The sequence below is a fragment of the Quercus lobata genome, chromosome 8 (genome assembly GCF_001633185.2).
Source record: "Quercus lobata isolate SW786 chromosome 8, ValleyOak3.0 Primary Assembly, whole genome shotgun sequence".
NCBI classification, from domain to species: Eukaryota; Viridiplantae; Streptophyta; class Magnoliopsida; order Fagales; family Fagaceae; genus Quercus; species Quercus lobata.
In genome coordinates, this window is record NC_044911.1 from 55569000 (window position 1) to 55711975 (window position 142976).

The 142976-nt window shown below is 34.8% G+C and overlaps 8 protein-coding genes across 11 annotated transcripts; 4 read left to right on the forward strand and 4 right to left on the reverse strand.

Annotated features, from left to right (window-relative positions):
* Positions 1-1561: 1561 nt before the first annotated feature.
* On the reverse strand, positions 1562-1933 carry LOC115957099. Its single transcript, XM_031075330.1, has one exon. It carries the CDS (start codon positions 1931-1933, stop codon positions 1562-1564), a length of 372 nt encoding a protein of 123 aa, XP_030931190.1.
* Positions 1934-11492: 9559 nt separating this feature from the next.
* Positions 11493-12540, reverse strand: LOC115958157 (dehydration-responsive element-binding protein 1A-like). Its single transcript, XM_031076546.1, has one exon. It carries the CDS (start codon positions 12430-12432, stop codon positions 11707-11709), a length of 726 nt encoding a protein of 241 aa, XP_030932406.1. The 5' UTR covers positions 12433-12540; the 3' UTR covers positions 11493-11706.
* Positions 12541-19856: 7316 nt separating this feature from the next.
* LOC115954572 (BTB/POZ domain-containing protein At5g03250-like) lies at positions 19857-25092 on the reverse strand. Its single transcript, XM_031072462.1, has 4 exons — positions 24959-25092; positions 23113-23182; positions 21099-22316; positions 19857-20450 (listed from the first exon to the last, which is right to left on the reverse strand). The coding sequence occupies exons 1-4, from the start codon at positions 25015-25017 to the stop codon at positions 19920-19922; spliced, it is 1878 nt and encodes a 625-aa protein (XP_030928322.1). The 5' UTR covers positions 25018-25092; the 3' UTR covers positions 19857-19919.
* A 2392-nt stretch (positions 25093-27484) lies between these two features.
* Positions 27485-34004, forward strand: LOC115957314 (dolichyl-diphosphooligosaccharide--protein glycosyltransferase subunit 1B). The gene is made up of 9 exons (XM_031075536.1): positions 27485-27674; positions 28585-28629; positions 29452-30083; positions 30556-30703; positions 31420-31599; positions 31701-31769; positions 32145-32234; positions 33403-33543; positions 33619-34004. Exons 1-8 carry the CDS (start codon positions 27555-27557, stop codon positions 33523-33525), a joined length of 1407 nt encoding a protein of 468 aa, XP_030931396.1. The 5' UTR covers positions 27485-27554; the 3' UTR covers positions 33526-33543; positions 33619-34004.
* A 5893-nt stretch (positions 34005-39897) lies between these two features.
* On the forward strand, positions 39898-48816 carry LOC115958468 (protein ENHANCED DISEASE RESISTANCE 2-like). Of its 2 annotated transcripts, XM_031076878.1 has the most exons (21): positions 39901-40371; positions 41227-41301; positions 41415-41468; positions 41550-41615; positions 41696-41757; positions 42039-42166; positions 42240-42286; positions 42362-42462; positions 43106-43201; positions 43273-43337; positions 43435-43506; positions 44059-44211; positions 44319-44584; positions 45772-45835; positions 45955-46130; positions 47122-47223; positions 47423-47473; positions 47542-47685; positions 47783-47878; positions 48053-48154; positions 48502-48816. In XM_031076878.1, the coding sequence occupies exons 1-21, from the start codon at positions 40219-40221 to the stop codon at positions 48592-48594; spliced, it is 2166 nt and encodes a 721-aa protein (XP_030932738.1). In that variant the 5' UTR covers positions 39901-40218; the 3' UTR covers positions 48595-48816. The 2 variants fall into 2 exon arrangements, with proteins under 2 accessions (XP_030932739.1, XP_030932738.1); XM_031076879.1 differs by lacking the exons at positions 47423-47473; positions 47783-47878; positions 48053-48154; positions 48502-48816 and having other exon boundaries at positions 39898-40371; positions 47474-47679.
* Positions 48817-71618: 22802 nt separating this feature from the next.
* On the forward strand, positions 71619-75589 carry LOC115955947 (GATA transcription factor 8-like). 2 transcript variants are annotated; one of them, XM_031074369.1, is made up of 4 exons: positions 71619-71745; positions 72422-72518; positions 73032-73293; positions 74392-75589. In XM_031074369.1, exons 3-4 carry the CDS (start codon positions 73063-73065, stop codon positions 75181-75183), a joined length of 1023 nt encoding a protein of 340 aa, XP_030930229.1. In that variant the 5' UTR covers positions 71619-71745; positions 72422-72518; positions 73032-73062; the 3' UTR covers positions 75184-75589. The 2 variants fall into 2 exon arrangements, with proteins under 2 accessions (XP_030930229.1, XP_030930230.1); XM_031074370.1 differs by lacking the exon at positions 71619-71745 and adding an exon at positions 71778-72031.
* Positions 75590-96101: 20512 nt separating this feature from the next.
* On the forward strand, positions 96102-99926 carry LOC115956110 (auxin response factor 18-like). 2 transcript variants are annotated; one of them, XM_031074585.1, is made up of 4 exons: positions 96102-96472; positions 96810-97962; positions 98666-99552; positions 99659-99926. In XM_031074585.1, the coding sequence occupies exons 2-4, from the start codon at positions 96871-96873 to the stop codon at positions 99726-99728; spliced, it is 2049 nt and encodes a 682-aa protein (XP_030930445.1). In that variant the 5' UTR covers positions 96102-96472; positions 96810-96870; the 3' UTR covers positions 99729-99926. The 2 variants fall into 2 exon arrangements, with proteins under 2 accessions (XP_030930445.1, XP_030930446.1); XM_031074586.1 differs by lacking the exon at positions 96102-96472 and adding an exon at positions 96548-96600.
* A 25048-nt stretch (positions 99927-124974) lies between these two features.
* On the reverse strand, positions 124975-130574 carry LOC115955716 (glycine--tRNA ligase, mitochondrial 1-like). Its single transcript, XM_031073986.1, has 9 exons — positions 129993-130574; positions 128485-128867; positions 128133-128250; positions 127662-127856; positions 127314-127538; positions 126910-126969; positions 126684-126764; positions 126175-126580; positions 124975-125529 (listed from the first exon to the last, which is right to left on the reverse strand). Exons 1-9 carry the CDS (start codon positions 130494-130496, stop codon positions 125294-125296), a joined length of 2208 nt encoding a protein of 735 aa, XP_030929846.1. The 5' UTR covers positions 130497-130574; the 3' UTR covers positions 124975-125293.
* Positions 130575-142976: the final 12402 nt, after the last annotated feature.

Below are 142976 nucleotides of genomic sequence, written 5' to 3' on the forward strand. Positions count from 1 at the left end.
TGTTGAATTGCATGTTCTTTATGTTTTTAAAATACATGTCAAATTTCATGCCAGTCAGATCTTATTTACTATTCGATCCATAGCTTATTTTTTATGTATAATTTTAGACTACAAAAACTCGAAATTGAAACATTTGATTGATAATGTTGTTTAATTTTATTGAAAGTTTGCAAGTATGTAGGATATAATAAGAAAATGTAATCCAATAATGGATTTGTCAAAATTCACATCTAATAAAAATATATTAAGTAGAGTTGTAACCTTAGTCTACAACCAAGTTTGTTGCCAAACTTTGTTCTATCGCTTTTATCATATAGTGTGCTTTGTTCTCAATTTTCTAGGGATTGTCACAAACTTGAGTGATGCACAAGAAACTTTGTATAATAATATAATACATCATCACACACATAAAAATGATCACCACTCAAAAAAAATTTAAACCTTGAAAACTCACTCAACCACTAAGTTCCCATAGAATATAAGAGCATTCCCATCAAGGATTCTAAAAATTTTAATATTTAAAACATTTCAAAAACCTACTTTATCTATTATACCACCCCACTTTAAGATACATCAAACATCAAACATCAAAACTTCTATATTTTTTACCATTTCATTTAAATAATATAAATTACGCATTAAAATAATAATAAAACAACTACATAAAAAACTATAGCAACCACCTCCTCCACCACCCCTACCACCACTCCACTTGCCATAACCACCATTGTAGCAACCACAACCCACCACAGCCGCCACCACCACAAGTCACAGCACCACCGTGGCAACCACAACCCCCCGCAGGAAGAAAAGAACCAGCCACTACATAAACACCCAACCACCACAAAAACAAAATCTCAGCCAAGCACTCACCGGTGGTCGATCTAACCCATTGCAAGAAGAAGAAAAAAAAAAACAAAACAAAACCACAACCATCTAGCAAAAACAACCAGCCATCAAAACAAAAATATTACCCAAAGATCCAACCCACGCAATCACTGATCTCACCACCGTGCCTCCAAATCAAACCCACAAATCATTGCCACCGTGACCCACCATCAAAACCCATTGAAAAATATTGGAAGCCACAGAGAGATCGATTTCAAAGCGCGAGAGAAAAAAATATATGTTTTTTAAAGAGAAGAAGAGAGAGAAAGCTTTAAAATAATATATTTTTTAATAAGATATAGCTACAGTAAGTTGTTATCAGCTTACTGTAGCTAAGGTGTTATTTCATTTAGCTATAGCACCTTAATAATATATAGCTACAATAAGATATAGGCCTTAGAGAATTCTTAGCAAAGATGTCAAATGCTAAAATGTTATAATTTATACTATATTTTAGTGTTTTAGCATTTAAATTATAACATTTTAGCATTTGACATCTTTGCTAAGAATGCTCTAAGGCCTATATCCTAAAAATGAAAAGGCTTAATGTTGACTTTGAGACTGTTTTATTGCCAGGCACAACAAGATCATATCAGTTTCAATTGTTCTTATTCAATTCTCAAATATTATTTCAATATTTTTTTTTTTGGTAGAAAGGGAAATATATTAAACACTAAACAGCAAATAAAGGTTCAGGACAGAGCCTATTAACATACAAACCATTGGCATCAGCCTCCAATATACTAGATAAGTCCATAGGTGGACTGGACAAAACAATAAAATCACTCTCAATCAAAGTGCCTAGTTTAGCCAAGAAGTCTGCGCACTTGTTCGCCTCCTTGTAAATATGTCTAAAACTCGTCTGGGGAATCCGGGTAGCCATGTGCCTGCAATCATCCATAATAGAAGATACAATAGTATTAGAGTAAGTTTGTGAGTTAAAGGCATCCACAATAGCTTTAGCATCCAATTCAATAATAACAGATTGAGTATGAATTTGTAAGCACAGTTGCAGTCCATCTTGGAGAGCCCATATTTCTGCCATGAAACTAGTCGTATTCCCAATCTTCCTTACAAAACCTGTCACCCAATCACCCTTTTCATCTCTGATTAGTTCACCTCCACCCGCTGATCCGGAGTTGCTTGTTGCCGAGCCATCAGTATTCAACGTAAGCTAGCCAATCCTTAGTTTCTCCCATCTAATGCTCTTTAAAATCATCCTTTTGGTGGCTAGAGAGTTGCTCACACAGAAAAAATACTCTGAGGCACGTTCAACAATTTCTTTGGCCAAGTTGGGATTTGGATTTTTATTTTTGAAAATGCAGAAGTTCCTATCTTTCCAAAGCAACCAAATACCAACTAGAAAAACATGATTCCAAGGCAAAGGACCTGATCTATGGTGGATATTAGATGTGGCATTGGTATTTAACCATTCCTGAAGACTCAAGGTGAAAAAATTAGAGTTGTCTGCCCGCCTTCCTAGTTGGTGCCACACAGCTTTACTCAAGGGACAATCACGTAGCATGCGCAGGATGGATTCTACTTCACGATGGCATCGGGGGTAGCAGACCTTAACTTGCAGCCCTCTAGCTAATAAGCACTGGTTGAGGTCTGCATTCCTTGAATTTAGCCTCTGAGGGTTACAATACTTCATTCTAAGAACCTTAGCCCATGGGGCCTTATCCTTAGTATGGAATCTCCAATTCAGCTTTGCTAGAAGTGCTGTATTTCTTCCTTTTGCTGTTTGGAAGCCATAATCCCCCTTCATCTTTAGGTCTTGTTACCTTCTTCCAACCCACCCAATGCATTTTCTCCTTATTTTCAGTTGATCCCCACAAGAAATTCTTGTTGACCCTATCAATCCCTTCTAACAACTTACCAAGTAGCAAGTTGCTTTGCATAATATACGCTGGTATTGCTGAAGATGAAGCTTGAATCAATACTACTCTCCCGAGCATGGATAGAAGGTTGGCCTTCCAACCCACAAGCTTACTCTTCACTCTATCCAACACAAATCTGAAGTCCTGATTATTGTTTCCTTGATGCTTAATAGGAAAGCCAAAGTATTTCCCCAAACACTTCGTCTGATGGAAGCCGAGGATGTCACTAAAAGCCTCCCTATCATCTTGATCAATATTCAGTGAGAAATATACCCTGGACTTAGTGTCACTCAGTGTTTGCCCGAAGCACCTATAGAATGTGTCGAGGACCTCCCTGATGGCAATACAATTTTCTACATTGGCCTTAGCAAAGAGCACAAGGTCATCAACAAAAAAGAGATGGGAGAAGGAAGGGTAGCCTTGACCGGACACCACACTTTAGCCTTACACTTTTCTTAAATGAGCTAACCTAGGAATTCCATACAGAGGATGAATTTGTATGGGGACAGTGGATCTCCCTACCTTATACCTCTAGAAGGCCTGAAAGGTTCAAGACTCCCTCCATTAAATAGAAGTGAGGTCGAAACAAATGATATACAACTCATCATGATCTCAATGATGTCGAGAAAATTGTATCTAATCAACATACCCCTTATAAAGCTCCATTTAAGTTTATCGTATGCCTTCTCTAAGTCAATTTTAAGAGCCATATAGCCACCATTTCCCTTAGCTGTCCCCATAGTGTGGATTATCTCTTGCACGACAATCGCTTTATCAACTCTTTTCCAACCTGGTACAAAAGCTGCTTAGCATGGGGAGATGAGCTGATCTAATAAGGGTCTAATTCTTCCAACCAAAATCTTGGATACTATCTTATACACTAAATTGCACAAACTTATGGGGCGGTAACTACCAATGGATTCAAGCCCTTAGGTCTTCGGAATGAGCACAATGCTGGTTCTATTCAGATACTCCAAAAAATTTTTCTCCCTAAAGATAGACTACACCTCCTCACTGATCGACCTTCCCACAACAAGCCAAAATCTTTGGAAGAATCCGACGTGTAGCCCATCAGGACCGGGAGCTTTAAAGGCTTTTAAAGACCAGAGAGTAGCTCTAATTTCCTCATCCACCACCATGTGGCTAATACTATTCTTCTTTTCATCTGAAAGCTTGGGTCTCCAATGCAGATTATAATTGATGTCTCGGGTTACTGCCTCCTGAAATGTAGTATAAATTTTAATAAATCCTTCTCTAATGTGATTTGCAACTGAGAATCAACTGTTTAAGGAGCTGGATGTTGTGTTAGAGCAAGAAAAAGATCTTTGGGCCCTTAAATCCAGAATTAATTGGATGATTTTGGGGGATAGGAATGCTTCCTTTTATCATGTTTCAGCACTTGCTCGAAAGAAACGAAATCTTATTACTGCAATTAAGAATGATGCGGGAGAATGATTGACTGAGGGGCTCATTGAAGTCATTTGCAATTATCCAAGGCTTATTACGTAGGTCAACAACTTTAGAAAGATTTTCCCACAACACTTGCCTCTTAACAAATCTAGAACTAGCATACATAGCAATAAAAATCCAAGATAGGTTAGATGGTAATACCTTGACTTCGACATGTATTTCTTGCTCCGTGCTTGTGAGCTGCACAACCTCCACCCTATCTGAATTCCACAATAGCCAAATGCCACCCGCATTGCCAATCGTATCTGTATGAATAACACCATTAAATGGGAGATGGTCAATAATCTCCTTTGCTTTGTCTGCCCCAATCCATGTTTCCATGACTACCAAAACAACAGGATTATGATTCCTAGCCAGCTCCCTAACATGACTCTAAAAGTTGGGCTTCCAAGTGCCCCTACAATTCCACACTATAATGTTCATAGTTAACTAGTGAAAAGGAGTAGGACATTCATTCGAAGGAGGCAAAATCTCCGCTTCCCTCCTCAAATTACATCCCATCAATGTCATCATCTCCTTTGTCTTTCCCTTCCCTTGGCATAGAGTCAACAGATGCTCCAACACTCCCAAATTCATCTCCCTTGCCATGGCATGGATGCTGAATTCGAGAGTTGGTTTGACCACTTGGATAATCTTCGTGTAGTGCCGATTCCCCATTATGGAGGTGGATATGGGTTGGGCTTCTAACATCCTTCGCTTCGAGAGTGTATCCGCCGGGTTTTCTTCGCACAACACTAGAACTTGCAACACTTGGGGAAGCACCCTTCATACATTCCTTTGTTCCTCCTTTAGAGACAAGTCGTCGGCCAGGAATTGCCACCACGGATTAGGCATCTTTCCCCATGTTGGATCCATGAGTGGCAGAAAGCCCAACCTTGCACTGTCTGCCGTCAATGGAAAAATGTTTCTCCACGCTATTGCCAGCTTCCTGTCAAACCATCCCATCACGTGAGTTGGCTTCACTCTGATCTCTGCTATGACCACCTTCGGGATCTCCACGACCCTGCCATTGAAATTAATGGCCCATCTCAGTTCGACCATTAGCTGTGAACTGGAAGAGTTCATTAGAGAGCTCACCATCGCCATTGTTACCCTGAGAAGTCCAAATATGAGTAGTGTCTAGAAAGTGCTTTCCCATTCCCCCTATATCTGACTCAGACATCCAGTTAGTTGCCCTATTTCTCGCAATGTCTTTTTTGTCCATGACTGAAGGGCTGGTTCGGTTACTCAGATGCTTATCCACCTTTTTCACAACAAGGTTTGACTCCAGGCCCACACTTCATGGCCCAATGGCCTCAGGACTCCTTTTAGTCTCGATCTAACCCTTTATTTCACCATTAAACTCTTGCCTGGGTCCATGTGAAGTTTGGCCCAAACCGTGGCTTGAATGGTCCCCAGAGGTAACAGAATTATTTTCTTCTTCTTTTGGCTAGATTTTCTACGTGTCACTAACATCCAAGGTCCGTACCTGTCATCCTCTGTACCTGCACCTCTGTCCTCCATCGTGCCACTACCTGGTTAAGTACAGGACAAGTCATGCACTCCACACAGGTTAGCTCCTTGGTATGTAACATTATCCGCTCCATTTTTCACCGGAATTCCCTCCACCGACGTCTCTGGTCTTTTCCTTCCACAGGAGAAACAGAGCTTATGGAGACCTTCGTAAACCATAGGTTGTTCAAACCTTCCTATTAGAATAGTGTTGATTAGCAGCTTATTAATATCTAATTTTATGCAAGGCCTAGCATACCTCCCTCTGGCTTCTATGGAAGTGTGGGTGTCAATCCGAAGCACTCTCCCTATGGATTCACCTATTTGTTTAAGCACTTCAGTCTCATACAACTCCATAGGCAGCTCATGCAATCTAACCCAAACAACTATAGACGAGACACTAGCACAAGTCGGCTTGAAGAATGGCTCCCATGGCCTAATGGATAAAAAGTGACCCTTGATGAACCACGGCCCATTCTTAAGAATTGCATCCATGTCTTCTGTTAGGACATATGTGATTTAATGTTAGGAACATATCTCAAATTAGAATTGGCTAATCTTTTGACAAAACGCACTTTTTTTTTTTTTTTTGATCAAAAGGAAACTTTCATAAAACCAGCAAAACTAAGGGGGAAAAGGGGGAACAAGGACCAATCTGTTACAACACAAACCAGCCAAGTCTGAGCTTAACAAATCTAAAAGATCCACAGGTGGATCATTATACAAAATGAAATCACTATTCTGACAGGAACCTATCCTAGCAAGGAAGTCTCCACAAGAATTGGCCTCACGGTAGCAATGCCCAATCCGGACATGGGGAATCTAGGAAAACAAAAGCCTACAATCATCAACAATAGGCATGACAAAGATGTTAGAGTAAGAAGAGTTAGAGAAAAGCACGACAATTGCTTTAGCATCAATTTGAATGTCAACAGCATTTAAATTAAGATTTTTGCAGAGGGTAAGCCCATCTTTAAAGGCCCAAAGTTCAGCAATGAAGCTAGTGGAGAAACCAATATTCTTGGAGAACCCCGCAACCCAATTCCCTTGGTCATCTCTGATTATACCGCCCCCTCCAGCTCAGCCTGGATTTCCAAGAGCTGAACCATTTGTGTTGAGACGGGTCCAACCTGATTGGGGTTTGTCCCATCTGATTTGCACCATGGTTTTGTTGCCCATGCGTAACGAATCAAAAGCACAATACTGAAATTCTGAAGCTCTAAACATAATATCTCGGTGAAAGCAATGCAAGGAACAAGGTTTACTTGCTTGCAATTGAGTAACAAGTGTTAAAGCCATGCAAATCTGTCCAAGAAACAAGGTTTGAAGTGCTGGATTTTAAAACTCGACAGCTAGTGTCTATTGAGGTTTAAAAAGCTATTCTAGCCCGATGCTCGACAGCTTCTCGATAGATAAGCTATCTATCGAGGTTTATGAAAAACAGATTCTTAGCTCTGATTTTCATCAAATCCGTGTGTATATGTTTGGGCTTTCTTTCCTCACAACCCTAAACATGTATAAAGATTATTTTAAGGGCCGTTAAAGGTTGCGCGAGTGTGAAGCAAAGTTGTGTTCATGCAAATTGTGACCAAAGACAGAATTTGCCTCAGTTTATCTTTCTCTTGAAGAAGCTGCTGTGTTTGTACACCCTAGGGTTTTGTAACCAAGGAACTTCGTGATTTTCATCGTGTGATGAATTGAAGAACTTTACAGCTAACATCTTTCTCAAGTTGGTGAGTAAGCCGCATACTGGGATCCGCATATCGAATTGGTTAGTCACATATTGGATGCCGTGCATTGAAAATGAGAGATTGTCACTATAGAACGAGTCCAATTAGGTATTGGGATAAGGGTTCAACTGTAGGTTGGTATAAGATACTGAGATTCCTTTACTCGTAACCGCTTATTGTGATAATAGTGAATTCTCGGGAGTGGTGACTTTAAAATCACTCGATGGGGTTTTTACTGTGTAGGTTTTCTCCATTCGTAAACAAATCACCGTGTCAATTTGTTTTTTGCTGCATTTAGTTAATTGGTGATTTGTTTGTGCTACCACGCGTATTGCATGCTAATTGAATTAATTAATTAACTTGGCTAATTAATTTGTTAATTCATCACAAGGGGTCAATACATTCTTGGCCTATCATCTTCTTTCAAAGAGAATCTGACTGAGTAGAAATCTTTACCAAGAGAAAAATAGTCCATTGTCCCAGACGGTTTCCAAAGTAGGTTGAGTTTACTCTGGAGAAAGTTGAATCCAACCGCTCTACCATATAACTTAATAATCAACGCATTAGACCACAGTCTTCTGATATGAAGTTTGGTTTCCCTCATGAGCTTCATCGCCGCTAGCCCCTCACAGAGCTCCTCCACCTCCTCATCTGAATCCGCCTCCATATCCATGAGGTCTGAGAAGTCAAATGCCTTGGCATAGGCTCCTGGAATCTCCCCCACCAATTATCTTTGAAGGTTTTCTTAGATGCCCCCCAAGAGTTCTGGCCTCCCTGAGAATGTCCACTCTCGCTTAAGCCATCATTAAACTCAGTGTGATGTCCTTCCTTAACCTTCTTCTTACTCCTGGAGAGTTCAGCTTCCTCCTCTCTTGTTAGCTCTCGGTTCTTGGTCATGGCTCTTAACAACACCGAGTTTTACATATGCCTTTCGTTTCCTTCAAATTGTGGAGTGTTACAATATGGTCTATCTCTCATCACTATTTCAATATTTTTATTTTTTCTTATTCGATATATTCTCAAATATTATTTCAATATTTTTATTCTTATACATAGCATTGTATGTTGCAGCCTGTTGATGGTTATTTATTTTATTTTTTTCTAGGTAACATGATACTTGATAGGTTCCTGAACACATCTAGCAGGAGAATATTGCGAAGCTAGCTAGCCTCCCTCATGCTGGAGATTCTCTTAAAGAACCTAGCTAGCCAGCATATTGAAGCTCAAGCCAACAAACACAATTAACTGGTATCATTTTTTTGGTATTCTTGAATTTTTCATACTAGCCTTGTTACCATATTAAATGTGTAATTATTTTTAATGTTTTGTTTATAAAATCTTTATTAGTCAGGAAGAATGATGTTGAATGAAACAACAGTACAAACTCCATGCTTCGACTTTTCTTTTGCCAAATTTCTGACTATTGATACACCTCTTCTCTCTCTATTTATTACAACAAGAATCTATAATTTTTCTCCCTCTCTCTCTATGAATTGGGAGCTTTGTGGCCTAATTTTGTTTGATGACTCTTCCCTTTTCAACTGAACTAGTATGCAAGACAAAAATGTATGGTTTTTTTTTTTTTTTTTTTCCTTAGAAATTTGAAAGAAAGAATAAAAAAATTGAAAATAAAACATTTGAGTAACTTTCTTTCTTAGATTTATGTAAATGCCCCAAAAGGGTAGACTAAATATTAAAGTACAAACTTATTTTGCAAATATATCCAAAATTTGGACAATATGGAAAACAGAATATAATTCTTTTGTACAATATGGCTTTTGCCATATCCAAACACTAAAACTGCAGCATTTTTCTTGGGCTCCTTCAATTCAACACTACTCATACTTGCTCATGCCTTCATGGCATTAGCTCCAAAATATGATTTTCCCTAGCAGTACCCCCCCCCCCCCTCTTTAAACATTTTCCCTATAACACCACACTTAATCAAAAACAATAAGCATGGAAAATAAAAACTAGTTTCCTAATAAGCAACTATTCTATATGCTAAATTAAGCTGCTTTTTTTTGGGGGGGGGGGGGGAGAAGTTGCTAGATTAAAATCAATACTTCTAAGCTTGTTTTTACTCTAAAGATTCTTTAGAATTTATTATTAGTTAGAAAGGATGATGTTGAATCAAACAGCTGGTTATGATTGTTTAATGGAATTAATATTAATGAAATTAAAAGTTTGAGATGAAGGTGACTAATAATGGCATTCTGTGGTTATGCCCTCCTCACTTAATAAAGATATCCGTGTATGTTTAGTTGATGTTATGAACACTGGTTTGGTGTTTGTTTCAGTTATTCTATTAAAATAAAATATTTTGGTACTAGCTTATTTTGTTATATAGTTTTGTGATTTACCTTTTATATATATATATATATGTATATGAGATTAAGTTCTATAAGGATGTAGTGTAAAACTCATATTTTACCCCTCAAATCCCAACATGCCACATCATCTTATCACATATTTAAGAATAAGCAAAATCACACCCAACCAATTCTAATATCCATATATAAGTCCAACCAAATTGGGAGTTTATTGAGATGTTATTAGGTGTGGTAGGATGTATTGAATTTTAAGTAAAATGTTGATGTGGCAATCACTTATTGGATGTTGTACAATATAGGTTTTACACCCAATCCTTACCAAATTTTGACTCTCTCTCTCTCTCTCTCTCTCTCTCTCTCTCTCTCTCTCTCTCTCTCTCTCTCTCTCTCTCTCTCATATATATATATATATATATATATAATAAGGGATATTTTGACCATAGAAATTTTTTTAACTCTTTTAACCGTCAGGCCCAATAAGATCCATTGGACTTGAGCCCTCCATCGATGTAGAGATGTCTATCGGGCCTGAAGCCCATTTTGACCTAAGGACCACAAGGACACCTTCCATACCATCACTCCTATAGCTTGTCAGGCCTAAAAATAAATTGGAAAGATGATGAACATACTGACAGATTGGCAAGGACACCGACAGGGTGACAAACATATCGATGGGTAAGAATACTTGCCCCCCACGCTATTAAAATGTTCCCCACTCATGCATCCCTATATAAAAAGAACTTGCACATCACGTCCAAAGATCCTACTAAACATTCATATCTTCCCAGTATGGGAAGTAAAAAACCCTAAGATTTTGGGGCCTTAACTCCATATCTTCTCTACAAGGAAAGAGCTTGCATTCAAGGGATTTTGGTTAGCTCTACACCACTATTTAATCACCAAGTATCCATCTCTTCAAGGTACGTGAAATTTCTTAACTTTCACACTTTTAAATTTTTAGAGATTCTTCTATTACTAACTTAACCTTTACAGGGTTTTTGGCCGGCACCCCGCAGGTGCTATTTGTAGGTTCTTTGTTCTATTTTTCTTCAGGTACCCTAATTGGTGCACGTGTGGACAATCAATTCACTGAAGATTTTGTGCATTATCCAAATATATATATATATATATATATATATATATAGATTACATGTGTGATTCTCAAAAAAAAAAAAAAAAAAACATATGGCTATATATTAAGCCAAATGATATAAATTGTTGATTATTTTAGATACTATAAATTGTTGGATTTAATAGTGTTTTACATAATAAAATCATAATAAAGTGATTATATCAGTTACTTAGGAAAAGAAAAAATTCCAATTTGAGGATTTTATTATAAATTAGGAAATATGTTGGCTCTTTATAAGGAAGCCTCCAAGAAGCTCCATTCCCAAGTCCCACCACTTATCCACATGCTGACATTGCTTTTTCTACTATCACATTCTAATCCAATGCTTTTTTATTTCCAGAGCACTCCAGTCATCAAACTTTAGCTGTTTGAAAGTTCCAGAGCAGAGACGCTTGATTTGAAGAACCAAGATGAGAGTTTCAGATGGCAGCACTTGAGCTTCGTCCACTACCTCTCCACTTCTTCTTCTTCAGAACATTTTAATTTATGGTAATGTGTTCACACTTTATCTCAAACAGGAGTTGTCCTTTAATATTATTTTATAATCACCTCCTTATTTTCACTCATCAAACACAAAATCCAATTACTTTATTAGAGTATTAGCAATGGACTAGTCACCCAGTTCAACTAAAGTTTGATATAGCTAAAACCCAAAACGGATTATTATTTCTGTTAGTGTAAACAAATGCTACAAAAAATTCTTTTGTACAGTATGACATCGCCATCTCCAACTTTCCCCCACATCACACTGCAGCACTAAGCTATAATATTACTAATAACAATCAAATTGAATAACTCCACAATGAAACCTCACTGTCAGTTTCCATGTTATCTCCACCGTACCAATGAGGTGGTGGAGGCAACAACATCCCCACTGCCATATTTCTCAACAACCCGGGCATGTCGAAAACCGCCTCCTCATCCATAAAAAACACACTTTCCGGCTCTATCTCTGCCTCTGCCTCCGCAGCCACTGTCACTGCTGTTTCCGCCACTGTCACTGCTGCAGCTGCATTTTCTAACCTCTGCGTCAAGTCATCCCCAGAAACATCGTCCAACTCTGCTGGCCGAAATGCCTCAGCCGCCTCCAATGCTGCACGCTGAATGTCCTTTGCTGCTGCCGACGCCGGAACCGGAAGCTTCCATACCGAGTCGGCAAAATTGAGACACGCGTTACGGCCGCGGAGCGCAATTGCCGCCACATCCTGTGCACGCGCCGCCATTTCTGCGGTGGGAAAAGTCCCAAGCCAAATCCTCGACTTCTTATTTGGCTCGCGCACTTCACACACCCATTTTCTTGAGTTCTTCCTCCTCACTCCACGGTACACCGGGTGTCTTGTTTCTTTGAACTTCTTTCTCCCATCTCGTTTCTTAGGATTCTTCGAAGCTAGCTTGACCTCCCCGTATGACAAGTTCACCATCTGAGCATTGTCACTCTCTGACCCTGAGGACGAAATATCAGACCCCGTTAGGTACTGTGGGTCTGAGAAATGTCTCAAAGCATCCATGTATGTCTTAAAACTTTTTGTTTCTCAGTACTTAGAATTTAGTTAACTTGTATTGAAGTAGTAGCAGTAGATATATGTAGGCAAACGGTGGTGTTTGTGTTTGTGTTTGTTGAAGGCGTAAGAACTACGAAGAGTGAGAGTTGGACATATATATATACGTTAGCTAGGACTTATCCAAAGCGCTAAGGAAAGAACTAGGAGTGTGATAAGTAGACACGTAAGTGTGATACGTAGACACGCTCAGTGAGATAAGTAGACACGCTCAGTGACGTGATGTTCTCCACTGTTTCAAGAATTTGAAATGGAAGATATTTGTAAAGCAATGCTGGCTGGAATACAAAATTTTAGTAGCTTTTGTGGTATTGTATGGTGACACGTGGAAAATTTGTCCTGTTCAGGATTTTGAGTTAAAGTGATTGGGCATAGTTTTGCCGTCGCAAAAACGTAGTAAGTGTGGTGTGTGTGAAAGTGTGTTTCTTTTTTTCTTTTTTGAGGGAAAGTGTGTTTCTTTTTCAACATAACATATTTGTCAAGACATTATCAATTTTTTGTCAACACTTGCCTGTTTTACTTTATTTTGCAACCTAGTATTATTTAATTTATTTTTAATGTCTAATTTGCAGCTTTATTCGATTTTATATTTCTTGTCCCTTCTTTCTCTCAATTATGCTGTGACTCGTGTTTACGTGCAGAAACATTTAATAATAGTAATTGTGAATTGTCATCTCTTGCTGAGTATTATAAATGGGTTATATAACATTAAAATTAAGAAAATTAAAATAGACTCTTTGAGCAAATAAGATTACTGTAGGAGCCCCTTTTATAACAACTCCAAGATAAAATTGGACTCGTAATTTAAGAAGGTCTCCCACAACATCATTTGTAGAGAGTGGGCTGAAAAAGGTATGGCCTGGGCATGAGTGAGTGGTTCTAGTCGTGGTTCCTACAAGGAACACCACATGGGCGGGCTTGGTCTTCCTAGCCCCTACTCCCCGGTGGCCAGCCCCCCCCCCCCCATTTTTTATCTTTGTGGGTTTCGCCTTTTATACTAGTGTCTCATTCCCCTTTTTGTGTCCACGTGTCAATTTCTGCTTCTGGGATGCAGGCCTGTCCAGTCGACCCATACCTGGAGTGGTTGGGAGTTGCTGGAAAGGCTTATGGGCATGGGTTTGTCAGACGCTCCATTCCGTATTGCCGTGTTGGCTGCTCTTTTTCTGGCCCTGCCCGCTACATTCGGCTTGTTCCCTTTTTTTGGGGCGTTTAATAAAGTGTCGAGGAGGAGGTCGTCCTCGGCAATGGCCCTCCTCGGCTTGGGCTGTGGTCCTTAGAATAAACTGGGCTTGGGCCGGGGCTACACTTTCTTCGGCCCCACAATAGCCCCTCAAAAGCCTGCTGCCCGACTTTTAGTTGGGGAAGGAGGGTTTTGATAATGTTGGGCCTATGTCATAGCCCGTTCTGATCCTGTACTACATAAATATTTGTATTTTTCCGTTACTCGAGAGTCGCGTCAAAGCAAGGGACGCGCCTTTATTTTTCATTCGTGCGGAGTCCTTTGATATTTCGGTATTCGAAGTGCGCCTTCACGAGGATCTTTAGATCCTGCGGCTGAGGATGAGGTTGGAACTTGAGCCCAGTCTGCTTTGTCTGTGGCATTCCTTGGAAATCTACACAAGTTAAATGCCACCGGTCTGCTCTGTGTATAAATAGGATAGGGGGTCACTCTTCTTGTGTACAAACCCTTCTGCTTCTCTCAGAAACATAATCCATCCACCATACTCAGTCTCCATTTCGGTGTCATTTAGCCTCAGGCTAATATGCTTGAGGTAAGGGTGGGGATGAAGAATCTTTACCCGCTTCAGAGGTACCGAGTCCTCAAGATGATGCGGTACGGACAAGGAGGGCACAGATTCAAGCCAGCCCTCCGCTCTAACAGGGGGAAGATGGTCTTCCTCTTTCTTTTAGTCAAAATCCGAAGCAGGTTCTGGTCATGCCAGATTTTTGGCATGTCAGAAGAAGGAATTTCCTCCATCAGCGCCGTCTGCCTTGTCGCAGGCAAGTTTTCGCGGGGGCTCCCCAACTTCTGGCTCCCTACACCTTTTCTTCAACGGTGCAGGCCCCAAGCCAGGTGCTCTCTACACCTTTTCTTCGAAGGTGCAGGTCCCTCGTTGGGTTCTTTTGCTGCCTGAGTTATGGGCATGTAAAAGTACTGAGGAGTGGTTCCCTTACTCGACATCTCGGCGCAGCAGCCAACCTCTCCTCTGTGTTACCTCCTCGGCTTTATCTTATTCTCTTGTATCTTTCCTTTTGATTATGTGGTTAGCTTTAGAAGCCAACCTCTCATCTGTACCGCCTCCTCGGTTTTGTCTTATTCTCTTGTACCTTCCTTTTCAATTATGTAGTGAGCTTTGACGTAAGCTGATTCCAGCTTTTCATTGTACGCTGTATTGTTTCTTTGTTTTAGTAAAAAGGGAAATTTATTTACTTATTTTGAATACTATTCTTTTTGCAACACTACTTTGTGAAAGGGTGTACTCCATGTGTGTGTTTCTTCAATGATACTTAGAGCGAGAAACCTTGAAACATAATCCAACTAATTCTAATTTACTAACACTACCAGGCATTACGCCGATAATTCATAGTAAGTTAAACTTAGGAAACTAACCGAGGTAACAATTGAATATTCTGTGATAAGTGCGAGAATACCGTCCGAGAATGATAACCTCTAAATAATCCATCCGAGGAGTTGACTGAGCAGTAGAGAACTCAGATCGTTTTTTAGGCGACATATTGCTCTATATTGCATCGATCCCTTTGGTGCTGCAGATCCGAAAGCAGACTTGAGAATCCTCGCAATTTAGGAACTAACCCAGTTGTTAGTGGAGAGTTTTCCTCGGATAAATCCTAAAGTCCATGTAATGTAGTTTTTCCTTACAAGTAGTTGGTTTCCCCAAAGCTTGAGTCCGAGGACCATAGAAGGCCTTGGTTCTGTCCAAAACTTGTACTTCTTCTTTTAAGTAGTTGGTTTCCCCAGAGGCTTGAGTCCGAGGATCATACAAGGCCTTGGTTCTGTCCAAAACTTGTACTTCTTCTTTTAAGTAGTTGGTTTCCCCAGAGGCTTGAGTCCGAGGACCATACAAGGCCTTGATTCTGTCCAAAACTTGTACTTCTTCTTTTAAGTAGTTGGTTTCCCCAGAGGCTTGAGTCCGAGGACCATACAAGGCCTTGGTTCCGTCCAAAACTTGTACTTCTTCTTTTAAGTAGTTGGTTTCCCCAGAGACTTGAGTCCGAGGACCATACAAGGCCTTGGTTCCGTCCAAAACTTGTACTTCTTCTTTTAAGTAGTTGGTTTCCCTAGAGGCTTGAGTCCGAGGACCATACAAAGCCTTGGTTCCGTCCAAAACTTGTACTTCTTCTTTTAAGTAGTTGGTTTCCCTAGAGGCTTGAGTTCGAGGACCATACAAGGCCTTGGTTCTGTCTAAAACTTGTACTTCTTCTTTTAAGTAGTTGGTTTCCCTAGAGGCTTGAGTCCGAGGACCATACAAGGCCTTGGTTCCGTCCAAAACTTGTACTTCTTCTTTTAAGTAGTTGGTTTCCCCAGAGGCTTGAGTCCGAGGACCATACAAGGCCTTGGTTCTGTCCAAAACTTGTACTTCTTCTTTTAAGTAGTTGGTTTCCCGGGGCTTTGGCTTTAGGGGAATTAAATCCTCGGCCGAGCCCCTTGGCCCATCTGCGTGGCTGACACTTTAAAGTGTAGCCAGGAATCATAGCTCCCAACGAAGCTCTACGCTAGCACGCTGTAACTGGCTGGTAGAAAATGACAAGGGTACCGTCCCACACCATCACTTATGCCAGGACACAAACCTTTCCCACAGACGGCGCCAATTGTAGGAGCCCCTTTTATAACAACTCCAAGATAAAATTGGACTCGTAATTTAAGAAGGCCTCCCACAACATCATTTGTAGAGAGTGGGCTGAAAAAGGTATGGCCTGGGCATGAGTGAGTGGTTCTAGTCGTGGTTCCTACAAGGAACACCACATGGGCGGGCTTGGTCTTCCTAGCCCTTACTCCCCGGTGGCCAGCCCCCCCCCCCCCATTTTTTATCTTTGTGGGTTTCGCCTTTTATACTAGTGTCCCATTCCCCTTTTTGTGTCCACGTGTCAATTTCTGCTTCTGGGATGCAGGCCTGTCCAGTCGACCCATACCTGGAGTGGTTGGGAGTTGCTGGAAAGGCTTATGGGCATGGGTTTGTCAAACGCTCCATTCCGTATTGCCGTGTTGGCTGCTCTTTTTCTGGCCCTGCCCGCTACACTCGGCTTGTTCCCTTTTTTTGGGGCGTTTAATAAAGTGCCGAGGAAGAGGTCGTCCTCGGCAATGGCCCTCCTCGGCTTGGGCTGTGGTCCTTAGAATAAACTGGGCCTGGGCCGGGGCTACACTTTCTTCGGCCCCACAACTACAATTAAAAGTTAATTTGAATTTTGATTGTGTTTTGACTTTAATATATTATTGATTTGGACAAAGTTTAGTTACAAATTTAGTTGTAACTTAAGGTTCTCTCATTAAACAAATTAACATGACTACATATTTTGGCATTTTAATCGTTAAATTGCATGTTCTTTATATTTTTAAAACACGTGTCAAAATTCATGCCAATCAGATATTATTTATTATTCGATCCATAAACTTATTTTTTATGTATAACTCTAGACTACAAAACTCAAAATTGAAACATTTGATTGATGGTGTAGCTATTAATATCTTGGATTTTATTGAAATTTTATAAGTATGAAGAATATAATAAGAAAATGTAATTTAATGATGAATTAGTCAAAATTCAAATATAATAAAATAAATATTAAGTAGAGTTGTAACCTTAGTTTAAAAAAAATTTGTCACTTTGTTGTCAAACTTTGATCTATTGATTTTATTATATAGTGTGCTTTGTTTTCTATTTTCTAGGGATTGTTGCAAACTTGAGTGATGCACATGAAATTTTGTATAGTGGTATAATACATCATCAAACACATAAAAATGATCACCACTCAAAAATATTTAAACCTTGAAAACTCAATCAACCACTAAGTTCCCGTAGAAATTTTGGGGGTCATAATAAGAATCAGAAAAAACTTACCCCATTTCATGCTGTATGGTAGTCAACCGCACTACCATTACAATAAGTTCTATTAATGTTTGGCACTCTTTTTGTTTTGTTGAGAATGAATTACCTTACAGAATCAGCTTATTGTGACATTATATGTTACAAGACTCAGCTTTGTGCATTGAAAGACAATGGTACAGTTGAAGTATGGGACTTTGACTTACCTACTCTTTTTCCCACAAAGATCATGAGCTTTAGACCAGTTATTATAGATTTAGATGGCAAAGAATTCCCAAGAGACAAATTTTCAACTCAATGTTACTTGGTGGAATCAATGGGAGATCTTTTGCTTGTCAATCGGTTTATTGGGAACTTTGTTAATTCAGAGGGGTAGCAGTTGATGAGAGTGACCTTGGTACGTACCGAGGATACACAACCTTTGATTTGTCCTCTCAGAACAAAGGGATTTCATGTTTATAAGCTAGGTTCTTCGGAACACATGGGAGAAGGTGGAAAGTTTAGGTGATAGGTTCATATTTTTGGGTGGAAATCACTCTGTCATTGTCCATTAAGGATCTTCAAGGGTGTGAATCCAATAGTGTTTACTACACTGATGATAATTGGGACCAGATGAATGAAGATCACTTGTATGGCGATCATGATTGCGGCATGTTCAACTTGACAGATGGAAGTTCGAAGACATAATATCAATGTGTTTTTGGGAGGATAGATCCACACCCTTTTGGTTAATTGCTACTAGGTGCTGAGATGTGATTCATATGAAATCTTTGGTGCATGCTTAGTATAGTTTTTTCCTACTATGTTCTAGAGTTAGAAAACTTATTTTTATTTTCTATGATTACTTGTCTATTTGATTGAATTTTGTGGTTTATGAATTTTTTTGTTGTTGATAATTGTGGTTTATGAAAAGCTATATTCACGTGGTTTACTACATTTGATTCTGTTTTTTTTCTAAAATAAGGAAAATCCATGATGAATGAAGAAAGTATAAAGAAAGGGAAAATGTTAAGACCGCATAAAATTCCACAATTTTTGCCACAACTCGCCACTTAGTGAGTTGTCAGTAATAGAGGTGTAGTGGTGGCAACTCGTCATATGGCGAATTGTGACAAAAGTTGTGAAATTTTATGTGGTCCTAACATTACTCATAAAGAAGGTCTTTTCTGCATTGAATTTTATTTTTTTATTTAATAATTGGGATAGGAGACTGGTGGGATTTGTATCCCATTGTCCAAGCACTAGGTATCTCTCAAACCTCAATAGAAATCCAAGAATCTAGAGAATGGGGGAGCCATATTAGTCTCCCTATTTATGTGAGAAACATTCCAAAAGGACAAAGCAAACTCCCATTGTTTTGACCCCTGACCCAATTTGGAACATTGAAATTGGCCATAGAAAATTTATCCATCCTATTTCTGAAAAAAGACATAAGAAATACTCCATGTTTGAAGAATTACAGAAAGGGAAGGTTACATTTTTAAGATAAAATCAAGTGTCAAGTATCATTTTCAAGAAGCTAACCTCTACAGGAACTTTTTTTTTAAACCTCTCACATATTGTTGCCTTCAAAGGATTTCCTACTCCGCACTAGACAAAGCACCATTCCCCTGCCTACAATATCAATATGTACATATAAGAGGCACATTCTCAAGTTTGGTTTGACAATGAGAAATTAAAACCTGAGCACAGAATTTTGGGCTATTCTTTGTAGATTCAATCAACAATTTTATGAGTCTTTTGTTCATACTGCCAATCATATCGTAAGAGCTACAATTGTCTGCAACTTGCTAAAATATAATGCAATGCACTGAAGTTAAATCTTAACAACTGTACTTTTATCCTGAATTCTTGCTCCTAAGTCCTAAAATAGGAGATGTATAAAACTAAAAATAAATAACTAAAAACCCTACTAGAAATGAAGAAAAGATTGTAGAATAATCCTTGTTACTTGAAAGGAGAAGTGGTATAATTATAAAAGTTAATGAATCAAACTTGGGCTTCATTTACATTACCATACTACAAGAAGACTGGCAGACCATGCAAAAATTTATTTTGACCTGCATAAATTAACATGGATTCCACAGAAAAATATAGAGTGATCAAGACCAAGGGAAAAGAAGCCAGTACGAGAAAACAGACATTGAAAGATGAAAACTAAAAAATCAAATATAACTAAGGAAGACAATGAGGATCAAAAGTTCAATGATCTAATGTCTAAATATAATTACAAGATTAACTAAACCAGAAACAAACAAATTGACTAGCTAGTTTTCAGAAGGGGGTCAAAAATAGATGAAACAAAAGCTTTTTTTTTCTTTTTTTTCTTTATTTTTACATTTATTTCATTTTAGAGAATGAAATTCAATCTCCCTATCCACCATTTTCATGGTTTTCTCCTCCATTCACAACTGGTTCTGTTGATGGTGGTGGTGCTTTGGAATTATTGTGGGGTTCTGATGCATTAGTATTGCAGGGCTTTGACTTTAGTTTGCCAGCAAACCTTTTTAAGACTGTGTTCCAACTCCCCTTTGTATTCGCCAGCCTGTCGATCTCCTGTTTCATGCTAAAGCATTCTTTCTCAAGCTCGGACACCCGGTCCCTCATGTCATCAACTGTCACAAGGTGGTTCAATGAGTTGCCTGCTTGTATAGGGGCATCACTTCTAGCCAGAGCAAGATTCCCACTGTGATTTTGTGAGTTCTCAAGGTTGTCAGAGACAAAGAACCAACCAGCAACAGAGGTGCGGAGCCGAAGTTGTTCAAAAAATAAAACTTGGACAATGACACGAAGAGGCAACCTCTCGTTCTGGGCTGCATGGGTGCTGGCTTCCAAGGAGAGCTTCTGGCAGTTCATGAGCCTACAGATTTGTTCCTTTTCAGAGTCTGTTAGCCAGGGATGAGCCTGAAGTTGAGATACACATCAGTTTTCTTAGGCAAAGCAGGAAGAAATCTAGTGTGCATTGGGAAGTAACTTCGAAGAAAAAGAAACTAGCTCTTCTAGTATATTATAATGTAACTGACTCCAATGAACTTGACAATGAAATGAGTTCTCAACACAATTCATAGTGATATTGTAATTCCACCATGAAAGCATCATGTCCACTGTAAATAAATAAAATTTCTTGCTAAAGAAAGAACAATATGCCCAAGCACCATATCTGCAGTGCTACTTATCCAAAACATGAACTAAATAATATATAGACATGGTAAGACTAAAGCAGCCATTTTTATGGCGATTAAAAAGTTGGTTCTCCTTTTGAACTATTTCCAAAAATATACCAAAATTGAGTATAGTGGTGTGAGTGAATGTGAAGACAAGCACTCCAAAATGAGTAATTTTCAAACTTGCAAGCATATCTAAGGAGAGATAAGTGACAGTAAAATCATTCCAACACAAGAAAGGCATAGATGCTCCATTATAAACTAAGTTATCAGAAAACGATGAAACTATTTCGGAAACTTCTAGCCTTTAACCAAGATGACCAGAACCAAAAAAGTTTTTGCAAGGAAAATCATCAATGAGATGAAGCGAATGTGAACATTCATTTACCTTGAGGAATATATCAATTGCACGGTAGATTCCATCATCTATAGGCCTGGCATAATCAGGGATAGTAGCAGCAAGTGACTGAAATTTCAGTACCTTCAAGTTAACATCTGGTGCCACCTCAGCTAGATAACCATCCACCAGATTAGCCACCATTGTCATTGGGGTCAGTGAATGGGAACCTCCCATTAACTGCCCCTCATCTACAATAGAATTAGAATTAGGATCAACAGGCTCATGATCGGCCAGCATGAAGTGATCAAGAATTCGCTGAACACAGTCAATATCATAAAGGGTCTCCACTGAGTACCCCATATTTGGTATAAGAAGATCTTCAAGAGCTGCTTGATCCAACTGAGCACCAACCCTTTTCTCTAAATTCTCACGACATGATGGGCTAGCATGTAATATCATTGATGTTCGCAAAAGCCTAAGGAGGAAGTTAGTTGGTATGATACCTTTTTCATTAGGTAGTATCTCCACAATATCTTCAAAGATTTTTCTTTGATTTACATCATATGGGGCAGATATGGTTGATCCTGCACGGTTCCCATTTTGGAAGCTTGATTGTCTACCCAACAAGGGAAGATGCCTCTTTGCATAGTAGACAAGGGACCCAGAAATTCTCTCCGGCTTCATGCCTCTCGATCCAACAGCAAGAATCAATCTTTTATAAAGAGGTAGTCTAAGAAAGGACACATCCTCATACCACCAATCTTCACTCACAGGATGAGGCTTAGTTGCTGTGCGTATTCCATTCCAAAATACAGTCTCATCTGGGCTTTGCACAGCACTCCGTCCTGACATTGGCCAACTAAACAAACTTGGATCTGCACAAGCTTTTATCGCCAAGGAATTAATGCATCTTGTAACAATATGAAGCTCTTCTGCAAGTGGTAGAACCTCTTCACAAGTTTCAAGAGCTTTAATTGAGTCTGTCCAGTAACCAAAAATCTCATTAAAAAAATTTTCAGTTTGCAAGATGAGATTTCCCTCTCCATATTCTTCAGTCATCCGAAAATACTCGGCTGCACACCTGAGACTGACTACATTTAATGCAGTGAGCTCTATTTTTACACCATAACAGAACTTGGCTACAAGCAGAAAGGTTTTGGCTCCTCCAGGTATGTCATGGAGCTGCAAAGTACACTTCTTCTCGTCCTCTCCAGAAAGCTCCCCGATAAGGTTTTCTAGAACTCCGCTTCTGGACAGCAAGGGAAACTGCCATGTATTCCAAGAAAGGGAGGAAATGTTGTTTGATGAGTAAATAAGAAATAAAAACTATTGTGTAGAAATGTCCCAGAATACACTTATCAAAAAAAAAAAGTCCCAGAATACATAAGATATGCACACTGTCTATGTCTTCTACAAGATTTAGGAAGCAAGGTTACTTTTCACTTCCCGAAAGGCAAGACTGAATTAAAAGGCAATAGTATCACAATTGAAAAAAATTATAAACATAATAGGAAAATAACATGATAGAGAGCTCCATGTTCATATTTTTCATACATCCCAAATTACAAGAAGTCCAATATTAAGCTTCTATTTGGTGGGCATGACTTTAATAAATTCATCTAAATAAATCTAATGGATAAATCAATTTTTTGTGATCATTTTCAAATTTCAGTTTTATCATCAATTTTTTTACAAATAAAGACTCCCAAACAGTTGCAAATAGTAGATCTACAAAAATTCCCTCTTTATATCCATCAAAGAAATTCATGAATTAGATATGAGCTAAGAGCTCTCTCTCTCTCTCTCTCTCTCTCTCAACGAATTTTGAATCACAAAATAAAACAATTAAATGCAGACAAGATAAAATCTCAGTAATGAGAACCAGCTGCTTTTGATTGTTTCCAGTTGAACCTTACACTTGAGGGAATTTCAAGGCACAAAACAAGCAGCCAAAAGGAACAGAGACTTAAGGTTCTATAAACCATGGTGTCTGGACATGTAGATGGCATAAATAATGACAAATTAAGTCATGGGGCAGAAGGCTTGGCCAAGTAAAATACACCTTATGGAGATGGAAGGTTGTCTCTCCAACTTCAATGATGATATCACTAGGAAGCCCAGTCGAGCAAAGCCTGCAAAAGAGAATTTGGATTAAAAGAAATCTGAAACAGAACTAAACAAATATTACTCAGAGGTGACATCAACACAAAAATGATTAGAAAATCAGCATGCTGTAACAATTCAGAGGTAGGAACCACACTTGTAACATAGCAGCAAGGTAACTATAGATCATATGTCATAATGATACAACCAACAATCAATTGGTAAAATATTATTTAATCTTTTTTCATTCTTGTAATAGCAGGAACCATTGTAATCACACATATCTTGTTACTATTTATTAATCAGGAATGAAAAGTTTTCTGTTAATCTTCTATGAAGAATTAAAGATACTATTATCCAGTTCGGTTAGTTATGATTGTAGGGACCATTTCAAGCAAGTGTAGATTCAGTTGACAAACATAAATGAACATATTCCTTTATCAACTCTCATTCTAGTTATCAAAGAATGACTATCAAATAATCACTTAGAATTAATCTTGTATGAAGAGCAGGTGCATAACTGGATGCAAATAGCTTTACAATTTTAACCATCAAATACCAATATGTGTTTCCAAAAACCTTAAAAGTTCAAGCCAACAATGAACAATCAAAGACTTCTTAAACTATAGCAGAATTAATTGCATACTCAAGTAGGTTACAAGACAATTCAGGATACATAGTACCCTTTTGGCATTACTGTAGGAAGTAGAGCTTTAACAGTATAGCTTTTGCAATATAGAGTTTTGAAAAGCTTTTTACCATTTTTGAGTTTTTGACAAAGAGTAGTGTTTATTACACACTGCTTGTTGCACACACTAAATTCACGTTTTCAGTGCAATTTTTGCATGTGTAACAAGTATTAGTGCTTTAAAGTTTTGAATATATAAAGCATGAAGAATTGTAAAAAAAATTTCCTAAAAGCTCTAAATTTCAGCTTTAGTCTTAAAGTTGTTTCCAGCTTAAGGTTCTTAAAGCACGTTTTTGGTAGTGGGTTACTACCAGACACACCCATAATTTAGATCTGTTGCCAAATTTTCCTAGTCTGACTACACAAAATTAAAACCCCATTAGAGGGGCAGTGCCACATTCCAATTATTAGAGGTCAAAAAGTGCCATTATATAGTTTCAAAACCCACTCATACTTTTACCGTTGTCCATTAGAAGCAAAGAAATATAAATCTCTCCCCATGAGCCCAAGGTCCGTCCTTTACAGCCTCACTCATCCTTTGAAACCCTTAGACTAATAGAAACACACCTCTTCTCACCCACTCCATTCATCACTAGTGCTATTCTAAATGTCTAAAGACTCTAAACCAACTTGATTTGCATATTTTATCACCTACTGGGTTATTATTAGAACAACAGATAAGGCTTCCTAATTAATCTTACCAAATGTGTCTATAAAAAGACAAAATCCAGTCCTAAAAGTGCAGTTTACACGCAATGTACATTACTGACAATTCAATGAGTTCACACAGAGTTAACAATGGTGGTGACAAAACTGAGAGACTACAATCACTGAACTTAAATTACAGGTAAAATCAAAATTACCAACCATTCTATCCTCAATATTAGTAATGTAATTTATTGATTAATACATAGAACCTTTAAAGGGTTTCCAAGAATGAAACCCAATTGGGTACATAAGCTATTAAGTTCATAAAGTTAAAGCATTCACAGTAACCATTCCCAGAAGTTTTGGATTTCATAATGCCAAACAAAACAAACCCATCACGTAATATCAAGTATTATCACAGAAACACAATTTTGAATTACAATTATAACATAAAACATAAATGACTGACCAGGCTTGGCCTTCAAGGTGAAAGACTTCGGTTTTGGATCCCAGTCTAATGCACGCCATGTTATATTACTCAACTACAGTTTAGTTACCATGGAAAAGAGCGAGCTTGCTGCAGTGAATAAGAGAACAATGACACACACCACTGAGGATATTGATGAAATGGGCACAATGGCTTTTGTGTTTTGTTTTTTTCGTTTTTTGTTCTCTCCTCTCTCTCTCTCTCTTTCTCTCTTTGGAGAACTAAGATGGTCCCGAGTCTAAAGGCAAATCTAGGAGAAAAATCAGTTGCTGCTGTTACATGAAAAAGGCAGTGTTTGGGGGGTTTTGAGTTTTTAGCAATTAATATTTATCTTACGTTGGAAGTGTAACACAACTGTATCTGTGTGTATTTAATAATTGTATCCTAGGAAATTTAGATTTTAGTCCAAGCCAATTTGTATATATTACAGTTATAACTAAGGTTATCCATTTAAAGCATTTTGACCTGGTGAATGTGCTCGTGATAATAGGAACGGTCCAAGCTCACCTGATTTTTTTTTCTCACAAATTGTTGGTTAAGAAAACATTGTAGTCCACAGACTTAGAAAATTTTGCTTCTCGAAACAAAAAATAAAAAATTCTTCAACCAAAAGTATTCACAAGGTTTCCAAGAAATACAAGTACAAAAATGGCACAAAGTCAAATAAAGTTTATGTTGTCAGAAGACCATTATAGACCTCCACGTTCGAAGGTTACCATTTCTTTAAATCACTCATTAATACTGTAACTTCTATTCTTGTTCATCAAAAAAAACTTCTATTCTTGGGTAATAAAAGATGATAATTTTTTTTAATACAAGATAAAAATTTTATTCTAATTTTATCTATATATATATATATATGTGTGAAACTCTCTCTTAAAAAACTTAAATCCAAATCTTATCTCCATATTCTACAACTACTTATACTTGTGAAGTGATCACTACAATAAAAATGATGACCACTGAAAGCTTAGGTGAGAATAGACACCAATATCTCCAGCACGCATGCAAAATAACAAAAGCTTTTTAGATTGGGAGCCACTGACTCTTGTCAGCATGCCCACAGATTTGTTAGTTTCTTAGTACGAGTGACAAAAAAAAAAAAAAAAATGCTCATGGCAATGAGAGCCTGCAGTCATTTATAACTGGATGCAGAGCCTTTAGCATTAGGGCCACTACTTCCGTATCCAATTTAATCTCCAGCAACTCTGCACCCATGTTAGAAGACCATGTTAATATTGTAATTTTCTTTTCCTTTTTCAATGTGAAGTTGTTATTATAGTTGAGGATGGGAGAGATCTAGTAGTAATTCAATTGGCTGAGTAACCAATACAGATGACAAAAATGTCTTGTCATATCCCATTTTGTTTTGTGTGAATTTTCCCCCTCTCAAATAGGTGACTGACGGGCGATGGGTTTTATACTTTTACTCACTCTAGTGTAGGCCTTAAGTCCCTGCTTGTCCCAAATTCCTAAAATTGTAGTATGATATATATATATATATATATATATATATATTAAAAAAAAAAAAGGTTTTACATTCTTTCTCCATTTCAGAAAAGCCTCGAAAATACTGAGCTAATAGAAATCCAACACAATTAAAACCTTAAATTGTTTATTAAAAAAAAAAAATTATGACTCTGCTATAAATGTACCGAATAATTATTAACAATCAATTTTTCTAACAACTTGTAAAAGATATATTAAAAAAAAAAAAAAATCTAAACACAAAAACTATGATAGCAATTTTGCATATCAAAAAGTAAGAACAATTTTGAAATAAAAAAACATAAAAAGTTAGATAATTAATATTTAAATATTTAAAAAATCACTAAAAATTTATCGCCTTAGACCCTAAGTGTATTGAGTCAACTTTGCTTTCCTTGTCTTGCGTCACCTTTACTAGCCCTGTCCCATATCCTCACCTTGAATGCGTGTGTGTATATAATTTATAGGTAAACAGTGGGGGTTTGAATTACAAATATCAAATACCAAAGCAAAGTGACAATACCACCCGTAAGATATCACTTAAACCCCACATTTAATTATTTAATATACAAATTCAATTATTTATACATATTTTATTATCCCTTAAAAGCACTTATTTTTTTCTCTCTCTCTTAGCGCTCTCACATTTTTATCTCTCTCTCTCTTAGCGCTCTCACATTTTTATCTCTCTCTCTCTTAGCGCTCTCACATTTTTATCTCTCTCTCTCTTAGGCCATGTGACAAGGTGAAAGAACACCGGGCTAACACTAGGCTTTATTTAAAGGGGACAAGATACATTTGTTCTGACCCTGTCTCACCTCGTTGCCATCCCTTCTTTAGAGACAGAGACAGGAGCTCTCTTGAATTCCTAAAGCTAGTAATTGAAGTTGCCCACCCAATTGGCTAGTTGGGCCTATAGGCAAGGTGTAAATGGGCTGGTTGGGCCATCATGGCCTCTTCTTTTTAATTGGTCAATTCTGAGCCCAGCCCAAAAGAGGCATATAGGTCCGCATCCACGGTCTCCTCATAGAGAGTCATCAGTCTTCACAGCTCGTCAACTGTGTCTGTGAAGGAGAAGAATAGGCAAGCCATGGAAGCTCAGCTCAGTGTCCGAGCGATCCTTCTTCTCTCTCTCTTATCGCTTCTCTCACTTCTCGCCAGATCCTCCTCCGTCTCTCATGACATTCAGATCGTCAACGCCGAGCGCAGAGTATGCTTCCAATTTCTCCCTAAACTTTATCATTCCAAATTTCAAAATTTTCTTCGTTTTTTGAATTATTAGGGTTTCGAATTTCGACTCATTTCATTCAATTCCGAATTTATTCTTGTTAGCCATTTCGATAATTTTATGAGATCTTGATTTTCTAATATAGGTTCGCCTTCATTGTTTGTCTGGTTAAAAACATTTCACAATCAGAATTTGAATTACAGATTTTAAGTGAATTCAAGCTCTGTTTGGTTTCCAAGAAAATTAGGACAGAAAAATAGAAAGGAAATAATTATGGTGACGATACTTTATTAGGCATTATTCAAAACATGATAATTCAAATTATGAGAATGCAAAAAACTCCTCTCAGCTAAGCCTAATTCAAATTATTTGGCTCATTTGAGCTTAAATTTAATACCTTTGAGATATTGATTACTTCCTAGGATATTCTTGATATTTAGAAAGAAATATCTTTGTTCATCACATCTGTATTCATAGTATTGTTCTTATTTCTCAATTTGCATTGTATTTCTGGGATATTTACCTAGGATGCATGGACACTTCATTTAGGTGCTGTACCTGTGTCATATATATGTGTTGTACCTGTGTTGTGTAATGGCGTCCTATTTGCCATATCAGGTTATAATTATCACTCATGTCGCCATATTGTACCCATACTGTGTGCATCCTAGATATTTACTCATAACCCACTGGGTGCGTTTATAACTTATCAATCAAAACCAAATGAGCAGTTTTCTTTCTTATGTTGATAATGACGAGATATGGATACATGGGCGTGATTTTCTGATTGATTTGTACTAGAATTTCCTTCTTTTTCTTCACTTTTTGCTATGAATCGCAATGCTCCTTTTTATATTACTGTCACCACTAATTTTTCTGGTCATGCTTGCAGATTGACTTGACTTCTCACATTGTTAAGGTTTTCCTAACCTTGAAGGTATTTCTTTCTAATGCTTATTAATACATGACTACTTTTAATTTGAAATACCAAGGTGCCAGGACGGTGTTTGTTGAATTGTTGAAATTGTACTCAATGGGTGGAGAAGTTTAAAGCTTTGGTTTTGTGTGTGTCTTTTTCATGATCTGAAAGAATGTATATTTTAGATTTACATTTTATGCCCATATAAAACTTTCTCCTGATAGCTAGAATTAAAATTAAGTTTTGATGTCACAAAAACTTTTAAATTGTAAAGCTAAAATTGACAAAATGTCAATCAAATTTTTATAATTATTCATTTGAATTTCTGCGTTTTCTGTTTGGTTTCTTAAATTCTACACTTCATCCCCATAGACTTGTACTTTAAAGGTGGGGAGAGGTTAAGGCTCTAACCAGAATCAAATTATAGTTCCCAATCCAATTTATGTAGGTTAAGGGTTATGTAATTACCTTTTTATATTTCTGAATTCATTTAAAAGGTCTGTTTTCTCTCTGTATTGAGAGAGAGAGACAGAGAGACAGAGACAGAGATTTCTGCTGTAATCTTCTACTATCTTGAATTTCTCTGTCAGCCAACCTCAAATGAATAAAAATTATAAAATAATATCGCCAAGTTTATGGCTAGATGTTGGCCCAATTTGATTCAGGGGACCTGTTTAAACCAGAATCTTGTAAATTGGTCTGAACTTTGAAGTCATAGTCTTAGTAAGCATTTGTTAAGTTATTGAAAATATTTATGTATTTCTACCTTTTGTGCTAGAAATTGCAAATGTGTTTGGTGCATCTATTTGACTGATGGATTTTTATTTTTACTTTTTTCAGGTTGAAAACATTGGGTCATCTCCTGTTTCAGATATATATCTTGCATTTCCTCCAACGCAAGTTGATCATCTAGCGCTTGTCAAAGCTGCTGCAACTGTTGGAAAACGGAAGAAGAAAAGTTATTTGCCCCTTGAGGTAAACCCAACTGAGCTACCTGATGCACCAAATGGAACCAAGTATTTCTCTATATCTTTGGTCAATCCATTAAGTGCGGGTGAAACTTTAACAATAGAAGTGCTTTACATATTGACACATTCTCTAGAACCATTTCCAGTTGAAATAAGTCAGTCAGAATCTCAGCTGGTCTATTATCATGATAGTGCAATAATTTTATCACCATATGATATTAAGAAACAGACTACATTTTTGAAGACTCCAAGTACTAAACTAGAATCATTCACAAAAGTGGAACCGACAAACCGTGCTGGTACAGAGTTAAAGTATGGGCCTTATGAAAATCAATCTCCACATTCATTTTCACCCATAATTGTTCATTTTGAGAATAACAATCCATTTGCCGTTGTTGAGGAGCTTGTCCGTGAAGTGGAGATATCTCACTGGGGAAATCTTCAGATCACTGAGCATTACAAGTTGATGCATGCCGGTGCCCGACACAAAGGGGTGTTTTCGAGGTAGGGTTTATTGCTGTGTCATATGTCATAGCTTTGTCACAATGCTTTTGAATGAAATTGTTGTCTCCTTTATCATTTGCTTTAACTTTGATGTCTTTGTAACTTATGTTTTGAACTTTGGTTTAGAATATTTTATTATCTGAGAGAGTTTTTTTAGTAATATTATATATCACATTAGCTTAAGTTTTTCTAGAATTTTTTCCCTTGGGATTCAATTGATAGCCCAACAGTAACGACATTCTTTGTGATGCCCATGTTTGTGGTTTGAACCTCACCTTCCCCCTCCCCCACTATCTACCTATCAAAAAAAGATGAATAAGAATATTTTCCCTTTCTCTTTGATTTATTGTTTGATAGCAACAAATAAATGTAAAACACAGAAATTTCAATCCCTTTTTTAAAAATATTATTTTCCTTCTCTTGATCTTTACTTCACTTGAATGTCCATATTTCTGAAGTTCCCTTTTGGCAGGGTTGAATATCAATCTAAGCCATCTTTTAGTGGGGTGTCTTCATTCAAAAATCTTCTAGCAAGACTACCACCTGGGGTTCACTCTGCCTACTACCGAGATGAAATAGGGAATATTTCATCATCACATTTGCGTACGGATCCCTGGAAGGTAACATGTGGCCTTTAATTTTACAGTCCTATTGTAGAAGATTCTTATAAATATTTGTCTACAGAATATCTGTTTTCCTTGTATGAGTAAATTCAATATAAATGCAACCAGTATGCTCAATTGGTCAAATCATATTATGAAGTTGGTAGCCTTATGCCAAGCGCTCTGTAGCTCAATTGGCACCTCGTGGTGTTTCCAATGAGACATTCATGGTTCAATCCCCCCTCCCATTGTAACTATCAAATTATCAAAAAGTTGGAAGCCTTATGATTTAATTCCTAATTTAAATTAAAGGTTTTGTATTTTTGTAATCAAAAGCCGTATCTCATGAATTTTACTCATATTATCTCAAATTCAAAACTAGCTCCTTCAAGATGTATAATTTGACGAACCTGTATTTGTCTAACTTTACTAGGGAAAGTTCGACATGAAAAGATTTGCAACTTAAGGCTTGCCAGAGTTTTCTGATTGTGTATTTCCATCTTAATAGAATGGTGGTCATATTTGAGCTGGAAAAGTGATATTATGGTAATTGAAAACTAAAGATCACTTTAGGATAGTGGTGAACCCAAGAAAGTGAAAAGAAGATGAAATAATAACAAAGTTAAATGTGTTTTCACAAATTGTAAGGGGGTGTTGTTGGGGGGGGTGGGAGAAGAAGAGGTTAAATGTTTTTTCACAGGTTGTGACTTGTGACTAATACTTGTTCTTTACAGTCAGAACTTGAAATTGAACCACGTTATCCTTTATTTGGAGGATGGAAATCTACATTTATCATTGGATATGGACTTCCATTGCAAGACTTCCTCTTCGAGTCACCTGATGGTAGACGATACCTCAACTTCAGTTTTGGATGTCCTCTTGTGGAGACAGTGGCAGACAAGTTGACCATCAAAGTGGGTTCTGTAACATAAGTTTGTGTTTCTATTGTTGTTCTATTTTTTTGCACATATCGTATAAAATCCAGATTATACATGTACTAAGTGTTATATTTCAGGTAGTGTTGCCAGAGGGATCAAAAGACCCTTCTGCTGTGGTTCCTTTCCCAGTGGAGCAGCATCTGGAGGTAACTTAACTTGTCAATTCACACACACACACACACACACGCTGTGGTTACTAAGTGTTATATTTCAACTCTTGTTTATTACATTGTCCATGTTGTAATATGAGCAATGACAAGAATTGTAGTTTTCAAAGTCTTTTTTTACAAGTATTTTCAAAGTACCCCAGAGCTAGGCTTCGTTATAAGCTATTCTTAATGTCGCTCAGGCTCCCCTCAATCCGGTGATAGAGGGGGGTCCCATCTTTTTAAATGAACTTTTCGCAGTGTGCTATTGCAAACATGTGCCGTTGCTCTATGAGCATTAACTAGCCAAATTTACAGCATCATTAATTTCTGGACCACATCAACTAAGATGTATTTACATTTGGATCTCTGCAGACCAAATATTCGTACCTTGACATTGTTGGGAGGACTGTGGTGGTTCTGGAAAAGAGAAATGTAGTTCCTGAGCACAACTCTCCTTTCCAGGTAATTTTTTTAAACAAATTATACAGTTTCTACTGGCTTGAAAAATGTTCTATCAGGACATGAGAGGTTTTTTTTTTTTTTTTTTTTGATAAGTCAAGGGCATGAGAGTCAATTGGATGAAGCATTATTAAAATTGATAACACAGGCATTTCATGAATAGCAGAGTTGTGTCAAGATCCATAATAAACTAATTGCATAAATGACCTAAAAGAAAATATTCCATGAGATTTCAGCTGATAATATGCCAGTATGTATGTATATATAGATATAGCAAGTTACACCTAGTGCAATTTTAAACAATGTTAGACTAGCCAATATTTTTTAATTGGATGTGAATTTTGACAAAGCCACCATTGGATTGCATTCTTCGTATATTCCCAATGTTTACAAAATTTCAAAATGATCAAAAATCAATAGCTATCAAAAATCAATAGCTATGTCATCAATCAATTGTTTAAATTCAAGTTTTGTAGTTTAAAATATTGCATAAAAGATGAGTTTATAGATCAAATGGTAAATAACATTCGATTGACATGCATATTAAGAATATATAGAACATTCTAACAATTAGATTTTTAAAATATGAATTCAATAACACATTATTGGGTGGTGTAACTTTAAGCAATGTTACACTATCCAATAACTTGTTATGGAATTCATATTTTGAAAATTCCACAATTGAATTACATGTTCTATATGTTCTTAATAATCATGCCACTTTTCATGTCAATTGGATGTTATTTATCATTTGATCCATAAACTCATCTTTTATGCATTATTTTAAACTACAAAAACTTGAATTTAAAAAATTGATTGATGACATGACTATTAATTTTTTATTACCTTGAAATTTTGCAAGCATGGAGAATATATAAAGATAATGTAATCTAATAGTAGATTTATTAAAATTTGTATCCAATTAAAAAATATTGAGTAGTGTAACATTACTGAGAGTTACACCAGGTGTAACTTGAACCCAATCCATATATATATATATATATATATCAGTTACTTATGTCTGCAAGGATAGTTCACTGTTCCCTTTTATGTTTCGCTTTCAGGAGATATCCTTTTTGTATCCTCTTGATATTAGTATGTCTTGTAGTATATAGTATTTATTAGAAAACAAAATTTGTTTATGTGGATATTAACCATTCTTCTTTTGAAGGTTTACTACACCTTCAACCAAGTTTTCATGCTTGCAGAGCCATTGATGTTGGCATCAGTGTTTTTCTTCTTATTCGTCACCTATGTAGCTTACCTACACATTGATCTTTCTATTCGCAAGTGATTAATGGAGTTGCCAGAGGTAATCTTATGCAACTTAGTAGTGTTATATATACATACAATATCTATTATTGAAACTGTTTTCTTTGCTCTGTAGGTGAGTCACTTCAACTTGGTTAACACACAATAACTGAGCCAAATCAGAAGATGCTAGGAGTGTTGTAAGTGAATGTTGGAGAGCATAGCATTTAGAAAATTTTGTTGGTTGTCTTCTTTTGGTGACTATAGGTTGCATTTAGAAATTTTGTTATTTGTGTATTGTTGTAACAAGTTGAACTTAGGCCCCATCTCCACTAGGGGAGTGTTGGATTGTCTTAATTTAAGAAATACAAGGATTCAAAAATGCTTGAAGAGAGAACGTGTTCTCAGTTTATGTGTATCTTTCTCAAAATCTGGAATGGCTGGACTTGTTTCCCCTGGTGGGCAAGAAGATGAAAATAAGAAAAGAGAAATCGGCAACCCACATGGCTTTTTTGGTGATTATTTTCTGAGTGTACCCTTTTATCCCTCCAACTTCTTGACCAGATAGATTACTGTGCACCATTATTTAAAGAACAGATCAAACCATTATCAGAAATACTGTGTGCATGATATATATCATAAAAATTCAATCAGGGTTTGAGAAAGTGACGGGATTAGTTCTGTAGTTCTCTGAAAGAAGAATAAGATTAGAGAGGAACTAATCCAGGGCTTTTGATGGGGGTGTAGATGACAAATTTGCTGGGTTGTGTGCGCCATGAGGTTGAAATGTTTAAATTGAAATATATAGTGCTTTCTGAATCTGCCTGCAGTCATATAAAAGCTAAGAGATTAAAAACCCACAGTAAATAAAATAGAAAGATTGCTGAGAGCCCAAAAGTAGAAAGAACTATAAAGGATCTCAATCTACAAATGACAAACCTCAGTCACCTCAACAATTTTGCAATTTTGTGTTTAATTTCTCTCGAGTCTCGAAATATGTGATTAACTTTCCACAATGTTCTGATCCTGCCCTCCATCAAAATGAGCATGGAAATTTTTAATTACGTAACTACCGACAAAAAAAAAAAGAAAAAAGGATGAGGACCGTGTTACCAAAGTTCGAACCCAAGTTATCTTTCAGCTGAAAACCAGATAATACTTTTGAGATACAAGAGTCTTGATAGCTTTATTTTCCTATGTTTAGCTCTGGGTTGTTGAGTGCCAAGTTGCGGCCATAGAAATATTTTATTTGGATTATATCTCTCTTAGATTATGCGGTCTGAGCCCTAACAAGCACAAGAAGAAGGGTATCCTACAAGTATACCTATCAAAAAACCAAAAGCTAGCTCCCCAAATGCATTGTATTTGGTTTCATCTTCTAAACAGAAAAAGGTAAAGGTGCTCACTTCACAGTCACAAGTCGCAACTAAATTTGACTTACTTGTAGACCAATGATATGAGTAGGTCTCGCAAGACTTGGGTTTAAAGAAATCTTGAGTGCAGACAAAGTCCACAGAGAGCTCTTATGTTAAAAATCACTCCTGTTTCAAGATATCATTTGGCCAACACTTGTAATTTGGAGTTCTTTCATCATTTGGTGTGACTAAAAAAAAAAATACAAATACAAAACTTCAAGCGCAAAGCTGGCAAAATGAATTTGGGACTCTTTCATCATTTGAGTTAAGAAAAGAAAGGTTTCAGGTGAAATTGTTAAAAGACATTAAAATAAAGCCTACAGTTCACATAGCTATAGGCAATCTTAAGATTGGCTCATGCGAGAGACAATTAGGCAATTAGCTCCATGCCTAAAGTAAATTTGCAAGTTTGACTGCCATCGACAACATTATTCCTGGAAACGTCAATTGGATTAGTTAGCTTTTGTTATAATTTATGATCAAGTAGAATAGGCCGACCTAAAACAAGTATAAAATGCTAAAGGTACTATAAGTTTTACAATATAAAGCTTACAAACTGATATGACAATAAATGTGATTTGTGGGTTTCAATCACCTCATAATTGAATTTTAATTTATCTCTATTTAATTGGTGATACATCAGTTTGTAAGACTAATTTAGTAAAACTTTTAGTACCTCTAACACCACTTAAAAGTTAAAACAAATTAATCTTCCTTATTCCTTAATTCTGCCTTTCTAGACTAATTTCTTGACCCATTACGTGTGCACCACGGTGTCTTGACTCTTTTGTCAATTGAAGAGTGAAGTAGATGAGTATAGAGTTTTGCACTTTGACCTCTCATCTTTGCCAATTGGCTTCAAACAAATCTTACATTCACAAACACCACATCATAGCTTCAGTCTCTTCTCATTATGCTAATTTCTTTTTCTTGATAGTCACTAGTATGTTTGGACCATGTCTGTGTGTGTGAAGACAGAGAGTTTATGCAATGTATGGATAAGAATATTACAAGTTATTTTATAAATTTTAAATGGATTTCAATCTGGGTTCAATCTTCTCAAACGATCATTTGGCGGCAGCTACGAAGATTACAAAATTTATATCATAGAGCTTCACATGGGTTGCTAACCTAAAGCTTATCAACAAACTTATTGGATTTGGATTTGACAATCATAGAAGTAGATACTTTATACATCTTATCAATATAATGCCCCTACATATTCCTCATTTTCTTATTTCTTGGTACATCTTTCAAACTTCCTTTGACTCATATGAATTTCCATTTTAATTTTAGTCTCACTGATCATGTGCAATCATGAGAAGAATGGGTTTACAGCTACCAAAATTTCTCTCTTTTATTAGGTAAGTAATAAGGAATGGAATTACAGCTACCAATACAGTAGTAAGCAACAAATAATTGCAAATTGTGGAAGTATAGGAACCAATTAATTGTTGGGATATGCCACTTTCTAACTCTTTGACGAAGCTATTCACCTTCTCATGCCACTTATTACCTTTACTTCAAAGTGATAATGGCACAGAAATAACCCAAAAAATCTAAGAGTTTTTAAATAATGAACTGATGGTGTAGTCTGCGCACAACATATAGTAGGTATAGGGTTCAACTTTAATACGAACATTCATTTCTTAAGCATATTCATTTTAAAGGTGATAATAGACAAACTTCAATGGTTACAATGGCTATTTGTTGCCTTAATTTTTGGAAAAGTGGGAACTTATTTGGTTCAATATTTGTCTTGGGGGCACAAAAAGAATGAGAGGCTAATCAAAGTATGCTACTGCAAATAAAAATTGTCCGGTGGCATACTTTTTATTCAATGTCTCTTAACTTTTTTAGCCTAACCCTCTACCAATCAAAGACCCCAAGCCCCTAACCAAGCTATGATTGAACTCCTCCAACTATTATCAATCTAAACTTATCACGATCAATAAGTTTAAATGTACAAAATTTTCTCAATTTTTTACACAATAGTAAGATAATAGTTTATTATGATTGATGCTTATAAAAGTTGAATTAATAACAAGTTCATATAAAAGTGATATTATTTCAACCACAACTTATTACGTCAACAATTATAATTTTTTTTATTAAAATAAATTCAAGCATTACTCTACCTGAATATAGATATTTAAAAGAAAAAGAATTCCCTCCCAATTCATTCAAGTATTAGGAAATTAATTATCACACGCATTGATGCAGCCAAGGATAAAGTTGAACTTTGATTTGATTTGATTTTTTTAATTTTTTAAAAAGCTCGAAAATAGTAAAAAGAAACAAATTCAACCCATGACAGCCCTCGTAATGCTAACCATGTGGAAAAGAGAGAGTAAATTAGGGTTGTCACTTGTCACTTTGGTTTGACCAAGTAAAAGATTTGGACGATTCATGGAATTTGGCAAAAAATTTAGAAGGACGAATGAATCAAATAGATAGGGCACCATACACTTAGACACCTTTGTAGCTCAATATCTTATTTTAAGAAAATAAGACAGCATTTCATTTCTACTGGGCCCTAAGGCAGTTATGTTTCTTTCCTAACCAATTACTAAAATTGTGTTCCAAAAGTTCTAAAAAACAACAAAAAAAAAATTTAGACACAGAATTTTTAATGATTAATCATTACTACAAACAAAGATGATGACTCTACTAGACTACTAGTCATCTTTCTTCATATTAATCATTATAAGCTACTCTATGGTGTTTTTAATTAGGTGTCATACTTATATGATCATTTGATGAATAAGGACTATGTTGCTTTCATTTTCAAAACATAGAGAAAGTTAATAAATATCCTAAGGTATTAGTTTAAAAACTATTTTTAGAAACATTTTATAAAAAAATGAAGAAGTAATTAATTTTTTTAATGCATTTTTATATTTTCTATAAAAATTGTGTCTTTTAAAATGATTTATTAACAATTACCCTAAGGGCACTTGTTAACATGACTATATATCTTCCACCTCACAATGTGCAAAAACTATTCCATTTACAAATATATGCATGCTAAGATCTTTATATCATTGATACTTACTTTTCTCTTTTCTTAAATCATTGATTTCCACATTGTTATGCGCATGAGTTAATAGGGTTTGATTGAATTTCTTTATAATTTGGAGAAAAATAACAAATAAATATATATTTTTTTCATTGCTCTTGTGAGAGAAATTGATCAAGAACATAAAATAATTATGATATTAACAATTATGATTATCACTGCCAATTGCATTCCATAATGACAGTCAGCTAATAAAGACATTATAACTTTCTTTTTTTAAATATTATATCTTGAATGCAGCTATTCTTAACTAACATGATACAATCATAATCAATTGCAAAACAGGTAAAAATCATAATATGCTAACACAGTTTAGTTAATAAAACGAATATAACTTTTATAAAAATAAAAATATAACAAAATCTCACATTAATAATTTCACATTAGTAATAATTTTTATAGTAAAGTTTCAAATGGAATAAAATTAATAATCTGGTTTTGGAGTCTCAAATTGAGCATGTTGTTCTTTCAACTTGAAATTGTTAGAACTCAGAACAATTAATATATATATATATATATATAATGAATTATGTGGTAAAGGGTGATGTGTGATATGTGCTAACATAAGCAAACATGTAAAACCTAACTTTTATTATATTACATATTATATGAGATGATATTACATACTATAAGACTTCCATCTTATTCCTCAATGAACATAACACAAACACATCAGTTCATGTGTCTACAACATCCTATTATTTGATATCTAACTTGATCTACTTATATCGTGTTTGCAAGGAAAGAAAACACAAAGCAATCCCATTACATACAATATTTTTTCCCCAAAATACTACATAAATATTATGCACTTTACCCATTTGACTAAACAAAGATATAATGATGATGATGATATCTTTGATTTTCAATAAAAGTTCTAAAAGTATGAAAGTCCTTGTTCACTTTTGACTTTAAAATCATACTTTCACATTTTGTCTTGAAAAATGGTGTTTTATCATTTATGTCAAATTGTAAAACTTACTCTATTATTAAATTTTCAAACATAAACAAAATTCACCCACCCTCTATATTACATGCAGAGCTGAATTGTTTTGCCTATCAAAATGAAAAACCTCAAATATTGCCACATTGCTTGAGAAAATTAAAATTAAAAAAAAAAAAAGAAACTAAACTAAATTATAAATTACAATTTTTAACTTTAATATGTTTTCAACTCCTTTAATTTACTTTTTTTTTTTTTTTTTTTTCATTTTGGTTGTTTTACTTTTAATTCTTTTCAATAGTCTTTCCATATAATTTTGTCCAATCTCACCGTTAATTTACGTATTTTTCACTTTTCAAAGCAATGTCATTTTAGTAAACTTAACGGCATGATATGGATTGAAGGTAAATAAGAGGATTACATCGGAAATGAATGGAAATTAAAAAACTGAAATGGAAAGAAAAAAAAAACAATTAAAAGGTCTCAAAGCTCTCAAATTTGCAATGAAGCTCGGCCACAACTCTATCATCCTTGAGGGAGATTCCAAAATTGCAATTGAGGCAATGCAGAGTGGATTCCCTACCTTGGCTGACTATGGACATCTGATTGAGGAGGTCAAGATATTGGCAGAAAGTTTTGCAGCAATTGAGTTCAGTTTTGTTCCAAGACAGTGTAATATTTTAGCCCATTAAATTACTAAACATTCAAGACATGTCAGTAAGTATATGGTATGGATGGACATATTCCTCCACACTTGTCCACTGTAATTTTTGCCACGTTAGCTTTATAAATAAAATCACAATGTTGTTTCTCAAAAAAATAAATAAATAAATAAAAGGTACTATTAATTAAGGTTAAAAGGGTGTAATTTTTAATTAAGCCAAAAAAAAATAGTAGCTATAGCCTATAGTAAATAAACAAAGGAGAACATTGTACTTTCAGTTATCCAATGTCTCTTTTACACGCCAAAATCAGTTATATTTCAAACGGGAAGAGAAAGCCTGAGAAATAGAAAAGAGAAAACGAGGCAAAGGCATTTTCAGTGCCTGCACTGGAATTCCCCACCATTGTTTCTCTGATTCCCTTAACTGGAATCAGAGAAACATTCTTCTTAATTTCCCATTCATATTTCTATATAATATTTTCTTAATATATATATTATGAACATACATATATACAATATATAGCCACCTTGGCTTCTGGTTCTTCTGGTACCATAACTTGCAAAAAAACTCAAAACACTGTAATGGGTTCACGGTTTTAAACCATAAAAAACTTGACTTTTGCGAGATCTCTCAAATGGGTATGTTGCAAAATGATGGTATAACGGAAGGTTGGCTGTATCTCATTCGGTCCAACCGGATTGGGATAAAATACGCACGCAGAAGGTACTTTGTTTTCAAAGACAATTGCCTCAGGTGCTACAAAGGGATACCCATTTCTGAGAGACAGGTATTCCTTTTTTTTGTTTTTGCTATTTGTGTGTTTTCTTTTGTTTTCTTTTTTTAAATGATGTTAGTGGAATTCCAACCCTATTTTCTCAGAGAGTTTGAACCCATGTTTTAGAATTAGATATACATTGTGATTTTGTTGTTGTTATTGTTGTTTTGGTTTATGTCTTTTTCTCCTTTTCTTTTTCTGTCTTTCCAGAATATATGAATAGGGTTATCAATTTATCATATTATTCATGTATGAGCATTGTTAAGCAAAGACAAGTAGGTGGTTTTGTTTGAGTTTTGGTTAATCCTTAATTATTGGTGCTTCAGCTTCTTCTCTTTATTGAAATTGCTTTGTGGATCTTTTGCATGATTGGTTGATTCATAATATTAATAACTTGTATTGCATTTACAAGGTGTTGCCTTTGTTTAATTTTAAGTCCATGTAGGTGAATTATATTGACTACTGGATGTTTTACATTATTTAATGTTTTTATTTTCCCAAGCCTTCTTCTGTTTTATTTCAAGGTGACATTTTTACCTCATATAAAACTGTAAGAGGTGGAAGTAATCAAATTTGAAACAAATGAAGTTCCTATGGGGATTTCCCTTGGTCTTGTTCCATTCTGCCTGATTGGTACTAATCTCTCTTTAAAAGGTGTTCACATGTTCAGAAAGCTATGATCAAACAGCTATCAAATGTTGAAGCTGATATTCTCTAATACTTTATCGAATAACAATAGCTATGTAAATGAAATGCAATAAAAATTGACTAATTATCCAGTTATTTTACTTTCATGAACAGCATATTGAAGGGTGTCATTTGTTAATTTACAGCTTCTAACTATAGCTGTTCTTTTTCTTTTTTCAGGAGCCAGTTAGAAGTGCAATAATTGACTCCTGCATTCGGGTTACAGACAATGGAAGAGAGAGCATTCATTCAAAAGTATGAACTTTAGCTTCTCTATCTTTTTCAGAAAATATGGATTGTATTTATGGCCCCACAAAAGATATATTTTTTCCTATCATATTTGTTTTAAAATTTACTTGCAACTGCAGGTAATCTTCATTTTCACACTTTATAATACTTCCAATCAAAGTGATCGGTTAAAGGTGTGGTAAATCCCAATGCAAATATATTTATCTTTATTTTACAATATATGATGCATAATCTTTACAATTTCAACACTATAGTTGGGAGCAAGTAGTCCAGAAGAAGCAGCAAGATGGATACGTTCGTTGCAAGATTCTGCTTTAAAGGTTACAATCTTTTAAGTTGTAACCTATGAGTCTACTGGTTTTTCTGTGATGAAAACCTTCTGTTTTACTGCGTTTTTCAGGAGTGGCCAAATCAAACAAAGAATTGTGCGGATTGTTCCAAGAGGAAGGGCTCATCTTTAAGGTATATTGATCTTCAGCATATAACTTAACGGATATGAACTGCTTATTTAATAAAACATTTACATCAGAAGAAGAAAATATATCATAAATAAGAACACTTTCAGGAATTTCAGGTTTGTGATATTGTTTGGGTAAAAGTATGTTGATATCATCATGTCATAATGATTTGGAATGGAGATCCCCATATATTGGCACAAATAAACACACACACACACACACACACATATTCTCTAAAGTTATATTATTTGTGCCCCTTCTATCAGTTAATTTCTCTTTCAACAGATTGGATGGTTCAAAGAGAGAACATGAAAGGCCAATAGATTGGACTATTTGGTCATCCATGCTGTTGGAGGCAATGGCATCTGATGTTATTGCATCCTCACCATGGAAAATTTTTGGTTTTCAGAATGGTAAGACTTCTTTTCATATCTGCTCTTTCAAGGCTTACATGTGTATGTTCTGAATTTTCATTACTTATTGCAGGAATACGGCTTTTCAAAGAAGCAAAAGATTGGGATTCCTATGGGAGGGTGAGTTGCTCTTTTGATTCACTAGTTCATGATTATTTTAATTGATTATTTGGCTGAAAATGTTGCTCTTCTCAGTATTGGGATGATCATCCGGCAATAATGGCAGTTAGTGTGATTGATGGAACTTCAGAGGCTATTTTTCGAACGCTTATGTCTCTTGGTCACTCAAGATCAGAGTACGACTGCTGAAATGTTATCTCCACTTCCTACATTTAAGTTCTAGTGTCATGAAAAGCTTCGCAATAGTCAATTCTCATTATTTGATGCTAATACTGAAAATAATTATGTAATAAGAATATTCCTTCTTTTTAAATCATATATATGTTGCCAATGCTCACCAAAATTTGAAACCCAATTAGGTAGACTCATTAAATTACCAATTCTCCCAAAAGTTTAAGCTTTAGGAAATGGTGAATTTAATCACTTAAACATAATTCTAACACTCCCCCTCATGTGTAGGCCTAAACTTCCCCTTAATAAGTGGGAGCCCAATATGTGGGATTTTTAACATTTTAAATGAGAGATAGAGTAAAGACAGAGATTGAACTCAAGATTTCCTACTCTAATATCATGTTAAATTACCAATTTTCCCAAAATCTTAAGTTTTAGGAAATGGTGGACTTAATTACTTAAACAAAATTCTAACAAGACTCCCATTGGCTTCTCATTTTCATTTCTATTCCTTTCCAGCATGATCACCATGGCAGTTGTGACTTGCAGACACTAATCCCCTACTGCCATTTGTTTAGTAGAGACTTTTTTTCCCCCTGATAATGGACTGTTTTCATTCCAGAGGTTGAATTACCGAGTGTCTTGCAGATGGGACTTTAGTTTTTATCGGGGCAGCGTGATTGAGCACATTGATGGACACACAGATATTATTCACAAATTGCTATACAGCAATTGGCTACCTCGGTCAGATTCGGAACCTCTTTAAAGAGTATTCACTTTAATATTTGATGTTGTTAACATAGCATTGTTTGCAGGAGGATGAGAAGAAGAGATTTACTATTGCGGCGCTATTGGAGAAGGGAGGATGATGGCACATATGGTAGTAACTTTCTGAATGATTTGAATATATCAGAGAGTTTTGGAGCCATTACTAAATTTTCCAAAGCACTAACCTTGTTTATCCAATTCTGTCACAGTAATCCTTTATCATTCCGTGTCTCACAAGAAGTGTCGTCCAAAGAAAGGCTATGTTCGTGCTTGTCTTAAAAGTAATGTGTGCTTTGAATTTCAAATTTAAATTGTTCTTATACCTGGTGACACTGCCCGTTTATATGCCAAACACATGAAAGTTATCTCTTTTAACTTCTTTCAAAAAGATTGCAAATGCACCTAATATGCTCCCAAATGGAGATCTTTAGTTGTCTTCTCATCTTCCCTCCTGGACATCTCTTGTAAATTGAATGTGAAACCAAAGCATGTCCTTTTTCCTTTTATTAATGTTTATTAAATGATTTATGATAGGCTATTTTCTTGTCTGAGTCACATTATTACATTTTATTATAAGCAATGCTTAATTTAGAACGCATGAGAGGAAATTGGAGGAATAATCCTTTTTTTTCCTCTGTAAAACATATATTTTACGTGCATGGCTCTAGGATTCAACATATGTCCAAGAACATTTTTAGTTTAACGCTAAACTGGTGGATAAACTAAAGAGTTAATTTTGCAAAGCTTCCCATACTTCTTTTCTGTGTTTTAATCAAATTTTATTTTGTGTCAAACATGTATATAACATTACTAAAGAATGAGACTATTTTCAGGTGGAGGATTTGTAATAACTCCTGTCAACCAGGGGAAACATTCACTAGTAAAACACATGCTTGCTATTGATTGGAAGCTCTGGAAAATGTCTCTGCGTCCATCATCTGCAATTTCAAGATCCATAACAATCAGAATGCTTGAGAGAGTTGCTGGTACTCTTTTTAGTACTTGATAAGAGTTTCCCTTTTCTTCCTTGTAACTTTTCCATATTTAAGTTGTTGTAAATAGGTCTGGCCATTTCTGTTTGTGCATTTTACAGCATTAGGGGAGATGTTTAAAGCCAAAGCAGGAAATCATTCCTCTGAATTCTCATCTGGAGATTCAACAAGAGATATTGGGTTTCCCCAAAGTGAGAAGGAGGACAAACACACAATAGGGGATGAGTTTGAAAAACCACCTTCTAGCCATGCAAGTTTAATGGGACGGAATGATGCTTCTGATGAGTTCTTTGATGTTCCTGAACCAGACTGTGCCCATATTGAAACTGAGTGGCCTTCTGGCCTGAGCGTAGAAGTGCACTCTCCGGTACTTAATAGTCACTATAACTAGATTTTACTTTCCTATACTACTTTAAATAAGCTTCACAAACTTGAGCTTTGCTTTTATTAGTCTCCTTATCCCAAGTTTTGTCTTCTGTTCATGTGCATTATTTGCTGCTAACAGAGGAATAATATATGTCTTCTGTTCATTTGCATACTTGAGGTGAATATATGTCTTTTGTTATGTAATGCTAGAATTATTGTAACATGTCCTTCATAATATGGACTTTTGTTTTGAGAACATTAACTTAGGTCTCTGGTTTGGGCCTCTTACATGAATGCATATAGTGTTTTTTATTTTTTTATTTATTCAATTGGTACAACGAGTGAAGGAATGGGGATTTGAACCTTAGTTCTCCTCATAAAAGAGGCCAAGCAATGTCATTGAGCTACAAGGCTCTTGGCTTTTTTTTTGGGGGGGGGGGGGGGGGATAGATATGATAGGATTTGAAATCTATGGCATTCGTTCTATGATTGTTGCTCTCTACCATTTTGCCAAGACACCAATGGATTTTTTTTTTGGTAGTAATGCCCATAGTGTTTTAGAATAATATATGTTTGTCAATATGTATTATGTAGGGGAAAATTAGTATGATACATTTAAATGGTGGTATTATTCCTCAATAAACTTAGGAGTACTTCAAAATGCAAGGATGGGAAGATGTTCTCCCTTTTTTATTCACAATTGTTATGACTAACATAGATGGATGATTATAAAATATCTGGTTGTCATGTCCCTTTAGATTTAAAGTATGGTGAATATTCTAGAGAAGAGATTTTAGAAAGCTGTATTTATCTTTGTGGTCATCTTTATGTTCGCTTCCAGTGAGACTTTTGGTTCACTTTATGTTATCAATTGGTCTTGGGATAAGCTTTCTCGTTAAGATCTTCTTGCCTTATAAATTTTCGCTACTGGACATGAGTTACTTCAAAGTTTCTATATGTTGTTAGGAAGTATATCGATTTTCATGAAACTTCAGGCAGTCCAATTCATTACCCTAGAGCATTTGGGACCAACTTGTGCAATCAAATGCTATTCAAGAGTTACAGCAAGATTGAATCACTTAATTTCCCTGGGACTTTCTAACCTTTCCCTTAATGATCAATTATATATCATTCTGTCTATTAGTGTAAATTATTGTTTAATGACAATGTTCTTGAAAACATGTGCAGAATAGATACCAGCCTAGACTATCATCAGCTGCTAGTTTTGTGAAAAGATTGCATGAAATTGCAGGTAAGTCTTGTTATGGTAGCCAGAGCTCTTAACATGATAAAGGGATAGCATATGTGTAAATTGTACGTTTAGACTTTAGATTATTTTCTGACTGTGAATGGGATCGAAACTTGGTGCAGTTCAGAAGAAGGGTTATGTGGGGTTACCTGACTTGGGCAGGGAAGCCAGTATAACATGCTCCTATGGAACCACTCTTCACAGAGACCCAAGTTGTATTACTCCTTGCAGTTGGGCAGCAGCTGATCCTTCTTCATTTTTAATACGTGGAGAAAATTATTTACATGACCATCAAAAGGTATTCTTTCAGTTCTAGCTATTGTTTGAGAAGAAACTGAGAATGTGACACACATTAGATTATTTGAAAAGCTTATAACATAAATTAATATTGACCTGCACTGAAGTCTTTGTTACTCAATACATGAAGAAAGAGATATATTGTAGCTGTTATAAAAAAATAACACTAATAATAATAATAATAATAAAAAGACATATTGTAGCTGCACACCTGTTTTACTCTCTGACTTTGAGTTGAATGGTGTCATTTTACAAGGCTTCCAAAGACTTTAGACATTCGGTCAGTTCAAATTGAATCTGTTACATTGCATCGTGCATGTAATTATATTACTGTATATTTCATGATTGTCATCATCTTGCTAAGTGTTTAAATATTAGCATTAATATATCATGTTAAATATGCTAGTATGAATGCGGAAGCAGAAGTATAAAGTATAGAACATAATAACACACAAGGGTCATGTGGTTCAACCTAACGATCTACATTTACGAAGAAAACCCTAAAGGGCTACATCAATAACATATTAAAGTGTAGTACAAATCCTGTGTTACAATGAATCATAACATGTGTATATATAGTAAACTAAACCCTAGACTAATAGACTTGTAGTACAAGTAGGAGGCTTGGCTTGCACACAAAGTAGAATTAAGTTTGGGCCTATGCTAATAGGCTAATATATCTCTAACACTAAGGAATGAGAAAGATGATTACAAGTTTAACAAGTGGAACAAGGGTTGTGACTATTGATTTAGGTTCCTTCTCACTTACCTTTTGAACATAAATGTAAATAAAGAGATGATTCAGACCAACACTACAGATTCATTTTCTTAATCTGAACATAGATTAAACTCTTTGTTACAATATTGGTTTAATACTCAGAGTCAAACATTCAAAGGCCTCATTATATCATAGTTATCAATGTTCTGTTTTGAAACAAAGCTTCAGTTTTTGTTATTTCCTACTCAGGACTAAATAAGATTCTCTTCTCCAGATTAAAGCAAAAGGCACGTTGATGCAAATGGTTGGTGCAGATTGGATAAAATCTGACCGGCGAGAAGATGATCTTGCTAGCCGCTGTGGTAGTATTGTTCAGGTTTGACCTCTCATTCTATATATTTTTCTCTCTTTCTTTTTTTCTCTTTCTATTTTTTTTTATGGGCATTCCATATACTTTTCCAATGATTAAGAGTTAAGGATAATAAGCATCTCTACAAACTGCATGAACAAAATCACAAAAGCATGCCATATAATTGGAAAGTAGTTCTTCTCATACAAGTTACTGATTCATCCAGAAATCTTTAGAATGCGGTGAACCAGAATTCTTCTTCATCGTTAACATACAGGTGAGTTTGATTCAAATTATTCATCATCATCATCGTCAAGAATTTTACTATAAACTTCCACGCATCAGGTCCCTGGTAAGACCATGTATACCTTGGCACTATATTACATGATGAAAACTCCTTTGGAAGACAATCCGTTGCTACATGCTTTCGTCAATGGAGATGATGCCTTTAGGAACTCAAGATTTAAACTCATACCATATATTTCCAAGGTTAGTAAGAACTCAGTTTGCAAAAGTATATACTGTAGAATCACATGGCCATGTTTTTCACATTTTGCATTGCATGCAATTTTGTTTTTTTTCTCAGGGATCATGGATAGTCAAGCAGAGTGTTGGGAAGAAAGCGTGCTTGGTGGGTCAAGCGCTCAATATAAATTATTTTCGTGGGGAAAACTATTTGGAGGTAAGTTGTACCAATAATCATGTTTTTTCCTCCAATTCCTCTCTCTCTCTCTCTCTCTCTCTCTAAATGCGCTAACTAGTATGGTATGCAACCTACTAGAATCCTTTTGTAATGATGTTCTTTGGTTGGTTGTTATGTGATGAAATGCTAACCTTACATTGTGTCTAAAACCAGCTTGAAATCGATGTTGGGTCTTCAACAGTGGCAAGGGGGGTGGTCAGTCTTGTTCTTGGATACCTGAACAATTTGGTCATAGAGATGGCATTCTTAATACAGGTAAAACAAACAGCCATAGTTATTTATTAGATATATGTAGAGATAGATAACCATTTTGGATCCAGTTAAATCTACTAAAAAATCGTTTTACCTGACTAGCAAGCAACATTCAAACTAAATATGCAATGGAACAAACTATATCAATGACACAAAATTTGAATAAAGAAATCAAAATAAGCTAAAAGCTTAGAAGTTTTATATTGAGTTTGGATTAATGGACTATGAGCAATTGAAAAGCAACATAGGGAGAGCATTAAGTAGCTTTTTGTTTACTATATCTATATGAGCTGAAATCACTTGATGGAACAAAGTATTTACATGTATGACCCAAAAACCAAATTTTGCAGGGCAATACAGATGAGGAGCTTCCAGAAGAACTACTTGGAGCATGTCGACTTAATCATCTTGATGCTTCCAAATCAGTCCGGCTAAAATCGTGATTTTGACCTAGAAAATCTCATGCATCCTTGCAGCACAGGTTATGTAGTTTGACTCAAGCACAGAACAAAGATGAAGTCAAGAGAGACTTGCAACGTTCTTGAAATCAACTTGTGCACTTCCCTTTTTTCCATCCAATACTCTGGGTGCAATATAATGTGCAACTATGATTTTAAGGTGGAACAATTCAACTTTTAATAGTAAAATACAACAGCATTCCTATGTGATTGGTATATTTGTATAACGTTAATTTTAAATAATTTAAAAAGTTCTTCATACTACTAATCAACAGAGTGTGCAAACATCATATTAACTGGTCATGGGGCATAAGAATTAAGAACTTGCACTTGGATATGTGAATCCAATCTGAAAGTGAACCCAGCCGAAGCCAACATTAAGTCTTGGATTAAATATTTTCCTTCAAGCAGTCCAATCTAAACCAGGCCCAATGCGTTTGGAAAGCCCTACAAAAGCCAATTTTGGGGCTTTTTGAGCTTATGTTGGTGGCCCTTACACCCAAAAAAAAAAAAATTCTCTCTCATTTTCTGCAGAATTTTCATCAAATAAAATCAGCAAAGTATATCCAAACGCACTTCATTCTATCAAAAAGGGAAAAATCGAGCAGCCACCTCTTTTTAGTATTAGATGGTAGAACATGCAATTGATTCTTTGGGATAATATATATAAATACCAATCTTTTTTTTTTATTATACTTATTAGACCTCATCAAATTCTTTCTTTAAATTACATGAACAAAATGTGGTGGTATAACTTTCCCAAACTATGTTTGTGTAAAAATATTATCTATTTATCCTGATGAATCAATTGGAAGTATCTTTTAGCATATGGGTTCAGTATCATGGCATGGGGAGCACTATTGTCTCTATTGTTGTTACTAATTGAAGCCTATGTATCAATTGCAAGCATTTGTATCATTCTTCTTTTTCTTTCTTTCTTTGTTTCTATTTTTCCTTTCCTTTTTTTCCCCTTATTTGTTTCTTCCATCACATTACCGATCTCATAAACGAGCCCCATAGAAAAATATGAGTTCTAATGATCATATCACTTAAATTTCAAACAAAGGAAAGAGACATAATCATGACTTTGCATGTTGAGAAACAATATATAGGAGGCAATGGCATAGGTCTAAATTCCAGATAAATTCATTGCTCTAATTTTCGGGAAAGGATTCCCCCTCATTTCAAATAGATCAATTTCATTGCTTTAATTAATTATTACAAATCTAAAGATAAATTTAGTGTCAAGTTATAGAAAATTTAAATAAATGAAACTATATTTATTTTTAAATATAAAAATAAAATATTAACCATGAAATGAACCATCTCCAATTTACTTGAAATGGAGATATCCTATTCTCAAATGTTCCTTGCCTCTTATTCCACAAGTACATGACTACCTTAAATTCAAATGGATTTAGATTTTTTTTTTTTTTTAATACAAGATAGAAATTCTACTCTAACCTAATCTAAATGTATATGCATGTAAATCTCTCTCCTGAAAACTTGAATCCTGGCCCTTATCCCCCCACACCCCACAAGTATTTATACTTGTGAAGTGACCATTGTACTAAAGGTGTGTGGTGGTGGGTTTAGAGTAACTCCACCATGGAGTTATTAAATATATATCCATTTATTTTAGAATTAGTGGATTAGATTTGCAACATCATTAATAATTTGAATAGATACTAAAAAAATGAAATGATAAAATCCAATTCACTCATTTCAAAATAAATGGATAGGATTTTAGGAACTTTACATTATACTTTAATAAACATTTCAATTGAAACCATAAACTTATTTACAATGACATCTGTAGGGGTAAAGTCCCAAGATCACACAATAGGCCTTGGGTCCCATATAAAATTCGACCACATCCGAGGAGAAGGTGTGGGTACCAAAAGGGCTTCCAGCCCAATTCTTATGGGCCCAAAATTGTTTAAAAGGTGGTCCGAGGAGAAATGTCTCTTTGGACGTACCAAATGTGGCTCAAACATGCGCTCTGCCAGCTATAAGGATTCACTCCAATGAGTATTAGTAACAGAAATGAGTCCCACAAGCCCGTAAGAGGGAGGAAAGTGTAGGATGTCAAGGGAGAGGCTACAGCTGCCACATTAAATGCATGACAACTACTTTTCTAGCTGCATTAATGTGGAGAGGACTTGCAAACAGTGTTACCTTGACTACCACAACTCACAGAAAGATGGGGGAGATGTCCGATGGGACGGGCACTCAAGTGAAAGTCCAGATGATCAACAAGTGTAAGGTCCTGATAACTTCAAGGGGGTTATATAAGAGAGGGGAGTCCTCATGAAGAAGGGGACAGAAAAAAAGAGGAACTTAAAACAGAAGAACAGGGTGAGAATCATAGCCTTTGAGCAGGGACAGAGATACATCCCCCACGTCTCCTCGGACCGTATATTTAATGGACATAAAAGAGATTTTCTTATTTTCAATTGTTGTATGGCCCAATGTTAACTAGTATGCACTTCGTTAAGGCCTAGTTCTGTAACCCGCTCTCTATAAATTTATTGTTTCGAGCTCCTTAGGCCAGAACCCCATACCTGTTGGGCCTGGACCCCAATTGTGACCCCACAACATCATATGATTATTTCAACACTTATCTACTACTATTATATATAGACACTACTTCACCTCCAAGTCAAATATGGTTGTTTTGTTTAAGCATTTTCTATTAATAGTAATAGATTCATAATATGAATTGAAACATCTTTAAGAGTATAGGATTTAATTTGAATCTTTGTATTGCTTTTATTTTTTATTTTTATTTTTTTTTAAACCGTTATATCAAAATGTAAATTTTTTATTTTTTAAAAGTATAACATTTTAAAATTTATATTTTGGATTCTGTTTCGAATCTGGCAATTCAATCACCATCCTTACTGGGTACTGACCCTACTGCCATTCTCTTCTAAAATGCCACTGCCACCACCATCACATATCACATTTGCCCATAACCTATTGCAAATCACCATGCACAATACAACTTGCCAAAATCGTTATCTCTGTCACACCACCATCGATCTCTCACTCTCTCTCTCTCTCTCTCTAACATGCATCAAACATGCCTGTGTTTCTGCATACAAAACTGATGTGATCTAGATAAGGCTATAATAATTTTATGATTGTAAAGTTTGGGTACATTTCGAAGCTTCATGGAACTTGTCATTTTTCATGTCACTAGCAGTAGTTGTTTGGAATTTAGGTCCACATACATCAATGTTTCAGATGCAATTGAAATGAGTTTAATGGCCTTTGTTAACAAAAGCTCTCATGTCATTGTTTAAGAAGCACTAATTGCACTTTTTTTTTTCAGTATTTAATACACATTTTTCTTCAGAGAAAATCAATTTCTTAGACTTTGGGAAATCATATTTATATGCTAATGTTATGTATATCCCATCCGACTGAATTCACCATAGGTCTCAACATCACTCAAATGATAATGTGAAAGAATTAGAAAAAAAAAAATGAATACTAAATTAAACGGTGTCCTAAAGATATTATGAAGTGATACTTATGTATTATTTGGTCATGTGTACGGAATGATTATGGGAAAAAAAAAATAACGTGATTCTAGTTGAAGGAATAAAGTTAAATAAAGACCTAAAATAAAATCATTAGAAGTTGTAAGAAAATGGCATGTTAATTAAGAAATAACAATTTTTTTATTTTTTATATATAATGGAATGATGAAGAATAATATACATGACCAATCCCAAGGATGGAGCTATTCCTGGGCTTGAGGGGGCAATGGCCCCCATTTTTTTTTTTTTTTTTTTTTAAATACTAGTGTGTGTGTATATATATACTAATTTTAGCAATTTGGTTCAATAAAACTACACTTTACTCTCCTTAAAACCTTAATAATATCATTGATCTTTTTTAAGTCTATTATAAAATTTATAGATCTAAAATCAAGAACAAAATTAACAAGCCCAAAAAAATTAACCTAACATGGAATGCTAGCACTGGCATTAATTTCTTTGTGAGTTTTAATTACTTTGCAACACAATAACTTCAATGTTCCATCTTTTTATTATTTTTAATCATTTCTTTATCAATATATTTTTTACTTAATTTTACAATTTTCATTTTTATGCATGTTTGTCTTTATCTATTTCTTACTATCTTGGTCTTTTTGGCTTAGATCATGTCTTTATCTATTCACTTGCAAATCACTTTTTTTTTTTTTTTTAAATTATCAAATTGGACTGAATGGACTGAAATGGACAAAAAGGGACCAAATTTGACTGGATGGACCAATGTGGACCAAAACCGACCAACATAGGCTGAAATGGACCAAATTTTTTTAAAGGGAAGAAATTTGCCACAAACAAGATTCGCTCCACTTCATATATTTGATACGGAAAATAAGGTCAAGAACATGATAAATTATGTTTCATGTGATTAAGAAAACAATGGCAATGATCCCGAAATTGTTAACACTCTAATACAAATGATTAAAAAAAACAATGTTTTGATTTACGTTTTTAAAATGTCCAAAGATCACTTCATAGAATCTAATACAAAAAAATGTGAGATTGGGTCTCATTATTGGTTGTACATGTCATTCTTCACAAACAATGTAGTCACATTTAATATAAAAATATTAACATTTTTTTTCACTGTTGTTCAATTTTTCCATGCGTAAGGAAAAAAAAGGGTCAGTAAAGTGGTCCACTCTGGGCTGGTTTGCGTTGGTAAAGTTTTGTATTTTGAGCACTTAAAAGTTAAAACGAACTTATTGGTTAGGCTTGAGAAGAAGGCCCAAGTTCAAACACCAGAGTATGGGTCCTTTGGGTACTGGATCACCAAAACATAAGCAGAACAAGAGGGCCACAAAGCCAATGTTGCAAGCCTACTCCAAGGTGTGTGGATTGTAGTGCTTGTAGATGTGCATGTAGCAAATGTATTTCAAAAATAGAAAGTGAGTAATAGCCGATATGAATGTACATGATCCCATTTTAACTTAGACATACTCTGAATTCAACATTTGTTTTAAGTGTTAACTAGTGTAGTTGATAAAACTATTTAGAACCATAAGAAGGATTGTGATCAAGTCCTCTTTCACTACGCTCAATTTTCATTTGAAAATCATATGCGAAAATAATTTTTTATGTTTTTCAGTATTTGATAGTATCATCAAAAATAAATCAAAGAAAAAACTATCTTTAGTTAACAAAAAACTCTATATAAAAATATAACTTACTTTTAAGTGGTGGTTTTACGCTAAAATTTTTGAAAAATAACTCTATCTAGCAAAAAAATATATATATATATATTTTTCAGCTCATTTTTAAGGTTGTTATCAAGTGCATGAAAATAAGATAGTTTTTCAAAATATGCATTTTAAAGAATGACTAATTTTTCCGAAAACATTAACATTGAAACAAATGGAATGGGTAATACTTTTAACACGTTAAGTGATTTCTTATGCCTAATCCATACAAATAACTTTATTTACATTCTTCATTCTACATTCGTTTCATTAAAAATTATATATATTCACATTCAATAATGCATACCGACATACTCGGATAGCAACATTCAAATTTCAAAATTCTGATTAGAAGTTTATAGAGATTGTGCAATAGTAGCAATACTACCGACAAATTTTTGAAGATTTGCAGCCTGCCAAATTTGGCTCTACAGGAAAATTGACATTGCTTTAGAAATGGCCCCAAAAAATAAAAGGTAGCGTTAACTGTCAAAAGATGCCCTTTAAGAAATAGTTTTATATCAAATTATTTTGCTTTATGTCAGATTTTTGACTAACTTTATAGGTTGTAGAGCTAATAAAATTATCTTTTTAAGTTTCACTCATCACTTTAATAATATTTTCAGTCATCTTATCAATTTATACCAATTTTTTATTAAGTAGACGTCACAATAAATCATCCTTAACGGGCACGTTTCTGTTAAAATTACCCAAAAGAAATAAAAAAGTATGGCTACAAATTTGTGAGGAACTCATGGTTCAATCTTCACTAGCTAAAAACAACACTCACTGTTCTTGGAATTGTCTCCCAAAATTTGATTTTATGAAGTATGGCCACAAATTTGTGGGGAACTCATGGTTCAATCTTCACTAGCTAAATACAACACTCACTGTTCTTGGAATTGTCTCCCAAAATTTGATTTTAAGAGGTGTGGGATGCCACACTTCGTTAGATAATTTTCAATATTGGCTTGATGTGTACATTTGAATAGGAAATCCAATAACTCCTATATTCTTAATACCCAAAATACCCTCACAAAACACACCCATACATTTGCATTCCACGGTCAAATGGGTCACTCACCCACATCCCAAAAAAATTTAAATTACGATTGTTGTCTCCACGTTGTGTTGGTGTACACTGATTGAGGCAACCACGTGGCACATGGCTACATTTCAATGTTTCATTATTTTTCCTTTCTCTTAATTGGCTTTCATAGATTTTTTAAAAATATTTTAATAAATGTCATGTTGTTTTCTAAATATAATCTCACATGTTAGCTTCGCTATCTAATCCTTGTTACCGGCGCATATAATGGTGTATATAATGCGCACATTATTTTCCAGATCACAATCAATTATGATATTGTTTTGTGAAAATTGTATGATTGCGTTGTTCTCTCACATGCTTCTAAATTTATTAATTCATTTTTGGGATCCAACACACTTCTTACATTTACAGGAGAGCATGTTCAAAGATCAGAAAAATATTCGGTCAAAAAATATATATATATATATATATATTTTTTTTTTATTCAAATAGTTCCTCTTCTTTTTTTGGAGGGGGGTAAGTAATATTCTCATTATCAAGTATTAATTAAAGTGAATAATGACAAAATGAGATGATTATAATTTTGTATATATAATGACAAAATTGGTTTAAGAAGAATGGAATAAATGAAAATGTCACATTCATTCTGTTTTTAAGGTTTCATTCATTAGTCAAGATTATGAGTAAGTGTCAGCCTGTTCAAAACTCTTAAAATATGATTTCGAAAAAGAAAATTCAAGAGAGTTTGGGTAATAACCTTTTTTTTGGGGGGGGGGGGGAGTTTAGGTAATAACTGGCCTAATGGTTTAATTTTTTATGAATAATAGTAAGTTATAAATCTTGGAGGCCAGTATACACAATAATGGGTTGGGTTGCATACTTGTATTGGATTGGGAAAATCAAAAAAATAATATTCAAAAGCTTGTTTTATGAATATTTTTCTTTTCGGTTTTGTCTCAGAAACACAAAATAAACAAAAAAGAAAGAAATGATCACTTTTAAAATTATTAAAAAAAAAAATAATATAACTTTTAAAATTTCTTTTTCTTTTTCCTCACATATTATTATATATTTATCCAATTTATATAAATTGGATAGTGTTTTCCTCCAAATCAATTCGAAGGAATCTTCTCTGACTTTCTACTTATTAACTACTACCCGTGGGTGGAAGGAAATATAAGCATGTGAAAGTAAACTTTTTTTTTAATATTTTTTTGATCAAGTGTCATTGATAATGAGCTAAATTACAAACTGCATCCTTAAAGTTTTGTGAGTATTTGCATTTTACACCCTGAAATTTTAGAATTTTAATTTTACCGTTTGAAGCTTTATTCTATTAGCATCAATCATTCTCTCATTCATATTTTCAGTAAAATATCACATAAACTTACGACGCGTGTTTAGTTCATCCAATAAAATAATGTTACATCATTTTTATTATGTCATGTCATTTTTAATTTTTAAAAAAATTTGAAGCTATAAAAATGATGTGAGATCATTTTGTTAGACAAACTAAACACTTAATGAAAAATATAGATAGCAAAGGAATAAAATCAAAATTCTGAATTTTTAAAGTGTAAAATTTTAAGGTTGTAGTTTGCATTTTAGCCTTGATTAATGCTATAAGTTTAAATCTTATTGTATTTATAAATAAACAAATAAATAAGTGAATATCCCACTAAAAAAATAAAATTCGGAGAACAAAGGAAAACCTTTGGGGTTACGGAGTCACGACAGTCAAAAATAAACGCACCGACACGTTAGCCCTCATCATGCATGGGACTATGGGTTGGGTCCAGTCCAGTAAGGCTTTTCCTTAGCCGGTAAGAATCCACCGTGCCACCTGATACAACCGTTAACCCTGTCGGTGCCCACGAGTGTCGGCACCGACACGCAAAATTTATTCCCGGTAGTTCTTATTTTCCATTTTTTTTCTTTTTTTCCTTTACAACTACAAGCCACGAAAAACAAAAAAATCCCAAGTGCATGTATGTATGTGTGTGTGTACTTTTCTAGCTTCTACGTGCTTTCTTTTTCGTTGTTTGTTTGTACGAGATGAGTGGCAACTGGTATTACAATTGGGTGCGTAGCTGAATGGGAAAACTATAGTGTGGTATCAAAAATATATAAATGCATTGATTGGTGGGAGACCATGTTTTGTTTGTTTGTACGAGATGAGTGGCAACTGGTATTACAATTGGGTGCGTAGCTGAATGGGAAAACTATAGTGTGGTATCAAAAATATATAAATGCATTGATTGGTGGGAGACCATGTTTTGCTTTCAGTTCCGTAAGTGAGAGGTACTTGCTCATTCTTGGTCACGCTTCTCTACGTGACTTTACTAGCTAGATTCTTCTTTATAATCTTTAGCCAAAAAAAGAAAAAGAAAATTCATGTTATATATACTTATATAAATGAATCACAACCCACATATGTATACGAATGGGAAAGTACGTTAAAGTATTTAGATTTGAGTTTGGAGATCTTTTTGTGAATAAGTTTTCTTTAAAAAAGTGCATGTTGTCTTTAGATTTTTTAAATTTCTTTAAGCTTAACACGAATTCAAGTTGCTAGATGCTAGTAATGTTACTCTAAGCTTAAAATGCTGCACTTTTTTTTTTTTCTTACTTTGACTAAACATGCTCTCTGGTCACTGAAAGCTCAAACTTGCTGCCATGACTATGGCACTATTCAAAAAATATATATATAACGGTTTTCAAACCCTAGTAAATAGTAAATACATAAGAGCTAAGACTAGAGGAGGTGGTGGGATTTTATAGGCCTATTGAATGGCGTGAAGACAACGAAAGCTGTGTTGTTAATGAGGTGTTATATATTGTCTGATTTCTATCCATCTCTCTGTTTGGGCTGATGGGACTGATCGATGAGCTAAGATGATTGACTTCAATATGATAAAGGAATTACATGCATGAACGAAGAGAAGGAGAAGAGGACAAGTGGGGGGTTTCTAAGCAACAAGTGTTGTGCAGTGAACCGTTTACTGCAATAAATTTTCGAGAGAGTTTAAAATGCATATTATCCATTTTGTTTTGTCCACCAATTTGGCTTGAAATGGGAAAAGGGAATACCCCCGGATTTTTCCATTATTCGATGTGCCTTGATCGAGCAACCACTTTTTCTATGAATAAAGTGCTAGTGAAAAATAAGTATATCATGTTATATTTATAGATATTGTTAGGTCATATGCTTTAGTGTCGGTAAACTATCTCAAAGTGGTGAGATTTTTTTTTTTTTTTGGGAGCAAAATTGGTGAGAATTATATATTGTGTCTTAGAGTTGTAATTTAAGATTAAAACAAAGTCCCAAAATTAGGTCATATCAAGAAAGCATAGTTTTTGTGATCTCAACTAATCAGTCGAGCATTGATAGCAACCCGACTTATTGAGACTATGTCAATCAATAACGTAAAAGACCCAATAACTTGTTTGTTTAAACCCCAATTCAAGTTCTACTCGTTGGAATATAAAATGGATTTTATAAATTGACCTAAGAGAGGGTTTTAAGAGATGAGAACATTACATTTGTGCAGCAATGTTGTGTAATCAAGTTTCTCTTAATTTCACCATATGAAAGTAGATTTGAGAATCAATTGATGAAAAAACTGAAGTTATAGTGCCCACCACAAACTTAAATGGATTATTTGACTTCATGTTTAAGGGAATATAGTTCAGTATTGTCTTAATTAAGAGGAGTTTTAATGCTTGAAGGAGAAAATGCAAATAACAAAAAAAATATGGAAAAGCATACAAGTAAACTAAATTACAAGTTAACAAGTACTCGAACTAATTTTTAAGTAAGATCAAAAGTCATGGAGTTCCAAGAAGCTAATTTATCCATGACCACAAAAACTTTGTTTGCAAGCAAGACAAAAAATAGATCATAACCTAAGTAAACATTTTAAACATCAAATCAGATTGAAGTCAATACATTATACATCAAATGGGATTAACATATAAGAACTTGAATCAAAATAAAATAAAACTGTATAAACAAGATTAAATTGAGTAACAAGATTACAAGGAAGCACTTACAAGCATGATTCTAAAACCCTATGAACTACGAGAAAATCTCCAAGGAATCACTATTACAATATAATGATCTCTATAAGAACAAGTTAATGGAAAGTGGTATCATTTTTTTGAGAATGAGTCGTTTATTTATATTTAAGTGTTCAACAATTACTGACAATTATTTCTTCCATATTTCCCTCTCTTGTTGGGCTTGAACGATCAATTTGTCATAGTGTTAAATAGTGATTATAAACTTCTTCAATTAATGTCACATGATCTTTACTTCACTTACCAATCACTACCATAGGAAATGTTAGTTTCTCACGTTCTGGTCTCTTCACAAATGCAGTATCTCTAGTGTGCCAATTGTCGTGTCTTTAACAACAAATAAAATTTTCTCTACGCACTAAAATTAAATTCTCTTGGGAAAAAAACAAAACAAACCTACAACACAACGTTTGTCATTGCATTTGAAGCGCATAGGTTGCCACCATCTAGTTCATTCCGACATTATTTGAAGAGAGAATGACTGTTCAGATCAGATGAGAATAAAAAATATATATATATATATATATATATATTTTTTTTTTTTAAAAGAAGCAAAATTTCTTTCCAATAGCTTAATAATATCATTTTGCACTTGCCACACAGTACACGTTGAGATTTATCTCTTCAACTCACACTCGGGCCTCGTCTAAAACTTGAGCATAACGAGCTAGTTAGTGAGTTGCTACATTACAGTATTACACTGTCTTCTCAGTACACTCACACTACGCATACTTGTTGTGTCCTTTAATACTCTCATTATATAGTCAATGGGTCATCTTCATAAACAGCATTCGTGATGCCTATTTCACAGTTTCAGTACAACAGCCATCGCTTTTACCTATTGATCAGCAGTATAAATAGGACGTACTTTCTCACAAAGTACAGCAATAACCTAGCCATCAGTGTCACTAATAATCACCACCCCTGAGACCCGCATTTACATGTTGCATGAAGAAGGCCCCATCCATTTTAACCTCAAGGTCTGGCGGACGTGAGCTGTGCTAACTTGGCCTTTAGCGCTGATGTGGTGCGGCATTGTGTTGAGTGTTGACACATGGTGACAGTACGGACCTTGGTGTAATTTTTTGAAGCTGTTTTTTTTAAGAATTTGGTAATTCAAAATTTAGACTATTGGTTCCTACTAAAATATTTGAACTTGTCTAATGACCCTCTAGAAACTAGAAAGATGATAAATTCTTTTGTATACTCATTGATCTAAAGAACTTTTGTATATAATCATTGAAATTTTGAAAGATAATGATTTGGCCCCAAACGGAAATTTCTGGCTAATTGAGTTTGATATTGGAACTTGGCTTCAAAAATTTCTCAAAAACTATGACTATTAGTTAAAAAAAAAATTATATTAGTATATTTTCATATATATATATATATATATATAAATCATGTCTCATACTCATGAGCTCAAAAACGTATTAATAACACAATCTTTGAGTTTTTCATATTAAATATTTTGAATCAAAACTGGGTTTAAAATTGACTTATTTATTAAATAAAAGTCATAAATATGCTTTTTATAAGGTTATGTTTGGCATTGGCTTAAAAAACTGTTTTTTTTTTTATTATTTAACTTATTTTTACTACTATTCAGCCTATTTTTATTACTATTCATAGGTCTCATTACATTTTTTGTTATTATTCATGAGCCCCATTGCATTATTTCAGCAACACAATCCATTTTTTTATCATAGATTTATTCGAAATATGTTAACCAATGCTTGATTGAACTTGTTAAGGAATAATTGAACAAGTTTTACTACATTGGAGATTAACATAAACTAATAAACAAATACCTCTTTAATTAATTGTTGTCAATTTTCTCAAAAATGTTGATCAATTATAATAAAATAAAAAAACTCAACATTAACCAATGCACTTCGACAGTCGTTACAGGCACATTTACTTATTGTTTTTTGATCTCTTAAGTTTCTTTGCACGTCTATCAAATGAGTTATTTTAAGATCACAATCAATTTTCATTATTGTGTCACTTTTACAATAACCCATTACTTTTTCTTTTTTTAACCATTCAAGATCAATCACCACAAATGAATGTGAAATTGACGGTGGGCCTAAGAAATTTATTGCTACCGAAGAAAGCCTTACACTTTCCAAGTTCTAAGCTTCTAACTACTATGCTTTGGACTAATATATGAACAGCTGACAACTGCTGTTTTTGGACAATAAACAGCCCCTAATTTTCCTAGCTAGATTGGGGGACTGATTTTTGGACTACAGTCCATACTCGGAATGGCCCACAAAAGTCCCTCAGATCACAATTCGTCCCGAACCTACCTTTTATTTTGAAGTTTGTACGGCTGTGCAATAAAGGGTCCCACAAAAGCTTGGTCCTCTTGGTCCCACAACCACATGATGCGTCTCCAAATATCTCAATCACGACCAAAAGGCATATATATTATTTTTTTTTGTTTTTTTTAATTGGGATGGGACAGTTTCGTCCAATAAAAGTCAGCAGAACCTAACGTGGCAAGGAATCATAAGTCCAAGTTGACAAAAGTAAAAAAAAAAAATACTAAATACATTGTGTAAGCACAGATTCGAATTCCAAGGCAAAGTCACGTGACCGGTGCCCCCACGTCGCGTGCTGCTTCATTTTCTTCTTCTTCTTCTTCTTCTTCTTCTGCTTCTAAGTTCTGAGAGAGTGCATACATACATACACAGCTGGAATTGTGGGGGTGATTCGCTGTGTGGGCTCCACTGTTTAACACGGTGAATCTATGCCTGCCACGTTGCCTAACGTGTACACTGTAGCTTTGAACGTGCGAATTGTGTCCCACTAATTAACATGGTCCTAACTTACCTCCTAGCACGCACGATGCACATGATAGCCCCCCCTCTACCCCCGCTTTTCGCGCAGAATACTGCCACATCAGCCCTAACTTACAACGTTATTATGAAACTGAAACCTACTGTAAATTTGGTGAGAACTACATAGTACAAAATTGAATTGCATAACAATTAAGGGAACTAGCTAACAGGAAGGGTACCCTACTACCTTTTGTCGCCAAGTTGAAATTTATAACCAATATTTACCACGAGTGCAGTTGAAATTTATTGTTACACGTAATGTTACCTCGTAGTACACGTGATATTACCCTTATTGTCAAGTGGTGTGAGTCAATGAATCCATCTGGAGACCCCTTTTCATTTAGCAAAAAAAAATCCATAATTTTAACAACATTTTTCATTTCTCAATGTAGATAAGATTCTTGGTAATTACTTTAATGAGTGTATGAGGACATCCATTAACAAAAATCTTATAATAAGAATGAATCTGAAACTAATAGGTACATATAGAAGAAGTAATATTGTTTTAATCATAACTTACTATTAACTCAAAAGAAAGAAATTTGTGAACTCCATCATTATTCATGCCAAAATAATTTTAGTATAATAAATGTTTGAGGTTGATCTTCTTGTCACGATGTATTAGGAAGGTTACGGAGTCATTTTTCACATCAAACCCATGTGTACGTGACAACCAACATGTTATACAAATATAAAAATGTACCAACTATATATGTATTATAGGCGCGTGGTATATACATTAACAATTTCAGGAGAAGCACAATTGGAGCGTGTGAATCACTTGAGAGGCAATGAGGCACAAAGCTCCCTTGTTAGAGGACAGTGAATGACCAACAATAAACTTCCTATTATTGAATTTTAGTGTACGTTCATTAAGTAAGATTATAAGATAATTAATTTTGAATAGTTCAGAAATATTAATCGACCAAAACGAGCTTATGAAGCTAAGACAATGAATTACAAGTCCTTGTCTAATGGGATTTGCTGTTAATCAAAGCTACAATGACTTCAATATTGTCTCTATTATTTAGAGAATACGAGTGATTGAAATGTGATTTGATCTATACTGCTATATTCATTTTCTGATAAAAATGCATGTACACCCCATTATTTAGGGCACTCAAAGCATGTGATTTTTATTTATTTAATATATTTTTTGTTCCTAGATGTACATGGAGTATGGACAATTTCATGACCGACACAATGGAAGGTTATAAGGCACAATCAGCATCACTTGTTTATAACAAATACAAATTTTATTATTTTTATTTTTTGTGTGTGTGGGTTTTAGACAATGACTATATGATAGTCCTATTTGATGGGTTCTGACTTTCTAGATTCAAAGTCATCACTATCATGTACTATTTATGTAGGGCTTGTTGTTTGCTACATACATTTTCGTCGGTGTTATTGCTTCTCCTTTTGTTTTCTCCTACGTGCTTACCTCAACATCAGCTAATTACTTCTCTAAATGTCTACTTCCTTGATAATTAATTAAGATTAAAATGGGTTTTAATTTCTCTTTTAAAGGGAAAATAGGGATTGATATATTCAAACTTTTTGTCTATAAATTTAATTGCAAGAATCTTAAATAATGCATGAAAAAACCCTCCCGTGACTCCCATCAATTATTATAGTTATAATATTAATGCTTACTTGCACGTCATATATACAAACGAGAAAAGTACCCAAAATTGAAATACTCAGAATGAAACCATTTTGATAAATAAAATAAAAAACCACATTTTAATCATTAATTTTTTTTTTTTTGGGAGATAGTTACAATATATCACTAATACCTTAGTTCAAACCCTTTTTCTCCTTAATTTCCTGAGCATTTTTTGCATAAGAAAGCGTCAATTCAGCCACAAAACCCTTCGCTTAATCATAAAAAACATATATGTTCATGCAATAGAAATATCAAGTTTCATAGCACTGTTTCAGGTTAATGTATTATTACTATCAAAACTCTTAAGTACATTTTTTTTTAAAAGTAGAAGCTTTGTGGCCAAAGAAACCCTATTGTTTATAGAAGAAGCTGCTCTCTTTCTCTGGTTGTGGCGAGTGGTGGCAACTACTCTTAACATATAATAATAGTCCATGAAGCCCAATCCTTGACTACCATAAAAAATAATTGGGTTTACCTAAATCTACTTTTTTGAAAGCAAGAGAAGTCTGTTGTAAGGAAGTTATTCAAAGAGTGCAATCCAAGTTAGTTAAAAAAGAGAGAATGGGTTGCCTGAGCCACATCCCCTTTCAAGTTTCAATATTGAACTTTTTAGAGTGAGAGAGAGTGAGTATTTTGCAAGGAATTGATTCAAAGAGTACACATGAAGTTAGTGAAAAGAGAATGAGAGGAGCTAGAAGATAAGGGTCTGTGACCGTGAGTGAAGCCCATCATCATTTCTATGAGGCCCAATAAACCAAACACATGGTTCAGTTGTGAAGTCACTTTTATTAATCTAGCTTTCGCAATTTTTTTTTAAAGAATGTACTTTTATTATATAGTTTTAATTCCCACTTATACAAACTTTTAATTTTGCTGCTAATAATGCCTTTCTAATTTTGTACCAAACTTTGTGGCGCACTAAAGTGATGTGCTTTAATTGGCATAAGATAAAGAGGGTAAAGGGTAAGATGGTCAAAAAGTTGAACCCAGCAGCTATGTAATAATCAATTATAGCTTTGCATATTTTCCACTTTATACGAAGTCTTTATTGCTTTAATGCCCCGGAATTCATTTGAATTACCGAATATGCCACGCAGCTGCCAGGCAGGTGACTGACTCCTTTAATAGTTGTTTCAAATAGAAGCAAGTTCTACTAAAAAAAAAAAATAAAAAATAGAAGCAAGTTTGTCTGATACTTCATAAGTCACAACGTTGCGTGGGCCAGCCAAAAGAGAGGGCCCTATATTTATATATGCTATGCTATTCAAATAAAAAAAAAATACAAATTTATGTAAGTTTCAATTAGTTTAACGGACTGAAAAACAATCATTATGAAACTCACACCATAAGTAGAGTTTGAATCCTATTTATTACAAAAACCGATTAGTGTTTTGGCATGATGATAAAAAAATAACCATCATGAAATTGACGCCATAAATTAAAATCTTATTTATATGTATAAAAAAAATTACATTCTTTTAAGAATGCAATAAATTAAACTTTATATCTAAACTAAGAAATTAAACTCTATAATTAAAAATTAACAAACTAAATTTTATAATTGCACAAGGTAATAAATTAACTACATGCCCCACCCTCCTTTAAAAGTTATCATGATTTTTGAGTGAAGTTATGGTGTACTTTTGTGTTAAAATCTCTTTCCCACTCCCCTCTGTGTATTTGTTTGTTTCTCAAAAAAAAAAAAAAAAAATTTAACTACATTCATTTGAGTAAATCGACATTGTATTAGGGCTTAGGGTGTGTTTGGATGACTTATTTACTTATAGAAAGTTTAATTTATTATTTTTAAAATTTCATAATTTAATTTGTTATTTTTAAATTATAAGATTTAAATTTATTTACTTTTAAATTGTTATTGCTTAATATATCACACCCTTAAATATAGAGTTTAAAATTTTTTTTTTTTTCAAAAAATATTTGAAAAAAGTTTGTGCTGACATTAAGGGTCCGTTTGGATACAACTGAAAACAAACTGAAAACTTTAGCAAAATAATTTTTAAATGAATTTTGAATGAGAAAACTTAAACAGTGCATAAAAGAGACAAAAAATTTATCAGCCATGGTTTTAAAAACCGAACCGGACATTAATGTGACAAATTTTTAGTGATAGATAAAAAAGTTATGTAAATAATAGAGAAAACTTATGGAGACCAAGAAAACAAATTAAAAAATGACCAAATTTGTTGTTGTTGTTATTATTATTATTATTATGTAGCATAGCTCATTTTAAGTTAAAAATGATGGTAAATGATTGGAGGTGCACAGAGACTTTCGTACAGCTCGAAGTACTTCCTCTCGCATAAGCTATGTTGACTGCATTGACAGAATGCATCGTTGCTTTCAGTCTACAATAATAAAGATTTGTTTGTTGCATTGTTTTGGTTTTTTTTCTTGTTTTTATTTTCTGTTAATGGCTTAAAATGTCACCTCCGAATAATTTGAATCAGTACGTTAATTGGTATTCTTTTCCTTCACAAGATCCTATATACTGCAGGGAAAGTAAAAGGAACAAGGCAAATGGTAACGTGGGGATTTTAAAAGTCTCGTTCATGGAATAATTGGACACAAAAAAATTAAATAAGTAAACATGAAAGTAGGATTAATTAAAATTCTTATTTTTATGGATATTTACTTTGAGTGGAATAACACAACAGGCTGGACTAAAACAGCTCTGCATCATGGATTACATGATTATTTGGTCGTATGAGGACTATTGTTGGTTTTGTATTTCATGTGACACATGCGTGGTATAAGGTTCATTGAATATTTACAACAAAAAATTCATTATTTACATTTTGACATCTTGTAAAATAGCGATCAATTGAACATGTATTTGTCTTTTCCCCCTTTTTACTTCCTAATATTTTATGGTTCATTTATATTGTGACAAAAGTTGTGTAATTTTTTGTGGTTCTAACATTTTTTTAAGTGAAAAATATACACAAAAAGTTACAAAATATATTACAATAAAAAAATAACCCTTAAAACATTTTTTTTTTCATAACTACCCGTCTCCCCACCCCTCCCCTGTATTCTCTCTTTCACTTAGACCTCCCTCCTCTCTCTCTCACATAGAATTTGCTGGTTGTGCTGCACGGGATTGTCAATGCTATGGCACAGCGAGGCGAGCGATATAAGTGAACCATTTGATGGGCCACAAAGGCGAGCTATGGCACAAGTTGATTCCTTTCCTCTCTAATTCGTACAAAATTTTCGTCGCATTTTACTCTATAGTTTTTCATCACTAGATATCTCTTCCTCCAAATCACATCATGCTCCACTCTCTCTCCTTCCAAAAATTCTCAATTTCAAATTTAAAAGCAATTATAAAAAGAAGAAGAGAGAATTGGTGGGTTAGAGGAACTTTAAGCTAGTGGGTTGTACGTGGTGGTGCATCAGATTGAGAGATGGGATTTTTTCTTTTCAATTTTATGTTGCAGCAAATACCTTAAAATGTTTTTGAAACTTTTTTCATTAATGCGACCAAACACTATAAAATCCAAAAATATTTTTCAAAGAAACTAACGAAGCATGAATTATTGTAAAAATTTACGTTAGGTATAATTTGAATCCAAATCTATACACATAACATTGACCTTAAAGAGCTCATCTGCTCATGTGATAGTAGTTTGGAAAAAAAGGGTGAGAGAGAGAGAGAGTTTTTTACACCGTTGGACATTTTCTTTATCTATGACAATCGTGCAGTATATTGAGATTTATTTAATATCCCGATTCTAATAGTTCTTCATCTCAAATAGATGGTAGTTCTCATCATCAATTTAATTTATTAAGACCACAACAATATGATATGAGGGTACCTTCCTCCCAAGATACTAAATAATATTGTTAATTACTCGCAATTATATACATTTTCCGTTGGTATGTGATAGACAAATTTCGAGAATTTGGTATTGAGGGTTGCTTTCGTATTGCCTAAATTATCGACACTTATTGCGCTTAGACTTAAATTTCCTGTATTTACGTCAGACTTGCACGAACTTCATGTGCCATCAACGGCACTGACATAGGTTGGTGTGCCTAATTTATCATAAATTCTCAATTGTAAATTAACCTAAGCCACTTCTCTTCTCTATGGTTGTGAATGTTTTAATTAAGATCGATCTAGCGGTGTTCAAATGAGAACATAGTTTCTCATTAATAATAATAATTCCCATCGTTTTTGTTTTTGTTTTTTTAACAATAGGTGGTGTTAAAAATTCAAAATGGCTGGCCAGGCAATTCGGTGTAGCCTTTTTTTTTTTTTTTTTTGGATACGCGGTGTAGCCATTTTTAGTCAAATACAGACGATTTGCACAAAAAATCATGCATTTGAGTTTGACTTCAGAATTAGAGCATACTATATTTTGAGCACAATAGAAAAATATATGCGAGAATTCTCTTGGACTTCTAAAAGATTTGTTATTGCATTCATATGCAGATTAACTCGGAATCCCCAGTACACAATTTATTACTCCAAATCCAGTGATTAAATACAACAACTAAAAAACCTTGGTGCTAAATTGATTATTTACTACAACATGTCATTACTGTTAAGTTATTTTTAGTGTGTAAACTCGTGTATATACACGAGTACAATTAAAAATAATCACAATTTCATAGTCCAAATTATACATTTTTTTTAGAAGAGGTTCAAATTATATGATTTAAAATATTCTGTTTTTGCACTTAATAATTCATTTGCCACAAAAATTAAAAAAATTAGGTGGATACATGGTGCAAAATTGGATTTTAATTGAGATCTAATTTATAATTTAATTGGATTTGGATTTTTCAATTTTTACACTTGATAATTCACTTGATACAAAAACTAAAAATTAGATGGGACATATGACACAAAATTGAAAATACAATTGAAATCTAATTAAATTTTCTCTAAATTTTGGTTTTTAATATATATATATATATATATATATATATTAGAACCCATATTTTAATTTGCACTATTTTTTAAAATTTAATAATTGAAGTAACAGAAATTTAAAGTCCGGATGTCATCGTTAAAAACATGAGTTAATCCAAATTGAGTTACGACGCTCTTACATATATACTAGTCATATATCAATCAATATTTTATTTTCTTAAATTTATTACCATTTACAAACAATATTTCACATTAAAAAGTACATCCTCATTTTGCTTTGAACACAGTAAAGACCAAGGAGGCAACCTTAATGGCTTCATCATATCTGGCTTTTTATTTTTTTTTTTAAAGGTTTTGACCACTTTCCAAAGAACAATAACGTGTAATTCCGGAATATGTCTTGAAATCTTATATATATATATGCGCCAATGGAGTAATTAGTAAGCCTCCGTTTTGCATTTTTTTAGAAGAAAGAATTATAGCAAGCAGCCTTGTAATTTTTAAAAAAACCGAAAAATCACTGTTTTTTCCAATTTTGATAGAGTAAAATATGATTGCAGCTTAATTCGGGTAAAGTTTGCGAGTCCTGTATCTTATGCATATGTGAATTATTAGCCTACCCTATAACTTAAGGTGCTATTAAAATTTTCTCAAAAAGAAAAAAAGAAAGCTCAGATGGTTTGCCTTTAGTTTCGGTAGAGATAAAGCCTGAAAATTACCAAAACCATGTGATGAGCACAATGAAATACTGCCATATATAATTCTTAAAAAAAACAAAAAAAAACTACCATATCTTATTTTTATCAAAAAAGAAAAGGACAATAGTAGCCATATACTTTTTTTTTTTTTGGGTAAGTAGTACCCCATAAGTTTAAAACGTTGCCAAATTACGTTTTAAATTCCAAATATAACGGCTAGTGCGTTTGGTAACTTTGGTCTAACAAAAAGTAGACAGTCGTAGTTTCAAGTAAAGTGGAGGCATGATAAAATTAAATTAAAATAAAATAAAAACAAAAAAGAGAGAAATAAAAGAACAGTAAAGTAAAGTGGAGGCCAACCTCCATCTATGATATGCATTATCACACTTTGATCATTAGGGACCAAAGAGGAAAAAGAAAATTCCCTAACCTTACTTGGCATTTAGACAAGGATATTGATTTCCAAAGTTTTGTAAAAATGATGGTATTTTTTTTTTTTTTTGGTAATTCTATAATTGTAATTGAGAGATTTGAACATTAATTTTTTTTTATGACATAATATCTGTTATTACTATTGTTTGTAGAATAACTTTTTTGTTTTTTTTTTTTTTGTTTTTAAGAATCAAGAATGTAAGGTTTTAGGTTGCATTTGAATAGCTTATTTTTTGCCAACTTATTTTAATATTTAACTTATTTTTTGCTATTATTTATAGGTCTTACTGCACTTTTTAGTACCATTTCAGCTAACTTTTACATTTATCTATAGTATTTTTAGCAAAAAAATTTCAATTCCAACAAAATAAGTGGATCCCAAACAGACCCTTAATAATGATAAATATATCAATACAAAGAATTGATTCGATATTGGGTGGTACAAATTTCGTCCAGACCAAAAAAAAAGAGAGCGTTTTGCTCTCTTTGCTAACGTGTGGGCGACTCCATTACCAAATATGTGTACTTGGGAGTAACTATGCTATAGCAATCTTTCTAGCAGTGAATTTGGCATCCTTGATGATATGGCTAAAGCGACAAAGTTTGTCCTCATTACGGCATAATGCAGTGATTATCAACTCCAAATCACCTTCATGCACATTTTCTTCCAATCTCGATAACGATCAAGATTACTCTCCTAAAAATGGTTGCTTTTAACATTTCGACTCAATGTGCAAGGGCAACTCTTTCCAACAAAGATGCCATAACCTGACCTCCCTGAGTTGCTTACAACCATTCTCTGACTTATCGAATATTCATTTTTCAAAAATAACTCCATCAAAGTTTGTTTTGTACAATTTGTAAACTAACCTGTCATTGATTAAGCGATCATTTTTCTAATTTATTCTTTAACTTATGTATGAAGTTTTAAAATTTTCCCATTAGTTATATTTAGATTAGGTACCTTAAAAGGCAGAATAGGTAATTTGCTCTATTTGTTATGTATATCACAAAATTCAATACAATATTGTGTGATTCCTTTATACCTAGCATATGCTTTCAGAATAACACAGTAGTTTTGGTAAACCATTAGTTTATTTACTTATTTGGCAATATTTTTTTTTTTTTTTTACTAACTTTTACATAAAAAAAAGTTAAACCAAACACCAAATGAAACAGATAATGGTGTTATTTAGCTTATTTTAATTTTAATTTTTATTTAAAGTTATCGTATCCACTCTGATTTTTAAGTTTTAACCTCCATTTTTGTCTTCTAGTTCTAGTACTGTATCTCACGCGCTCTCAAATAGAAGTGAAAATTTATTATTTTTTTCCTGACAAATTGGCAAATGCCAAATTCAGTAATTCAAAATGAGTTTCTGACATTGGGATTATGGCTGTAAAAAAAAAAAAAAAAAAAAAAAAAAAAGAAAAGAAAAGGGTCTCATCAAAGAGAAAAAGAAAGTAAAAAACAATGTCTGTCGGAAACAAACGGCGGTTCAAAGCCTGACAAAGCCTCAGACCACATTTCTCTGTCTATATTTAGTACTTACTACGGTACAAATAATATCCACTCTCTCTTTTTACTCTCTCTCACATTATATCTGTGTGTGCACAGTCTTCAGTCTCACAGGCCCAAAACCCAAGAAACTGAAAGAAAAGTTGTACCAGCATTCAGCAGTTGTTAGAAGAAGAAAAAAAAAAAAGTAAGCAAAATTCCCAACACTGTTTTTGTGTGTTTTTTTTTTTTCCCTCTTTAAGTCTTTGAAAAAAAAAAAAAAAGAAAAACCCACCCAACTTTTTTGTTTTTGTTTAATCAAATAAAGAAAGCAAGAGCGGTGAAAATCCGTGAAAGAAATTAAAAAGGGAGAGTTGGGTGTGGTGGGACGAGGAGAGAGCGGTGGACGTGTGGGACCCGTGTGTAATCAGAAGAGAGAGAGAGAGAGTTTTTTTTTTTTTTTTTGGGGGTGTTTGGAGAGAGAGAAAGAGAGAGAGAGAGAGAGAGAAGACTTCAACATCAAGACAGTGAGGGGGATAGTAAAAGCCAGCTAGCAATGAAGGAGGAGGCTCACCTAACATTTTCCATCACAATCTCTCAAACCCTTTTTAGCCTTTCTCCTTCTCCTCTCTCTCCTTTCAAACCTCTCTCTCCCTCTTCTTTCTAATTCTCTCTCTCTCTCTCTCTCTCTCTCTCTCTCTCTTTGCAATTTTGGAGGTAATGAGCTACAAACTACTACTACTACAACTTCTACTATTGCTTGCTAGTACTAGCACTCCTCTTCTATAGGTTTATAATGGAGGAATAGGGGTTGTTTTAGGACTGCCTAGTTAAAACTAGTGATAATAATACGGTTTTGTATGCTTTGGGTTTGGGGTTGAAAGTTTTTTGGGTGTTCTTATATTGAAGGAAATATTGGGTTTCTTCTTGTGTTCTCTTCTAAAGTCATTCCAAGTTTTAGTTTTTAGTTTTGGGCGGGAGTGTTATTTGTTCTTGACCTCAGGTTTGGCTCTGGCTATGCATTTTGTGGATTCTCATTCTCAAGTTTTGAGTCAAAGTTTCAAAATTTTCGAGTGTCGGCTATGTTTAAGTTTCGGAATTTGTGTGTCGGTGGGGTTTGAGTTTTGGGGATTTTAAGCATTACCGATTAATTTCACTGTTTGGTTGGTGAGGAAAAGAAAAGAACAGAAAAGGAATGTAATTTTCAAAATTCAGGAACTTGGCGAAATGAAATTTTAAGAAACCCCCCACAATTCAATTCCCACTTTCTTTACTTGTTTTCTAAGCAACCAAACACTGCTACATTCTTTGTACAAATTAAAACACACTACTGTAGAGATTTTGAGTTCTATCTGTACACACAAATAACCCATTTTGTTTTTGGTTTGTGCAGGTATTAAAGTAAAATTCCTCAAATCCCTCTTCAGTTAAACTCAACAAATTAAGAGTTCAAATTTCAAACTCCTCGGCTTCCTTCACAAAACTCCCAGGTTAGTACTCTTAACAAAGTTTTCATATACTAAAATTCCTTCTCATTATTTCTCAAACCCAAAAAAAAAAAACCCTTAATTTGAAAAACCACAACCCCAACTTTGCAAAATTGCAATGAGTGAGTGAATGTGACGTATTCTGGGACCAGCTGGCGCTACTTTGCGCCCATGTGTTTGTTGCCCACTTTTGAAATACCATCTCATCTTGAATATCGGGTTTTTTTTTTTATAAAATTTATTTATTATTTTTTTATAACAGAATTTTTTTTAACATAAAAAAAAAAATCTAGAAGGGTACAAAATGAGTAACACTTTTAATGTTTTTTTTCTTATTTTAACGTATGGTTTTGCTAAAATGCGCCACACTGTTTCATGCGTTGGCCTCATAATTACTACATTGTCACTAATCCCCCACCCAAAAAAAAAAAAAAAACCCACATCATTTTGTTTTCACTATTTATTACTCCTTGTACTGTTTTTAACATTCTCAAATTCACAAATTTTCTTGCTCAGGAACAAAAAGAAGGTTCATTTTCAAGGGACAATGATCGGACCAAACTTCATCGACGAAATAGACTGTGGCAGTTTCTTCGACCAAATCGACGACTTGCTTGATTTCCCAGCTGACGATGTTGAGGCTGGTCAAGCCAACGAGGATTGCAACTCGTTGATCCCTAACCTTTGGCAAACTCAGCCCGAGTCACTCCCCGGTTCTGACTCAGTTTTCTCGACCAACAACAGCGCCTCGGACCTCTCGGCCGAGCTCTCTGTTCCGGTGAGTGTTATAATTAATAAATTAATAATAACTAGCTTGTAATGTAATTTATGGGTGTCAGTGTTTTTTCATGTGAGTGGGACCTATTTTAGTTGTTGTGTACCTTAAATGGACAAACTAGGTAGATAGACTTTGTGTTGTATAGCGTACATACATGGTATGTGACAGAAAAAATTTTGAATTCTTATCTTTTTCAAAATTTTAAAATTCAAAATTCAAAAAACAAAATTAAGGGATTTTTTGTCGTTTCAGACTTTCAGTAGCGTTATTCCCGGGGGGGGGGGGGGGGGGGGGGGTAAAGTATTCACATTTGGAATCCAATCGGAAAACCAATCGACGACAAACGCGTATGGTCGTATAGTGGTGTCCACACTTTTAATTCTTGTAGGCGCAATTAATGGAAATCACGTGATTTGTCTTGTGATTTTTTAGTTATAATAAAGACAAAAGTCAATTATAATCATGATCAAAGTTGTGTGGCTTTTTTTTGTTTTTTTTTTTTAATTTTATTTTCCTCTTTGATTTGTCAACAATAATCATTGGTGTAAAATTTAAAAATCTGATGTGTGACAACTTCCTGTCTTTTCTTTTTTATCCTTGGTCGCATGGTTCAAATGTTCTCACAAGCAATTGTCAAAACTGATAGGTGGTTAGTGAGTTATACAATGGCCCCATCTAGAAGCTATGCATAGGCCGAAATTTAAATTACACTCTTTTAAGTTTGGTGAATTGTCATGTTCGCTCCTAAATTTTAACGTTTTTTTGTCGAAGTCTGAATAGTGTTAATTTATTAATGACAATAGACAGAAGGATTAACTTGACATGAATGTTAAAGTTTAAATACTTAAATGACAAAAAAAAAAAAAAAAACTTTAGGGATGAAATTGGCAATTTACTTAAAGTTGGTGTAATTTGGAATGAGTGAATTGTGGCAAGATGGGTTCTTGGTGTAATGTCAAAGATTAACAACATATTATTTTGGATGCTTAATGGTCTAGCTAGACTAGGGAGTAGAGATTTTGTTGGATAAATGTGAAACAATCTCAGACTGTCCAACTTTCATCTGATTCAGCTTTGTTTCTTATTTTGTGACTGTAGTATGAAGACATTATTCAGCTTGAATGGCTTTCAAACTTTGTTGAGGATTCCTTCTCTGGTGGAAGCCTTACCATGAAGAAAGAAGAGTCATTCATCAACAAGGATTCATCCCACCAACAATTCCAGACCTCCAGCCCAGTTTCTGTCCTCGAAAGCAGCAGCTCCTGCTCAGGGGAGAAGAATGTACCCCGCAGCCCAGAAACCATCACTCCTGGCAGACGTGGACGTGCTCGCAGCAAGCGTCCACGCCCTGCCACCTTCAATCCTCGCCTGGCAATGCAGCTCATATCCCCGACCTCCTCTATTACCGAGACCCCTCAGCCATTCCTTGCACCAAAAGTCACTTCAGATTCTGAGAACTTTGCAGAGTCTCGTCTTTTGATCAAGATACCAAAACAAGTCAATGCAGAACACAAGAAGAAAAAGAAAATCAAATTGACAGTGCCTCTAGGCCCCATGGAGGCAAATCAAAATCCGCCATCACAATCAGTGAGGAAATGCATGCATTGTGAGATAACCAAGACTCCCCAATGGAGGGCAGGCCCAATGGGGCCCAAAACGCTTTGCAACGCTTGTGGTGTTCGTTACAAGTCTGGCCGGCTCTTCCCTGAATATCGGCCTGCAGCAAGTCCAACATTTGTTCCATCATTGCACTCCAATTCTCATAAGAAGGTGATTGAAATGAGAAACAAGACTGGCGAGAAGGTTGGCATTGGGAAAATGCCAATGATGGCTGCCTCACCGGAACTCATTCCAAATGCAAATAGCAACCTTGCAATGGAATACATGTAGGGGAGGATGAGAGAACTGTATTCCAAGCAGGAATCTCTTCTCTTCACCGCGTCCCTCTGTCCTCTCATGTTGTTTCTCTTACTGTTATTCATTACTTTGGTTCATTGTTTTTTTTGTACAGGGGTGGAATGGGGAGGAATAGGAGCAATAGATGACCTTATTTTAGCTTAGTAGACGAGGGATTGTAATGAGAGAACTAAAAATGGGTAGACAAAAATGCAAGTTTAAGGATAGAGTTTAGGTTCAGTAATGGGTAGTAGGTCCCTAAAGTAAGTCTGTGTTGTCTCTTTTCTTTTTGCATTCTTTTCTTTTTGTTCCTTTCTAAGGGAATTCTTTTTGCAGTTCATTTGTAGTAGAAAATTCTGAGATGAGTAATGGAATTTGAGATTTGTTATGCTTGACCCAAGTGCCTTTACAAAGTACTGTATTTTCTCCCTTTTCTTCCTTGCTAGCTTCTCGTAGATACTCCCTATTTTTTTGCTATTTTATTTTTGCTTGTATCTTTTACTGAACTCAATCTTTTATATAATTTGATACTGGTTATCAGCACACTTGTCTCTTTTCTTTTTGCATTCTTTTCTTTTTGTTCCTTTCTAAGGGAATTCTTTTTGCAGTTCATTTGTAGTAGAAAATTCTGAGATGAGTAATGGAATTTGAGATTTGTTATGCTTGACCCAAGTGCCTTTACAAAGTACTGTATTTTCTTTTTCTTCCTTGCTAGCTTCTCGTAGATACTCCCTATTTTTTTGCTTTTTATTTTTGCTTGTATCTTTTACTGAACTCAATCTTTTATATAATTTGATACTGGTTAAGACAATCTTCAATATTGGAAGTGTATTGCTTTATGAACCAAAATTTGCCTAATGTTTGGCTCAAGAAAGTATATTGCTTTCTCCTCCACTTCTTTCTTTCCAGCTTCAGATTCTTCTTTTAAGAGCTTTCTTCTTCCTTTCCTTCTTGCGGCTATTATTGCTTTATTTCCTTGGTTTAATGAAACCTATGTCTTAGCCAAATGCTGGTTTTCAGAATACTGGTTCTGATTAGCAATTTGGCAGTACTTTTGCTGACTTAAAGGCTAATTTGTCTAAAGTTACTTGAGATGATTTGCTCATGTTAAGGGAATTGCAATTTATGCATCAATAAAAAAAAAAAAAAAAAGTTAATTCAAGCTGACAAAAAAAAAAATGTCAATTAAGGAAATACCAGAATATGACTTCAAATATAATAAAATGGAGGAAAATAATATATGTAGTCGACTTTGACTAAATCTATTGAAAATTCATAGGTGATACCAAAAAAATTGAGACTAAGACTTAGTATATATTGATGTCACTGTAAAAACTAATTTATCTTCTATCTTTTGTAAGAAATGCCTTCTTTTTCTTTTCTTTTTTTCCAAAAGCTAAAGTGGAGTGAAGGTTGGCTTTAAAGTATCGTAGGGTTGCTAACAAAACATAAATGTTGTCACATTAATGTTTTTGTGCACATGGCAAGAGTGCTTTGCTGTTTTTTTCAGGTCTATGTACACATTGCAAGTAAGCTGGGGCCATAGGCCCCTAGATGTGTGGTTGTTGCACTCATGCTTATTGAAATTGAAAACTCCCTGCGTTTGATGGGTCAAGAATCAAGATGGTTAAAATTTTCATCACATATTAATTTAGTGATCAATAAGGATCAGAAATAGTAAAATATGTCACCTACTAACCAACAAACAGTTTCAAAAAATATAGAGTTGTAAGTCCATTCATTTCCCTGCACAGAAATTGTGATAAAGGGATTGCATTTCAAACCCATACTAATTTTTTAATAGCTTGTGACTTGGGCATTTTATCTAATTCTCCTCTTATTAGTTTTTCTTTATTTTGTCAATTTTTTTGAGTGATAGTTTCAAACTATGGCGTCCGTTTATGATAATAATTCTTTATCATCATACTAAAACACCTGTAAGGACTCGATTTATAACATCCCCAAACTGGTGTTGGGTTTGTACGTTAAAGGTCCAAACAATAAAATTTGTAGAGCGTGGGCTGAAAAGCTAGGCCTTGGTCACCGGACAGTGGTTAATCATGGTTTTCATGGTGGACGCACAGAGGTGAACTATGTTTGCCCAAGAAGTCTTTCTCCTCGGCACAGCCTGGGAGGCTCTAGTTCTTGGCCTTTTTTTCCCAGCCCCTCTTTTGGATTGCTTACTTCTCTTTTTATACTAGCCTTTACCCTCCCTTCAACGTCCACGTGTAGGTTCAGCTTTCTAGGACTGATACTTGTCCTATCAGCCCATACCCAAAGTGGTTGGGGGTGGTTGTAAAAACTGAAAAGCATTGCTCTATCAGGCGCAGAGTATTTAAGTGCAGTAATGACAGCCTTTCCTTTGTAGTCATATTATTCAGGGGTCCTTTCTCCATCAATGCGGAGGTGTTCAGCTTTTCCTTAAACTGTTCCTATACCGTACTTGCCATTTCTTTCAGAAGCGCTTTGGGATGCCGAGGACAGAGTCGTCCTTGGCTATATCTCTAGGCCATTTAGACTTTCACTATATATCCTCGGCAATGTCCCTCCTCGGCTCGGGCCTTGGGCCCTAACATAAAGTGGGCCGGGGTCACAAGTTCTCTGGCCTCACAACACCAATTGTTTTTTTTTTTTTTTAGTTTAGGCGAAGATCGAATCACAACTCTTTATTCGATGATAAGAGATTTTACCAATTGAACTAACACCCATTTTTTATTCTTTCAAAATTTGAAATGGTGATGATAAAAAATTCTATTTTAAGGACAAGATAACAAAGTAAACGCGTTTTGATGCAAATCATGCAACAGGAACGACAATATCAATGAGTTTATTAGCCCCTGGTGTTTTTAACAATTGACTATGCAGGTATCATTACAAATTGGGAAGGTTGAAACCTTGATTCAACTTTGTTTTTAAACACATCATTGGGTTTGGTGATTTTCATAGCTTGCTTTGGGCTTCAGGATAATGATCCCTATCATGCCTAAGTGTCGTCTTGAGCCATTTGGGTTTGGCAATGTGTCCCTATCCAACCCACCGCAACCTAATGATTAAACATTTGCAACTTTATTACCAACAATAAATAAAATAAAAATATGTGTGTTAAAAGGGCATAAAAACCAATTTGATTGCATCAATCATTTCTGTTATTTTCATTTCGTATGTTGATTGGACTTTTTAATCATATCGTATGAAGTCCTTTCCAAGACACATTTTTTGAGTTTGCTTGATTGTCAATATTTTGAAAGAAACATTCATTAATATGAAGAAAAAAAGTTCTAGAGACCTGTGAGAATGGTGTCTATTCTCTCCCCTAACCTGAAAAGCCTAGCCAACCTGATCATCGCCTACAATGTGCACCAAAAAAGTGTTTGAATCTAAGAAATGTTTGAGAAACTGCTTGGAGTTTTCATATTAGCTTGGCCTTTTTGCAAGTAATTGAATTTATGAAATGTTGTGTCTAGAACAAAATTATAAGTAAAGTGAAGGAGATTATACTAGAAGAAGGCCTCATCAAAAACAATCCACACGCTACACTCAATGGGACACTTGATTGATGAAGTCAAAAGCAGAATTAAAAAGTTTCAAAAAAATTGGTCTGTGAGTCTGTGTTGTATGTGAGAAAGGATGACAATAGAGTACCACTTCATCTTGAGAGATGCCCAACACGTCGAATGGTTTTTTTCTATGGTGCCTCACTTCCTCGAAAGATATGTAGCACATGATGTTATATTACCCCCTTCTTTTTTTTTCTTTTTTGAGATGACATAATTTAATAGTTGGAGAAGAGAGAATTTAAACTATAAAGACATAAAAATTGTCAATTGAGCTATAGAGTTTATCAATATATTTTTTGTTGTAGTTAGCATTCAATCTTAAGTTATTTATTCAATGACAAAAAAAATTTACTAGTTATTAAGTTATAAAGCTCTCGACGATATAATTTATCAATAAATTTTTGGGTGTAGGTAGCATTCAATCTTAAGGCATTTATTCAATTCAATTACTAAAATTCACCAGTTTAGTTAATTGCAATCCACACATTATAAATTTTAGGATAAGGTGTTATTAACCTATTGTTTAGTTGTGCCTTGGAGATCAGATTAGAACCAATTTCTTAAAATTGGGCCAGAATTTTGCAACATGGTTTGGACTTTTGACCTCGCCTATATAGTCTTGGTCTCCTAAGTGTGAGCTGAGGATTTGGTCTACATTAAAATGGTGACCATGCCAAACATGACTCCAAGGTGCTTTTCCAAAATAAAAAAGGGCACCTGTCCAAACTCCAAACTGAGCCTTCTAATAGTCAGACAAATGGTAGGGTTGTTCCCACAATTTTTGCCGGCAACTACAATTTTTTCCAAGAGTTGAATTTGAAAGCCTTCTGTAGTGTAGCGTTCTTGAATCTTTGATTGCTTTTTTGTTTTTGTTTTTGTTTTTTCAACTAGGTTAAAGATAAAGACTTGAAATATTTTTTTAGACTCATCCGTAATTGGTTCCTCGAAAGTGGGAAACTTTGAAGTATTTAATGATTCCCCCGAGTTTTAAGGCGTTGATATAGCCTTAATAAAGACCAATAATATACGTGACTTGTCAAAAGAGAGTCGCTATCCCTAGTTTCATTTATGGGCTAGCTGACTAAAAATTATCTTGTGGACCAAGTTGATTGATATTGCTTATTAGGCCTCATTGTTTATTTCACTTATGCTTGGTTTATTAGAGCTTTTATTTGTTGGAGAGCCCAAACTTAATAGCTTGTGAGTTGTGACCTCTATTGCTTTGTGTTTTCTAACTTAGGCCCACCACAACAATCAATGGACTTGTTCAGGGTTTCAGTTTGAGCCTAGTCTGAACTGACCACGCTGAGCCCAAATTTACTCAAATTAATTTGGACCACAAATCCTACTAATTGCACGACCCACACCACACAGATGCACACAATTAGATAAGGAACTGACTCCGGGTCCATTTTCCACTTTCACATGGGCAATGCTCCTACCCAACCCAAGGTCCCAACGCACTAAATGGATACAAGACGGTACATGAACATTTACGGCACATGTACGTTGTGTGACTCCCTAGAACTGGTTCGAATAATCGTATAAGTGTGTTGTGTGGATGTGTAATAATTCCCTTATTAAATATTTACTGAGTAGATCTGATTTCTTTATTAACAATTATAAGAAACCTCAATTGTAATTAGTTTTGGGAAGCGCAAAACGCGCTTCCCAAACGCACTCTAAGTGTGTTGTGTGGATGTGTAATAATTTTCATATTAAATATTTGCTGGGTAGATCTGATTTCTTTATTAACAATTACGAGAAATCTCAATTGTGATTAGTTTTTTTGAGGTATAGTACAAATATGGTTAGCATTTCTCTTCATGTGGTATCTTGTGTTACGTCCAATACTCAATTCATATTGTAGAGTCCAAATCTTATGTCCCACATTTCCTGCTCCACTCTATACTCCACAAATAAAAACATGCCACATGTCTATTTATTTAATTAAAATGCTAGATTTATGCTATTTTCTTATTTCAATTTTTTTTTAATTTAAATTTAGATGATCTTTTAATTATTTTTAAAAAAAAAAAAAAAAAAAAAAAAACTCATCATATTCCCACTGCCTCACCACCAACTTCGCCGGAGTGGCTGTCCATCGACGCCATTAACGCCTTCAGTCACTGTCAATCGTTGCCGCTAAGCTAATACCACTGGTCACTATCCTCTTCAATTTCAAACCAATTTCACAGCTACCGACGAAACCCACCACTTTGTCCCTCTTAAACCTAAGAAAAAAAATCCACCTAGCACTAGAATGAACTTTCTATTAAGGTGTCCCATTCATATTGTTCAAGCCTTCAAACCAGCCTTATGGCACTCCAAAACGGATCCCTTCAATCCCAAACTCTAAACCTAGAAACAGCTCTTGATTGGACTCACCTTGTACAACAAGCTTATGGGCCAAGACTTCTTCATTAACATTGATGACAACATCACTTCCTCACTCTCCAAATTGCTTTCACAGAATGATAAAGGCAGATCCAGGAATATTTTCAAGGTGGTCATTAAGAAATTTAAATTATACAAAATTTAATTAAAAGAGAACTTCATATATTGACCCCAAAAAAAACACGCACACTCACACAAATACATAAAGTCTTAAAATTTCTTTCTACAGATTTTTTTAGGCATAAATGCACTTTTAGTCCCTATATTTTGCACTTTTTCCATTTTGGTCCCTATATTTTGTTTTTACCACTTTTAGTTCCTAAACCAATTAACGACTAACATTTAGGTCCTTTCCGTCACCCAACTAACAGCAAAAGCTGACGTGGCTGACGGTGGAATAAGAAAATAATAATCATACATTAATTAATTAAACTAAAAAAATATTAATTTTTTTTTTAATATAAATAATAATAATAAAAAACTCATTAGTTTTTGGGAAGAACATGGAGAAAACAAGAACTCGAACCAAGATCAAAGAACACAAACCTAAACGCAGAATTTTCTTTCCAGCTGAACCCAAACCTAGAAATTTTCTCTCACACAGAAAAATCCAACCACCATCTTCACTAATCAAAGCCAGCCAACAAACATAAACACAAACCCAACCAACAAACTTAAACACAAACCTAGAAATTTTCTTTCCACCCGAACCCAAACCTATAAATTTTCTTTCTACCTAAACACAGAAAAATCCAGCCACCACCTCTAGTGATTAAGTAACCACTACCCACCATCACAGTCGCCACAACCCACCATCCTAACTGCCACAACCAAACCCAACTTGGTCTCAACCCCAGCCACCCCAATCTCTACCCACCCCAGCCGGCTTATAACCCACCCACCCCAACCCAACCTCAACCCCAGCCACCCTAACTCAAGCCACCCTAGCCGGTCTCAACCCACTTGCCCTAGCCTGACCTAAACCCAACCCGACCTCTACCCACCCCAGCCGGCTCACAACCTACCCACCCCAACCTAACCTCAAACCCAACCACCCTGAACTTAACCCTAGCCACCTCGACTCATGCCACCCCAGTCGGTCTTAACCCACCCACCCCAGACCAACCTCAACGCACCCCACCCTAATCTCAACCCATCCACCCCAATCACCACCCACCACAGCCACTGCACCACCAGTTACCACGAGAGAGAGAGAGAGAGAAGGAAGAGAAAATAATTTGATTTTGTGATCTCCTCCCAGAAGTGATCATTGAGTCAAGATACTTTTTAAATCTAAATTTTAGTGATTTTTGGTTTTAATTCTGTTTTTTTATTTGGTTAAAATTAATAAAGGCATTATATTTTGTGTGATTATATATATATATATATATATTTTTTTTTATTCTACCGTTAGTCATGTCAATTTTTGCTGTTAGTTGGGTGACGGAAAGGACCTAAATGTCAGGCGTTAATTGGTTTAGAAACTAAAAGTGGTAAAAACAAAATATAGGGACCTGTTGAGGTCTAAAAAAGATCACAATGCCCAAGCCCAAAGAAGTGAGCCAAGCCCAAGGAAGCAGGTGCAAGGGGACCACGAAAGAGAAGAAATGGCAGGCCCAAAAGGCTTGATGCCCAAAGAAAAAAAGAAGAAGCATCAAGAAGGAAAAGAAATCAACGGCAAGAGATTAAAGAAAAAATAGCCAGGATCCTTAACAACCACCAAGAGGCGCAGATTCTTTCAGGCGCATAAGCACAGTCAAAGGAAGATTAAGACAGTTCGAAAGAAAAGGACAAAAAAAGAAATAGGAAACAGAGTAGAAGCCACAAGTGCTAAAAGACCCAGCAAAAAAAGAGGAAATAACCAACGACCTCTCATGGCGCAAGTGGGAAGCGCCTCGGGGAACCAGAATGGAGAAGTACAAAAATGGGAATGGCAACGGATGACTTTCAAATCGGCAGAATGGGATTCCGCCTGGATGGGAAAACAGGCAAAAAAGGAAGAACTGCGAAATGGTGAGATCGAGAAAGGCATGACCTCAGCACATCCCGAAATAGGTAACTAGCCATGGACTTTCAAAGGAATCAAAGCTGAAAAGAAGGGAAGAGTGAAAAACAGGGAATAGAACTTGCTGAGTGATGGGCACAGTACATGCTCTGTTAACCATAAGAAAAAACAGGGAAACCAATGGTTCCCCTGGGATTCCAGAATATCACTATAAAAGGAAGGAGAGGTTACGAAGAAAGGGCAAAAGATTTTTGAGAGGTGAAAAACTATCGATAAAATTCTGTAAAAGAAGAGAAAACTAAGGGAAAGTTAATAACATTGCTTTCCGGTATCCTGTAAAAACCACTATTGCATATACTCGGATTAAAAAAGAATCAAATTTTGCAAGTCTTGAAGGTTGAAATAGCCATTCAAGACTGTAATTTTTGAGCTTGCTTGAACCTTGTATCACGTCTTAGTGAGCATACTGTAACCATAACAAAGAAAATCTTAATGAAATATGTCTTACTGATTTAAGGATCCTTATAACATTATTTTGTGCTCTTTTGTTGATCATGTTCTCTGCATTTACCTTACTGTTTTGATATGTCTTTCAATACGAATATCCTTACTTGTCATTTTACATGTATTGTAGGAAGCATGCTCTGTGCATTACTTGATTCTTAAACAGCCTGTTAGCTGCGGTGAATCAAAGCCTGATCCATCAAACCACAACTTATCAGGCCCGTGATCCTTGGGCCTGAGTGTCACAAAAAAAGGCACTATCACAGGACCAAAATGGAAAAAAGTGTAAAAATGTAGAGATTAAAAGTGCATTTACACCATTTTTTTTTTTTTGAAATTTTTGCATGATAGTCTCATTACCAATATTGTAAGTTACATCTCTATCAAAATTTTAGTTAGATTAAAATTTTCTTGGGATTTTTCTTTTTGTTTGTAAGGACCTAATATATTGATAAGGGGACTAAAGTTTAAGGATAAAGTTTGACTACAAACTTAATTATACCCTAAGGCTACAACTCTCATTAAATAAATTAACATGGTCAATTTTGAAAATCTAATTGTTGAATTATATGTTATTTAATTTTTATGTTATTAAAACGCATGTCAAATTTCATGTCAATTTTATGTTATTTACTTTTGATTTATAAATTTATTTTTTATGTATAATTTTAGACTATAAAAACTCGAAATTTAAAAATTTGATTGATGACAAAGTTATTAATCTTTGATCTTCTTGAAATTTTGCAAATATGAAGAATATAAGAAGAAAATGTATCTAAGGGGACTAAAGTTTAAGGATAAAGTTTGACTACAAACTTAATTATACCCTAAGGCTACAACTCTCATTAAATAAATTAACATGGTCAATTTTGAAAATCTAATTGTTGAATTACATGTTATTTAATCTTTATGTTATTAAAACGCATGTCAAATTTCATGTCAATCGTTTGTTATTTACTTTTGATTCATAAATTTATTTTTTATGTATAATTTTAGATTATAAAAACTCGAAATTTAAAAATTTGATTGATGACAAAGTTATTAATCTTTGATCTTCTTGAAATTTTGTAAATATAGAGGATATAAGAAGAAAATGTATTTATTTTAGGATTTGTCAAAATTCACGTACAATAAAAAAAAAATTTGAGTAGAATTATAATCTTAGTTTACAACCAAATTTTGTCCAAAATTTAATTATATTGGGTCTAAAAAAATTTAGGGTGGTCACAAATATCTTTTAAGGATTAAAAAATCATAAAATTTCTATATAATAATAAAAAAAAAAATCAAGTCAAGGTGGTCACAGGACCACCCTGAACTGAATGTAGAGCCTGCGTTCAGATTCTTAGTGATTGAATAGCAAAGTTTGGAACTTTCCAATCTTTCAATTCAAAGATTGAAGTTTTCTAGGATTTTTCAAAAGCTAACTTCGATGTGGGACCTAAGCCGATCACCGGTTTCTTTTATGGTGTTGATGGTGTCGGCAGGCTCCTGATGGTGTCCCCAAAGAAGGTTGGTGGTGATGAAGGAATACGTTGGTTTTTTTATATATTTATTTATTTTAGGAAATTGAAATAAAAAAACCACATAAATCTAGCATTTTACTTAAATAGATAGACATGTGACATGTTTTTATTTGTGAAGTATAGAATGGAGTAGGAGAAATGAGACAGAAGATTTAGACTCTATATTGTATATTTTTTTAGAAACTCATGAACAATATGTGACCTCTATGGTCTGGAATCCAATGTAACGTCTTTAATGTAATTTCTCTACTAGTGCTATGGTCAAATAATTTCTCTTTGACATGAAATTGTTTAAGTGATACGAAGCCACACAATTTGTTGAAACTCGCGTTTGATGTTATCAAAGTCTCATAATATCCATGCAAGCCAGTTAATGCTAAGTTGTTAATGTACCCCCCCTCCCAAAAAAAAAAAAAATAATAATGGGAAAAATGGCAGTTGACCAAAGGCTGTAAGTAAAAGTAGCTTGAATGTTGAAGCAGAACACATAAGCGAGTCCGCCGGCCACGGCCACCGGAGCGGCATAAGCGCAGGCCCCGCCTACGTGAGGACATGTGTGTAGCATTCAATGTGGAATGCAAGTCATCAACCACTGTCTCATGCAACGACGACCTACTTGGGGCCAGAATTTATTGCATGCCATTGTTATCACAGTGTCACTTCTAAAGGGAATCTTTGTTGCCCATTACAAGGCCAAAACTCACTACCCCACATAATTGATATTACAACTAGTGCCAATCAAACTCAGTGCTCCCCGACATATATTAAATTTAGATTATTGCTATAATAATAATATAAATGTACACGATTACTATTTACAAGTAAATATAATTTTTAATACTAATTTTCTCAAATACACAAAGAGAGAAACTGTGGTAGAGTAATAAAAATTTGATAAAGAAATAATATTTGAATGAAAAGTAGTTTAAAATAGATAATTTGGTGTAGGTGTTTTTTGAAAAAAGGTTGTGTAATATAGAAAAAATTGGTCATTATCCTAAAATAAACAAAAAATTTTGTATGAGTTAATGTGAATACTCTTACAATGATTTTACTTTAGAGTAATAACTACTTGCCATGAAACTAAATATGAAGTTTTATTTTTTTGCCAATAACCATGTATCTCAATTAGTTGATACCTACCACCTCTTGATGTTACAATAGAGATATCTATGGTTTAAATTCCTTCACCCTTAGTGATCAATGTATAAATATATATGGGTTATAAAAAATTAAAAAACCTAAATATGAAGTTAAAACAGTAGTACTACTTCTCACACAGACCTATACCTTGTCATGATATTTTTTATAAACTTTTATCCACTTATATGGATTTCTCATATTAATCTCTTATATGTGCTTAAGAAATAAAAATAATATTTGATAGGAAAAACTTAGGTCCAATCATTAACTACTGTACCTTGTGCTCTTCAATTAAATTAAGCCACGTAATGCATTTCAAATAATTTTATCATTCTCAAGAATAATTAAATTAATCTATGTGACTTTTTTTATATTAAAAAAAAATTCAACTGTGTGACTTATTTATTTTATAAAACTGCATAATTTATTTTAAGTGGTGAAATGTAAATTTTGGATCATATAGAATTGTATCTACATTTTACCAAAATTTAAGTAATTTTTATGAGATTAATTAAATTCTATAAGGATGTGGTCTCACTTTTCTCTTTTCTGTTCTCATTGTGAGAAACTCAAGGTTGAGACTCACTACCTCAATCCTTCATTGTTTACCACCATTGCCACAATCGGTTCCTTCACCTCAAACACCGTGACACTGTTTTCTACACCATTGATTTTGATTTGACTTTGAGAAGGTGGTTTTTTTTTTTTTTTTTTGTGGGTCAGTTTGAAATGGTGGATTTGGAGAATTGGTGAGATGTTGAGGGGAGGCAATTCAATTGGAGTCAAGACCAAGAACAATGGCAATTACAACTGGTAATAGGCGGATTTGAAGAAGATTGGCCCATGGTGGCTGTTTGGTAAGAGAGAAGATAGGTTTTGGAATTTTGATGAGTAATGATTGTGTCTAATACTATTTCTTCATTATTTTTTAAAATGTTAATATGACATTTGGGAGGGTATAAATCATAAGCTTTACATCGCATCCTTATCAAATGTAAACATAATGATTATTACCTATAACAATATACCATTATAATAAGACCAATGGCGACCTAGTTGTCTATTTTCCTTTTATTTTGTGTAATTGTAAATTATTGTGAATTTGTGAAAGCTACTAGGATCCTAATACGATAGCACAAAGGACGTGCAAAGATGATTAAGAAAGATAAATAGAATAAAATTGAACACCCAAAAAACAAAAGGAAAAACAGAAAGAAAAAGAAAGATTTTGGACAGTAGCTAAAGGGGTGAGAGATTAAAATTCTAACAGTGTAGGGCCAGGAGTAAAGACAGAGATTCGGACATAGGCCCCACCCCCAGAACAAAAAAGGTCACGGTCTCTCAACACGTCAGTGACGAGATTCACATAGCAGCGCATGCGTTTGTAGGACCCATCAGATGCATGTCCCGCCACGTCGGACTTGTTTTGTTTTTTCATATTACCACGTACGGCATCGTCGGCAACTGACTAACTGCTGGGAGCTCAGCTTTTCTGAAAAATTAAAAAAGGTTTTTGTACTATGGAGTACGTAATTGTGTGTGTCTGTCATTCCTTCTATTTCTATAGCTTAAAAGCTAAAGGCGTGGCCGGTTTTTGTTTATCTGTTCACGTTAAGCAGCTCGGCCACAGGAACCGATTACTGTTGTGACTGATTAGATTTTGCGGTGACGATGCGGATACATCATATCAAACACCCACTTTTTACATTTCTTTCTTTTTCTTTTTCTTTTAATATTTTCAAAAATATGAATATTATTTTTAGTTAAAACTGGAGATTACTGTTCAGAGTAATCACATCGGTCAATGCACAATTTTTGAAAAATAATTTTTAAAATAATTTTCAGTTTTTAAATAGTTTTTAAAAACAATAATTTTTAATTTTTAAATAATATTTCACGTATTTTCATACATTTTTTCACTCACATGTATTTTTAAAAAAACTGAAAACTATTGTTTAAACACATGTACTAAATGGACTCTTACTTTTTCTATTTTGGGCAAGACTTGAGTACAGTATTTAGGTACTGTTCATTAGGTTCTCCTCTTAAAATTCTGCTATGTGAATTTTTTTCTCATGAGAAGGATGTGTATTTTTTAATTAAGTAGCCACATGACTAAATTTTAAGAAGGGAACCTAAGGAACATCACCTAAAGTACTGTACCTAAATTTTATCCTTCTATTTTATACACCTATCTTTACAAAATACCCACATCAGTTTGTCTATTCTACCATCTATTTTATTTAAATAATCATTTTTCTCACTTTATTATTATTATTATTATTATTATTATTACTATTATTATTATTATCTCTCTCTCTCTCTCTCTCCATTCATGGTCTGAAACTCGTTCTCTCCATTCCCCATCTAAAACTCTCTCTCCATTCACGGTCACAAGCAACAATCCAAGCACCGATCCACCACAATTGAAACTCGCCAATCCACAAGCACTTATTCACAGAGATCTGTTCCAGTCGAATCAAACATTTTGATCTCCTCCAATCACCAACCCATAGCCACAAGTTCACAAAAATGCTCTCTCTGTCTCTGTTGGTGTGTCCATGTGTGGGTGTGTTTGATTTTTGGTTGATTTTGTGGTGTGTTTGATTTTATGGTTAATTATGCAGTGCTGGGTCTGTGTAGATAGTGGGTTTGTGTTGATTTTGCGGTGTTGGGTCTATTGGTGTGTCCATGTGTGTGGGTGTGTTTGTGTGTATCAGTGGAAGAAGAAGATGATGAGGGAGAGAAGATGCCTGAGTTGGTTTTGCAGATGGAGAAGAGAGAGGAAAAAAGGAATTAAATGTGGAATTAATAAAATATTAGTATGCAAAGCTACAATAACTATGCATATATGCACGGTTACTGTAGCATTTTTGTATATATGCACAATTTTACAAGCACTTATGTAGGTGTTTTTTTGGTTAAAATGTGTAAAACTAGCCACTTTTTATATTTTGCGCAATTTTGCATTGACTAATGCGATTGCTCTTAAAGTTTGAGGAAAATGGATATTTGTCGCTAATTTACAAACTATGTAGAAAAATGTTTCTGTTTTGAAACTATTTAATGTCTCTATTTTGAAACTATTTAACAAAATGCCCTTATTTTTTAAACATGATTTTAACAAAATCGAGTTCTATGTAAAACTCGATATTCTTAAAATCGAGTTCTATATATATTTTGAAGTGGAATTCGACATTAGTAATGTCAAGTTTTACTTAAATTTTCCCAAAAAAAAAAAAAAAATTAAATGGCAAAATCTGCACAAAACTCGACATTTCTAATGTCGAGTTCCACCTGCAACTTGAATTTCAAAACATGGACATTTTGCTAAATAGTTTCAAAATTGGGGCATTTTACTACATAGTTGGTAAATTAGGGGAAAATGCCCATTTTCCCCCCTTAAATTTGAGGAGTTTTTGAATTTTGTACCATGAAGCTTTGAGATTTAAATTTTATCTCTTTGAAGTTATATTTTAAATTTTATATCTTTGAAGTTATATTATGTTTACATAGTAGTTATTCAGTTTATATTTTTTGCTAAATGTCAAGTTTGTCATATATGTTTACTTCATCCAATAAGATGATGACATATTATTTTTAAGATTAAATTAAAAAATGATGTGGCATCAATTTACCGAACGAACTAAATACACAGGATAAGGTTATGTGGTACTTAACAAAAAATATGTATGAAAAGGTTGTTGTTACAAACAGAATATAACTTTATGGAATAAAATTCAAATTCTAAAATTTTAGGGTGTAAAATCTAAAAAACACTTTAAGGGTATAGTTTTCACATTAGCCTTATTTTTATTTTCAAACATTCAAAATTAATGTCTTTTTTTTTTTTACCAAAAATAAATAAATACAATAAATAAAAAATACACTCGTATGGCATAGTAGTATTTTTTGGGGGTATTTAAAAAATTATAATAAAGTTAAGAGTTAGCAAAATTTATCATAATTTTTTTGACAATTATTAAGTTGACATTGATATGGCAGATTGGATTTGAAATTAACAAACCGTTAGGTTTAATTTATAATATTATTAAACTTTAGATCTACTGTTTTTAAAGTATATGGTTTAAAATATAATTATTCAAAAATTAAAAGATGGTGAAATTTTTTACGTATCTCTCTACTCTAGCATTAATATTTTAAAAAATAGGAACCACACAGCACACACAGGCAGTCCATTATTGGTTAGAAAATAGAAACTCCTCCATGACACAACAAACAAATACCCTTTTGTTTGCAATGTAAAGAAAAGTCCTCTCTACGGTTGAAATTGTTTTCCCCAATTGTTTGGTTTCCACTGCTAGAACAAAAGATAATAAATTGCAAAAGACGTGGTGATATTTTGTTTGTGAGCGAGGGATCGTTGTCAATGGGGAAAGACAAGACAACCACAAGACAATGTTTTTATTTGTGACCCCATAATTCCATATGTGTTGGGACTGGATAGGGCGTGACAGTAAAGCAAACTGATGAGGAAGAAAAGCAAAAGCCCCAACTACATCGTTGAGAGGTCAATTAATTCTAAATTAATTTGGTGGGTCGTTCAAGTTTTTTGAGCTTTTGTTGAACAATGGGGTTTTAATTAGTAGATGGAATAAAAAAGACAAATTCTGTGTCGTTTTCAATGTTTGTTTTCGACCTCAACTCTTTTTTTTGTTTGATCCAATTACGTCCGCTTGTAGCTAATATGTCTGGTTAATGGGTCTCTTTCTAATTTCTAGCTGTCGTGAATGGTTACCAGATTCTCTGCAATGTTTGATATTTATATATATTTTGTTCATCAAATGATAAACTTTCTTTGCTTCCCATGTATATAAATTCATACCGTGTCTGACTGATGAAAGATGGTCGGAAAAAGTTTAGGACTTTGTGATAATTAACAAGTAGAGCGAATGAAAATAAAACTAGTATATGAATTGAATATCAGGTGATCTCTCTCTCTCAAACAAACCTGTGGGGTCAAAGTCCAGCACAGGAATGCATCTACATGGCGACCCCACTTTAACCTATTGAAAAAACATTTCTTGCACTGATTGGTCTCCAAGTTAGACCCCTCATGGAACATGCCACAAGAGGGGTGTCGAACACTTGAGGGGAAAAGCCCCAAACTCCGAGTAAAGATTTCTAGAGCTTGGTTACCGAATTTCACCAAAGAGCATATGAGAAAGGTCATTTAGTTCATAGCATTAACATTAATTACTCTAACCACCTACCAATCCTTTTGCATAAAATGCAATGGAACAAGCCATCATGGTATAGGATTTGAAGGAGTACCCTAGGAGCACAACCCTTCAGCCAAATTGTTGAGGCCTATCCCACTATATAGGGAACTGATCAACAACCTCGACTCGAAAGTCGAAACCTCCCATAATACTCCCTTTAAGCCATTAACAATGGCATGTCCTCAAAATCTCGTTACTCTACTATCATTTCTTTAAGCTTATTTTAGGAATTTTTTTTTTATTGGCTAAACATTTTGAGTGCCTTTGAGGCTTCAACCAACCCTATTGATTGGTCTAAATATCATACGAAGTAGCTTGCTTTATCCTCGCAAGTTCTCATCCAGTGAATTAAGAGCACCAATGTGATGTCGCCACTTGTACTCCTATTGAGAAAATTGAATATTGTTTGAAGGGGAAAGGAAGTATATTCTCAAGAATTAATTTGTGCATATATGGTTCCTTTAGTTTACTTCGTTTTTAAGGTCGTTTATAAGAGCTATTCAATGAGAAGTCATTTTTTGGAATATTGTTGTCATGCATTTATTGATTTTGTATGCAGGGATCTTGCCCTTTGGTTTGTTTCAAATGAGATATTAGGTGGATTAAACACCTTGGCCAACAAGTGTTTTGCTTTGGTTGGATACATGACATGTTGTGTCAAGTAGAAGTATTCTATTTGGGTTAGGTATACTAGGTGGGTTGAGCTAACTTGGTTATATGCCATTCTCTATATTATACATGTAATTGATAACTCTAAAAAGTCGATTAATGGTAGCCGACTAACCCTATAATTTTTATATAATGTAATGAAACCAAAAATAAATAGTGTTCAAAACAACACATTTTTTTAATTATAAAACAACACTACTATATTTGAAGGGGTAGTTTCTTGGATGAAAAAAAAATCCTTATGAAAAGGGGTTGTTTTAAATCAAACTCTAAGTTGATTTACCTTCTTTGTGTTGTCAACACTTCCATCGTCAATCATATCTCATCCCATCAAAATCGAACAACCCACAACCAATACTAGGCCAATAGCCAACCAACAATTTCTTCTACCCAAAAAAAGAGAAAAGGGTTATACCTGGGGGGTCAAATTTATAAAGTAAAGGAGCAAAAATACAATATTGGAAATATAAAGACACATGACCAAAAAAAAAAAAAAAAGTCTTGCTCACATAATAATTTTTTTATTTGAGTTAAAAATTTCTCTCATTTTGAGATAAATCCAAGCACTAACTAACGAATTCAACATCTTTTTAGCCATCCACATAAGTGATATGTGGCAGACAATTCACCCAACCACACTTTCTTTTGTTGCTTAGAAAATTAGCATCATGAAAAACAAATGTCCCATAAACTATAAGAAGTCCGACCAAGGTCGTCTGCCGAATGTTTTGGCTTTTCTAAACAAATTACATTTTCTTCAGATTACCTTTGCACTTACTCTCTATGTCGTTGTAACATTGCATAATTAGTTGCTCGATCCAAAATTCAATTTGCTTTATCTCTTAATATTGGCATATTACTATCAGCTTAATTAGCATAATGTCCCTATTTGGATTAAGACCTAAGTATAACTAATTAAAAATTAAGTACCTTGCGCTGAATCTCTATGTCCTTGTCACATTGCATTAGTAGTTCCTCAATCCAAAAACCAGTTTAATCTCTTACTCATGGCATTTTACCAGCTTGCGGATTACCCACAATGACCCCATTTGGATTGAGACACAAAAGCATAAGAACATTCACATTGGCCTAAATATTGGTTAATCCAACTAAGATTTTACTCACAATCCAAAAATAAAACACAAGCTATTCGATAATTACAAACTAGGCAAAATGTATTTAAGCTACAATATTTGGGTAAAAAAATTACCTAGCATAATTCAAGTATGCATTCGTTGTTATTATTGATAGATAAGATATAATTTCAACTTATGTCGTTTACTCAACGATGATTATCATGCTAAGATATTAATCAATTTATGGTGTAAGCAGAATTTGAATTTCAAATCTCTTATTCAACAACAAAATACTTTACCAATTAAAGTAACTGAAAATCACAATTCATTATATTATTTAAATATTTAATTGACACAAATTGTAAACTTTTTGTAATCAAAGCGATAGTAATTCTAATGTTTTTCAGTAAGCTTTTCAATGTAGATAAATGATGTTCCAACATATATCAATAATGTACTCATAGCAGATTTTGACTAATTTTCTGTTTAATAAAATCGTCCATCTTTCTGCTATTAAAAAAAAAAAAAAAATTTGTGTTTTACTTTTTACGAGTTTACCATACTGCCCTATTTTTATTCCTAAAATTACCATTAACAAACCTTGGACCCGACCAAAAATCCGGGAACACTCAACAAACCCATGACAAAGGGTCTTGGTGTTGACCGATGACTATGGAGAGGGAGAGCTAGAAAAGTAAACTGGCCCTAGGGTTAATTAACCCTAGAGTTAGGGGCCTGGGAGCTGGGACGGCATAAACTTGACCATGGTTGAGGTACATGGTTAGAGATTGTTGCCTTCGTTTCAGGAATGCACATGGAACATGTTAAATTTGTGATTACCTACATTCATTAATTGTCATTGACGATCTTGCTCTGCGTACCCAAAATCGCTACAGGTACAGGAAGTTATCCAAATTTCAAATTTCAATTAATGTTAATTAATACTTAATTGAATATCACTAATTTATTTAATCTATTTTTTATTATCTAATTAATTGAATGCTTCGATCTTTTGCAACTTCTAGGATTTTGATTTTTTTTTACCTCCACTTGCTTCGTGACGCGTGGACGACAATTGAATATCAGTGATTCAATATATAATCTATTTGACTTTGGTTTTGGCAGTGGGGTAAATGTTTGATACTCATTTTGTAACCCATAATACTCATCGAATTAACACTATGGTATTACTTGCTTGTAATTTGCAACCCTAAAACTCATCGAATTAACTTCGATGTTTGTAACTTGTACTAATTTTCATGTTTTGGTCTTGTTTAAGATGTAATTTTATAAAAGAACATCACTAAAACACATTGTCTCACAAACAGAAAGATAGATGTTTTCAAAACATCTTTATTTAATTTAAACAAAAAGGGGTGTTCACATTTTGAATAAAATAAAAGGCAAGTTGTAAAAATTATTGATATTAACTCCATTACTTTTCAAAAACGGTTGTATTTTAAGAAGACATCCCAAAGTAGAAAGAATCAACAATATATAACAAAAAAGAAATCTTTCCTCGTTATGAAAAAAGGAAAAAACTAAAGGGTAAGGGAAAAAACCGATTATGTAATGAAGAAACTTATTGAGATTTGATAAATATATATACTTTTATAATAATGATAATAACAAGTAGAGTGGGGAATTATGCTAGGGGTAAGCCTAAAAATCGAGTTAGAAAGCTCTAATCTGAGTGAGCATGTCCTTGTTAGCTCAACTTAACAAAGTCGAGACCCAAACACATAACCTAATATTGGTGAGTTGGGGTTAGCGATTCTAAAAAATTTGTCTAGGGTCCACAGTCTCTTGACAAACAACCTAATAAGTTTAAGTTATATATCATGGGTTGACTTGGTTCTTACACTAAGACATTTTATGTCAGTACTGGATCCATAAAAGCTTAAGGAAAGTTCAATGCCTAACCTCCCCCCCCCCCCCCCCTTCCAAATTTAGATTAAGGTCAATAGAGAGGCATCCCCATTTTGCATGTATTAAGGCAAATTTATCATTGCTGGCACTAAATTTAACTTGATTGCTCGTGAGTAGGTCATTCTCGTTTTGCACTTAGATGATTAGTGAGTTTGAAATATTTCTAATTTCTTAGAATTATCCAATCACACACTACCCTTAATTTGGTACACGTTAAGTCTATGAATCAATATCTAACCCTTTTGACGTTTAGTAAGCTACTTTAATTTGTATTCATTTATTCATTTTATGCTTTAAAGAAATAAAGAACATGTGATACATGTTAAATGTACGAGGACAGGAATTCAAAAGGTTGGGCATGAAAAAAGATAGCAAAAGAAAAACATCAAAACGAAATTTAACCCAAAATAAATAAATAAAACGATTCTAAAAAAATTCATAATGGCCAAAACAATGTATGTGAACCCAATCATTATTTACTTTAGATCCAAAAAAAAAAAAAAAACCCATAAGCCAATACAATACATGCACCGTAATACTGTATCAATTATCAACCGTGATGTTGTTATCAAAAAAAAAATATCAACCGTGATGTAATTTTTTATATATATTAAATGTGATGTATTTATTTTTATAAATAATTTGATAAAGCAGAGAGTGACTACACGTGCTTGAACCGAGAGTAAGACTGAAAAAAATATAGAAGTTCGTGTGAATTCAGTGTTTAAGATCTGAAGAAGAAGCAGAAACAGAAGATGGAAAAAGAAGAAATTCACCTGAATGATGGCATTGGTCTAAACTTAGACTTTTCGAATCCCAAAAAAAAAAAAAAAAAACAAAACCCATTTTAAAAAAAAACAAAGAAAAAAAGAAAAAAAAGAGAAACTGTATGTGTCAGTATTGCCTATATGTTTGTTCTGTTCCGTCAAATCTCTCTCTCATTCGCATTCGCATTCACATTCACATTCACTCTTTCTCACTCACTCACTCGTTCATTCATTTGTACAGTCTGGTCGGCAACCGAAAGAAGCTTCAGGTGGCTATAACACTTCAAACATAAAACAAAACACAAGCCTCATCAAAGTCTCATCTCAAACAGTACTGTTTCTTTCTCTAACCAAAGTCACAACCTTTCTCTCATTCTCCGTTCTCTCTAAGAATTGGGTTGAGACTTAAAACTCTTTTAGAAGAGTTGCGTAATCCGGATTTTTCGTTATCTTATCTTGATTGAAAGGTAAATCGTAACCGACTCAGACTCTTTTATATCCTCTATATAATACGCAATATATCTTTAATGTTACCTATGTAATATTCTTGAACGTCTTGTATGGTTTATGAGAAACCTGCCGGAAATTTTCCAAGGTTTGAAGAAACCCAAGTTTTAGAATTTTGTTTTTCTTTCTTTCTTACTGATTTAGTGTTTAGATTTTATCAAAAGCTACAATTTTCTCTGTGTCTACACACACACTATTTTCTCTGTCTGTTTCTATGTTTGAACAAAGAAAATTCTGGTTTTTTTTTTTTTTTTTTTAAAAATATATTTCTTACTCGAGCTTTTTGATTGCTAGCAGTGTTCTTACTTGGGAAAAGTCAAGGACTTGAGTACTATAAAGGCTTTGGATTCGAACAACAATGATTACTGTGATGGATTCTGTGAAAGAAATACCAATGAGAAACTCCGACAAGAGCTTGGATTCTCAGCTATGGCACGCCTGTGCTGGTGGGATGGTTCAAATGCCACCCATTAACTCAAAGGTCTTCTATTTCCCTCAGGGCCACGCTGAACACGCTCTGGGAGGGAACGTGGACTTTGGGAATTCTCGGATTCCTTCTCTGATTCCCTGCAGGGTTAATACTATAAGATACATGGCAGACCCTGAGAGCGATGAGGTTTATGCTAAGTTAAATTTAGTACCTTTGAGAAATAATGAATTGAATTTTGAGGATGATGGGTTTTTAGGAGCTAGTGGGGTTGATCAAGGGCAAGAGAAACTTGTTTCTTTTGCTAAGACTTTGACACAATCTGATGCAAACAATGGTGGGGGTTTCTCTGTGCCTCGTTATTGCGCAGAGACAATCTTTCCTCGTTTGGATTATAACGCTGAGCCACCGGTTCAGACTATTTTAGCCAAGGATGTGCATGGTGGGGTATGGAAATTTAGGCATATTTATAGAGGGACACCTCGCCGTCATCTTTTGACTACAGGGTGGAGTAATTTTGTGAATAGGAAGAAGCTTGTTGCTGGGGATTCAATTGTGTTTTTGAGAGCAGAGAATGGGGATCTTTGTGTTGGGATTAGGAGGGCTAAAAGGGGTATTGGTGGTGGAATTGAGTACTTGTCTGGTTGGAACCAAGAGGCTGCTAATTGTGGCTCTACTTTTGGGGTATATTCTAGTTTTATGAGGGAGAGTAAGAATAGTAGTAAACCAATGGAATTAGGGGGAAAAGTGAGGAATGAATCTGTTGTAGAAGCTGCAACTCTTGCTACTAATGGAAAGCCCTTTGAGGTTGTGTACTATCCGCGTGCAAGCACGCCGGAGTTTTTTGTTAAGGCCTCTGTTGTGAGAGCTGCAATGGAAATTCACTGGTCATCTGGGATGAGGTTTAAAATGCCTTTTGAAACTGAGGATTCGTCTCGGATTAGCTGGTTCATGGGAACCATATCTGCTGTTCAGGTCGCCGATCCTGTCCATTGGCCTGATTCTCCATGGCGTCTTTTACAGGTACTGCATACCTTGATATTCATATTATGTAACTAGTTTCTCTGTTTATTAAACAAAATATATATATATATATATATATTTATATATTTTTTTTTGATAACCAAACAAAATATTTTATTTTGTGTGTATCAGCTAATAATGTGACTTCAAGTTTTTGTGCTTGTTCATAGAAATCTTAGTTTCTATATTGGAATGGTTCGTTTTATTGCATGTCTCTGCAAACAAATCATATATAAAATAGCACACTTTTGGATTTATTGATTATCTTTCTTTGATTATAAGACCTTGAAATGTTCAGTGAACAGAATTCATACACTGCTTTGCTTTAATCACAGTGATGACTAGCCATATCTGTTTTAATTATTTGTTTCAGATCAAATGGTTGTTCTTTATGGTTATTGAATTTGGTTGATCATTCTAAGAATTTTGTGCAAATGATCTTCCCAGATAGCACCCAAAATTATTGTTCAATTGTTGACACAGGATATTCACACGCGTTATATTCAATGTATGCTAAATCTGAACAAGGAAAATTCCTAATTGTGTGAAGTAAATAGGCTTATCTCTTCATGATTGTAGTACATCCAATGCAGCAGTTAATACATTGTTGTCCTGCCCTGCGTAGTTTTTCTTGTAGGCTTAAATCAGGTCTTATTTAAATGAATTATTTGCTTCTGACAAATTCCTTGCAAAATTCTATCAGGTCGCATGGGATGAGCCAGATTTACTCCAAAATGTGAAGTGTGTCAACCCATGGTTGGTCGAATTGGTATCAAACATACCAGTCATGCATATACCCACATTCTCACCACCAAGAAAAAAGATGCGGTTTCCACAGCAAGCAGATTATTCCCTAATCAGCAAATTCCCAATGCCATCGTTTTCCAACAACCTCCTTCATACCAGCAGCCCCTTTTGTGGATTTTCGGACAATATTCCTGCAGGCATACAGGGAGCCAGGCATGCTCAATTTGGAATATCTTCAGAAGATCTCCACCACAACAACAAAATGCACTCAAGTCTATTTCCAATTGGTTTTCAGCAACTTGATCATGCTGCTACACCTAGAGTCCCTGGTGGCAACTTTATTGACCATGCTGAAAAGAATGATGCACCTTGCTTGCTTACAATGGGGAATACAACCCGGAGTTTGAAAGATAACAATGAAGTAAAGGCGCCCCACATTGTATTGTTTGGTCAACTCATCTACACTGAGGAGCAGATTTCTAAAAGCTGCTCTGGTGATACAATTGGAAATAGCTCATCAGATATGAGTCCTGAGAAGGCGGCAAACTTCTCTGATGGCTCTGATTCGGTGTTACATCAAAATGTTTCATTGGAAAATTCTTCAGATGGAGGGTCTCCCTGGTACAAAGATCACCGTAATAATGATCTCGCTTTAGAGCCAGGTCATTGCAAGGTTTTTGTAGAATCAGTTGATGTTGGTTGGACACTAGACCTGTCCAGCCTTGGTTCATATGAAGAACTGTATGTAAAGCTGGCCAAAATGTTTAGGTTGGAGAGTTCACAAATGCTGCTTTACCAGGATGCACTAGGTGCTGTTAAACACACAGGAGAAGAAAGCTTTAGGTATTGAAATCTGCTTTCTTTATTCACCAATTTTTCTTGTTTGGCATTGAGAGATTTTAATTGGACCTTACTAATTCTTTTTTTCTATTTTTATAATTCTTTGCAGTGAATTCGTGAAGACAGCAAGAAGGCTAACTGTTCTTACAGATTCAGGCAGTGACAACATTGAAAGTTAGCAAATGAGTAGCATTTGTTTGTTGTACAGCTGAATTTTCAACTTTGGTTGTTTTGATTATCACCTAACTACTCATGTTTTGGAGAGTTGTGGGAAATCTCACTTCATCCAATTTTGGAATATTGTAGCTTAGTTTTAGTTGTTTCCAAGAAACGAGTATTGTATTGATTTCGATAAATGCCAAATTCCATTCTGCAAATTCTTGGTTTTACCTTATAGTTTCTCTCGAAAATCATATAAATACATGCAATATAGCAAAGCCCTTTTTCTAGTACATGGAGCCAGGTAGATGCTAAATGTTGGAGTAACTTTGTTTAAGATGACATTGAAAAAAAGTAGTCTAAATATAGAGGGAAAGTCTTCTGTTCTTTTATCCAAGTTCAATGACATGTTGAATTGTTTAGTGGTGATAAATTTTGTCGGGTGCTTCCATGTTTTGCAAAAATACAAAGTACTAAGAATGTAGGGTCCTTGCAGAGATAAAAATATTCCTCACATGTTTTGAGTGCAGATAAAAACACAAGTACATTTTTTGTTTTGGCTGTTAGCAGGATTTACTTCAGCTGATTTACTTGTGTTTTTATCTGCACTCGAAAAAATTGTACTTGTGTTTTTATGTACTTCAGCTGATTTTATGCATGAAGACTAGTGTATACTGTATATTTTCTCTTATACATTGTTCCTTTTCATCTGCATGTTAGTATAGAAAAATGTTAAAAGTTATTATCAATCAAAACTTACAAACTAAATATATGTTTGAATTAATTTTTTGTGATTAGTGACAATTTATAGTATCATTAACATAATATAACCTAGCAGCGATAACTGTCTTTACATGGACCACGACCAAAAGGAATATGCTGCAAATTTTGGTTCATGTCTCATCAATTTTTTATAGGGCAATAGAATGGCAGACATTGATGCTTTTTTCTCATCCATTGGTAAATCCCAATTTGAGACGTGTGGGGTTCTTCTTTATCACATTGAAGTGTCATAAGATGTCTCAATGAATTGTTTTAAAATTTGTTGTGTATAGGCTAAGATTGAATCCCATTACAGAACAAAAATATTTCTGTTAAGATCATGACATGGTATGGGTCATTGGTCAACAAATCCGTAGATTGAGGCATGAGAAGCGAGGCACTAAAACCAAAAATCTACTCAGAATTACTTTGCCAAAGTCAACAAAATCCTACTCAGAACTAACAACAATTTGCTAAGTCAAAAATACATTACTGGCCATTACGTAACCTCACACAATATTTTAGTAGCAACTCCTATCACCATTCAGTATTTGATCACCTTGATATAAAAGATTTGGTTCTTACACTTTTGTTTTGAACAATTACCTCTCGATTTGATAAATCACAACTTATGTTAGTGTTTTTGGTTAAAAAATAATAGGCAGAGTTTGAAGACAAACTTAATTATAGTTTAAGGATACAATTCTCACTAATATAATTAACATGATTACATATTTTAAAAATATAATTGTTGGATTGCATATTTTTTATTGTTTTAACACATGTTAAATTTCATATCAATTGGGTATTATTTACTATTTGATCCATAAACTTATTTTTTTTATGCATAATTTTATACTATAAAAACATGAAATTTAAAATTTTGATTGATGATATAGCTATTTATCTTAGAATTTCTTAAAATTTACAAGCGTGAATGATATAAGAAGAAAATTTAATATAATCATGGATTTGTTACATTCAATAAAAAAATATTCAATGAAATTGTAGCCTTAGGTTACAACCAAATTTATTACTAAACTTTGTCCAAAAATAATGAATTTTTTGAAACTAAAATATTAATGAGTTTAATCAAGTGATAAAACCTAAACTCAAGGGGTTAATTGTTAATGTCAAAAGTTCAAGCACAAGTTAAAGTAGTAGGGTAACATTTATAAAAAATAAAACCCTTTTTTTCTTCGGTCAAACTTTCTTCCATTAATTAATTAATGATTCAATTAAATACTTTAACCCTTGCTTGCTTATAATATTCCACATCCATTGTAATACTAGTACATTTAATACTATCTCCCCCACTCTTTTATTGCAACGGTAAGAACCCTATGACGCCTATTGTAACGAACCTTGTGCTGTGCTTTAAACTTAATTGGTTCTCACATTGCAAAAACAAGGAATTCATTGTGTCTCTATTGAATCAAGAAAATATGTTTAATTTACTATTAGCACATTCAAAATTTTCTAAGTTTCGGAACATAGTAACTCGAGTGGTTTCACAATTTCAATGTCACCTAGTTGAATAAACATGATTTTAGCTTGATTTCATAAATGAGACAAGCTTTGAAACCCTCCCTAGATGAATTTTTTTTTTTCTTTTTTGTAGCAACAAAAAAATTTATTATTATTATCTCTCTCTCTCTCTCTCTCTCTCTCTAATAAGTCATACCAAGCAGACAAAGATTCACAAGTCAAGGAATGCCTTGCCTAGCCCTAGACACTTTCATAGAAGGACCTATCCCTAGTATAAAGTATTTTGTGTAACATGTTGGAAGCAAAAAATATTTGCAAAATTAAGATGACAGACAAGACACACTCTCTGTCCGTGGAAATGGGATCAATAAATAATCAACATTGACGAGTGTGATTTAAAAAATGAAGTTTTTTTTCACTATAAATTAACAAATCCCAAAGTAATTAAAAGAATATATGTATATACTATCAAACGGCTTAGCCATTATAACAAGGTCAACCATGCCACCACGATGTTAGAGGAAATTAACAAAAGGAAAATGTTATAGAATTAAATTTTACTAACTTTCTTGACAGACACAAAGTGTTGAATTTGAGAAGTGACCACAGATTTCAATGGCTTGGATCCGTGTTACACTGCTCTACATGTTTATTTTAGTGACTTAGATCCAAGAATTTTATAGATATGTTCGTGGGTCAAACGAAAAATCTGATTTCCAACATGGGAATTCGAGTACTCCAACCTGTTCTCCAATCTCTTCTTTCTTATTTTTTATATGTAATTACGGATCACAAAGGAAAACAAACTTAAAACATGGAGCATTGAGACCAGTATTATCTACTATTTATTCATTCTAAGTCAACTCACAATTTTTTTTATAAAAAATTTCGTCAACTCACAAATTGTCAAACATCATTGTGTTTTGTATATATTGTTTCTTGGAGATACTGTTATGAAAGATAAAATTACAATGAACAAATTGGTAAATGGATAAGAATCTAAAAATTCGAACAAAAGAATGGAGACATGAATGAGAACATAAAACTTCGTTTAATGGTTTTTTTCATGAGCATCTGTTTATGGTTGAGTATGTTGTTTTCATTTGATTTAATGTGTTGAAAGGAGAGAAAGCCTCCATCACAAAAAATTTCTTTTAACTTTTCACATTCTTTATAGAAATGTATAACTCCTCAACCTCACGCAAAGAAAAATAATAATACCACAGAACCACTATCGATGAAAGTAACTCTTTTGAGGTCAGTTTGGTACTAATCTTTAATTCTATATTGGTTAAAACTTTTTATGTACAATTTTTTTTTGAGAAAATGTACAATTAATTAGTTATTGTACCTTAAGTTTTTTTTATTAAATTGTTTTTGAGAAAACCTAATGTTTTTTATATTGTATTAGTCAATGGAGTCGCATGATTGGATTTAATTAAAAAAACCTAGGGTATAATATGAAATTACACATAAGTTTTGCCCATACTTATAAATTTGATCTACTCATCTACTTTATTCACTGAATTATTTACTTGTAAAAAATAAAATGTTTTTTTTGGGTAAAATTCATAAATACCCTTGGTACTATTAACGTGGTACTCCACACCAATAAAAATTAACCACCTAATACAAAAATTTATCACAACTTTTAAAAATCAAGTGAAACAATTAAATTTTGTGTTAGGCGATTTATTTATATTGGCATGACGTATCATGTGACTGTGCTAATAATTACTCATGGTTTTTGGTAGAGAAGGGGCTAAAGTTTTTGAGAAGTGCTACATTTACAACATTTTCACGATACTTTCATAACAAATTATATGTGGTAAATTGTTGCAGGTGTTAATTTGAACTTACCACAAAAATTATTTTTTTACCTACCAGTAACAACTAATAATAATTTATCACTTAGAATTTGTTACGAAAGTATTCTAAAAATGCTGTGAAGATAGTGAGAGTTTTTTACATGGCCACAATCTTGTTCGCTTGTACTTTCCAAATGATCTGTGGAACGTTTTTTGGGAATAAGGCCTCCCCCAACCTAGTCCTTTTAGTATATCTGCTTGTTTTTGTTCGAAAAAAGACTAATAACATTTTTGACTTTATGGGGACTTCCATGAGCCAATTAGTCAAAGTTTGGTGTTCTCTTGATGAATCTATTCTAATAAAGAAAATATATAAATAGATTTTTATTACCAATTTGTTATAATTAATTAAAACTTTTGTTAATTATCTCACCTACTATTTATTCCAAGTTCCTAACTAATTCTCTTTCTTCATTTTTATTTCTTTCATGAAATAGTTTACCTCTCTCTTTGAAACAATAGTAACGTTGCAAATATAGGTTCAAAATTGTCAAAAAGAAATAGCAAAAGGAATTAACAGGGGCTATGTTGAAAATGGAACGATATTGTTTAAGTGCAAAGTAGAATTTGCTAGAGTGATTCTTTTGACATAGGTTTTAGTCTTTAAAATTGCAGTAACTCCATATTATTCCCACATTTTTAGAGAGAGAGAGAGAGAGAGAGAGAAAGAGAGAGAGAGGTGCAAGTTGAAGTGAAGTATTGTTAGATATCGTAAATTTTTGTGTAGAATTTAAATTTATATGAGATAGTTTGTACTTGACAAAACTTTATGCAATACAAGCAACAATTTAGAATGCTATTACAATTAACCAAATTGGTTTAAACTTTTAACTAACTAGATCCATTAGCAAGGTGAGTTTTCTTTCTTTGATCTCTTCTTCTGTTAAATAAGATCCATATGAATCTCTTAATTTAGTGTTAAGTTTTAATTTTAATTTTTTTTTTGGTTTGACACTTGTGTCTTTTCTTTGATGCATGTTAATTTGACCATGAATTGATTTTGCTTCATTATTAGTTTTTTTTTTTTTTTCTTCGTTTGTGTTTCCTATGGTTTATGCCCTTAGATTTTAAGTCTTATGTTCTAACGTGTAGCAATTTTCACATGTGCTTTTCTTGATGATTATGATTTTTGTTTGATTTGTTAATATTATCATAGATTAGTTGTATTTGATTCTTAGTGCTGGTTGATGTTAAAATGATTAGTTTGTGTATTGGACTTTCGAATGGTGCAATCCAAAATGTAAACTTCAAGTTCGTGTATTAGGATGTGTACGCATCATCAAGACTGTGTACATGAGATTTCAATCCTATGTACATAATTGAACATGTTAATTGTCCTTTGCTTTAATTGAATCTTTCTACCCATTGTATATAACACCACTAAGGCATGGGAGAATGCATAAGTGGTTGAATCTGGATTTTACATTTGGAGCAATTGTGAGAAAAGGGAGAGTAAGTGTTGGCTAAGAGATTTTGTCTTGGTCTGTGCTAAAGGCGTGACTACCTTGAGAAGGAAGTGAGATTTACACCTAACACGATACTCAAGCACTCACCAAAAAGGGATATAGTGACTTTCCAAGGTCAAAGGTTATGAGGACACCCTTATTAGTTGAATGCACAATGAGTCACCTCAGAGACATGTGTATCAATCACAGTACTCCTAATATCCCTCTCAATGACCAAGACTAGTCTCCCAAGCAGAGGCAAAGCTACCTGCCTACGGGTCCCAATGCCACGTTGGCGCAGTTCTTATCCTCTAATCAGCAGATAATATCACAATTGTGAAAATGTCTAAAAGAGAAAATGATGACTTGACACATGTCCTTGTACTCAACCATATTTCTCAGAGTATAAGATGAACATGCATCTGTACTATTAGGGCAAGAACCTAAGTAGATATTTTGGGAAGAAAGTAGAGAGTTGGTAGGAAAGGAAAATAACCTGATTGTAAGAAATTAATCTCTTTTCATAGATAATACAAGCTGAGTAGAGCAAGAATGTTACATTCTTGCTTAAACTGTGGTTTTTTATTCATTCTTTAGGGTTTTCCAAGTACATCTGGTATTGCTTTAGTAATCAGTTTCTTCTCCTTGTTTAAATGTGCGTCTTTTTCATGTCCTATCATCACTTTCTTTCTTTCTTGTTTGAGTGTCATGTCAAAGTTTTCATCTTTTCAAGCTTTCTCATGTAGATGTACTGTTAGATAACTGTTGAGGGCCATTTGTGGAAGCCCAGGCAGACAGAAAGGAAGCCCAATAATGAGGGCAACAAAGAATTGACAAAATAGATAGCAAAAACCCATTAGGCCCAAGCGGTAGGAATAATGGATCACAGGCCCAACAAATAAATAAATGGGTCTTGAAGAGGCAAGCGGGTTCAAAAAAGCCAGGAAAGAAAGAAATGGCATCCCATGGGCCGTGTATGAGGTAGAAAAATGAGAAAGGGCCACCGCAGACCCAAGGCAATGCAAACTAAGAAAGTAAGGGGTTTATGGCAGGCCCATGAACCCCAAAGATAAGAATAAGGTTATTGGGCCGGGGAAGCCCAATGAAGTTAGTAAAAAGCCCATAGGAGTGTGGAATTAGCAAACGGGCCGAGGAAGCCCAAAAAAAGCAATCGGGCCGTGGATGCCCAAAAGGACATAGGAGCCCATAAGTAAGAGCAAAACAGTGCCCATGACAGGCCACTGAGAAAATGGATAAACGGCTGGCCCAAAAGAGGTTCAGCAAGATTAAGTTATTATGGCAGGAATAACAGTCCAACGTTGCAAAAAATAAAGAAAATCAAGAGTGGACCAAAGAAATGTAAGGCCCATCATCAGACAAAGTACAACTCTTGAATGGAGCGGGAAATCAAAGAAAAGCCCACATAAAAAGTCAGAAAACACGGATGGAGAGCCTTCAGATCATGGCAGACACATGAGCAGCAGGCAGACTCTTTGACATATCTGAAAGGAAAGCACTCGCAAGGCCCAGGCACCACCAGCCTGTACCCAGCCAATATAGGACGTGGTGGGGCCATGGGCCAGAAGTAAGAGGTAAAGGGGGTATGGTTTGGTGGTGGGGAGAGGGGAAAAGATCTATTTTGCGGCTCCTACCCAAGCCCTTTTGGGAGGTACGTCCTGCTAGGATGATAGACCACCCAAAAGAGGCAAGTTTGAGGGGGAACCATTAGGTGCATGCCTTGAGAGTAGAGAGAGAAAGCATTTATACCGTGGCAGGAAGAAGTGTTACGGTATACAGAGGAACGAAACAAACCTACCTCTGTCTGGCAAGGGTGAATGTCGCACAGACCTGGTGGTCGGCAAGTACGCCTAGACCAGACAAAGGCGGTTAAGGGGCAAAACGGTAAAACATTGGTCACGGCAGGCACTATAAAAGGGCCTTTGCCGTGCCCTGAAAAGGGGATCGAAAAACAGAGCATTTACGGAATAGAAAGAAAAACAGAGTAAAAAGAAGAGAAAAAAAAAAAGATAAGAAAGAAAACAGAGAAAGAAAAGAGAGAAAATTAAGGAAGGATGAGAGGTAATATGGTGGGCATGCACCGGTAGATCGGTTTCCCTCTCTCCCCTTTCAAATCTTGCTCTCTTCTAAAATGTAAACAAGGACTCCTTTTTGGGCAATAATCATTCAAGTCCGACTCCCTCAAAGCCATTAATCCACACGGTAGGATCTTTTTCCTGGGAGATTATTTGCTTTGAGAAGAGGTGTTCTCCCCTCTTTGGCTTTGCTTCGGCAGACTGAACTTAAAACTTGATTTATACCCATTTGATTAGTTCGTATTATTTTCTTTACTTTCTCTGTGATTAACATCATCATGACTGTAATCATGCTTTATAAGTAGGGATTACATAGTCATTTATTTAAATAGTCAGAATACTCTGTTTTGGTTATTATTATTATATCTGTCTGCCGTAACTCGTCTGCAACAGTGCTGCTTACCGTAAGTTTACTCCTAGCAGACAAGGCATAAGTTTGTGCATAAACCGGCCCAAGTTGATTTACAATTGGACCGGCCCCGACTTCCTTACTCAGAAACATTCGGGCCCATCAGCGCAGGAGGCAGCCCAGCCCAACACACCATACACAAAAAAGGCCCCTACAATAACTTATTTCACTTCTCTATATAAACTCAAATCTAACTTGCACGTACATCCATGTATTGTAATTTTGTTAACTTTGAATTCCTAGAATTATTTTAAGTAATTTTGATAAATTGTTTGTTATATATATTTTAGTCAATTTTTTGTCATATTAGGTATTATTTGAAACATGTCACTGTTTGTCTAATATGATTTCTAATTCCTATGTGGTTGAATCTGATTTCATTATGGGTTTAAATGAGTTTCTTTCTATGGTTAATGCAATCTTTGACATGTGGTGTGTGTGTGTGTGTTTTAATTAATACTTTGTGTGTGGTTAGGATATGATTAGAGCTCTTTTAATAAAAACTATATTTAAACATGGTTTATCAACACATAAGTGGAGGCCAGCCAACAGGCTGGGCAACTTGGCTGCTTAACACCTTCCTAAGCCGTACCTTAACTCTAGACCTAATGTCTAGTGTGTATGCCTTTGCAAGAGGCTCAAGTTGGTTCCTAAACCTACACCAAGTGACAACTCCCAACCTTTTGCCTCTTAGGCCCACTTAAATGTGGCATACTCCCAATGAGTAAACTGTGTCATAGGACAATGCACTCGTAGTGAAAAAAATTAAATAAATAACTACAAATAATATTTTATATAAAAAATGAAGAGTCTCTAAACATGCCCATAACGTGTGTGAATCATTTGTATGTCATTTTTTTTAGATACATTTGTCATTACGTACATTTATATTTCATAAATTTAGGCTTTGATTGCATAACCTCATGCACATTTGTATTTCATAAAAGAGACTACGAACACACAAATATGTTAAAACATATTTTTATTTAGGATTTTAACTCTTTATGTTTTGATTATTATTATTATTATTATTATTATGGGGGAGGGGCAAATGGAGAATGTGTAATGTGTTTGTTATGGCATAGATTCTTGAAATTTCTGTGATGGTTGTTACCTAGGCTTAGGCAATGTGTCAAACTATCTCGTATACATTGCAAATGATTTTAAGGTGTTAGAAGATAAAGAAAAAAAAAGTTGAAACATAAGTTCTTGAGTTTTTGTTTGATTGTGCCGTCCTTGCATCACAAACCTACGATATTTTACAAAGAAAGGGGAATGTAGTAGTATTAGACTTTTCTTTCTTTTTTAGCCACTCATGTCTACCCCATACCAAATCTATCTAGATAGAGTGGCAACTACTCCCAAGAACTGGAAAAAATCCAAGGCAACTAATAAATTCTTCTTAACACCTATTGAGTGTTGCGTTAAGACGACCTTAACAAATTATTAAAAAGACAAGTGTTCGTAGGAGTATGAATAGAGAGTTAGGGTCTCTCCTCATTTTAGAGAAATGAAATTTTCAAATCTTGGAGTAGAATTATTGCATTAATGGGGTTTTGGATAACGTACGAAATATAATTGCCTATAGAATAAATATAGGCTTTGCTAAGGTACATAAAGACAATTTATGTGGGTTTTTTGTTTTTTGTTTTTTTTGGTTGGTATCATTGTTTATCTTGTTAAGACATGTTATTTTATACTATTACAGTATCAATGTAAGCCTACCGTAGCACGATAGTGACATATTCAACAATTAAATTATCACAATCAATATTTTAATTTTTCATATTTTATTATTTGTATTAACCATCAACATTTTCGATTTTTTTTTTATAATCTTAAATTTTTTATTTATTAAAAAAAATTGAACACTAATATAAACTAATTTTAATGCACATAAATTAACACATTAAGCAGTCAACATTAACAATATATTAGAACAAAACAAAAAACTAAACCAAACAAGACAAACACTTGTCATTTTTGTTACATTTAAATGGTGGTAATTCTCCTTATATATAGTTGTAGGGTCACGATTCGTGGCGGACCGTAACAGTGTCGGGTTCGCACGTAAAACGGCCATAACAATATCATTTGTAGAGCGTGGGTTTGAAAGGCTAGGCCTTGATCGATAGGCGGTGGGTTTTTCATGGTGTTCATACAAGGTTAAATGATCGTCACCCCTAGAGTACTTCTCATGGAGGTGGGCTGGGAGGCTCTCGTTTCTTGGCCATTTTTCCCAGCCCCCCTTATGGCGCACCTTCCTTTTTATTATATAGTCCGGCCTGGTTGATCCTGACCCTCCACTTGTAGGTCAGGCGGGAGCTTATCTCTGTGTCCGTCCCGTCAGCCATCCCATCTAACTTTCTATTAGTTGCATGGATCAAGGTTCACACTGTCCAAACGTCTTTTCTTTTCAACCATCTCTGGGTATTGGCAGGTGCATTTACTGAAGAAAGGACACGTTTTCTTTAGTCCAACTTTCACACCCTGTTTCCCTATGGGCCCCATTTCGTTCACATCTCCTGGAGGGGGGCTGTTTGGGGGTTGCCTACACCGCAGTGTGGGTCCTTCTATTACAGCTCCGGAATACCGAGGACAGGGTAAGTCCTCAACCATTCCCTTCGCCACGTCGGCCATTGACCATTCGTCCTCGGCAGGATACCCCTTCGGCACGGGTTCTGGGCCCAGGTAGAGTTTGGGCTGGGTTGCAGACCTCTCGGGCCCACAATAGCCCCTCAAAATCCTGCTATCCGTTCCCTCGGACGGATAGGTGGGTTTTGATGACACCAGGGATCAGCTAATGCCTAACAATCCTCGTCATATATCGATTCCCGAGGTTTTTCACCTGCCCTAGGCACGTCCCCAGAGCCGTTCGGAAGGCGAAACGTGGCCTCATTAAATGCGGGCAGCTTGGTGCTTCCCACGTTCAACGGTGTGATGAAAATCGAACGGTGATGATTTCCTGGCCTCTTCAGGCGGGAAAATGGGTGTGCAGTTTACCCTAGAAAGTATAAAAGATATTTTGGAGATGGATTCGTCTCTCCAGTTATATACTTAAGAGCTTTAGCGCGTGTATCCAGGGTTCATCTGAACTTCCGCCCAATTTCAAGTTTATCTCAAGCACATATAGCCCATCCGAAGCGTAACTCTCCCCTTATGTAAGTTTCCTACCTTCATTAACTCGCATTTTTTCTTTGTCTGGGTTTATTTCTCTCTGGCTCCCTTTCTTTTCCGTCACGGGTTAGGTTTGTGCTAGTAGATGACAAAGGCAACTAAATTGAGGTTGAGGAAGTTGGTCGACACTGATGAGGCGATGAATAAGTTCATCGTTGATTATAATATTCCCCCCAATGTAAGTCTGGAGCACTGTAAGATGGGGGAATGGCACATTAAGAGGGGAACGGGCGCGGTTGTAATTCCCATCCTTGCCTTTGTAGAGGGAGGTATGAGAATCCCTATGGGGCCAGTGACAAGGGGTTACCTCAGGCATTTCCGTTTAGCCCCTACCCAGTGTGCCGGCAACGTTCTTAGGATTTTGGGTTGCGTGGACGCTTTAAATGAGAAGATGGGTTTAAGACTGACCCACCATGATGTAAATTGGTGCTATAACCTCCAGAAATTGAAAGGAAAAACCTATTACATGAGGTCAAGGGACGATAGGGTTCGGTTGATCCAGTGCTTTCCTGATTCCAACAAGGGACTGAACAAGGATTTCCTTATTGTCTCTGGAGAGTGGCATGATGGCGACCCATGCCCCGTAGTAGAAGGAGAACCAGGTGGGGTTTCAGGAATGGAAGAGGGATAACCCTTTAATCCATTCTAATCTAATGTCTTTTGATAACTAACCATGCATATATGTTTGTTGTTTTTTTTGTAGATGCACGTGCCTATACACGGCATTTTCATTTAGTCAATTGGGCAGATTTGGAGACCGTTTTACAATCGGCAGTTTTTGTGAATGACAGTGATGGCCAAGTCCGTGCAGCTCACAAAATACTAGGGTACCCTCCAGTTCAGAATTCGTTTGGGGACGCAAAGCACGTGATCAGTGCCCGCTGTCCCTGGCTTCCAAAAATTACCGTAGTAGAAAAGGGATTTTTAATCTCTCAGGAGCCAGCTGTCCCCAAGAACATCCCCTTGGTGGGTCCATCTTCATCTCATCAAGCAGCCGAGGACGAAGGTGAACCCGATTTGACGGAGGAGGGGTTCAGGGTTTTTGATTTAGTCTACCAATCAGAAGACCCTCCTGGTGACCTAGGTGACCCAGCCTTGTCTGAGGCTGAATTGTCGTTAATAGGCACCTCTTCGCAAGCCGAGATGGGAGTCAAGAGAATACCTTTAACCCCCCTTCTCCAACTCCTCGAGGCCCAACCAAGGAAGGATACCCAGGAGGCACCACAACCCGATGCTCCTCCTCCACCGCCTCGACCCCTTTCAATCCAAACCCGGTCATCCTCCACCAAGTCCCAGCCACAATCCAACCGCCCCGAACCTCCCACCCCCTCCCAACCAGCTCGGTCCCCCAGACCTGAAGGTGCTGATTCTAAGAGAAAGAGGAGTCCCAAGGGCAAGGACACCGCGGATGAGGGAAAATCCCAACCTTCAAAGGAGAAGGATGAGGTTCCGCGTACAAAACAACTGAAGCTCGGACCCCAAAGCAAGGGCAAAGGACCCGCAGTTCAAACCCCTCAAGGCAAGGGGAAAGGAATTGATTCCCAATCCCTACCGAGCGCCTGGCTCCCTGCCCCAATGTTTCACGGGGGTCCATTACTGGAAACGGCCTCCCTGAGGGACCTCGGAGACGGCGAGGGTGAATACGTGGCGGACGCATTAGGGAGAACCATATTACTCCCTAATGATATGGACGAGCTGAAGAGAATGAGGATGCAGGAGGTTTTTCTCAGCACCAAGAGATACTTGTGCATGGTAAGATTTCTGGCCACCTAACACCTTATCATCCCTTGTTACCAGTTTACCGCTCACTACGCGTTCATCTTTCTTGACAGGCTCTCCAGGCAACCTATAGGATGGAGGAAGAGGTGCATGACAGGAGTAAGGCGGCCGAGAACGAACGTAAGAAGCGCATAACAGCCTCAAAAACACTCGAAGCTTCTGAAAAGGAACTCGCTAAAGTCAAGGATGATTTAATAATGACTACTCGCGAGAGGGATAACGTCTCGGCGGGCCTTGATAGTGCCCAGAAACAGGCCAAGGACCAAACCAAGCGCGCAATTGAAGCCGAGGACCAGCTGCGAATAGCCAAAGACCTAATCGAGGATTTGAATAAGCAGCTGACCGTGGCCTTGCATGAAAAAGGAGTGGCAGACTATGCCCGGGATGAAGCCGTACGAGCAAAGCAGGAGGCCGAATTTGCCAGGAATGAGGCAGAGGCTGCCAAGAATACGGCCGAGGATGATGGTTATAACATGGGAGTAGCCGAAACTCAAGCCACCCTTAAGGCGCAGATTCCTGGAGTATGCAGGTTTTATTGCTCCCAGGTCTGGGAAGAAGCATTGAAGCGAGCTGGAGTGGACGCTTCATCAGATTTGTGGAAGGCAGAGAGCGTTTTCTACCCGGCGGCCATCCGTGACACCACTTCCACTAGCTCTGTGACCACGGATGCTCAACCCGAGGAAGAGGTCACCCCGTCGGGAAACTTACAAGCCAGTGGTTCCACTAGTAAGGCGCCCAAAGAGGGAATACTTCAAGATGTGGTGGTAATATCGCAGCATGCGGATCCTGAGATACCTACAGAAATTACTGAACCCAAGGTGGGCGTTCAGGTGTCGAGTACAGAAGAACTAGCCGCTCCTGCACAGTTGCCACAGGCCATTCCCCTTGCTGTGGTCACTCAGGGTACCAGTGTTGGCCCTGTTCAGTCTTCCTTAGAAGAAACCGTCATTCCAGGCATTGAAGCTGATCCTAATCCCACCTCCAAAAATGCAACCGACAAACAAGCAGAAAAGTAGAAGCCTTGGTTGGGCTTTTGTATTTGTTTCTATTTGAACGATTAATTTGCCTCTTTTCCTTTCGCAAACTTCCTAATTTATCGATAGTTTCTAAGTATTTGAACATGTATATATTTGTTATTCGCCCTTGTTAATGCGCATTATTTGCTTATAAACTCTGCGCTGACTCATTTTAATATGTACAAATAACTATGCATGCAAGACATTTAACACTATGTTCCCCAAACTCTCATTTACTTGTGCCCACAGAGGCCTTAGATTCATTTCTAACCTTTGTTTTTGCGAAGATATAAGCACCATTTTCGCCATCACGCAGAGTAGCTAAATCTCGTTTAGTGTATAGTTTTCCACATCCAGGTAGTCGGTTTTCCCACAGGCTTGAGTCCGAGGACTATGCAATGCCTTGGTTCTGTCCAAAACCTAGTTTTCCACATCCAGGTAGTTGGTTTTCCCACAGGCTTGAGTCCGAGGACTATGCAATGCCTTGGTTCTGTCCAAAACCTAGTTTTCCACATCCAGGTTTGGTTTTCCCAAGGCTTGAGTCCGAGGCCTAAAACCTAGTTCTCCACATCCAGGTAGTTTTTCCCACAGGCTTGAGTCCGAGGACTATGCAATGCCTTGGTTCTGTCCAAAACCTAGTTTTCCACATCCAGGTAGTTGGTTTTCCCACAGGCTTGAGTCCGAGGACTGCAATGCCTTGGTTCTGTCCAAAACCTAGTTTTCCACATCCAGGTAGTTGGTTTTCCCACAGGCTTGAGTCCGAGGACTATGCAATGCCTTGGTTCTGTCCAAAACCTAGTTTTCCACATCCAGGTAGTTGGTTTTCCCACAGGCTTGAGTCCGAGGACTATGCAATGCCTTGGTTCTGTCCAAAACCTAGTTTTCCACATCCAGGTAGTTGGTTTTCCCACAGGCTTGAGTCGAGGACTATGCAATGCCTTGGTTCTGTCCAAAACCTAGTTCTCCACATCCAGGTAGTTGGTTTTCCCACAGGCTTGAGTCCGAGGACTATGCAATGCCTTGGTTCTGTCCAAAACCTAGTTCTCCACATCCAGGTAGTTGGTTTTCCCACAGGCTTGAGTCCGAGGACTATGCAATGCCTTGGTTCTGTCCAAAACCTAGTTTTCTCTTTGTATGGGGCCTTGGCTTGCCTTTAGCTCTAGGGGAGCTAGCTCTTCAGCCAAGCCCCTTGAGTTTATCTATACGGTTAACGTTACCAAGCGCCTAGTTTGTTCTGTACGAGGAGTTTTAGCTTTTAGGGGAGTTAGCTCTTCAGCTAAGCCCCTCGTCAAGAAACGTAGCCCCTAGTGAGATTTTATACTTGAACTTTATAACCAACGGTTAGAAATAACAGAGGAAGTGTTTCAACCTACCACCTGCGCCAACACGCAAGCCTTTCCCACAGACGGCGCCAATTGTAGGATCACGATTCGTGGCGGACCATAACAGTGTCGGGTTCGCACGTAAAACGGCCCTAACAATATCATTTGTAGAGCGTGGGTTTGAAAGGCTAGGCCTTGATCGATAGGCGGTGGGTTTTTCATGGCGTTCATACAAGGTTAAATGATCGTCACCCCTAGAGTACTTCTCATGGAGGTGGGCTGGGAGGCTCTCGTTTCTTGGCCATTTTTCCCAGCCCCCCTTATGGCGCACCTTCCTTTTTATTATATAGTCCGGCCCGGTTGATCCTGACCCTCCACTTGTAGGTCAGGCGGGAGCTTATCTCTGTGTCCGTCCCATCAGCCATCCCATCTAACTTTCTATTAGTTGCATGGATCGAGGTTCACACTGTCCAAACGTCTTTTCTTTTCAACCATCTCTGGGTATTGGCAGGTGCATTTACTGAAGAAAGGACGCGTTTTCTTTAGTCCAACTTTCATACCCTGCTTCCCTATGGGCCCCATTTCGTTCACATCCCCTGGAGGGGGGCTGTTTGGGGGTTGCCTACACCGCAGTGTGGGTCCTTCTATTACAGCTCCGGAATACCGAGGACAGGGTAAGTCCTCAGCCATTCCCTTCGCCACGTCGGCCATTGACCATTCGTCCTCGGCAGGATACCCCTTCGGCACGGGTTCTGGGCCCAGGTAGAGTTTGGGCTGGGTTGCAGACCTCTCGGGCCCACAATAGTCATATCCCTCTATGTTGTGAATGGCAAGGGAAAAGTCTTAACTGAGTGTACCTTTAAAGTGAATTGCTCTCAACAAACATGTTCTTAAACCTACACATAAATATTTTGCTAAACATAAATGTTATGTAAGCAATTAAATCATTTTTAGTTTCGTTCCATGTTGGTATTTTTTGTACTATGTGATGCACATAAAATGAAAAGTATTGCATTTTTATAGCCATAACCAAAATAGAGCTAAAAATTATTATTTTTGAATTCCAACATGTAAAGAAAATGTTCTAAGAAGGGGGAAAAATATAAAGGAATAAAAGTATACATATTTTTATGATTCCAATGTGTACCTAATTCAAATAAAAGAATGGGGACATAAATGAGAACTCAAAATTTCGTTTAATGTTTTTTCTCTTGAGCATCTATATATGGTTTTGTGTGTGTGTGTGTGTGTGTGTGTGTGTGTGTGTGTTGAAAGGAGAGTAAGCCTCCATGACAAAAATATGCTTTTAACTTTTCACACTCCTTATAGAAATGTATAACTCCTCACATATTGAAAAAAAGATAATATAACAGAACCAAATATCAATGAAAGTAACTCTTTTGAGGTGGATTTGGTACTAAAATTTATTTTAAAAAAAAATTATATACAATATCTTAGCTTAAGTTTTTTTATTAAATTGTTTTTGATAAAACATAATGTACTTTATATTGTATTAGTGTAGGGACTGAAATTGTATTGATCCCAAAACCGGATTGGGCTCAAACGTTAACGACCCAAACAATAAACTTGTAGAGCGTGGATAGAAGAACTAGATTTATCCCAAAAGGAAAACGATTAAACTTAAGGAAACAATATGATATGACACAGACAAGATTATTGAATTTGTCCTCGGAACCAATTATGTTATTTTGTTTCATATGGTTTTCTTCAAGAAATCTATTGTATCAGAGTTCCCTCCCCGCTTTCAGTGCATTCTTCCAGGTTATATACTGCAATTTTCTTGTCATCCTTATCACACACATGTATGCTCGATTAGGGGGATTCCTTCCTATCTCATCCAACACTTTCTGGAACCATCAACCAGTAGCTGTAAGGATGCTTGATCACTGTTCAGGCATCACTTTCACATTAATGCGGTCAGAGAATTGGTTGAGAGACAATTAATGCGGAGGTCGCAACCTTTGAAGATATTTGTCTGCCTTTTTATCCTTATCCCTGGTCCTATGTCCTACTCTCAGTTGTGACGTAGCCCCGAAGTAAGTTCATGATGATAAGGTCCTCAGATTCATCTCGGACACATGTTGCCGAGGATACTTTTATCCTCGGATGCTTATTGGACCCATCTCACATTGCCTCTACTCCTCTCTTAACTTTATTTTACTCATAGTCTTATTTGGGCCTTCTCGGATGGTCCAACATCCTTGGATAGGGCCATAGGCCCAGTTAATACCGCTTTTAACAATACTTCCTGAGTAACTAGCCCCCACAATTAGTTAATGGGGTCACATGATTGGATTTAATTAAAGAACCTAAGACATAATAGTACCTAAGAAATTATACATAAGTTTTACCTATACTTATAAATTTGATTTGCTCATCTATTTTATTCATTAAATCATTTCTTCGTAAAAAATAAAAAAAATAAAGAAATAATAATTTTTTGTGTAAAATATTCTCAATATACTGTTAATGTGGCACTCCATAGCAATAAAAACTAACTACCTAATGCAAAAATATATCATAACCTTTAAAAATCAAGCGAAATAGTTAAATTTTGTATTAGGCTATTTTTTTATATTGGTATGACATATCATGTGATTGTGCAAATAATTACTCTTGGTTTTTGGTAGAGAAGGGCTAAAGTTTTTGAGAACTGCTTTCAAAACTTTTTACAACAAATTTTAGACAGTAAGTTGTTACTGGTGTTAATTTGAACTCATCGCTGAAATTACTTTTTTACTTACCAGTAACAATTAGTAACGATTTGTCACTCAGGAGTTGTTGTAAAAATATTGTGGATATAGGCATAGCATTTCTTGCTTGGCAACAAGGCCCATAATCTTGAGAAGTGTTTCCAGAACTTTTCACAACAAATTTTACGCGGTAATTTATTACTGGTGTTAATTTGAATTCATTACTAAAATTATTTTTTAACTTACCAGTAACAACTAGTAACAATCTATCACTCAGAAATTGTCGTGAAAGTGTTGTAAAAATATTTGTGAATATAGGTATAGAATTTCTTGCTTGGCCGCAAGGCCCATAATCTTGTTCGCTTCTTAAACGTACCTTCCACATGATCTGTGGTTTGATTACACTTGAGAGTATTGGGAAGATGCCTATATAGAAGCCCATTGATCCACAATCAAATTGGGACTGGGGTATGTTTCCTGGGAATAAGGTCTCCCCCAACCTAGCCCATTTAGTATATCTGCTTGATTCTGTTCGAAAAGACTAATAACCTGTTTGAATGTTTGAATTTTTGTGGACTCTCATAAGCCCAATTAGTTCAAGGTTGGTGTTCTCTCTTAATGAATCTATGCTGATAAAGAAAAATATTTAAAGAGATTTTTATTATCAATTTGTTATAATTAATTAAAACTTTTGCTCATGTTCTCACCTACTATTTATCCCAAGTTTCCAATTAATTTTCTCTCTTTATTTTTATTTCTTTCACTAAATAGTTTGATCACGATAGTTTTATCTTACCTCTCTCTTTGAAACAGTAATAATGTTTCAAATGTAGGTTCAAAATTGTCAAAAAGAAATAGCAAAAGGATTTAACAGGAGCTATGTTGAAAAAAGAATGACATTGTTTAAGAGCGAAGTAAAATTTGTTAGAGTGATTCTTTTGACATAGGTTTCAGTCTTTCGGATTATGTTTAGTAACTCCATCTTATCCCCTCATTTTCACAGAGAGAGAGAGAGAGAGAGAGAGGTATTGAAGCGAAGTATTGTTAGTGACCGTAAATTTTTGTGTAGAATTTAAATTTAAATGAGATAGTTTGTACTTGACAAAATTTTATGCAATACAAGCAACAATTTAGAATGCTATTACAATTAACCACTTAACATTAAAATTATGTTATTACAATTAATCAAATGGTTCAAACTTTTAACTAACTAGATCCATTAGCAAGGTGAGTTTTCTTTCTTTGATCTCTTCCTCTGTTAAATAAGATCCATATGAATCTCTTAATTTAGTCCAAGTTTTATTTTTTTTTTGTATGACGCTTATGTCTTTTCTTTGATGCATGTTAGTTTGACCATGAATTTATTTTTGCTTCATTCTTTTTTTTTTTTTTTTTTTTTTTTTTTTTTTTTTTTTTTTCCTATGGTTTTAAGTCTATATGTTCTAGCGTGTAGCAATTTTCACATGTACTTTTCTTGATGATTATGATTTTTGTTCAATTTGTTGATATGATCATAGATTACTTGTATTTAATTCTTAGTGCTGGTTGATGTTAAAATGATTAGTTTATGTATTGGACTTTCGAATGGTGCAATCTAAAATGTAAACTTCAAGTTTCTGTATTAGGATGTGTACGCATCATCGAGATTGCGTACACGAGATTTCGATCATGCATACATGATCAAACATGTTAATTGTGCTTTGTTTTAGTTGATTGTTTCTTCCCATGTTTTGTGATTTTGTTAACTTTGAATTCCTATAATTATGTTAATTAATTTTGATAAATTGTTTGTTATATTTATTTTAGTCAATTTTTTGGCCATATTAGGTAGTATTTGAAATATGTCATTGTTTGTCTAATATGATTTCTAATTTCTATGTGGTTGAATCTAATTTCATTGTGGGATTAAATGAGGTTCTTTCTATGGCAAATGCAATCTTTAACATGTTATGTGTTTTTTTTAATTAATACTTAGTGTGTGATTAGGATATTGTAGGGGCAAAGGCCCAAGATCATACAATGGGCTTTGGGTCCCATATAAAAGTTCGACCACGTCCGAGGAGAAGGTGTGGGTGCCAAGAGGGCTCCCGGCCCAATTCTTATGGGCCCAAAAATATTTAAAAGGCGGTCCGAGGAGAAATGTCTCCTCGGATGTACCAAATATGGCTCAAACATGCACTCTGCCTGCTATAAGGATCCACTCCTATGAGCATTAGTAACAAAGATGAGTCCCACAAACTCATAAGAGGGAAGAAAGTGTAGGATGCCAAGGGAGAGGCTACAGCTGCCACATTAAATGCATGGCAGCTACTTTTCTGACTGCATTAATGTGGAGAAGACTTGCAAACAGTGTTGCCTTGGCTACCACAACTCACAGAAAGATGGGAGAGATGTCCGATGGGACGGGCACTCAAATGAAGGTCCAGATAATCAACAAATGTAAAGCCTTGATGACTTCAAGGGGGCTATATAAGAGAGGAGAGTCCCCATGAAGAAGGGGGGAAAAAAACAGGAACTTAGAACAGAAGAACAGGGTGAGAACCATAGACTTTGAGCAGGGACAGAGATACATCCTCCACGTCTCCTCGGACCGTATATCTAATGGACATGAAGGAGATTTTCTTATTTTCAATTGTTGTATGGTCCAATGTTAACTAGTATACACTTCGTTAAGGCCTAGTTTTGTAACCCACTCTTTATAAATTCATTATTTCGGGCTCCTTGGGCCAGAACCCCATACCTGTTGGGCCTGGGCCCTGAATTGCGACCTTACAGATATGATTAGAGCTCTTTTAATAAAAACTTTATTTAAACATGGTCTATCAACACATAAGTGGAGACCAGCCAATATGTCAAGCAATCTTGGCTGCATAACACTTTCCCAAGCTGTAGCTTAACTTTGGACCTAATGTTTGGTGTGTATGCCTCTGCAAGAGGCTCAAGTTGGTTCCTAAACCGACACCAAGTGATGACTCCTAACCCTTTGTCTCTTAGGCCCACTTGATCGAGGCATACTCCCAAAGAGTACACCTTGTCATAGGACAATGCTCTCACCGTGAAAAAAATTAAATAAATAAATACAAATAATATTTTGTGGTACCCCAAAACTCTTCAAGTAGTAGTATTTGGGCCTCAATTTATTTTATTGTGGGCTATATCACTATCCTACAAGTCAGGCCTCAAAACTTCACTTGGTTTGTCTTATCCTGATCTTACCTCCAGTTTCTCCTTTGATTTCCCTTTGTTCCCCTATGTTTCCAAGTGTTTCTCTCTTTATTTCTCACTCCCCAGCTTTTTCCAACCAACCCCCATGTTGACCCCCTTCCCCTCTTTTATAGTCTCTCATTAGTGGGGTTGTCATCATTTCTTTCCCACTTTACACATTGTTAGGACATATGTGATTCAATGTTTGGAACATTTGTCAAAATTTTATGTAATTGGCTAATCCTTTGACAAAATACACTTTACTTGTAATTGGGTAGATCTAGAATGTATTTAATGCTTTAAGAAACAAGGTTTCAAGTCCAAGTGTTAAAAGCCATGCAAGTCTGTCCAAGAATCAAGTAATGAAGTGATGGATTTTAAAGCTCGACAGTTAGCATCTATCGAGGTTTAAAAGCTGTTTCAACTCGTGGCTCGACAGCTATCTCGATAGATGGCTATCTATCGAGGTTTATGAAATTCAGTTTTTCAGAGCTATTTTTCATCCAATCCGTGAGTATGTGTATGAAATAGTTTGTACTTGACAAAACTTTATGCTATCACATATGATGCTATTACCTTTGAACTATCATTTATCATTTGAACCCAAAAAAAAAAAAACATTTATGGATAACTACAATTAGATATGCATGAAATGTTCATACTACTTAATAAAGTTTCTTCTGCCAAATAAAGATATACAAGCAATGACCAGAAGATTAGAGGAAGACTTAATATGCGTAACGCTCTATTTGTTTTGAAGGAAAACCTTGTGTAAAGATAATTTTTCATATTTTCCAATGTTTGGTAGTATAAAAAAGATAAGTTAAAGGAAAACTATCTTTGGTCAACATAAAAAGTATAACTTATTTTTAGAGATTGTTTTCCATTAAATATTTTTGGAAAACAACTCTATAGTTTTATAGAAAATACTTCTTTGAAAATGACCCATTTTCTAAAAAATATCATCGCTGAAACAAACAGAGCATAACATCTAACACGTGTAGACCCATCTTTCCTTAGAACGTCGAACGTTAGTAAAAACATCAATACACCACTCTACAGTCTACGCTACACCTACTCTTACAGTGTTCTCAACAAATCCAACTCCAATCTAATAATCTATTTCTATACTACACTTCCCGCTCTTTGAAATGTAAAGTAAAAACTTACATTTCTATACTAATATGTTGTTTTTAATTTTCATTCTGGTGTCGTAAAACAACTTATCATTATAGTTCTTAAACATTACTTAAAGAGGCTCTCATTTAAGTCATAATTTTGAGTATAATACGATATATATATGTATTGTATCAATTGAAAAAATTATGTATCGACCATATTTATGAATTGTATGATATACAAATGCATATAAGATGAATAGTACATGTTGGACGATACATAATCATGAGAGTTTAAATTGTGTTTTGTTTGTTAAAATTTGTGCTTTGATTAGAGTCCAATAAGATGTTAGCTTTGTTTTTAACACAAATTATTGGACTAGATTAAGTCAATAAAATAAGACGTCCATTATCTTTTTTTCTCTCTCTGTCTCCTACAAAATTTGAATCTCACTCCTGATACTTCACGATTGTGATTGTGATTAATGATGAGAAAGTAATTATTTTGGATTATATGTCATTAATTATCATTTTGGACAGATTTGGCTCCAAACATATTCTGAACTATATTTTCCAACCTATTAAGTGACAAACTATAAAACTATCCACATGTATTATTTAAACAAATCATATGACTTATTAAAAAAGTTTGGTAACTAAACACATAGATAGTTTCTTCTATTACCACATAATAAGTTGGAGTGAAACAGCTCCAAATATGTTTGAAACCAAACATTTTTCTATCACTTTTGAATTTAATCAATTTGAACATGGATGTTATGAACATATTATAATTTGATTTATTTAACTCACTTTGCTAATTATTAATACATAAGTAATAATTAAATTAATCATTAGCTGATTCTAAAAAAAAAATATAGTCAATAGTCATATATATACTTTTTATATATGTATATATATAATTTTTTTTTATAAATCTTATTATGTATTTATGTATTTTATGATACTATACACATTTTTACATCCATGAATCTAGTACCTAATCTAGACGCATTATGGTAAAATGTTTGCTCTACCCTGCTTCATCTCTCAAAATTCTCAAGGAAGATACAATCAATTTTGTCCTTCTTTGCTCAAACATTTGGAGAATCAGAAGTTTAACCATTTTTTGCAGGTCACATTCCCGATCTTAGAAAAGCTGCAAGAGATATAAACAAATCCTATGAGGCTCATCTTGAAGCTTGGTCAGCCCTCAAGCCTCCAAGATTATCCAAATGACTTCCTCCTATTGGCTGGGTCAAAATAAATTATGATGTAGAAATTATTAATCACAATCACAAGTTCCCAACAGCTTGGCATTATTAATCAATTCGGTGAAGTCATCTTCGAGCTTCCTCTCTTTATGGAAGTCCTACTAAATGCTTAAGGGCAGCTGGGATTCCCTCACTAAGTAGAGATCACTCAACAATAACCCGTAACCAGAGACCCAACAGGAAAAATATAAAAGCCATATAATAGAGAGGCGATGAGAACACTGAAAAGAGTGGCGAAGTGCTGAAAAAATACAAAGAATCGAACGCAAATGAGCACATGGTTATCAATCAAAGAAAATAAGCAAAACACAAAACCAATTGAGAATAATCACATGCCTACGACAAGAATAATAATGAGAAAGGCCCATAATATATATATATATATATATATATATATTATGAAGTGATCCCAATCCCATGTATCTGACAAAGATATTCCTTAAAGAAGTTCTTAAAAAGAAAAAGAAGGAATCTACGTACATTGCTTTCATACTTTCATGATCTTGCTATTGCCATACTTCTTCTGACAAAGTCTGAACCAAGAAAATGACAAAAAAATTTCAGCTGATTTTTAAGTCAAAAAAGTGGAAAAAACACTATTCAATTTTACCGTTCACAGATTACTATTTACTGACATTGTTCACTTTTTACTATTCATGATACTGTTCACTCCGAAATTTTGCCTATTTAAGGGAGATTGTCCCTTAAGTTTAGACAAGTTTTTACTACAGAATTTTCTTCCCTTAGAACTCCTTCTCTTAGGAAGCCTTCTTAGAGAGAGAATTCACCATACTTCTACTACTACTAATACCTTGTTCACTACAAACCTTGTAAAATTTTCTTCCCTTAGAACTCCTTCCCTTAGGAAGCCTTCTTAGAGAGAGAATTCACCATACTTCTACTATTACTACCTTGTTCACTACAAACCTTATAACTAGAACTAGTTCAAGTTTTGTAACTGTTAACTTGTATTGTTGAGATCTTGTATTCACTACTACTGTAAATGTTTATTCTACTTTCAATAACAAGTATTTTCAGTTTTATGTTCATTATTCTACTTGTTGCTACCGCCATCTTGGACGGATTACCGCCTTAACGGACGGTTCTAAATTGCTTTCATTTACTTTGAACTATTTTCATATATACTGCTATCATAAAATCCAAGTGAGTTATTGTGAATATAAACCAAAGAATCTAGAATTAATGAACATATTTTTTTTTTTTTAAATGGATAATTTACATTTTCTATATAATAATATTCTTACAAGACTATTTAAAGAGTTAAAAAAAATATAAAAATAACTATTAATAATATTTATATTATATATATAAAAATTATATTATGTATCTTAATGTATATCTTTTATATACATCCATACACATTCACAGGGTTACAAGCTAGTTAAAATAAAAGGCAAGATCGACTTCGAATTATAGGTTCGTATGATCCTACAAACCCAACGATTAGCATCAGTCTTCAGCCCTAAGCAATCCTAATTGATTTGATATTGTAGGATCATAGGATTGTACAATCTGCGTCTCAATTTTAACAACCATGCAAGAAATGGATGTACGTGATGCAAAATTGAGAATTCAATTGGAATCTAATTTGATTTTCTCTAAGTTTGGCTTTTAATATATATAGATAGGTTATGACATATTTTGTCCCTACCATTACTCTTTTCATGCAAAACAAGCATTCCAGGAGTAGCTACAACATAATTGTCTAGCTGAATAGATTTAAAAATTGGTATCACTTTAATTGGTTGTAACCAATCCCGCCCCAAAAAAAAAAAAAAAAAACCAAACAAAAACATTATAGGCTTTTTAATGCAAGACAACTCCACTTACCAAATAAGGAAAAAAAAGAAAAAGAAAAGAGTAAGAACTCCAAATTGGAAATTAATCGGCCCTCACTATTCATCATCGGCGGATGCAGAAGATTGATGGGGGAAAGTAGACCACACATCGGCCCATGTCGTCCGTCCATCAGTCACCTCCTTAATGACTGATGCTGCCCGTTCCACATCAACACGGATTTGATCCTTGCTGTCCCTCTCCCGGATTGTCACTGAGGACGTTGAATCAACAGTGATTGCAAAGGGTACCCCAAGTTCATCAGTCCTTGCATATCGTTTACCAATTGATGTCCCTAGTAAACATCATTCAAACATTGAGACAATCAGAAACATTCCACATATAAATGCATTAGGCAGTCCTCCATCTTATCATTTTCTGAGGCGAACAATTACCTTTCTATTGTAATTGATGTTATTGCAATACAGAGTAAAGAAAATGCAGTCATTGCCAAATGATAAAGAAAGAAATGATGACTAATGTTTAAATCCTAAGATGAATTTAATAGGCTGATTCAATAAACTTGTTGAAATTCAATGTAAATTTAAACGCTAACAATTTTAAATGCTACATGGATCACATGAAAATTAACTTTCATGGGCAATAGAGACACCCTCGAGTGCTTCCCCTGTTGCCTTACTCCCAAAGAGAGAAAATTTTATACATGTACAGACTTCTTTTTATTTTTTGATAGGTATATACATTTACACAGTACACACTTCAGTCACCTGGATTTCTAGATGATGGTAATTTTATCTAAAAACTTTGATGAAAGTACACAAATCATTGGTTTCATACTTCTTAAAATTGGCAGAGATTACAGCTCACAAAAACGGATTAAAAGGAAGAAAAAATATACTGACATATGCAGACAAGCAAGTGAGAAAAAATGCCCCTATACCAATGTCCATATTCACAAATTAGTGGAAAGATGAAATACCTGTAATGTCAATCTTATGTGAGATTCCAGCTGTAGTCAATGATTGAGAAATGACTTTAGCAACCTCCTCATATTGTTGATTCTGAACAAGTGGGAAAACTGTGCATTTAATAGGTGCAACAAGTGGCGGGAAACGGAAAACATTTAACTGCTCATCCCCAGCTTTACTTGGCCTCGTGTAGAAAGAATGTTCATAGAGGCAATATATTATCCTCCCAATGCCAAAAGATGGCTCGATCACAGATGGTGTAAAAACTCTCTGGTGTTCTTTCTTAATCTCCTTTGAAATTGTGACCATGCTCTTTGTAATAGTTACATTTTTCCCAAGTGTGCACACCAAAAACTCAGTCTCCCCCTTGGATTCTAAAGTGGCCTTCATTTCCAAAGCTTCTTTTTCATTCATTGCCTAACACAAAAAATAAAACAAATAATAGATCAACATTAATGCAGCTCTACAGTTTCTGAAAATCATGGCATCCTGGACCAAAGAGGGCTACTGGACTGTATACCTCCAAAGCTTCAACCACCATCCTTTGGTTCCCCTTGAATGCAAGACCCAGCTCTTTTTTCACTGGATTGATGACTAGTTTCTGAAATTATACATCATGAGTCAAGCAATTTTCAAGCAGGTGTACTCAAAAGAGCTTCTTGTTGTGTTGTGACAAAAGTAATGCACCCATGTTTACAGTACTAATTATGATGATGGTGGGTATGGTAAATTAACAGAAGGATTACCTCCACTTCTCTAGGTTCCGAAAATTTTTCTTGAGCCACAAGCGCAACACCACTTTTATCCTGTCATAGATCAAATATCAAAATTCCATAACAACATAGCATCACTATTGCCAGAAAGTAAAGTAGATACATCCTTAGCATTTTCTTCTATGTTGTAATGGTACAATGTCTTGATACAATATATGTTGTCAGCAGCTTGCAAATAAAAGCATTAACTAACTTATTATGATCACATTAGCAAGCTTTCTGAACAATAATGTGGCAAAATGAACTTAAACTATCCATTTTATTCTTAGAAATCATGGCATCTCATCATTAAAGTGATTGGAGCATATAATTTTTCAAAAACATCTAGTTACTGTCTAATTGTAAGAATCCTGAAATAATGCCAATCAAATTCTTACCGTATGAGCACGCAAGTCATATGCAGACCTATCTGCAATACCAACACATTCAATCCACCCGTAGGAACTCTCAATCTCAGCATCCCAACAGTCAGCTGCATAATGGGCCATTTCATTTGCAAGATGCTGCCGGAACCGTAAACGGTCTTCATCTATACCAAGGCGAGTTAAGAACAGATATACTCTCCCAATAAAGTAGCCGAGAGTTTCATTGTTGACAATTCCCTAGAAACATTTAACCACAGCATTGTCACATAAAAAAAGGCAACCAAGCAATTGAGAGAGGAGAAGCCAAGCCAAACCAAACCAAAAAGGAGGGGGAAAAGAGCAGATATTCTTCAAACCAACCCTTGAAACTGCTTCACCCAGTGGAATTTTCTTTGCTGAATGGCCAGACATTTGTTCTTCTCTTGGGAACATTAAAAACTCCAAGTTAGCAACTTCTGAAAATTTTGGGTGGGACTTGTTTTCAGGATCTACAAAGTGCTCAATCTCAGCCAGGGTGAACTCACGGACTCTCAGAAGGCCTTGGCGAGGAGAAATCTGCCCATATGAAAAATCACATTAGCTGTTTCTCTCTCTGTGACACTCAAGACCCAGGTAACAGGAATTGAGAAACATTCTCAGTTCCACACAATATAGCAATTTACATAAAGAAATACTAGCATAAGCCCACGCAACATGCACAGAAACAGCTTTTCACTTTTTTTATTTGACAAGTAAAAGTTAGAAGCAATTTGTTAGAAAAATAAGTTAAACGCATTTCTGAAAGAATTACCTCATTTGTTAAATGCTTTTCACTTTTAGGGAGAGAATTACCTCATTCCTGAAAGCCTGACCAATTTGAGCTGCAGCAAAGGGGAGCTTGTTACCATTGTAATAGTACAAGTCTTTAAAATTAACAAATATGCCTTGCGCAGTTTCAGGACGCATATACCTGCAGAAAATGAAATAATTAATAATTCTGCTTCCAAGGGTAAGTACTTATAATTCTGCATACAAATTCAAGAGATGATAAAAGTCAATCAAAAGAATCTAAAGAGTTTAATACAATCAGATGTAAACACCCCCCACCCTACAAAAAAATGTCCTCATTGTGAGCGCATTCCCCACTTATTTGGTAGGGACAAAATAATTCCTAAGAACATAGGTATGTCTACCAAATACTCACCCAGGACTCAAGCCAGATGGGCCTATCGATGTTTGAAACATTAAGTTGAATGGATACGGATCAGACAGTGGATTCTTTGTGTCTGGAGCTGTAATGCCATACTCCTTGATCTTTGCACCCAGCTCTTCAGATGAGAGATCATCCAAGACTGCAAGTACATGTTTCAGTTCTGCTGCCTTCTCTGCAGTTATGCTAAGGTCTTTCTGAAGCTTCTCATTGCAAAAGTCCTTGAGCAAGTGGTCAGCACGGTAGCAGGTGCCCGTTTTCTCATCCTTGACCATAAGGTCAGTGAATTTATCAACATGCCCAGATGCCTTCAGGACAACCTCAGGTGTGACACATGGGCAATCAACTTCCAGCATGTTCTCCTCAAGCACGAAATGCTGCAAACAAAACCCAAAATTAAAATATGAATGAACTAATTTTGCAATAGGAATGTTTAATGTTGACATAAATGCACAACTTCTAAGTTTGTCATCATTCACACTGGTTCATTAATGAAATCTTAAAAAATCTAGGTCAAATGCTAGCAAAAAAGTTCCATCATGGTTAAATTTCAAGTAAAATTGCTGTGCTGAGGTCATAAAAAATGAAAATGATGACTTATAACTTGAAAACACATGTAGATACAACAAATGACAATATTGCATGCTTTATGGTGCATTGTGCATCAATCCATCTCTTCACCCCTCCCCTTTGCTTAAGATTTCAAAACTTCGTTTGGTTCAGACAACACAAGATCAACAGAACCATGCCTGCCGCACTTGATGCTAATCACTTCATGGTTCAAATTGGATATTCTAAATCTAGTGGCATATTGAGTACCATGTCATTAAAAATAATTTTAAATAACATGGCAGCCTGTAATAAAAACTGAACCATTACAAGTGAAATGGAAAGGTTATGTTCCATCCACTCCCCCAAACCTTCAAATACTCCGAAAAACTAAACCCCCCGAGGGCCAAACTATAACCACTAGCCTGCACTGTACTCCCCCATTTTTTTTTCTTTTCTCTTGTGATGACATAGGAGAACTTTACTCAGATTAGTTGCATGTCGACTGTTAATAATATTCCTATAGGCAACTGACCCCACCCACTAGAACCAATTACCGGGTAATCCGCACCCAGGAGGCTCTCTCATTTTTAACTCCTAACTTATTATGAATTTACAAGCTCCATACATCAAGATTCATAATTAAAACACTGTTTTATTGGATTTGATTGACACCATCAATCACATTACATAGCCCATCACTACACCCAAAAAAAAAAAAAAAAAAAAAAAAAGCTTAAAACTGTTATACTGATTGAAGTAATAAGCAATTCAATAACATATATAAAAGTGTCTTTCTGTGTTATACATTATAACCCCAAATCCTAACAATATATTCTCGATGCAATGCATGCACAAACTTCTTCAAGTAATCTATGCCATAACCAAATCCTGAGTTGCTAGTTTCAAAACAAAGACAAAGTAGATACAAAGAATTTGAGCTTTGAGCTAACCTGGCGCCAGAAACCGAGGACGTTGGACTTGACAGCACAACCGGGAGGCCCGTAATCGTAAAGCCCAGCAACGCCGCGGTAGATTTTGAACGACGGAATGTAAAACAGCCGCCGCTCGAGCGTGTTATTCACGGTTTGCCGGAAAGCTTCCCTGTTGAGCGACCCATCGCCACCGCCGCCGGAGACGGTAGCCTGGAGCTGCTTCTCGATCGAGGCCTTCTCGAGCTTCAACCCGTTGAGGGCTTCGATTGCGGCATCGACATCGGCCTTGGCGGCTTTGGCAGCCTTGAGAGCACGAACGGCGTTGCCTTGTGAATCCACGGCCGATTGCTTCTCGGCTAGGGCTTTACGGAGAGTCTCCTCCATTTGAATCGTCGTGTAGGGGGGGCGGCGCGTGAACGCGTGGGATAGGGTTGAGTGAGCGGAGTGGAGAGTGGTGAGAGGAGATAAGAAATTGTGACCAAAGGAATGTGTTGATAGAGCTATAAGAAGAAGACAACGCATGCGAGTGTGAGTTCGAGCCTAGCTAGCCTCGGCGATACTTTTTTGTTTGCACTAGGGTTTTATCTAAATGGTTTTGAGGATCATATACCCTGCGTATTGAGTAAAATAAAAGAGAAATTAAAAAAAAAAAAAATCCCTTGTTTTTTAATGCAAAGTCCTAACCATTGAGTAAATCTATTGGCACGATACATGGCATCTCATCAAAGCAACTTAAACTCTTTAATTATTTCAAGTTTTTTTTTTTTTTTTTTATGCCACAAAAATTACATGTTATTATCATTTTTTTGGATAAAGTAAACAAGTTTAGTAAGTTTATGTGCTGTTTAATGAAAAATATGAACGAAATTACTTCAAAGATAAGATTGAAATTCTAAAATTTCTAAGTGTAGTTTGCACTTTAGCCTTCAAAATAGAGAAATTCTACATCAATAACATTTTTACAGTACTTTCATAACAAATTTTAGGTGGTAAGGTTTTATTGGTTCCAATTTGAATTTACTAATTAAATTACTCTTTGGCACACATATAACCGTTTGTAACAATCTCCCACTTAAGATTTATTATAAAGTATTATAAAAATATTGTGGACATAACATTTATTTTAAAAATAACTACAATAGATATAGAGTAATACTACAGATACAAACTTTTTTTTTACAAAAAGTAAAATAAAATAAAATTACAAACTATTATGTGGCGAGTGGTTATTGATAAATGAAAAAATGATGTCAATAATAGGTCTAGATAAAAATCAATAAGAAATTCACCACATCAACAATTTGTAAAAATGTTATAAAATAGTTTGTGGTTATAGTATTACTCATATATATATGGGTTCAAGTGATAACTAAGTGCATGCCCCATATATGTGGTTACAACTTCCAACCCCCGTCTACCTATCTTCCACTATCTACCTATAATAGTAATAAATAAAATAAAACTATAATTAGGTACATATAAAATGTTCATACTTGAATTTAATGCTAATGATATTCATTTTTTTTTTAAATGGCAAATCTTAAAAAGAAATACAATTTTATCATTTGGTAGAATATTCAAATGAGTCATTCTTGATTGATTTATTCAATAAGGGGAAAAAATTAAATAGTTTGTTGACATATGTTTATACTTAGATTTTTACTTTTTAACATAATGTTTTGATACAAAAAAAAAAAAAAAGAATAATGTTTTGACCGCGATACAATGATTTTTGTTAATATTTATTGTACTTCTCAAATAAATTATGAAAATCTATTGCAAAGGCGCACTAATAATTAGAACAAGGTAAAATTTTAATTGAGGTTTTTACTTTCATTAATGGAATTTTTTTTAAGAGAATATAAATTAGTTTCAATTTTCAAATGGTTTGAGAATAATTTTAAATGGTTTTGAAGTTTTTTAAATAATGTGGAAATTAAATGGAAATTTGTAATTGAGTTTAAAATTAAAATAATTCAATGGACTATAACTAATTTTAAATAAAAGTGACACTTGACACCAAAATATTGAAGATATGAAATCTAATTTAGGATACTTGGTGCAAATTAAAATGAGAGTGAACTGATTTAATATTTGTTGAGTTATCATTTTATTAAATAAGTATAGATTGTAAGGTAAATTGAATCTTGGCGAAAACACCATTTTGATCACTACATTTTAATAGCAATCAATTTGGTCCTTAATATTTTCAACTTGCACTCAATTTGATTCCTATTGTTAATTCACTAACAAAAATGTCTATTTGGCAAACGGTTTATACAATTGGCATGTCTAATATTAAAATATTAAATTAGATGCTAATGTGAGTAAATTTGAGTGGTTAATATGGCCACATCAGCACATAAATGAAAAAAAAAAAAAAATACCACATATGCTTTTAATAATATATAGTATATTTTTTTGTACCAATTTTTTTCCTTTTCTTTATTTTTTCTTTTTCTTTTTGGAAACCCACAGCCTCACAAAAACTTAAAAACACGAATGAATCTTTTTTTTTTTTCATCTCTCTCAGTGGTTAATCTTTTGTTCTAAACCCAGATCCACCAAGCCACTCCCCTTCATCTCCACTGAATCAACTTTGTCTTCTTCCATCATTCTCTAATCAAAATCTCTCACTTTTTCTCTTTCAAAGGTCCATCCCTTTTTTCTTAAAGCTGATCTTTGTGAAAGTCCTAACAGGCAAAGACCATCCATTTGGAGGTGGAAAGCTCTAATACGATCAACAACGTGAAGGCCAAGATCCAAGATGAAGAAGTCATCCACCCAATCAATCAATAGCGTTTAATCTTTGTCAAAAAGCAATCGGAATGTACTCTCGCCGATTGCAACATGAAGAACAAGTTCATACTCAATGCAGCGACGATGCGAGGCTAGATCCTTACGAATCAGGCTTGAGATGATGAAATCTGGATTAGAGGAGTTGCGGTCAATCTGTGGCCATGGTCCGGGCTCCATGGTGGATTTGTGGTGTTTGGCAGTTGGGTTGTGGTGAACACTGAATATGGGTTTAGTAAATCTAGGTTTTGGGTTTTAGTTTGAATTTGGAGATTTTGGCTAAAATTTATGGAATTTATTTTATCTTTCTTGATTGATGGCATAACATTCACTGTGATTGAAAGCCAAATAGAAGGCTAGAATTTAGAAACAATGTGATCTTTGTTGATTTGAAATTGTTGGACTAGATTAGTGTTTAATTATTAGGAAATTGCAAGAAACGAATTAGAATGAAATTTCATTCTAATTAAAAATATTTTGATGGAATTTTTTTAAATGACTCATTTTCTAAAAATTATTGACTTATTTTCTTGTGTTTAATACATTCGAGAAAATATAACTAAGTACATGCCCCATATATATGTGGTTACAACTTCCAACCCTATCTACCTATCTCCCACTAGTAATAAATAAAATAAAATAATTAGATACATATAAAATGTTCATACTTGAATTTAATGTTCATAATATTCATTTTTTTTTAAATGGCAACTCTTGAAAAGCAATACAATTTTATCATTAGGTAGAATATGCAAATGTGTCATTATTGATTGATATATTCAAAAAGGGGAAAAAATGAAATAGTTTGTTGACATATGTTTATACTTAGATTTTTACTTTTTAACATAATCTTTTGATTGCAATATAATGATTTTTGTTAATATTTATCATACTTCTCAAATAAATTATGAAACTTTATTGCAAAGGCACACTAATAATTAGAACAAGGTAAAATTTTATTGAGGTTTTTACTTTCATTGATGGAAGTTTTTTTTTTTTTAAGAGAATATAGATAAGTTTCAATTTTCAAATGGTTTGAGAATAATTTTAAATGGTTTTGAAGTATTTTTAAATAATGTGGAAATTAAATGGAAATTTGTAATTGAGTTTAAAATTAAAATAATTCAATGGGCTATGACTAATTTTAAATAAAAGTGTTTTAAATAAAAGTGACACTTGACACCAAAATATTGAAGATATGAAATCTAATTTAGGATACTTGGTGCAAAATGAGAGTGAACTGATTTAATATTTGTTGGGTTATCATTTTAATATATTAAATAAGTATAGATTTTAAGAGAATAAAGTTTAGTTACAAAATTTGTTGTAACTTAAGGTTACAACTTTATTTAATAAAATTAACAATATTATATATTTTGAAAACCTAACCATTGAATTGCATGTTTTTTTATGCTCTTAATATACATGTCAAATTTTGTGCCAATCAAATATTATTTACTATATGATCTATAAGCTTATATTTTATGCATAATTTTTAACTGCAAAAACTTGCAATTTAAACAATTTATTGATGATGACATAGCTATTGATTTTGAATTTTCTAGAAATTTTGCAAGCATGAAGGATATAGAAAGAAAATGTAATCCTATGGTTGATTTGTCAAAATTTACCTGCAATAAAAAGATATTGAGTAAAGTTGTAGTCCTAGACTACAACCAATTTTGATGTCTACAACTAATTTTGTAGTTAAAACTTAAGGCTATAACCTTACTCAATATCTTTTATTGAAGGTGAATTTTGACGAATTCATCATTGGATTACATATTCTTCTTATATCACCCATACTTGCAAAATTTTTAGAAATTCAAGATTAATAATTATGTCATCAATAAATTGTTCAAATTGCAAGTTTTTGTAATTTAAAATTATATATTAAATATAAGTTTATAGATAATATAGTAAATAATATCCAATTGGCACAAGATTTGACATGTGTATTAAGAGTGTAAAGAACATACAATTTAACGGTTAGATTTTCAAAATATATAATAATGTTAATTTTTTTTTTAAAGGATGTTGTAATCTTAGGCTATAATCAATTTTGTAATTAAGTTTTGTCCATTGATTAAATTGTGTTCCACCAATAATGTATTCATAAGTTAATTTTGATAGCCACTAGGTAGAGATAAAAATCTCAATTTAGAAGAAGAAATATTTGCTTATAGGGAGACACCAAATTTTATCAATAGTTTTTTCTTCTTCTTTTTTGGTTGGGGTGGGAGGGCATAAAGAATTGCACTGCATGCCATCTATATATATAAATTTTTTAGCAATAAGGAAGTCATTAATATTCCTTTTAGTGAACAAACAACATTTTTCATGAACTTTTGAAATAGAGAAAATTTGTTCAACAGTTCTGGCTTTGTAAGCAGAATGAAAAGTACTTTCAACAAAACTAGTTTTATAAATAGTTTTAGTATCAACTTTAGGAATATTCCAATTACGAAAATCAGGGATCAACTCATTATCATCAATAGTGTGATCTTCTTCATTTACAATATCAGGAGGACAACTAGTCCTAGAGCTGATAGAGGAGTTGGATCTCCACAGCCTATCCATACTATCCTAGGTTCAACACTCAGTTATCATGTTTTTCTCACAACTGTTGCATTTCGTAACACATACCCTAACCAACCTTATACCTCTCATACCCTACACGCCCTCTCTTGGCTCAAACGGGCCTTACAGTTAAGTTTTAGGAGTTCACTTTACGACTAGGGTGGCGCTAACGACGGTAAGAAGGGAACACAACAACAGAATATCAAACGTTCGGGTAGACACGAACAAGAAACAAAGACACAATAACACTACCACCGGCTAGAAAAGAGTGGTTCTGATACCATAAAGGGGGAAGGGGACACACTGCTGAAGGGAAGAGAGGGAAGCACAGTGATATTATAATGAAAATAATGTATGTAACTTGAAAGTAAATAACTTGAATGTAAGAACAATAATAAGGCGGTAGAACCAGCCAAGCAGTATATTTCAAAATAATTTAACGTAAATGAAAACAATAGTTCAAAGTAAATGAAAGCAATTTAGAACCATCCGGTAGACGGTAATCCGTCCAAGGTGGCAGTAGCAACAAGTAGAATAATGAACATAAAACTGAAAATACTTGTTATTGAAAGTAGAATAAACACTTACAATAGTAGTGAATACAAGATCTCAACAGTTATAGGTTAACAGTTACAGGTTTGTAGGATTACAAGACTTGTAGTGAACAGGGTGAATAAGGTAGTAGTAGTAGTAGAAACAAAGAATTCTCTTTCTAAGAGTTCTAAGGAGAGAATTCTGAACTAAAACTTGACTTGAAAAACCCCAAAACTTAAGGGACAACCCCCTTTAAATAGGCAAAATTTCGGAGTGAACAATGTCATGAATAGTAAAAAGTGAACAGTGTCAGTGAACAGTAATCTGTGAACAGTAATCCGTGAATAGTAAAAGTGAATAGTATTTTTTCCATTTTTTGAATTAAAAACTTCTGAACTTTTTGTCTTTTTCTTGGTCCAAACATTGTCAGGAGAAGCATGGCAAAAGGAATATCATGCAAGCCATGTACGTAGATTCTCTTTTCTTTTTTAAAAGACTTCAATATGACTTCTTTTGTTGGCTTTATTGAAACCTTTGTCAAACGCATCTCCTCATAACATCTCATCTCTTCATATATCATCATTTCATGGCTTGTGGCTTTTCAGATGCATTTTGAATATTGTAATAATTTTGGTCATTGTGCAGGCTAGACAAATAGGAGAATCAAAACCTTCCGCAGAATTCGGAGTATCATGAATCAGTTCCGGATTTTCCGCAACATATTTGTGAAGGACAATAAAATATTTTGGCTTTTGTGCAAGCCAGACAAATAAAGTAGCATCAGTCTTGTAACAGTAGTGACCTCAAGAATATACTCATCAATCAGTAGAGGGAGTATCGGATGGATAACTATCAAAAGGATCAAAAGGACCTTGTGGAGAATCACATTCATGCTCATGGTAAATAGCATACTGGTTATAGAATCCACAATATAAAATTGGCTCAAACGTTGGAGTTTTCCCCGGGATGAGAAGACTCCTTGGATTACAATGATCAGTAATTCGCAAATGAGCAATGGCATCAGAATATGGTCTGGGACCAAAGACAGAAATCCTATCTGTGCTTCCCATGAAATGATAATTTTTCCATAAATTCTGAGCAACATTACAATGTTCAGCAGAGAGAAAATCCAATTAAATTCTAAATTGGAGTTTAATTTTGCGCCATGTGTCTCATCTAATTTTTTTTATTTTTGTGGCAAGTGAATTATTGGGTGCAAAAACCAAAGATTCTAGATCCAATTAGATTTTAAATCATATATATATATATATATATATGAGAAACCATTACCCATTTTAGAAATTCATCCGTAAAAAAATGTGTAAGTTGTAATTCTTACACCATGTGTGTGTGTGTAATTGTGATTATTTTTAAATGAACTCTTGCATATGCATGAGGTTACACACTAGTTATTATAAATGGACATGACTTCTAAATTGCAACAGTTTCATATAAGTTTGAGATTTTAATTTACAAAATTATAAACTTGATGTCCAATTTTAAATAGGACATAAGTTTGAGCGCTAATGTGATTTTTCAAAAAATTAACCTATAATTCCACCTAGATTTGGAAAGATTGGACTTGAGCCCAATAACCCAACTCATAAGAAAAACGGGTCAACTTATACTTGGCCCATTGAAATGCTAGGTTGGGTTAGGTCATCTTCTGCCCGACCCCATCTTTTAAAAAGGGAACTTAATAAATTGAACCACCCCAGTCACTTCTGACAAACCTCTGCAACACTTTTGACAAATTGAACCACCCCAATCCCACATGTATGTATCTTTTGGGTGAGTAAGAGCATCCACATGGGTGAAACAATTTTTTAATTATTTATCACAACAAAAAATTATTTTATCTATTCTATCTACTCACTTTTTAAAATATTTAGTATCAATAGATCTATTTTAACTTTCAACACAATAAAATAATATAAATATCACAATAAAATAATATATCTACTACAATAGCAATGTGAATGCACAAATAAAAAACAATATATAAGAAAAGAAAAAAAAATTAGATTAAAAGAACAATAGTAGTGTGACTGCACAAAAAATACATAGCAGTGTGAATGCTATATAAAAAATGAAAAAAAAAATGAGTAAAAGAAGTGTGAACATACAAACAATAGCATTGTGAACACAGAAAAAGAGAAATATGAATAAAAGAAAGAATAAAAAAGAGCAAAATAATCAAAAGCAGTGTGAACGCACAAATATAATTTTTTTTTTTTTTTTACCTTTCAACTACCGTGCATAGCCAAAAGTAGCTGTGCACTGTAACTGTGGAGCCAAAAAATATATCTTTGGCTCCACCATTGTAGGGAACATTTTGGTATTTGGTGGTACTAAAAATAGCAATATAGCTATTTAGCACCACCAATGTGGATGCTCTAAGTCCGGTATAATAACTATTTTCACAATTTTGTTAATACTTGTCCATGGAATTGTGATCCAAATGAACCTACTAGGTTTTTCTTAGCACTTATAACATGTTGGCGAGGGTCAAAATTAAAAATATTGTTATAGTAGTAAACATAAAAAAATGAAGAAACTAGAAACAGAGACAAATCTGGGGAGGAAATCCCAAAGGAGTAGTCCATGTGGGCATGAGTTAGGAAATGGTGCCTCATTCTCTTTGAAGAAGAAGTCCATGTGTCCATTGAGAATGGTAACCCTTTGGGCATTTTTATTGGCATTTTCTTGTTACTATTTGTTAGGTTTATATTTTTATGTAATTGGCATATTATATGACAAAACACATTTTACTTATATTTGGGTAAATCTAAGTGGGTTCAAGATGATTATTACAAATGGTTACATTGAAGACATGAAGAATACTCAAGAAAAGCTAAATTTGCAAGTCTCGATACGTATCCCGATACTTATTGATCTATCGAAATTTAATGAAGCTCGATACCTATCTCAATACCTCACAATCTATTGAGCTACGAGATTTTAGAATATAGCCTTCAACGTTAATTCTATTGGCTATTTGTTTATGGGTTTGTGTAAATCTAATAGGAATAGGAGAGCCCAATTAAAAGGCCCATTAAGCTCCTATTTAAATAAGTAGGTGGAAAAAAAAAAAAAAAAAAAAAAAAACCAACCCTAAAAAGCTTCATATGATTTTCTCTTTGAAACTCTAGCCTCCTCCTACAAAAGAAAGAGATATTGCTGCATTTCTTGTGGGCCTTTGGGTACTGTAACCAAGCAAAGTCTTTAGCACCAACATTGACGATCTTATTGGTGTTTCTATATGAAGCTATTACAAATCAACTACAACAATCAAAGGGTTGCTGTGGAGTCAATCATGTACTTGGATTCATGTAAAGGAGTTAGTCACGTTGGGAGCTGTGCAAAGGAAAAAGTCTTTACAAGATCAAGTCCAATTGGGTATTGGAGCAAAGGTTCAACTACAGGCTGTTATTTTGGGATAGTCTAGGGTAGTGGTAAAATTCCTTACACTTGTAACTGCTTAATTCTTGATTAGTGGATTTTTGGAAATGGTGACTTGAAAATCACCTAGTGGGATTTTTGCCTTGCGAAAGGTTTTCTCCATTAGTTAATAAATCACCGTGCATGTCAAGTTTATTTTCTGCTTCACTTTAGTTATTTTGGTGATTTGTTTGTACCTCCACGATTTGCATGTAATCTGACATAATTATCAACTTAGGTAATTGAATTAATTAACCAGGGTCAATCTATAACCCAACAAGTGGTATTAGAGCGGGCACACTCGGATTAGGTTTTAAATTTTTGTTGTGTGATCCATTGACCCCTGTTGTTATGGAAACTACTGATTGTTTTGATTTGCATGATCTTGTGTTGAATGATGATGATGATATTCAAGATGCCTATTGTAAACTTTATAAATTTCATGTCAGATCTGTTAAAAGCTTTACAAAATTTAAGGCTAAATTTGAGAATGTCAAACTTGAAAAAGATAAATTGATTGCAAAATTGGATGAAGCCAATAAATTGAGTGAAACTTTTTTAAATCAGTTTTCATCTCAAAAGGACAAAATTAAGAGTTAAACTTCTTGTTGAGCCTAACTCTAAAGAGAAAAAAATTTATAATCCTCCATTTAAAAGGAATGATGAAGAGTTGAAGACTAATATTGTTAGGATAGACAAAGGTAAAAAAATCTAATGTTATAGCTGAAGTTTCTAAACCTATGTCTAAAACTCCTCCTAGGCTGAAAGAAAAATCTGAATTTGTCTCCACTTGTCATCATTGTCATGTTGTTGGTCATATTAGGCAAATTGTCCCAATTTAAGGTCTTTTTCAACCTCCAAGGTTAGACCTCCTTCTAGGAAGCCTAGTAGTTCTAAAACTACTCATGTTTGTCACCATTATAATGCTTCTGGTCACGCTCATCCTAAATGTTTTAAACTTTTCCCTCATAAGCAAGTGTCTAATTGATCTCAACCTTTGTCTAAAGGCTCTGTATCTATTCTTGGTGAGTTATTAAAAGTTTTAAGCTTTTTAACTCAATTTTAGGGGAATTCTAATTCCTCTATGTCCCTTAGTAGACATACTAGGACACATGCATTTTCATCTTCATGGCCAAAGACTTGCGCTGTGTGGGTGATAAAGGATCCTAAGATTTAATTTTCTTTCTATTTGTCCTCTGCATTAATTCTTTCCATCTAAAGTTGCTCTTCATGTTTTATACATGTCGATACCTCCTCGATACATCGAGATCTTCTTTGACACCACCCCAATACATCGAGCCTCTTTCCTTAACCTTCTGTCTGCTTGATACCTATGTCGATCTATCAAAGTCTTCCTCGACACCTCCCTGGATACCTCTTGATAGATCAAGCTCCTCTTGCATGCATTTCATATGTTTTTCATGTTTTGCATTTTTGTTATCCCTTTGTGTCCATAGCATCTTGTTTTCATGTTTTTTCATGTTGGTCTATGGTTTCTTGTTTTCCTTGTTCCCTTTATGTCAGTTTTATGTCTGTCTCCGGTCAAGTTTTTTAGCTTTCTATGCCCTTAGTTTGATACACTTTGATATTGATATATTTTGATATGTGTATCTTTGTGCTTTCGTTCACATGCTATGAGTGAGATATTCTTGTTGTTTATTTTGCTAGCACTATGAATAAAAGTTCACATGCGTCTTGTTTAGAGTCTTTCAAGAAAGACAGGTTAAAGCCAAGTCAAGATTCCAAGCCTTCTTCTTGCGATTTTGTCACGGATTGCCAACGGAGGAGATTGTTAGGTTCATATTTTTATGTAATTGGCATATCCTATGACAAAATGCACTTTACTTGTATTTGGGTAAATCTAAGTGGGTTCAAGATGATCATTACAAGTGATTATATTGAAGACATGAAGAATACTCAAGAAACTGCTCAAGAAAAGCTAAATTTGCAGGTTCTGATACGTATCTTGTACATGTCAATCTATCAAGATTTAATGAAGCTTGATACCTGTCTCGATACCTCTCGATCTATTGAGCTAGGGGATTTCAGAATATAGCCTTCAATGTTAATCCTATTGGCTATTTGTTTATGGGTTTGTGTAAACCTAATAGGGATAGGATAGCCCATTTAAAAGGCCCATTAAACTCCTATTTAAATAAGGAGGTGGAAGAAAAAAAAACCCGAGCCGTAAAAAGTTTCATAAGTTTTTCTTTTTGAAACCTTAGCCTCCTCCTACAGAAGAAAGAGATATTACTGTGTTTCTTGTGGGTCTTTGGGTTCTGTAATTAAGCAAAGTCTCTAGCACCAACATTGACGATTTTATTGGTATTTCTATATGAAGCTGTTGCAAATCAACTACAACAATCAAATGGTTGTTATGGAGTTAGTCACATACTTAAATTCGTATAAAGGAGTTAGTTACGTACTGGGATCAGTGCAAAGAAAGAAGTCTCTACAAGATTAAGTCCAATTGGGTATTGGAGTAAAGGTTTAACTATAAGTTGGTATTTTGGGATAGTCTAGAGTAGTGGTAAGATTCTTTATACTTGTAACCGCTTGATTCTTAATTAGTGGATTCTTGAGAGTGGCGACCTGAAAATCACTCGGTGAGGCTTTTGCCTTGCGAGAAGTTTTCCCCATTGTTAACAAATCACCGTGTCAAGTTTACTTTCTGTTGCACTTTAGTTATTTTGGTGATTTGTTTGTACCTCCATGATTTGTATGTAATCTGATCTAATTAATCGACTTGAGTAATTGAATTAATTAACCCAGGTCAATCTATAACCCAACAATATTTGAGTTGGGAGAAATGGGTTTGAGAGGAAAATGAATTCAAATAATACTTATGAGTGTGATGAGATGTAGCACACACAAAATTATTCACATGCAAATGCATAAATTTCATCACACTCTTAAGTATTTTTTTGTGATTGGAAAATGCAGCAATCTTGAATTAGGATGAATGAAAAATATTGACCTTAAGAGAGAGAGAGAGAGAGAGCAAAGACTAGTTTTCTTAATCAACTTGAATCAATGCACTTTTTGTGTGTTTACAATGTAAATTTATATGGCAAGTACAATGTAAACATATAAAAATCCTTTAACTAATTTATATCAGCCTCTCAATACTTCATCATTATTCTATTTAAATATTATTTTCTCGTCATAAAATATAGTATTTTCTTTCTCTTAAAATATATATATACACACACAATCCTTCCCTAATTTTATCTCTTGGTCATATTCTCTCCCTTCAATGCCAACCACTTTGTAATGGCACCACCACTTCTACTAGAGAAGCAACGAATCATCGATCAATACCCATGCCATCAAAGAAAAACAATTTCAATAATCCAAAGATAAATGAGGAAGCCAATTAGATCACAAAAGAACCATCTCCAATAACACCGACCCCTTTTCCAATCTCTTTATTTTGATTTTGGACAAATGGATCTAACGGCTGATAGTGGTTCAATTTCATTCGCAGAAGACAAGAGATTAAAAGAAAAAAATTATGGGCTTTTTTTTAAGACCAGATCGCAACACCATCAAAAACACTAGATCGCTCCGCCACCAGATTGCACCATCCTTCTATATTTGAGCTTGAGCTTTAAAGAAAAAATTATATTGGTGAGGAATGGGAAGCTAAGG

Coding starts and splice junctions, on each gene's coding strand:
- LOC115957099 (XM_031075330.1), bottom strand. CDS start 1,933: ATGGCAGAAATATGGGCTCTCCAAGATGGACTGCAACTGTGCTTACAA.
- LOC115958157 (XM_031076546.1), bottom strand. CDS start 12,432: ATGGATGCTTTGAGACATTTCTCAGACCCACAGTACCTAACGGGGTCT.
- LOC115954572 (XM_031072462.1), bottom strand. CDS start 25,017: ATGGCGTGCATTAGACTGGGATCCAAAACCGAAGTCTTTCACCTTGAA. Junction 22,317..23,112: donor CAACCTTCCATCTCCATAAG/GTGTATTTTACT, acceptor AATACATGGCAG/TTTCCCTTGCTGTCCAGAAG. Junction 20,451..21,098: donor CAATTGATATATTCCTCAAG/GTAAATGAATGT, acceptor TCTCAACTTCAG/GCTCATCCCTGGCTAACAGA.
- LOC115957314 (XM_031075536.1), top strand. CDS start 27,555: ATGGAAGCTCAGCTCAGTGTCCGAGCGATCCTTCTTCTCTCTCTCTTA. Junction 31,600..31,700: donor CAGACAAGTTGACCATCAAA/GTGGGTTCTGTA, acceptor GTTATATTTCAG/GTAGTGTTGCCAGAGGGATC. Junction 32,235..33,402: donor AGCACAACTCTCCTTTCCAG/GTAATTTTTTTA, acceptor CTTCTTTTGAAG/GTTTACTACACCTTCAACCA.
- LOC115958468 (XM_031076878.1), top strand. CDS start 40,219: ATGGGTATGTTGCAAAATGATGGTATAACGGAAGGTTGGCTGTATCTC. Junction 45,836..45,954: donor AAGATTGCATGAAATTGCAG/GTAAGTCTTGTT, acceptor AACTTGGTGCAG/TTCAGAAGAAGGGTTATGTG. Junction 48,155..48,501: donor AGATGGCATTCTTAATACAG/GTAAAACAAACA, acceptor CAAATTTTGCAG/GGCAATACAGATGAGGAGCT.
- LOC115955947 (XM_031074369.1), top strand. CDS start 73,063: ATGATCGGACCAAACTTCATCGACGAAATAGACTGTGGCAGTTTCTTC. Junction 73,294..74,391: donor CGGCCGAGCTCTCTGTTCCG/GTGAGTGTTATA, acceptor TTGTGACTGTAG/TATGAAGACATTATTCAGCT.
- LOC115956110 (XM_031074585.1), top strand. CDS start 96,871: ATGATTACTGTGATGGATTCTGTGAAAGAAATACCAATGAGAAACTCC. Junction 97,963..98,665: donor CTCCATGGCGTCTTTTACAG/GTACTGCATACC, acceptor AAATTCTATCAG/GTCGCATGGGATGAGCCAGA. Junction 99,553..99,658: donor ACAGGAGAAGAAAGCTTTAG/GTATTGAAATCT, acceptor AATTCTTTGCAG/TGAATTCGTGAAGACAGCAA.
- LOC115955716 (XM_031073986.1), bottom strand. CDS start 130,496: ATGCGTTGTCTTCTTCTTATAGCTCTATCAACACATTCCTTTGGTCAC. Junction 128,868..129,992: donor TCCTCGGTTTCTGGCGCCAG/GTTAGCTCAAAG, acceptor TTTTGTTTGCAG/CATTTCGTGCTTGAGGAGAA. Junction 126,970..127,313: donor ATGACTTGCGTGCTCATACG/GTAAGAATTTGA, acceptor GATCTATGACAG/GATAAAAGTGGTGTTGCGCT.